Source organism: Adelges cooleyi, unplaced genomic scaffold (genome assembly GCF_023614345.1).
Source record: "Adelges cooleyi isolate 19-005CV unplaced genomic scaffold, UGA_ACOO_1.1 ACOO_flye_CR_arks_rails_tigmint_CR_PRNA_247, whole genome shotgun sequence".
NCBI classification, from domain to species: domain Eukaryota; kingdom Metazoa; phylum Arthropoda; class Insecta; order Hemiptera; family Adelgidae; genus Adelges; species Adelges cooleyi.
In genome coordinates, this window is record NW_026095912.1 from 5,518,390 (window position 1) to 5,628,708 (window position 110,319).

A 110,319-nucleotide genomic window follows, 5' to 3' on the forward strand; every position below is an offset into this window, starting at 1 on the left:
AGAAATCGGTACAATCGTTGAACAACTAAATATTTTTGTAAGTTAATGTCGATCCAACAAGAGTACCTTATTTCAGGTATATAATACCTTTAATCAACTGCTAAGAAAATTAAATTTTTAAAAATACCCTCATTTGTTGTCGAGGTGAGGCCGCAAAAAAAACAGGCATCTAAGTCCAATTATTTTTAAAATATTTAATTGCCACTAGATGTCTGTTCCATAACACGCCTTCTTCTGTGAGTAGCGAGTTCTATAGTTATTATTAATAATATATAAATATGTTCTATACATAATAAAATAACCCCAAAAAATATATCTTAATAGATATTACAGTATAAACAGAAAATAATATTTACACATTCAAAAATATTCGTTCGATCCGAAGTACGGGAAATGGAAGACACAATGCAATTGAGCTACATCTTATTCAAAGTCAATTTGCATCATGTCTTACTATCACCAATACCCAAGAAATCTACCCAATGACAAATAATGGGTAATAATTACGGTTAATGAAACTATCCCATTTGTTGATTCACTGTAAGATCAAATGAAAGAATAACCGCTCTTTAAAAAAAATGATTGCTTATGGAAAAATTTGTATTTTTATAATATTTACATTAATATCATTGTCGCCTTTACGGCGAGTTAACATACAAACACATAATTACAGTTACATAATAATATTGAAAGCTTACAGGTGGGTTTTTTTTGAGTTACACTAAACATGCGAGAGTTGAGATAGAGGAAATGTGTAAATCCACCAATGTAGCTTTAATTGTTTATATCTAGTTTGGCAGCCTTACACAATTTCCAAATTTCCCAAAACGTATCGTGTCTTCTGAAGTTGATAAGTACATCCTGTCCAATACAACAAGAAACCGGACGGCTACTTTGTTTACACGCCTTCTCAGGTTCAAGTTGCACAGGACAGGTTATAGTTCACTATTATTTTATGGTATCATTAGAATTATATTATTATCATAGCGAGGTAAATAAAATACCAAACTCCGGTTTTCCATTCTTAATTACTGACGGGGACCAAGGTTTTAATCTTTTACTTTGGCCTTAATCAAATGCAAAAATATACTGAAAACAATATAAATCCAATACTATGATGCATTCTTAAAAAAAATTACAAACTATTTGCAATTAGGTAGGTATACAAAGAAAAAAAATGTGATACTGATAGTTTATACTTAAAAAATACAAAACGCCTTTAATTTATATGAGTACACTAAGTAAATTAATTTAAAGTAATATTAATACAATATAAAACAAATTAACTTATAAATATAAGATGCCAAGCAAGCCAATTTTATTAGAAACTTGCAAAATGAACATAATTATGCAACTGAGCTAAAACCAAAGTAGTTTACAATACTATAATAATTAAAAAAAAAAAAAAATTCTTAAAAAAATAAATAAATAATCGCTTCAATTTACTAAAACTACTAAAATTGGTGTTGCATTCCAAGATTAAAAGAGAAAACTATTATTTTCTAAAGTTTTTAGATTAGATAGACAAGTAATTTTTACTATTTTACTAAACACTATATTTTTATGGAAACATGTATTTTCAAACAAAAAGTAGATCTCTTCGACGTCCAAGCTAAGAATAACTACCAGTTTCTTAAGTAGGGTAACCCTGGCAGACAATTAATAGTTATTTTTGCTTTAGCTTTCGAAGATTTTTAAAAAGTTATTCCCGTTCAAATGTACATAAATTAAATTTGGCATTAGCAAATGATGTGCTTAAAAAAAAAAATGTAATATAAACGTTCTTTAAAATACAAACTAAATAATTCCAGTGGGTTCTATGAACACGGCCCTACCAATTGTTTGCCAATAAATAATAGACTTGGTAAGAGTTTAATTATTTTGTTGCATTCATTAAAATACTATCGGTTAACATTTTTTTTTATAAAATATTTTTTTTTTACTAAAAACAGAATAATAGTAAAATCACGGGAAATAGAGTACCAATATTACCCGGGCCTAGCCCAAGAGAGTTCGACCAGACATAATGATTTTTGCGGCTTTAAACATAATAGAAATATTTATAACTATTAACAATTTTACCGTTTGTGCCATTTGGCCTAAATTTATTGCTCAGTTTCAAAATTGTATTATTTATCACTCCCACTGCCGTTACTAGATTTAGCTACTTGTACATATGATATATTGTACAAGTTTCATTAAATATTTGCGTTGGGCAAACAATTAAAATTAAAAAGTAATAAAAACGTCAAAATGGTCTTTTCAAAAACAACGCATAGGTCGTTCGCATAACAGAAAGCATACCGCGACAAAGCTGTTGTCGTCGAATTAATTTCTTTAATCATATTTTATATGATAACTATTAACTATACATCGCCGCTTTTAAAGCCCTAAACCTTCTTCCGACTTAAAATGTTTTTCCACGTGTTGATCGGTGTATTGTTTTACGTGGTATTGACTTGTAAAGAAGCGTTCTGTGCTAGATCTTCACTTGTTGACCAACTAAATGCAGCTTTGAGCTATCCGGGATGAGAGCGGATCACCAAAGTGGCAGCCAAATATGGATTCGCCGTCAACGGAAATCAATCGTTCACCGGAAAAGATGTATTCATGATGGATAATTCGTTTCTTGATAACGAAAGCTCGGTTAACACATTGGTCGGTGACCACAACGAAAACGTAAAACATTACATGGTCACTCATTTGGTAGGGTGTGTTTACGCGAACGCGGTGATGAAATTTATCAGCTTATTAAAGAACATTTTAAAAGAGTGCAACAGAGCGAGAAAAAATGCCTTAAATGCCAAAAATATTATCATAAAAAAAAAGGAAGAATTTAGATGGTGCAAATGAGGAGGAAGAAGAAGACGAAGAAAAAGAAACCCCCGTTGACCAGTCACTCGAGAGCAACAACTCGGATGGTAGACTGACCAACGAGGGATTTCTCGACTTCAAAGTGTCTTGGGCGATTTTCAATTTCGCTTTGCTTCAGTTGGCCAATAGCAGTTCAATGTTCGATCTTATGTTCAGCGCAATGAGGTATTTAATCGGTACGGTACCGTCGGGCGAAAAGTACGGCGGATCCATACGGGATATGGTAGACATCCTGGTCGTACCTTGATCCGTCATTTAAAGATGTATCTAAAAATATACAGCTACTAAACTGCTATCTGCGTACTACGGACAAATAGACCCTAACTATAATAGCAAAGTGAGTGTGCTTTCTTGTAAATTGTCATGTTTTCTCAATGGCCTAGCCAAAACGAACATGCGGCTGTTCTTAGAAAATTATTGCACAGTATTGGAAACGGCTATTCCGAGTCTTATGATGGAAATACGTTTATTTAAAGACGAGTATAAAAAAAAACCACAACTACCGACATCGCCAATCAACTTGGAGAACAAAATCGGACATCTCGTGCACAAGGTGTGCAATAATTATTATTCGCAATTGGGTTTTATGTACAACAACAGCGACCAGACTACTTCTTTTCCTAATCCACCAACTCTATAGATGTACAATATCGTCGAAAACTACCTATTAAAAAAATATATAAAACCATAAAATAGAATTAGATAGAAAGGTAATTTTATACTTTGCTTTCGCCCGTTTACCGGTTTTTTATAAATAAAATATGCAAATCGACATAAGCTTTACGTTAATTGAAATACGGATAAAGTAGGTTCTGATATAAAACAAAATATACAACTTAAAACTAAACTATAATTAACTACAAATGTACAGGGAGCTATACGATAAGTTCGTATCCGATTAGTTTTGTTAAACATACCTGAAACACGTGCAATTGTAAATTAACTAAATTCTGTATCAAAGTTAATTTAAACAATGATGCCGTGTTTCTGATATTTTACATCACATATTATGCAACTTATTACCATAGCTAAGATAGTGTTTGCAGTAAGAACAAAAGAAAAAGCACGCACCTATATTTCAATAAACACTATACATACATGCCCATTCTAATGCCCTTGCCAGCAAATAATTTTTTAAAAATTGATTTATTATCAATAAATATATGTTTACACTTTAAAAATATATTTTACATTTTACAAAAAAAAAGGTTGTATGGTGTAGTAAAAATAAATTTATTGGTCTAAATATATTTAACATGCACTATTCGTAAATTTTCTTTAACCTCGTCTTTACATTACTATGGAGGTATGATTATCAGACAAAATGAAAGAATAAACATCTAAGTATTTATTTAAAATGTCAAGTGAATCCAAATAAAATCAGATGATCATTCTTTCTTTTGTTCTTTAATATAATATAGCAGTTGTTTTATTAATGTGGCGAGGTGAAAAATTGAGCAATCTCCTGTTCTCCAAGTCCATATGAGACATTGGAACTAGGTGATAAGTCATTTTTCCCCATCACTGGAAAAAAATTGATCTTAAGTACAAGAATTTTAAAAACATTCAATATAATATACAATTAAAGTATTTATGGGTTGCTGTTTAATTATTTATTTTCCTCGTGATAAACAATATCATTATCATAACAACAAAAATATTTAAAAACCTATTTTTTAACTAAAAGGTTGTATGGTGTAGTAAAAATAATTATTTGGTCTAAATATATTTAACATGCACTATTCGTAAATTTTTAATGAGTATGTTATCTTAAACAGTATAAGTCACGAATATTCGAGCATTTTTCAAATAAAATATGTAAACCTCTCAAATCTTCGTGATTTATAATGTAGATAAATGTCCGCAAATCGAAGTGGCCATGCAAGTAACTAGAACTTTCACAGTTCCAACTAATTTGCTTTGTAATTAATCCAGATGTTCCATTTTGTTTTGATGATGCCGTAAGGTCAAAAAAGTAAATAAGCGCCTAAATCCCAATTTTAAAATCTTAAATTGTGGAATTAGGGTTTATTTTACCTTTTGCCCTCAAACGCAGATGCTTTCTTTAAAAAGTTTACTCGTGCATTGATGTACATTTACAATTATCACAACATCAAAAAATTAATTCATGTATTTTAATTCATAAAAAGTTTTTATCTGCAAGAACTACTCGTTAATTTTCTAACACAAATATCTTAAAATAAAAAGGTTGATAACAATATTACAAATATTTGGAGCTTTTTTCAGTTTACATACATATGGATTAAGTAAATTAAATTTAGTCTTTGTACAATCAAGTTCTAGTTTTATATTTAATCATGTCTTAAGAAATCAATCTCTTTATGTTTAGCTCTGTATAATAAAAAAAGGTCATGAAAAAACTAATAACCGTTTAAAACTAATAACAGATCATTTTAATATTTATGGTTTTATCTAGATAAAAATATAATATTGAAATAATGCTCGACGTAATATAGTATGATAAATTGTTCTATTGCTCGATTTTTTTCTTTTTAATACGTCAAGTATTTTATTATTTGGGGTAGACCAAAAATATTGAACGGTCGACAAAGTACAATGATATTTCCATTAGTGAATTAAAAAAAAAATATACCTCGGGGATCGCAGGTATGTTCAGAGTAAACTCGAATAACAATTATAGCGCACAAACGAACAAACATAATGGGGAGAAAAGCAATATACCTGCGACCGTTAACCGTATACAAAGAAATAAATCCCCGTTTGACAGCTGTGTGCATTAATCCCGGGTGCAGCTGTCGTCGCAGGCCGTTTTTGGGGACATCTGTTATGGGTTTAAGGAAGCGGCGAGAGGTACCGAAATTACAAACGAATATTATTATACTACAGATGGATTCGTGCAAAAAATAAGAAACTAGTTAATAACGTCAATCGAGTAGTCTACATTGAAGTGTGAATAAAATACTTATCGGTCGGCATCAAGTCAAAGATGTACAAAATTGTACAAACTTACATAATATTATAATAATAATAACATTGTACTGGTGGAGTGTACCTATGGCGTTTAGTAATAATTGCGAAAATTAAAAACGCTGTTTTTATACAACTTATATAGATACGTACTCTGTTCGTGTCGCTGTATTTTAAATTTGTAGCGCTACATTTTTTTGAGACACTTCAAAAAACATAATTAACGTTTTTTGGCGGATTATGAATTTAATATGTAAATAAGTAAATGTATTTCATTTTAAAAAATTATACCACGTCAAAGTTGTGCATCTTTTGGACAATAGTGACAATTAACTAAAAATAACCAAGTATTTAATAGACTAATTAAGACAAAGATAAAAGGTATATCTATAATATATTATACATTTAATCAAACCATAGACTTAGCCTAATATTACTTTCATATACTTCAGAAATAGAGAAACGGAAGTCCAAAAAATACCATTTTCAAACTATTAAAATTATGCAAGTAAAATCTGACTCTTATTATAACAATTTCATGTATACTTAAACTGTTTTGTTTATATGTAATTTCGGTTTAATTGATGATCAGAAAAATAATCGTAATAGTCATTATCTTAATAAACGTTTTTGGAACAAAAATCCTATCGCATAAAAAACACAAACATAATTTTTACTTATCTCTCTACGCTACAAAAAGTAAAAATGTATTTAATTAAAAACTTTAGTCTAAAGAAAACAAGTAATTATTTTAAGTTATGTTATTTTTTTGCAGATGACCGATAAAATAAACTTAACTGACGTCTAAGTACACAAAATAAAATATTATCAATCTGTTCACTATTGTCAAAAAAAAAAACGCACGCGTGTGTAAAATCAATAAGATTAAATATACTGCCACGACACCGTGACCGTAATGGCATAGAATAAATTTAATAAATCTATTTTGTGGTAATAGCTTATTATAGGTATTATATAAATCAAATACTTTAACATACCCGTCCAATAAGATGCTAGTATAACGAAAAGAAAAACTTCAATGGCGATTAACAGCGTCCGTCTCGTTCACGTTTCACATAAGTAGGTGAAATAAAATATGAAGCGAAAAACTATTTTTATTTTATTTAAGACCAATCTTCATGTCTAATGAGGTACAAATAAGCAATATTTAACAGAACTGGTAAATGCCTTATATGTAATCGATTTGATCATGGAAATAAAAACATTTTAACATGGAATTCGCCCTACTCAGAAACTACAAAGAGTAAAAGATAAAATGTATTATCACACGAGACATAAATTTTGTATTGTACTATATTTGTACAATATACATAGGATTATCGAGAACCGTGGGAATTGAAATGATTAACGCATATTAATAGCCTATATTTTCATGGGTGGTTATTAATATCAGCATTTTTGATAAAATATTATTATTGTATAAAAAAAAACCATTGTCCGCCAGGTAATTCAGTTATACATAAGAATACAATGTACTTAGTACACATATAATGTGTGTTAAAAACAATATAACCGATTTCTAGTAACGATGGATATTGCCCATAGGTAATCTCAACAAGTATAAATTTATTTCAGATAAGTAGCCAACGTTTTATTTAAGGAAATTTGGGTAAATATATTTTTTGACTAATCGTGAAATTGTCATAAAAAACATTGATTATTTTAAAATATATTAAAGCATTGTTAGATGTTAGTGATGGCTGATAAGACTATAAGAGTATATTATGCTACTGAAGTTATGTTTTAAAAAAATATATCAATCGCCAACCTTAGTGGAAAATCTATAATGCTTAAAATCAAAAACTAGACTCAAAAAATAAACAAACAACGAAAAATTAAAAAAAAAGTAAATCTTTATGTCTACATTAAAATAATATTATGAAAAAAACCTGGTTTCTCAACAAAATTATAGCCTACAATTAAACGTATGATACCAAACTCTTTATTAACTATTTATTTAAGCTAGTTGCGTGTTAAGTTTCATTCTTATATAGATAATAGAATAAATCATAACATTTCACGGCTAAATACAATACTTAACGCGTATCATAATAGATTAAAAAAATTGTTTTGAGAAAACTAATTTTAACGGGAAAAGCGGGGGAAATGAAAAAAAGCGAAATAAAGCCATAGTGAATTCGGAAACGCAAAACAGAAGAGACGATATCATTATTATAGATAGGAAAAATGAAAAAGGATTCGTCTTTGACCAAACAATTCGATGGGAAACCAATTCTTTAACCCAGGATGAGGATGCCAATGAGGAAAAACTAGTGATTTACGTTCCATGTATACCTGATCTGGGACAATGATACCAGATTGACAACTGGGAGGTAAAAGGCTTATGGTATTATGCTAGAGGAACAGAATTGCCTTTCCTCTTATATTTCTTTGAAAACCATGGTATTCCCAAACAAAAATTGGTAGAAATGTGCCTAACGGTAGTCGGTACTAAAGGACACATTGGGAATAATTCAGTACCATTTATACTCTTAACAACTTTATTTACTTTATTATTAATAAGCCCATATCATACTTAAGACACTTGTAATTTTCCTTTACTTTTACCCTTAAAATGTATTAAGATGTATTTAAAATATATATATATATATATTTATACAATATACTGTGGTAAGGTCTATTCCCACTAGCCCGGAAAGTGTGAGGGTGCTAGAAAACAATTATTTATTGAGTTTTAAACATGACCGTTCTCACTTATCCGGGTCGGGTCCGGGCCTGGCATCTGTGCCAGATCCGGGTCGAAAAATATTGTTGGAGACTATTATCTTTCCGCGTTCCTGGACGTGTTCAGACTTCAGACTAGAACGGACATGTGAAATAAGCAAAACATTTCCATAAAAAAAGTAAGCAACTAGCACATGGTTACTAATTTCGATGTCTGACTTCAACTGATGACAATATATTTTATTTACACGGACGGGGCACTGAATAGTGTGAATACCTGACCGGGTCGACCCGAGCGTGCTAAAAACTGACACGGACACTGACACGTCCCGGGCTAGTGGGAATAGACCTGTAAATGTTGTCTGATTGACAACTCACTTAATATATATATAAAACAAAAATAATTTCAACTTGAACATACAAATTTTACTGTAGGTACTTCTATTTATTATTGTGAGATTATATAATATCAACATTTAAAAAATACCCACTTTTATTAACTATTATAACTTTAGCTGTTGATCTGTAAAATAAACTACTTAAGGGGGCCGCAGCATGCTTTATACAAAAAAAAATCAAGTATAGATATCAAAAAAAAAATAGTTGTGCTCTGACCCCCTTAAGGGGTAGATTTACCAAATTCTCACAATGTATAGAGAACATTTTAATCAATAGGGTAGCGTTTTTATTTTTTTGATACTTAACATTTTTTTGTAAAAAGCATGCTGCGGCCCCCTTATTTGGAAAATTACTAAAATTCCATTATTTATTTTCGCTTTTTCCCTTTTCTCATCCATCAAATGATAAAAAAAAAATATAACCATTATACCTTAAATAACTTTTAAGTCTGACACCTTGAAAAAGTTAAAATGATATTTTAGTTGCAATTAATTAGTTAAACAATGGGATTATTTCTAATAAAGTTGTTACTACTATTTTTTCCTAAAAAACCCACTAGTTCTGTGTAATACTATAAGCTTGCATAATTGTAAAAATTATAAATTTTAAATTGAAAAACCTATTTGGACCGATTAATCTTAAATAAATTATCAGTAAAAAAAATGATAAACTGGTACATAAACATCATCAATTGCAATTCAAACATTTGCAATGCCAACAAAAATCTATGTAATTCGACGGTAAGGTAAACATATAGTTTAAAAATAACCATAGTATTCAAATAATAAATACAGAATAACAGAAGAACAGTAATAGTTTAGTACTGACAAAATCATATTGCACGAATCGTTTTTTTTAAAATTAAATACACTAGCGTGAATTCACTCTAAAATCTAGCCTATTATTATAAAATAATACATTTTTAAAATCATTCATAAGGTACCTGTTATTATATTGTATTAACGGCCGCCGCTTTAAAATGTTGGCTGAGTCGACTCGCTTGTAACTGCTATGAAAAGGCTGCTGTTTACTGTAACCTAGAAAAACGGCAAATAAATTATCCGTTTATACCGTAAAAAAAAACGTTTAAATAACCTCTTAGCAGAACATTTACTGAGAAAAAACCGGAATAGACTGTCGCCTGTTTCCAAAATGAATATCGTAAGGGCCGTGCCTTTGTTCGCTAGTGTATAACACAGAAGGAGGGGCAAATGGGCGACAGGGTGTACATAAAGAGGGTTAATACCGAGGGTTCGAAATTGTATGAACCAGTGAGCAAAAAGGAAAACCCTCAGGGGGACGGATTTCAAGATGAGTGGGGTGTAAGTAATTTATAAATACATATATAAAGTAGTATATATATGTATAGTATATATGTATATATATATATATATATATATATATATATATATATATATATATATATATATATAAGAAGTATAGCGTTACGCGGATGATGATGGTGATATATATTGGATTCCACGAACTTAAATGTTTAATATTAAATTCCAAAATGTGTTTTCTAAGAACCCCGTCGTATCTTTTGTACTACAAAAGTTGTTTAATTATATATACTGTTGCCAAACTATATAGATTGACTACATTTAAAAAAAAAGTTTGCGTTAAATTGAAGACCACGAGACATGATTAAATTAATATATTTCAATATTAAGTTTACAGTGTAGGCTGAAATTTGCAAGACTATTTTTAAGTACGACCTTAGTTCTGGCTATGCTGTAGAAAAACGTCCCTAACAAATCACTTGAATTAAAAACAGTGGTAATATTTTAAGTGTGTATAAAAAACCCGTAGAATATTGTAACATATAACACATATGTATTTTGTTGTGAAATATCATTTAAAACATTTTTAGAACCCAAATATTATTTCCGAATGTAAAATAACCGTAAACGGAAAACCCAAAAATTTTCGTAGAACATATTTTACTCTAATTATTGACTATAATTCTTTATCATTTTTATACTGAGGATTATGTTCGTTTTATAAGCCGTATTAAATTTAAATACATACATTTTATGTTATATTGTATATTTTACGTATTTTTATAATATATACGTATATTTGTGTAGTACCTGTAATACGGATTTTACAAATATTTAATACGGAAATATTAATTTAAACAACTTTTTTAGAATTCCTGTAGTATTATTTTCTAAAGAATAATTTATAACTACTAATCCTTATAATAGATATCCTTAAACCCAGATTGAACTTGTCTTGTTCTGACTGGTTATCCTATAAACTCATATTCTTAAAATCACAAGATCTTTAACTCAAACTGAATAACTGAAATTATTATTAAACCTATAATAATACGTCTAATATTAATACTATATCTATCCTAAAACTATTATTTTAATACTTAATTATCATATCTCTAAAAGAAAAAATATTAATGTTTATTCTCACACTGTGTGCTAGTTATTAAATATCCAGAATTCATTCACAGCACTAAAAACGGTAAAAGAGGCAGCACTTCTTGTTTTTTTATCAGAATAGGGATACGCAAAAGAAGTAAAAAAATAATTCCCGCCATCAAACAGATTTTTTTTCATCATCTGGTTCCGCGCTGAGCGCATGACTCATTGTCCTCCCTACCATGCCTGAACAGATAGGAGCGAAAGTTCATCGCTCCGTGTCTTTTTGACTGCCATGCTGCAACGTCCCTAACCAATCGATGTGTCCATCTACCAGTGGTTGCCACGTCCCATTCCACCTACCATTTCCTAATGTCCCTTCCTCTCTCCTCGGTCCTGTCAGCCCCAGCAAACACTGGCATACGCTCCTCCGCCATCAAATTAAATGGCATTATACTCGATACTATGTTCGCCGTCGCATATGAGACCCTTAGCACAATTGTGCGTTGTACCGAGCACAGCATTTTCCACGCCCTTCCTGGGCCCCAGAACGGCACTGCATACAGCAATCTGCCTTTTACCACACTCGCCAAAAACTGTTTCTTCCCTTCACGGGGACCGCGCAGGTTAGGCATAATAAGCGCCAATTGTCGCACCGCGAGGGCGGCTTTCTTCGAGACCAGTTCCGCATGTTCTATAAGCCGGCGTTTAGTATCAATCTGTACTCCACGATACCTCAAGCTAGGCTGTGAATTCACTCTAAATGTGCCTAATTCTACACTTATAGAATTGTGATAACGTGATAATACATTTTTATAACGTGCAAATAATCTAGAGGGAGAGTTGTCCTCCCTGCTCCTCCCTGTGGGCACCCTTGATCCCTGAAAACCTATGGATATTAAGTAACCCACTGGTTTTTTATTGAAATCAAATTGTGATATATACTCTAAAAATCTAGATAATTTTTTTAGTTAATAAGTAGTATTAACACAATACTAAATATTTAAAAAAAAAAATGTTTAAATATTAATTAATGACGATATATCGAAATTCCATAGAATCAAAAACAATTAAAACTAAACGCCTAATTTTTTTTCTATTGTTTACACATTAAGATCCATCTTCTATTTGCGCTTTTTTTTATCTAGTAAGAGCCTGCACCAATATATTTGGAAATTCAATCATTCCGACTAGACAAATTGTCTAAATACTTGTTTTTAAAAACAATATCATCGATCTTAACTATTGAATACATTAATACATCAATTATGTATCTTCAGGTTAAATTAAAAATAATTATAAAATCCGTTTGATACTTGTATGCCTATTGGTATCGGTTGGTTAGGTTTTTTTTTATTAAAAAATGTATTTTTACGTTAGTATTTTTTGTAAAAATATTCTGTTACTTTAATATGAATTACTATGTTTATTATTACTATCCTTATTGTTATTATTTGATTTATAAATTAGCCCCAAAAATATATTTTTAGAATTTTTTTAGGCAAGTACAATACCAAATTGTAAGTATATCAACTTAATATATGTTTCTATTATTTCATATACATTCATTCCAATATTTCATTAACCATTTGAAGAGTAGTAGTCCATGTATGAAAATTTTAAAAACAAAGTTCGTGAGTTTTTTCTCCTTCTTACATAAAAAACAAAAAAAAACACATTAAGTACTATTCTACTTAAAAATGTATTTATTTAAACAATTTATTGACATGAATAAAAATATGTGATGGCATATATTGAAAAAACTATTTTTTTTAAAAAACATTTTATAAATGAACTACTACTTTTCTTTCCCTGTACCCTTCATTTTTAATTAACTTAGCAGCCTCTAATTAGTAAGGCCTGTATAATTTATACCATTAGGTATCTATTTGTTTTTGAACAAAACGTGGTTTAATAAGCTTTGATTGGATAAAAAGTTTTAAGTACCAATTGCTATTTCTGAAGCTTGATGTTTTTGGAAACATCATTTTTTTTCGTGCACGACACAGTTGGTTTCCAAAATAAATGTCATAAGAAATTTCCAAAATTTATCATTAAAAAAAAGTAAATTAATTTCAGAGTTTAAAAAAAGTCTTACTCGGTATTATGAAAATTATTAGTCTTTAGGGCAGGTAAAAATATAATTTTTGTCTAATTAGTACAAGGCGAGTACTTCAACGTAATTTTGTGGACTCCAAAATGTTCTATTTTATTTTAGAAATAATAAGTATAATTAATATACGAATTAGTAAACTCTTAGCGTGTAAAGCAAACAATGGCTTTTTATTAAACCGTGATTCCATAGTAAATTGTAATTTAGTTTTACCCAATTTTGATTATTCGTATTTAATTAGGATGAAGACTAATTTTTCAATTGTAATAAACAACAAACCATGTTAACTAATATAATGTTTTAATTGTAACGACATAGCACAACAGATTATACAACGAAATACATTACATTAGTTATTTTAATATTGTAGTAAAAGAAAAATTGATAGTCACACGAAGAAATTAGAAAAAAAGCCTTTTCAGCAAACTACTTGGAAAATGTATTAAAAGTTGATTACTTACAAATATAATTGATAATAACATAGAGCGCATATTATGCACCTTAATTTCTAATTATAAATATTACACTAATACATTTTTTTTTATTAATTAATCGTTATGATGCGTAAGTTATATTTATTTCAATTAAAGTTGTACAAGCAGGACAAATCAAAACAATAAAAAAGTTAATTGTATATTATTTATAAGTTAATGATAGATTTGTTTTCAAAATAATCGTAGAGATTTTACTTGCCATTAATACAGCCTTGATATAAAGAAGTACAAACTTGTTTTAGTATATATATAAAAAAAAAAGTGGCCGCCAAGAATAGTTTTTAAAAAGAAGTGAAATTAATTTTTTTTTTTGTCATCCTCCGCTTGAATCTCATCTTGAACCTCCTCTTGATCGGGCTTTTGATCCGGCTCTTGGTCCGACTCTTCTTCCGACTCTTCAACCCGCCTTGGTGCGTTAGGCGTCCAGCAGCAACAGCACAAACTAAAGAAGGCATAAGTCACCTTGCACCAGAAATAAGACACCACACACAAACCAATCTCTAAAAGAAATATGACATCCAACAAATAATACTCAAACCACTTCAGTTCTTTGGCAGAAGTTTGAAGATGAGGTGCTCCTCCGTGTCTTATCACGTATTCGATCCAGTAGATAGCATTTTCTCTTGGTGTCAAAGGATTGTCGTTGAATATGGCAGATATCTTCTTAGCATTTTCGGTGTACCTAACGATAACAAAAAACTCACTTAAATAATATTATCAACAGTTTATAAATCATACGACCATAATGAACTTTGGTTCCTAATCTTATCTGTACTCATATGCAGGTATTTAATAGTGAAAAAACTATATCTTTTAATAAAAGCTAAAATAATAAACAAAACAAGATATAAACAATTCTTTAATGTTATTGTTTTTTTTTGTTCTACTAAATGCACTGAAATTTAGACAACTAATAAAATAATGTAGACTAATTTAAACAATATTAATTTTTTGAAAACATTTATAATCCTTGTAAAAACTGCTATAAATAATAATTACACACTTTTTTATGCTCATTATTTTCCAACCTTTTGGATTATCTACATTAAAATTAATGACCGAGTTTATGTTTTCATAGTGACCGATGTAACTAGTTTAAGTCGTAGCTATTAATTAAAGATTATGGTTATGCAAACACGATTATATCTATTTTAAACGTCGATTATATTAATCATTTCAGTAAAAATGTTAAAATATTTAATGGTAGTGCCGTTTACTGGAATAATACATGCGAACAAAGCAGTAGATAAGTAAAGTTATAATACAATTATAGAAAATACTAACAAAGGATCGTGGAGGAGTTTTAAGACGGCCTCTCCAAAGGTGGCCTCGGATAATTTAGTGTACGGCACGTGAATGCCATATCCTCTGGATTGGACATACTTCGAGTTATGGATTTGATCACCCACAAACGACAATGCTATCATGGGAACTCCGAAATAAGTGGCCTCGATGACGCTGTGTATGCCACCGTGTGTTATGAACATTTTGCATTTTGGATGACCTATGGACCGTGGAGACATAATATGATTAATCAAATAAACCAACTTAAACAAAACACCAAACTTATTATCAAATTCTCACCCAGTATATCGTTTTGAGGGAACCACTTGCGAATAATGACATTCGGAGGTATGTCTGGTCTGGCGTCACTATCCCATTTCCAAAATACGATCTGTCTAATCTTACTCAGTTCAGAGAGTATAGTGTACATGTCGGCTAAAGGCATATTTGTCGAATTGATGTTTGACCCGAGACTAAAGTATACTATGCCGTCTTTGGATGCATCCACGATCGCTTCTAAGTCCTAATAAAGTTCTACGATTAATATTATACTTATTTTTAACACTTATGCTGGGTTGCATGAATGCCCCATAAATTGATTAACGATTCATCAGAATATAATATAAAATGTTCTAATAATATTTAGAATACATTTTTAATCTTTACGAAGTACTGACCTTGGGTAATCGTTTTGGCTTTTGGCAGTGCATGCCGGCTACATTTATGAAACTGGGGATTAAAGGTGTGGGCGATCCGATGATGAAGTGATTGTTTAACAACGTCAGAGAAACATTGCTCAACAAGTCTTCAAGAGGTGGTCTGTTCCAGGATCCCGGATACACGAAGTATCTGTTGGCGATTGCCTGCTGCCACGGCAAGTACAAATATTGAGCCAAGAACGTATTGAAAATGGCCGATAACGTATTCGACGATCTCTGGAGTATGTTCATTTTAGGTACAAAGCCTGTTTGTTGATCCGGTATGTAAGCTGGATTAATTGGGTTGCGATGCCATTGGGACACTTTGGAATTGGCACCCATAGACAACATCTGTATAACAGGTGCCCCATACTTATGCCCCAATACCACATATGCCTCATGCAGGAAATTTTCGAACAGCACCAAGTCGAATTTAGACTGATCTTCATTGATAAACTTGATAACAGACTCTTTGACTATGCTCTTCTCGGTTAGGAACGGCCCATACAACCACGAGAGGATTGGAGAGAAGAAAAAAGGAGCCAACCAAACCGTCCTGAATACATTGATTTCTATGAAAAAAAAATTCATAGTACAAAAGTTATAACAAATTATAGTTATTTATCTTAACTAATATAGTTTTAATTGAAAATCTGGTTTTTGCTTCAATCAAATTGGTTGCGAATCCATAAGTATCTTTTTTTTAATTCTTTAAATATCGTTTTACACTTAATATTTGATTATAAATAGTATTCTTACCCGGTAGTGGATTGTGTTCCACTTGGATGTGGTGATGAGGAACACGAGTTTTTCCTATGGAATACGGTGAAACAATAGTCAAGTTATGACCCTTAGCGGCTAAATCCTGCAGCAATGGCGTAAAACCAATGAAATGGCTCCTGTCTTCATCTGGGAAGAAAGCTAGAATATTGTACTTCTTTCCTTGTTTAGGATCCAACGAATGTCCCAACACAACCGACACACAAATAATCCAAAAGAGTAACTGTAATAATATATATATATATATATATATATATATATATGTGTATATATTTAAAAGTGACTGAAACCTGCATATTCATTAGTATAACCGTTGATATTTTTATTAACGTGATAATGTTTTTAGCCTGGAAGTAAAAAAAAAAAAAAATGTGCGTGATCGAACTTGTGTGATCGCTAGAGGAGAAAGATAAGGTGGGAAAATGGTACGGGCGAAGAGTGAAGGGATAGAAGGGAATAGAGTGGAGAAAGACAAGAAAGGGTAAAGTAATATATGTGGAATATTAACTCAGCTTACTGATAGATCTAACAATCCAAACAACTAACTGGGGTGGATGTCGAGTATAAAAACCATACCACTCATTATTTAGTCTTACTTATAGCAAGATCATGTTTTTAAGTAAGTTAGGGTTAGTATTTTAGTAATTGTCACAATGAGGAAATTTGCATAAATGAGTAAGTTGTAGGGAAAATGTAATGTTCAGAGATTGTCTATTTTATCAATATTAAATAACAATAAAATCTTACAAAATAAAGTAGTGCTTACAAATAGTAAGCAAAAGTATATAATTTTAATATTTATTATATTATATTATTAAAAATTTCAAACAATATTTTTTGAAGTCCATTTGTTTGTGATAACATATTTCTCTTATTACTCGATTGTTTCAAATACCTACCTAATTTGTTTTTAAAATAATTTTTTCTTTACTTTAATTCGTTCGAATAAAAATAAATAATGTATTTATTATAATGTATTTATTATTTAAATAATGTATTATTAAAGGGACCCGGTTGTAGTTTTAGTTTTTGTTGAAAAACATACTATACGGAAAAAATGATGAAGCATCATAATGTAGTCCGACTACAATTCTTTTCGCTTAAAAGAAGAAGACTTTATCCAGGCTTTCTCTATTATCAGAAAAACTGTATACATTAAAAACCTGAAAACCCCTGAAAACCCCTGAAGCTTATTTCACGAAGTAACATAGAAATTAATAGACATGGTCGAAATTTATTAAAACTGTTATTCTGAAATCTTGCCTTTGTATATTTAATAAATATACACGGCCAGGGCCCATAAATTAATTGATATATTTAATAATTATTTGAATTTCATTTAAATACTGTCCGTGTGTCAGATATGAACTAATACATTTTGTCAAGTTATTATATTTATGCTTGGAATACTACGGTTAGCGGTCACAGTTATGTTTAAGAACCCCTGCTTCAAGCAGTATCGACCGTGCTACACCGACGCCAGTCACCATAGCGACAGGATGGTATACCGCAGGGCGAGGAAACGATCAATACATTGCAGACTCTTTGGCTGTACCATTACTTGTTTATGCGTGCAACGGCGGGGATTAAAAAATACTCCCCATAAAACAGACAAAGGCACCCTTGTTTAGAGGGGTAAAATAAGATCAATAGCTGGAAACGGTACAAATGTAAATGCAGGTTATTGGCAACTAAAAACCAGCTACGAGTAATAATGTTTATTCGAAAACTTTTAATCGTAAAATGTTAATGAACTGTTAAATATCAGTAAAAGACAATAATGGCTGTTTTCTCTATAATTAATTACATTTACACTTTTACAACATTGTAACTGTAATGGTTTACCTATACCCTACAGTCTACTTGATCCTACACTTTTATTACTACTAAATGTTCTTTATACTACCTTTTAAAAATATGTTTAAAAACTCAGGAACTACTTTTGTTTACAGTGTACATTTTTGAATTAAGACCAAAAAATACATATTTTTTCTTTGAATCCGAATCTGGCCTTAGATTTTTTCTAGCAAGTTTATTTTTAAATCACTTTCAAATAAGTAGAAAACATGATTTTGTGATTTTTAGCGTGTTCTATTCTTTTTGATAAATTGTTTAAAATTATTTAAAATTGAGTTTTTTGTCTTATTTTTATTTTTGAAACAGAACTGGTCTTCGGAGTTCATGCAGAACAATTTTTCAACACAAGAAATTCAAAAAATTCTGTTTATTAGTTTGGAAATAATTGTAACTACGAAGCCGATTAAAAAACAAATCAACATGAAAGAGAAATGTTAAAGCCAGATTCAGATTCAACGAACGAATTCCATTTTAGTTAAGTATTGTTTAAAAAAAGGTCAAACTTTGGGATTTAGTGTTATTTTTTTTTTATTGAGAATTCTTAATAACTAATAAGTATATAACTCCAAAATCACATAACATTACAAGTGTATAATTAGTAAATTACAAAATATTAACAAGACGTATATATTACAATATACACAAGTCCAATTAATTCGTATAGTAAAATCTTCAGAAATGAAATTATTATTATTATTTTCGTATGGTTTAAATCCAACACTAACAAGATAAATAGATACCATAACAACAACAAATACTACAATAAATGATATAGATAATATAAATATAAAATATATAAATTGATAAAATGTAGGAGCTTATATAGTAATAATTAGTTAAGTAGATAAAATATATATATAATGATTGGATAATGAAGTCGGAAGAAATTAAATAAACTTAAATTAATGTTATGAGAAAAAATGTGACGATTCTAAAATAAAAGCGATACTAAACGGGTTAATATGAACTAAAAAAAAAGGAGTGTGAAGGATTTTTTTTTTAGTCCTAATTGGCGAAAAAGGAAGATACGTCACATTTGAGAAATTCGTGGTGACAGATTTAAATCGGAGTATTATTTAAGAAAATATTAATGAAGGGCCATATCTTAATGATGGCCTGTCATGACCAATGCAAAGATATAAGTGAAAAACTACAATAATGATAAAAAGGAATAGATCATGAAACTATGTATGTAAAGAAATAGAAGGACATATCAAACGGTATAAAGCGGGTACATTTTTCCATTTCTCATTTAATAGGTGAAATTATTGATATGTGGGTAAAAATCAGTAAAAGGGATTCTTATAGGACAATGATAAATGTAATGTCAGGTGTTTAATGTAGAGTGATCCGCGTATTCGTTGCGGATGATACCTGTGTTTTAAACCCATAAGAATTTTACCGTTTTATACATATAGCCGAACATTCTGGAGCAAAGGATGAAACAGAAAAAGTGAACATTATTAGAATTTGATGGAGAAAATGTAAAAGAATTAGTCCACTGATGTTACAGATACAGAACAATAAGTAAATATAAGACAAAAATCATAATAATGCGTTATACTACATGAAGAGCGTACGGTGGAACGAGTTAGGGCGTGAATGATTGGGTCCAGAAAGAGGAACAATTAGTGGAGGAGGCCGAAGACGGAGGATACAAGTGTGGATATATGAAATAAAAGAACAGCAAGAATTTATTTAGCTAGCTAGGAGATGTGAGGATGCTAGGATGTGTTTGGACACTATCACTAATTTAACAGCGATAAGAGGTATACATTAGGGAGGAAATTGTAAGATGAGAGAGAAATGAGCTTTTAATAGTAATTTTTACCCTAGCAAACGACCACGGATGTCTTAATTTATATTATTTTAATATAACAGACACCCAAATACAATTAAATTTAATTTTGTACATAATTAAGCATATTGCATGGCAAAATATTATTTACGTAGAGTTGTCACATTAGTATTAATATTTATTGACAGTGTATACCGCTAAAGTCATTATTGAAATAAGAGCTGGAGAAGAAGATACTCGAATGAACCTTGGCTATTGAATTAAGAGAAAGGGATCTTCGTTGGCAAGATGATAAATAAGACGAGACAAAGGAGCATACGCGTTGTCGTTATAGTAAGAAAATGGGAATAGGAAAGGTGTACGTGAGCGTAAACTGAACGATGGAATGCGAAAGTTAATGAAAATCAAAAGAACAGGACAATACATTTTATTATTAAGGAGATTATAAATAAAAGAAATGTTTTCCGCTTGTCGGCGGACAGTCAGAGTGTCAAGGAAGAGGGATAGAAGTACCGGGGAATAATCATGAGAAGGATATTATTTTTAAAAGCAATGAGTCGAAGGAATTCTCTTTGTACCCGTTTAATCATTATACTAGCGGCTGTAGAGGAAGGGTGCCAGAGAACTAATGATGAATACAGAGCTTAATTTCGATAGTGGGGGATGCCTCACCCTAATGCAGCCAAGCTGGTACGTTTCATCTTAATAAGATTTGATTTTTCACGAACAGAATAACGTCAGAAACTAAAGAGAAATAAACAGGAATCTAATTTAAAACGGACTAAGGATTTGCAATTTAATAATAAGAAGAAGGTAGGGTGTTCGTGTGCCACAGAGGAAATACAAAGTATTGAACAATTTACAATGAAACAGAAAAGTTTCAAGTGAGTTTGAACTTAAGGGCTCCAAAAGTTTAGAATCCATAGTAAAGCTTAAGTAACAGATAGAGGAGTATTACGGAACTATGCCAGTATTCAAAGTGAGAAAGATAAGAACGCGACTACAGTATAAATTGGATATGAAGTTGCAAAAAATCCTAGGTATTGTAAGTGATGTTTATAGTTTATGTTGGCTAGATCAGAAGTGCTATTGATGTACAGAAAAACCACTAATGAAGAGTGACGGTTTAAAAGAATTTATACATTTTATGTTTTGTAAAGTGGTGTAGACTCTAGGCAGTAGGCAATTAACTATACTGTGGGCACTTCTAAAAACCATCTATGTCACCAGGGAAAACCATATTGGACTGTCACCCCCAATCCAAAATAACAGTATAACAATTTTGTTTGAAATTTGTTTTAGTTCAAATAATTATTTAATACAATGAGATACTGGTACATAATTGTTATATACCCAGTTTAGTAAATAATATGTAAATGCATTATCGAACTCTTGGTTATTGCATACAGTAAGCAATAAGTGCGATTCGTAGTTTAGTAACAATACAAATACAATATATTTTTGTAGTACTAAATGATACAAGGGCGTCTGCAGAGATTGATAGGAGAGGGGGCAACATCCCACCTAGCTTTTTTGCAAGTTAAAAAATATATATACAATATTCCAAAAAATCGTGTGTTCAGTTAGTAAGTGTAAACATGTAACATAATAATATAATACCTAAACAATTTACTTATCATAATATTATTTTTAAAAATACATAGTATTTTTGTTTTTTAATGAAAATTAATGCGCCCACTCCATCCCCTACGGATGCCCTTGTACATATGTCAAAAATTATATTATCACCTTTATAAATTAATACAACAGTTTAAGGACAGCTATTAAACTTTTTATAGTCTAATGATAAGCACGAGCTTTATAATAAAGTTACAATTAGCATTATTACAGTAACAATATAATGGTAATTGGTATATTTTGTAAAATAATTATTAAAAGATGCACGATGTTATACTACAAATTGCAAAAATGTCATGTTGCTGTAAAACAGCTATCAATAAAAAAAAATTGACTAAATCTAAAAAATTGACGACTTCTGAGTTTTTTAGTTTACTTAATTGTAATTTCGAATTCGATAGGTATTATCTTAGTCTATGTTTCTTTAATTTTATTTTTATTCTTAAAATTACCATATCAGAATGTGTGAAATGTCATTCATACGTTTAACAGCTTCAACACAATTATGATGGATTTTAAACTTTTAATTAGTAACAAGATAACTCGGTATCTAATACTGTTATTTATATTATTCCGAATATAACACTACAACCGGTATATTATCATACATAACATACCCACATACATGCATAAATATTGATATCATGTTCATACTTACATTGTGCAGCGGTACTTGCATGGTGAAAGATGGCCGGACGCGATGTTGAGTATGGATGGGACGTCTTCCTCCCGAAAATGTTGGCTAACACTGTGCTGCAGTGCCTATAGTCGGGGCGAGTGGCGCGAGAGCGCGTTATTATTGATCCCTTTACAAATACAAAGCGTCGAATCCGAGAGGGGTTGTTTTGTGTAGAACATGTAACCCTCGTCTGCGTACAAAGTATAATATTAGCCGGCGCACTCGGTTATAACGTTCGAAAGAACAGATAGTAATATGTACCTACATCTGAACAATAAGTTCTGCAATACACAATAATATTTATGGTATAATTGTAATGTTTTCCACTTCGCTCGACCCCGGAATTTATAATAAAATATTTTAATCGTTTATTTTAATGGAAAAAAAATTGTGTATACATTTAGTTTTATATAATTTCGCACCGGCCGGGTCTCAGTCGGTAGTTAATTAAGAGCCAAGCGTTCGTTAAGACTTTATCTTTACACGGACACAGTTTCTCAATTACCCTCAGTGTTAATAAATTACAAGGGGGTACAAGGGCGAATCCAGCGGATTTATTTACGGTCGGGGCACTTTATAGGAGAAATGATTTATTATAGCTGAGCATAGGTGTATGTGAGGGGGGTCTTGGGGAAAGAACAAATTTGTTCTTTAACGGCTTCATCCTTAATAAACTATTGACGATTCACAGATTTCGATACTAATATTTTTAATATTATTTTTTGACCACGGGGGTGGCACTTGCCCCCAGTCCCCCCCTCTGGATCCGTCCTTACTGAATTATTATATTTTGACTAGAAATTAATGTTTTACAACATATGTTGTTAACAAAATTATGTTTAAATATTTTATTAATAATGTAAGTATTTATTAATATTTACAATCTTTAACAGTCAACATTTTTTGACATTTTTAGTCCAAACTCTTTAGTTATATAACTTGTATTGTATTCTAAATATGCGACAACCACGAGATAAAATATAGTAATATAGACGTTTATTATTTGCAAACTGAAAAAATACTTTAACAAGGTTGTAGGATTGAGAATGAATCAAAAAGACTGGTAGGAGAATGGGTAATTCTATATTTAAAAGCGAAAACAAGGTTGAGGATTAGTTTTATCAGTAAGGGTTATTGACCTTAATGCTCAAATTAAGATTTAATTATGAATTAACCTGACCTGGCCTCACGTCGCATGTATTCTATTATTGCAGCACGGACTAGAAACTAAATCTGATAATTAATGAAAACAATAATACTACTTGTATATTATGATATTATACAAGTAGTTAATTTACAGAAATTAATATAATTTTTACAAAAAAAATGGGAGGGGAGAGGGTACTCTTTTCTGAATTTATCTCAATGTGTTAATTACTTACGTCCACTAGCTTTTTTATAAGTTTTTGTAGGTCATTATGGTCTTTTTATTAAATATTAAATATAAATATCAAATTAAAATATTTCTAACAAATATCATGAATCTGAAAAATGTAATTTTTACACAGAATACGTAACTACGTATATAATTATCAAATTTGACAAAGTCATTTTTAAAAAATCGGTGACTGATGTCGTTTTTGAAATGACCGATTCAATTATAATAGGCATACAGAAGAAACCATAAACTAGTAGCACATCAACATGATACAACAGAAATATAACATCATTAGGTAAGATTCTTAACGTAAAAAAAAATAATAAAAAAAAATTAAATTTATTATTTTACATTATTGTTTTTCTTTATAGACACCCCAATTTTTTTGTCATCATTGTCATAATCTGAAATAAGTGAAAACGTTTAAATGTTTTGCGAGCTTCATACATGTAACCGTCAATGGGAAAGGGATCTTATTTTCCATTTTAAAATACCAGATTTTTCCATTTTTTGATAGTCGATTAGCTGCTCGTAACAATGTCGTCTCGATTATAATGATATCTCTACCCTTTCAAAAGGGTTTCCAAGTTTCAACTCCTAATAAGTTATTAGTTAGTAAAATGTTGGTTTTAGACCTTTTGGATAATTTGCTCCTTTTTTCCATGGATACTCACATATAGAGTTTTTAAATATTTAAACGGTCTAATTATAATAGACCATAATTATTATTTCAGTAACATAGAAATCATACCCGACAGTGTAAACAAATCAACAATTTTTTTACGTATCGGAGAGATATTGATTTTCAATATAGGTGTGTCGATTTTTTTATCACCAATCTATACTAGAACTTGTGTTTAAAGACATTTTTGATAATGATAGTACGTTGTTAATATTTGATTTGATTTTTAAAATTAATATCTCATACGAGGATGTCAGTAAAGAAAGGGTTAATGAGAACAACTACCTTACAACAATATTATAAACAAATTCATTGCCGATTTAATAATTACTAATTTCTTATATAGTAAGTATAGTTTTTTTTATATATATTATAATAAATATTTATTATATATTAATAGTTTTGTATGAAAGCGATTTTATCACACTTAATTAACTATTTCAAAATATCTGTGTCATCAACGACACCACTTGTTCGTAACTGATAAACCCTGACTCATCTGTTTTATCTTTTAATTTAAAAAAAAATAATATGAATTTTGTTTGCCAAGCAATACAAAATTTCATACACTTAAATATTCTAATTATATTTAAATTTTTGGTTAACATATAGAACGTGTACCGAAAAGTGTCAAGTGGGTTGTTATGATTAACCATGCATTAACCAAGTACCTATATATATATATATAGTTATTATTAATGTATATACTTTATTAATTTTTTTTTAGCGTCTTGATACTAGAATGCTCACTAGTATACTGTAAACACACTACCATATTTATTTTTTTCTTGCTACAAAAAAACATTTTTTAATAAAATGGGCGCAATAGGTAAGATTTTATAATATATTGAGTTAATTATCTGCTTCCATACTTTTTAATATTTTACTTATAAAATTAATATATACTTATATTTGTTAACTTAAGCATTGCGTTTGACGGCGCTGTTACAAATTGAATTTACAGAGAAAAACAATTCATTAAAATACAAATTATTTTATTTAGACAGACATTTTTATCTTATATTTCATTCAATCATTCGAGTTATTATTATTTTTTATTTCAGGATTCGGCAAAGTAGCGCTATTTTTAATGCTGGTAATAGGTTCATATGGATATGCAGATGATAACTCTAATGAAAATTCGAAATCGGGTGAAAAATTCGTCTTATTAGTTGCTGGATCATGGGGCTGGGAAAACTATAGACATCAAGTAAGTAATTTTGATAATTTTGACATCAAATAAAATAGAACTATTTGATTGCCATTTTAAAAGTATTGTTTTACATAAAATCAAGATGGGCGGAACATTTTATATTATCATTTTTGTTTATACTCAATACTATTAATTTACGCATTTTGAAACAACGAATAATATTCAATACAAAAATCATTAACTTATAATATTTTATGTTATAAGCGTGTAACATAAATTATCTACAAATTTTGTATACATTAAATTATTTTTGTTTTCAACAAAAAAGTCAAATAATTCGAAAATATTAATTGTGTATTACGTTTATTGCAATAAACAATATTATATTCATTGATTTTTTTAAGTCATAATCTATTACACAGGCAGATGTTGCACACGCATACCAAGTAGTTAGAGGAAACGGAATACCAGCAAATAACATCATCGTGATGATGTATGACGATGTTGCACACGATAAAAGGTAAAAATATAAAGTTAGTTTTTGTAAGCTATGAACATTTTGTGTAGTTTATATTAATACTAAAATCGAGCCAACGCATGCTACAAGTCGACTAATTGCATACACATCTAGAAATTACGTTGTTATACTGTTATTTTATTAATTTATTTTTCATAACTGTTGTACAAAAATTAGTAATCCAATTCCTGGAACGCTGATCAACCGCCCTGGCGGCTCGGATGTATACAAAGATATTAAAATCGATTATCGGGGTCAGGTGAGTACAATTTCATACGATTAAAAATAAGAATATAATCATTTGGTAATACTTCATTTAATAGTCGACAACTCGATAATAATATTGCACTTAAAAGGGTTCTGAATTTGTTATTAAAAAACCAAGCGTAGTCATAAGTTGGCTGTTTCGTGCCATTAGGTATACAGGGTGATCTACTTATCGTGAGCCACTCAATATCTCACTGGTTTAAAAATAAATATAATTTTTTCTTTAAATAGTGTTTTATACAAGGTAATCTCAATTTCTCACAATTTATTTTGTTTCTACCGAGATTTCAACTCAGTTTTTTTGATAGCAACTTTTGAAACTTCAATGGTCACGGATACATTTCTTTAAGATTTTAAATTGAGAATAATGTACTAAACATTTTGACTGGTCGATAATCAGTTTTAGATAACTATTTTTTAAGTTTCAAGTTTTGGGCAGGGGGAAAGTGGAGTATAGTATTATTTTTATCCGCGCGAATACACAATTTATAAATTTATTACATTTTTACAATGCATAGAGAAGAACTTTATCCATGGAGTAGCGTTTTAATTTTTTTGATATCTATACTTAGTATTTTTTTATAAACAAATTAAAAGAGAAAAAAATAATGAATATCTACGAATAAATAATTTTGATTGTGCTTAAGTTATCGAAAAACTAAAGACGATACCCCATAAATTAGGTTTATCTTTATCCGTTGTAAAAATTGTATACGGCTTGTCTAAATACCGCCCTCGCATTCTTGTCCCCCGCAAAACCATTTTTCGTGGATAAATACGGGTGGGTAGTGTCCTCTTAAGGGTACTTTCTTCTTCTTATTAACAACTTAGCAGGCCATGTATGCCCATCGCTGCCACCACTATTTCATTCCATCGGTCCCTATCATTTGCACATTTTCGTGGATCATGCTAGATCTTTTTTCACTACGTCCTTCCACCTTGTTCAAGGCCTTTCTAGAGGTCTTTTCTTCAAAATTGTTCCTTCTGTGACTCGTCTTATAGTTTTTCCATCTGCCCTCCAAACGTGTCCAGACCATTCTATTCTCTTGCTTCTGCTAAACGGTAGTATATTTGGTCTTCCATACATATTTTGTTAAGTAATTATTATGATGTCTTCTTTCGTACGTTGTACGGTAGAGGAAACTTAAGGGTACTTTAACACCAATAATACTATAAAACAGGGTCTTTTTTTCTCTTAGTTTTAGAAATAAATTACTTCATCACTTTATTCATAAAATTTTATAATATTAAATTAATGTCTTATGCTAATGATGCTCGTTTACCTCATTTACATGGCACTTGCAGAACATCAGCACTGAAGTATTTTTTAGTGTTCTCAAAGGGGACAAAAGCGGCGTAAAAGGACTGGGGTCGGGCAGAGTGATCGAAAGGTACGTCTTTTAATATAAATTTTAAAATAGCGAAAATTTAATGTGTAGGATATAAATAATTTGAATACAATTTCACAAGAAAACAAAAAAAATAATTCATGTAATGCATTCTTGTGGTGATATTTATTAGCATTTTGAATATTGAAAATAAAAACTTATAAAATAAAATATATACTTAGATATGGTTTTCACTGAACAAGTCGCCAATTTATATTGTAATTTATATTTTTTTAACTGGTTTGTTACTCAAGCGGTCCTCATGACAACATTTTCATCTTTTTTACTGACCATGGAGCTACCGGAGTTGTGTTCTTACCGAACGGCTCGTTGTATGCTGACGAGCTGATCAATGAGTTAAATGAAATGTATATTAGACGAAAATATAAAAAAGTAAAATATGTCCTGTTAAATAACAAATATAAATACGAAAATAATATTTTTTCTGTCCTGATCATTGTCAACTGATAACTACTTTATTCATTAGATGTTGTTATACATAGAGGCCTGTGAATCTGGTTCCATGTTCGACGGGCTTCTAGCAGATGATCAAGGAGGTAAGATATACAACATATATTTGATATATTTAATAACTTTAAATGACGTCTATTTTTCTTTCATTTGTTGTCTATTTATAGTTTTAGCAGTAACTGCCTCTGGACCTGGAGAATCCTCTTGGGGATGTTATTGTGAAAAAGAGTCTGGAGAATACTACACGTGTCTCGGAGATCTATTTAGTGTCACTTGGATGGAAGACTTGGACAATGTAATTGATAAAAAATCCCTCCAAGGGTCATTCTATGTGAAATCAAGAAACGATTTTGCTATGTTGTTTAAAATTTTAAAAACTCTATAAATTGATGCCTGGTTTTACAATTTTGGGTACAAATCTAGTTTACCGGACACCCTTCTTTTTACATTTATTTCTTTAACTCGATAACACGTACGAGTAATTTTAAAATCTTGCATAATTAGTTTAACCCACTTCCCGATGTCGTTGAAGGCTGAAACTTCAGATACACATTTTGGATGGCAATAAAATATCCTGTAATATAATTGGGACTCAGACATCCAGGTCGCAAATGCCGGAAGGTCAAATATGGGGGCCATTTCATTAAAATTGCATGTTTTTTCAAATCTTACAAAATTAATTTAGTAATCCAATTATTAAGTACCTTTAAAAGGACTAAAAAGTAGAAAATAATTTTACTACATCAACAATTTACCAATTAATTGTAGCACATTTTTTTTAAAATGTCAGTTACTTTGAAAACAACCGAAATATAACTACAATTTTAAATATCGTTAAACATCTTTAATTGTTGACTAAAAAGAAAAGCCTGGGCTCTATTCGCACAAGTCCAAATTCATTGAGTTAAGAATTATGAAATGTATGTATCACCCACTAATACTAAACCAAATTTCAAATGTCTATACACCCAAACTAAGTTCGTCCGGCAAAACATTTTTATAGTTGTTAAACTATCATCAAATTATTAATTATAAATTTAGCATACTTAGAGATGGTAAATTATCGAAAAGACTTTTTTTTAAGAAAGGATTTTTTTAAAATATTAGTTTTTTTTATCAAAATCTTCCTATCTTAAGGAGAAAATATTAAAAAAAAAATAATATAAAATAATTAAAAATAAACAAATTTATAGTATCGCGCTTAAAATTTAAAGATATGTCCTTTGGTTAGAATTCTGATCAAAAAATGTCTCAAACTATTTCATAATTATAGCTGAAAATGTGAATATGCATATACTTAGTAGGAAATATTTTTGGTTATTTTATATTGATGGCTTAATGTATAAATGATCATAGAATTTATATAATAACTCGTTTAGTTACAAGCTAAAAATGGAAACACAGTTAAAATTCATTTTACAGTGTTACTAGATTTTGATAAATATCTAGTTACCGACCAGCTTTAATTATATAATGATTCATTTTTTTAGCATACTATAGTGGACGATTCGAGATCGGTATTCAAACAATTCCAAACGGTTAGGACAGCCGTATACGAAAGTAACGTTATGGTGTATGGCGACTGGCGTGTGGGCTTTGATGAACTATCTTCATTTGTTGGTCATTCCGCAAATAAATCATCGGTTAAGTATTCGCCTACAACATACCAGAGCGGGGTGAGTTTAATCTTAAAAATATTTTGTAGATTTGCTAATATAGTTGAGCTTAGCTATTTATAAAATTTCACCCTTTTAGCACTAAAATGACGTTTATTATTACTTTTAAAGTCTGTCGTGTCCAGTCGAGACATATGGGAAAAATCTGTCCGTGATGAACTATCGTCGACTACCGACTTGAACAAACAAAAACTTCTAAAGGAAGAATTACATCTTTACAGCAAAGTAAGCGTTTTTTATCACGTTCATAACAGTGATCAAGTGTTTTCACATTAAAAAAAAACACCGTTATTATAGCCAAATCGTATGCTCTCAATATAAACAATCTTACATTATCATAATTTATCTGCTAAATAAAACTACATTTAAGAGAATGTCATAATTTTCAAAAATAATCGTCATGAAAAAAAAAATTGATATTGTTAAAATAAGAATTTTAACTAGGTTCTCTCGTCGGTTTTTTAGAAGAAATTAATTTACTTTAAATACAAGCACTTAAAAAAGTAAAGAAAAAATTGTCTATACCCAACTCCTTAATAAATAGGCGGTATGACGTCCTCTTTATAAAAGGCGATAGGGTAACTCAACGAACCTCCATGTGTTCTCGCTTACATGACATGAATTTGCTTCTTAAGGTTTCTTGGCTGTAATAACTGTAATAATTAATTGTATTAAGTTGTGTTATTTATCAAATAGACTAAAACATTTATTGACTACGTTCTTCGTACAATCTATACAAAATTGATAAGTGAAACACCGGAACTTGCTGCCGAAATTGGTGAGTATGAAAAAACCGCCCGGTTGCAACTTACCATGAACGCATTCCCATGCTACAGAAATATATTGGATAATATTTCCGAAAAGTGTTTTTCAATACCCAAGGTAATACTGAATATATATGTGGAGTTCGTTCAAACGTTACACAAAAATTAATTTTTATTGTGATTTGTTTATAATTTATTTTTACTCGGTTTCAGAATACGTACGCTTTGGACAAATTGACTTTCTTGGCAAATATTTGTATCGTCGACAACAGTTTAGACAAAAAGCTACTGGAGTTTGTAGACATTATATGCGCTTGATCAATAATCCCAAAAAAATTTTTTAACATATTGATACAACATTTAATAAGTAGGTTATTTGCAATTTAAAATGGAAACATAATTAGGTGATAAAATAAAATTTGCATACATTATTATAAATTAAGATTGTTTTTATTTAATAATTTTAATATCTACCTAGTCCAACTATATTGTTAAAAAAGCCACTACAAGTGGGTTCAGGACATAGTGGAGACGCGGAGGTCAAAGGTTTATAGGAATTATTACAACTGGAAGTAATAAAATCACTTTCGAATAAACGCTTCGATGCGAATCAATTTTTAGTATTTTCAAACCAGTAAAGTCCAAATTAGCAACAAAGCGTTTATTTGAAAATAATTGTATCACTTTTATTAATAATAATTCCTGTAGACTTGTGACCTCTTCGTCCCCTGTATGCTTTGATTCCATTATGCCTCGACTCTACAGCACTAGTCCTCCCGGATAAAATCACTTTCAAATAAACGCTTTGATAGGTACTAATTTTTATTTAAACACGGCTCTTCACTTTAATTCTTTCTAACTGTGCTGGATTATACTGTGCTTAGTTTGGACTTTACTGGTTTGAAAATACTAAAAACTGATTCGCACCGAAGCGTATATTCGAAAGTGGTTTTATTACTTTCAGTTGTAATAATTCCTGTAAACCTCTGACGCCCCCCCACCCACGTCCCCACTATGGCCTGACCTCACTGTACTGATTTTTTTTTTGCAAAAATATAGTGACCCAAATAACACATAATCAATTTCTTATTAAATTTAGTTAAAATGGTCGATGATTCGTGTTTCAATAGTTTGTACTCCATAATTTAAATTACAATCGCTTATACTTAATAAAAAAAATCGGATAAAACTTAACCGAGATAACGCGGACGTGCGTACACGATTTAACTTGTGTTATATTATAATGATAAACAAACGATCCACCGGGCATCGGAAATCGTGTAAAAAAGATTCAAGACTGAGCCGTTGTACGTAAATATTATATTTAAATTAAAATACAGAATCTAGCGGGGGACAACTGAAAAAAGAAGTGGACACGCCGATAAACGAACATCGGGTTGCTGATATGAAGGTTCGGGGGCCGCAGGCCGTGTCAAAACGATAAAGTGTCTATTATAAGTAGACAAGTGTCCCAATAAACGACGATTACAGTAGATACACGATTTAGTCCATCCCCATCTTAGGGGGATGGAAATGAGTATAATTTAACCCAGGTAGGGACAGCCTAAATCATTTTAAAGCAACTAGTTCCTTTGAACCAAATTAGTTTTTGGCTTTTGGAAACCGCTCTTCTACATTCAAACTCTTTTAAGTAAATTACAAACACAAAGAACATTCTTATTTCACGTATAGGAAATTAAAGAGTATTCAATATAATTATGTATACATTCTGTTGTATATATCAACATACCGTCGGGGTTCCAGTCGTTGGTATTTTATAATAAATTAAGGGCAACCCGTTCATTAAAACTTTTTCTTTACATCCACACAGTTTCCAACTACCATCATAGTTAATAAATGTTAACCGAGGTAACAAACTTGCGATTTGGCAAAACATTTTAAATACTTATAATTATTATAGTTTGACAGGAAATTAATGTTTTACAACATATATTGTTAACAACATTTTTTTTAAATATACTATTAATAACGTAAGTAATCGCATGATGGCAGCGTTGGGCCTTTATGGCCTGTTAAAAATTGTTACTAAATATCATATTTGTATCATTAAATTTAATAGCTTGTCTAAATGATTCATTCATTGTCGACTTAAAAAAAAAATATACAATTTGGCTAGAGCTCGTTCCGAACTGTTTTCATTATTTTAATAATATTTAGAAAAACATAATTTTGTTAAAACCTAACTTTAGACAAATAAATTATTATAAAATATTTTAAAAAAATACCCAGCTGGATAATGTATTAAATTTAGTACAAAGTTTAATCACTATGATAATTTATTAAACAATTAAATATTTTAACCAGGGTACTATTTAATTTAAGTGAGTCTAGAATTAACAACGTTTTGGACGTATTTTTAGTGCTGGAAAGATGGATTAATGTTAATAATTTACTACTAAGTATAAGCTACATAATATCATTAGCACCGAGTGCTTGTAAAATAATAAAGATCTTTACTAATGTAGGTAACAGCTACTGATTACAGTTGTTTCTCAATCACAATAATATATCGTTTCAAAAGTTATGAAGTTTTCAAGTTGGAACTCCTAATAAGTTATTAGTTTATAAATAGTTACTTTTTAATCTGCTGGACAATTTGTACCAGGAAAAAAGGTCCCTTTTCCCATAGACGGTCACATAATATGGAGTTTAAAAATATTTAAAATGTTGTAATACTTCTGCCGTAATACGTTTTCCTTAATAAAACTCTGTGTCCTCTACGACCCTTCTCGTTCGTTACTGGTAAACCCTGACTTACCTGTATCTTATTTTATCTTTTAATTAAAAAAAATAATATGAATTTTGTTTACCAAGCACTACACAATTTGGTAGGATTACTATGCACTTAAGTATACTAATAAAATTAAAATCTCCGCTTTAATTAACCAATTAACTATATATGGTATTAATCGACCTATATGCTTAACTAATTTGTTTTCAGCGCCTTGATACAAATATGCTCACTAGTATACTGTAAAACGCACTACCATAATTATTTTTTTCTTACTCAAAAAAAAAACAAGTTTTAATAAAATGGGCGCACTGGGTAAGATTTTATAATATATTGAACTAATTATCAGCTTCGATACTTTTTAATATTTTATATTTAAAATTAAAATATAATTTTATTTGTTAACTTAGGCATTGTGTTTGACGCCACTTGTACAATGAACTAGTTAAATTGAATTTATAGATAAAATCAATTCAATTAAAATAAAATCAATTTCACTACGATAGAAATTTGTATCTTTTATTATTATTTAATCATTCGAGTTATTATATTATTTTATTTTAGGATTCGTCAAAGTGGCGCTATTGTTAATGCTGGTAATAGGATCATATGGATATGCAGATGAAAATTCGAAATCAGGTGAAAAATTCGTCTTATTAGTAGCTGGGTCATATGGCTGGCACAACTATAGACATCAAGTAAGTAACAAATTGAACATTATAATAATTTTGATATCTAATAAAATTATGGTTTTACATCACATCAAGATGGACGATACATTTTGTATTATCATTTTTATTAATAGGCATTTATTTACGCAATTTTGAAACCACGATTTGTATTCAATATATAAATCATTAATTTCTATCGAGCTTATATATTATGTTTTAAGTGTGTAGAATAAATGAACTACACATTTTATGTCAAATAATTACAAATTTTGTATACATTATATTACTTTTTTTTCAACAAATAAATTCAAATAATGTGAAAATATCAATTGTGTATTACCATTGAGTATATACTCAATATATATACTCAATGGTATTACGTTCATTGCAATTAATAACATTATATTCATTGATATTTGAACTAAAAAATTTATTCTACAGGCAGATGTGGCACACGCATACCAAATAGTCAGAGGAAACGGAATACCAGCTGAAAACATCATTGTGATGATGTATGACGACGTTGCAAACCATACAAGGTAAAAATGTAAACTTAATTTTTGTAAACTATCAACATTTTATGCAGTTTATATTGACACTAAAATCGAGCCAACGCATGGGCACAAGTCGGCTAATTGCATATACATTTCAAAACTACGTTGTTATATTGTTATGTTATTCATTTTTTTTTTATGTCTCTTTTACGAAAATTAGTAATCCAATTCCTGGAACGCTGATCAACCGCCCTGGCGGCTCGGATGTTTACAAAGATATTAAAATCGATTATCGGGGTCAGGTGAGTACAATTTTATACGATTAAAAATAAGAATATAATAATTTGCTAATACTTCCTTTACTTGTCGTCAACTCGATAAAAATATTGCACTTAAGGAGATTCTGAATTTGTTGTTAAAAAACCAAGCGCAGGCATAAGTTGGCTGTCAGGGCCATTAGGTATATATGTATATTGTCGGAATTAGGAAATGTCGTAAAACATTTCTTTAGGTTTTAAAAAATTATACTTTACTACTTATATTGAATTTCATAATCTTACATTTAAAGTCTTATGGTAAGGATGCTCGTTTTTCTCATTTATATGGCATTTGCAGGACGTCAGAACCACTGTATTTTTGAGTGTTCTCAAAGGGAACAAAAGCGGCGTAAAAGGAGTGGGTTCGGGCAGAGTAATTGAAAGGTACATCTTTTTATATAAATTCAAAGTTGTAAAAATGTAATGTGGATATAAATAATTTGAATACAATTTTACAAGAAAGCAAAAAAAAAATTAATGTAATACTTTCTCATGGTGATATTTGTTAGTATTTTTAACATAAAAATTGAAAATAAAATATATACTTAGAAATAATTTTTAATGGCCAAGTCTATACCTATAAATTAGTGTTTTGGGATGAAAAAAAAATTATTTTAATTCCATTTGATTATTTTACCACTTTATTATATTTTATAATCTTTAAAACTATTTAAATTGTAATTAACACTTATTTAACACGTTTGTTACTCTAGCGGTCCTAATGACAACATTTTCATCTATTATACCGACCATGGATCTACCGGACACGTGTGCTTACCGAACGACTTGTTGTATGCTGACCAGCTGATCAATACGTTAAATGAAATGTATATTAGACGAAAATATAAAAAAGTAAAATATGTTCTGTTAAAAACAAATATAAATACAAAAATGTTATTTTAATTAGTCTTGATCATCGTCAACTGATAACTACTTTATTCATTAGACTTTGTTGTACATAGAGTCCTGTAAATCTGGTTCGATGTTCGACGGGCTTCTAGCAGATGATCAATCAAGTAAGAAATACTACAAATATTTGATATATTTAATCACTTTGTATGACGTCCATTTATGTTACATTGGTTGTCTGTTCATAGTTTTAGCAGTAACTGCCTCTGGACCTAGAGAGTCTTCTTGGGGATGTTATTGTGGAGAACAGTCTGGACCATACCACACGTGTCTCGGAGACCTGTTTAGTGTCACTTTTATGGAAAACTTGGACAATGTAACTAATAAAACATTTCTCCAAAGGTCATTCTGTGTAAAATCAAAAAACAATTTTGTTATGATGTTTAAAATGAAAAAAAAAAACTATAAAATTATACCTATTTATATAATTTTGGGTGTATTTGTGGTGATTTTACATCAATGACTTTATGTTATAATGATCATAGAATTTAAATAATACATCGTTCAGTTACGAGCCAATAATGGAAACAGAGTAGTTAATTTTACTATGTTACTATATTTTGATAAACATCTAGTTATCGGCCAGCTTTAATTATTTAATGATTAACTTTTAAGCATACTGTAGCTGACAATTCAAGATCGGTATTCAACCAATTCCAAACGATTAGGACGACCGTACAGCATAGTAACGTTATGGCGTATGGCGACTTCCATGTAGGCTTTGATGAACTATCTTCATTTGTTGGTCATTCCTCAAATAAATCATCGGTTAAGTATTCGCCTAAAACATACCAGAGCGGAGTGAGTTTAATCTTAAAACTATGTTGTTGTTTTGCTAACATAGTTGAACTTAATTATATTTTATTAAATGTGACCCTTTCCTCTCCAAAATGACGTTTATTATTTCTTTTAAAGTCTGTCGTGTCCAGTCGAGACATATATGAAAAATCTATCAGTGCTGAAATATCGTTGACTACCGACTTGATCAAACAAAAACTTCTGGAGGAAGAATTGCACCTTTATAGCAAAGTAAGCGTTTTTTATCATGTTCGTAATAGTTATTAAGAGTTTTCATATTAAAAAAAAAATACCGTTAATATAGCCAAATCGTATGCTCTCAAAATAAACATTCAGTGTTTTCACATTTAAAAATAACACCATTTAGTTTAATATTTTGAAGACAAACGAATATGAATTCCAACCTTCAAGTAGCTTTTACTCAGCCAAATTTTGTATCTTGTAGCGGGCAACATTATCGATGTTTGACGGTTGAGAGAATTCATATTAAAAATTTTGGCCAAATCGTATGCTTTCCTAATAAACAATCTTACATTATCATAATATATCTGCTAAATAAAACCAAACTTAGGAGTATGTCATACCTTTCAAAAGTGATCGTAAAAACGTGTTTTAGGAAAAGCGTTTGAATTAAAACTGAGGTCATAGAAAAAAAAATATATACCGGTAATTTGAGAACTTTAACTAGGATCTCGCGTCGTTTTTTTAGAAGACTAAATTTACCTTAAATACAAGCAATTAAAAAAGTAATAACTGTATTAATTAATAGTATAATGATATGTTGTTCATTAAATAGACTAAAACATTTATCGACCTCGTTCTTCGAACAATCTATACAAAATTGATAAGTGAAATACCGAAACTTGCTGCCGAAATTGGTGAATATGAAAATACCGCGCCGTTGCAACTTACTATGAATGCATTCCCATGCTACAGAAATATTTTGGATAATATTTCCGAAAAGTGTTTTTCAATACCCAAGGTAATACTAAATATATATATATGGACTTTGTTCAATCGTTACACAGAAATTATTTTTTATCTTGATTTGTTTCTAATTTATTTTACTCGGTTTCAGAATTTATACGCTTTGGACAAATTGACTTTCTTGGCAAATATTTGTATCGTCGATAACAGCTTAGACAAAATGCTGCTAGAGTTTGTAGACAATATATGCGTTTGATTAAAAATCCCAAAATACATTTTTAAACATATTAATATAACGTTTAATAAGTAGGTTACATGTGTTATTTACTATTTGAAATGGAAACATAATAACAATTTGTATATTAAGTTTGTTTTTATTTAATAATTTTAATACCTACCTAGTCTAACTATATTTTTAAGAAAATTGTAAAAATTAAAAAGGCCTAATGTTAGACTACAAATAAAAAAAAACATTTTATGTGTTTAGTCATTTTTGTTATATTCATATTTTTTCTATTAAAAAAATGCGTATAGATTAAAAAGACGTGGTATTAGACCTACCTCTAACTCGTCGGCTATTGTGGTTATAAAATGGCCATATTTTTATTTAAAAATACTAAAATAAAATGTTTAGCTGAATAATCGTTACTTATGTATCATTTTGGGGTAATAATTAAAAATTATGCCATTAAAACTAATTTTTAAAAAGTAAATTTTGGCAATATTTTCCTTTTATTTTATAAAACAACTTAACCTTGATTTGTATCTTTGAAATTGTATTTAATTTTACTAAAATGGGAGTATGATATTTACACTTAGTATAGAATATTCTATTCAAGTATTCCCCCTGTCTTCCTTTTTCTGTTGGGTGTCGACATTTTAGACACATCTACATCAACCAAATTTGAATGATAGGGACAGCCTAAATCATGTTAAAGCAACTAGTTTCTTTAATCCAAACCAAATTAGTTTTTGGCCCTTAGAAACCGCACTTTTACATTCGGACTCTTTTAGGTACACTACAAAGGACATTCTTATTTCACGTATAGTAAATTAAAAAGTAGGCAATAAATTTATGTAGATGTTGAGTTTTATATATTTTCATACCGGTCGGGTCCCAGTTGTTGGTATATAATAATAAATAAAAGGCCACCCGTTTATTATTTTTTTTTTACATCCACACAGTTTCCTCAACTACCCTCAGTTTAAATAAATGTTAACCGAGGTAATCAAACTTGCGATTTGGCAAAAACGATATATTTTGACCAGAAATGAATGTTTTACAACATATATTGTTTACAAGGATTTGGTTAAATATATTATTAATAATATAAGCTTTTTTAATTGTTTACAATATTACAATTTTTTACTAAAAATCATTTTTGTATCAATAAATTTAAAAGTTTCTCTAAATGATTGAATCATTGTTGACTTTAAAAAAAAAAATGTACAATTTGGCTAGAGCTCGTTCCGAACTGTTTTCAATATCTTCATAATATTTTAAAAAAATATTTTGTTAAAACCTAACTTAGTGCAAATAAATTATTATAAAATACTTTAAAACAATTTTCCAACTGGATAATGTATTAAATTTAGTACTAAATTTAATCGCTATGATAATTTAGTGTACAATTTAATATTTCAACCCGGAAACTATTTAATTTGGGAGAGGCCAGAATTGATAGAACATAATAACTTAATACTGAAGTATCTAAACGTATTATCGAACAAAAATTAATAGAGGTGTTTTCTGATAGCTATCACGTCAAAGTGAGTTTGAATTTACGGGCCCCAAAAGTTTAGAATCCATAGTAAGGCTTAAGTAACAGATAAAGTTGTCATGTGAAACTATGCCAGTATCCAAAGTGGTGTAGACCCTAGGTAATTAACTATACTGTGGGCACTTCTGAAAACCATCTACGTTATCAGGGAAAATTATGTTTGACTGTAACCACCAATCCAAAATATTAATATACAAATTTTGTTTGAATTTGTTTAAGCTAAAATAATTATTTAACAGAACAAAATACTGGTACATAAATTTTATATTATTATTGAACTTTTGGTTATTGCATTACAGTAAGCAATTTATACGATTCGTGGTTTAATAATGATACAAAAACAATATATCATTGAAGTACTAAATGATACTTATGCAACGGCATCTGAAGGGGTGGAGAGGAGAGGGGGCAACACCCCACCTAGCTTTTCTGCAAGTCAATAAAAATATATCCAACATCCCAAAAATCGTGTGTTTAGTTAGTTTAAAAATATAATACCTATATTAATATAATACAGTTTGCTAATCATAATATTATTTTTGAAAATACACGGTGTTTTTGTTTTTTAATGAACATTAAGGCCCCCCCCCCCGAATTTTGACCTACGGGTGCCCTTGTACATAAGTCAAAAATGATATATTATCGCTTTTATAATATAATGATAAGCACGAGCTTTTAAAAAAAGTTCCAATAGGATGTTATAGTGATTAAAAAAACATTATTATGGTATATTTTGTAAAAAAATAATTTAACAAATGCCCGGTGTTATACAAAATACTACAGTTTGCTCAAATGGCATGTTAATGTAAAATTGTTATCAACAAAACATAATCGCCTAAATCTAAAAAACTGACATCGACTATCGAGTTCTTGAGTTTACCTAATTGTAATTTCAAACTCAATGGGTATTATCTTAGTCTATGTTTATTTAATTTAATTTTTATCTTAAAATTACCTTATCAACATGTGTTGAATATCATTCATGCGCTTAACAGCTACTCACTTCAACACATTGATGGGTTTAAAACTTTTAAATCGTAACAAGATAACTCGGTATCTAATACTGTTATTAATATTATTCCGAGAATAACATTACAACTAGTATATCATTATAACACACCCATACACGCGTACTTATTTAAATGTTCATACTTACATTATGTGGTACTTGCATGACGAGAGATTAACCGGTCGCAATTTTTAGCTTGTGTGCGACGTCCGACTCCCGAAAATGTGTTGGCTAACACTGTGCTGTAGTGTCTATAATTGGGGGTTGGGGCACGAGAGCGCGTTATTATTGGGCCCTTTACAATGTTTTCCAACTGAAAAGTGAAAATTGTATTAAATTTAGTACAAAATTTAATCGCGATGATAATTTATTGTACAATTTAATATTTCAATCCCGGATTCTGTTTAATTTGGGAGAGACCAGTATTGATAACGTTTTGGACGTATTTTTAGTACTGAAATGATGGATTAATGTTAATTTACTACTTAAATATAAAAAAAAAAGTAAATGTATACTCATAATGTCATTATCACCGAGTGTTTGTTAAATAATACAAATCTGTGCTAATGTAGGTATACAATAATATCTTAAGATAATGAATTTACAATTGAGGCGTATAGTTTCAAAACCAGCCATAATCACATTTTGAAATTGTTCAGGAACAACAAAAAACGAAAAAGACCTTAACATTTTACTCTATGATTTTGTAATATATATGATATCATAGGTTTAGAATGTATACATATTATTATCAGTTGTTTTTTGCCGCGAAAAAAAACGTGTTTGGTTATAGCTGGTTTTGATAAAAACTTCGTTTGATGGGTGATTTTGAAACCAACCAAAATTTTCCATGGTCAGTTTAAACCAGTTATAGCTCTATTTGATGTTCAATATTTTTACAGGACTTGTAATACAGTGTGACCATTTACAAAAAACAAAGAACCCAATTTTCAAAAAATGTGCTTTTGGCTGGTTTTGAAACTATACGCCTCAATTATAATACATATATCTTAGAATATATATTAGGCATACAGAAGAAACCATAAACTAGTAGCACATCAACATGTTGTAGGAAATACCTTTAGGTTTAGGTAAGAACTAATAACCAAAAACAATAAAATATATTACTTTATAAAATAACTTCTTTATGTATACACATTCTTTTTTTTTAACATAGACATTGCCTGAAATATATCTGAAAACGTTAAAAAAATTGTGTGACCATCGTATATGGGACCATCTATAAGAAAAGGACATTATTTCCATTTTTAAAAATCGGGATTTTAGCATATTTTTTTTAGTTAGCTGCTGGTTACAAAGGTGTCTCGCTCACAATAATATTTCCTTTCAAAAGTTATAAAGTTTCCAAGATGGAACTCCAAAAAAGATATTAGTTAGTAAAAAGTTAGTTTTGGCTATGCTGAACGAAACTTTCCAGGGAAATAAGGCCCCTTGTCCCATGGAAAACCGCAGATAGAGTTTTAAAATTATTAAACAGTTGTAATTCTTCTGTCGAAACACATTTTCCTTATTAAAAATCTGTGTCCTCTACGACCCCACTTGTTCGTTACTTGTATACCCCGACTCGTCTGTATCTTTTTTTATCTTTTAATTAAAAAAGTAATATGAATTTTGTTTACCAAGCACTTCAAAATTTCATAGAATTATTATGTACTTAAGTATATTAATTAACTCAAAATCTTCGCTTTAATTAACCAATTATCTATATATAGTATTAATCAACCTATATGCTTTACTAATTTGTTTTCAGTGCCTTGATACAAATATGCTCACTAGTATACTGTAAAACGCACTACCATAATTATTTTTTTCTTACTCAAAAAAAAAACAAGTTTTAATCAAATGGGCGCAATGGGTAAGATTTTATAATATATTGAGTCAATTATCAGCTTCGATTCTTTTTCATATTTTACATTTAAAATTAAAATATATTTTAAATTGTTTGTTTAAGCATTGCGTTTGACGCTAATGTTATAAATAAATAGTTAAGTTGAATTTATAGAGAGGATCAATTCAATTAAAATAAAATAAATTTCAATCAGACAAAACAATTTTATCTTTTATTATTAATTAATCATTCGAGTTATTATTTTTTTCATTTCAGGATTTGGCAATGGGGCACTATTGTTAATGTTGGTAATAGGAACATATGTATATGCAGATGGTAATTCAGATGCAAATTTGAAATTGGGGGAAAATTTCGTCTTATTAGTTGCTGGATCATATGGCTGGCACAATTATAGACATCAAGTAAGTAATAAATTAAACATTTTGATAGTTTTAGTATTTCATAAAATAGAACTATTTGATTGCTATTTTAAAATTATGGTTTTACATCACATCAAGATGGACGATTGATGACGAAGATGTATTATCATTTTTGTTTATACTCAATACTATCAATATTAGTATTCAATACATAAATCATTAACTTCTATAAAGCTAATATTTTTTGTTCTAAGTGTTGTCGTATACGAACTTGGTTCAATAAACGAAAACACACGCTTGAATAACGCTTGTACTTTAGGTCTAACCTGAGTATTATTATAGTATTAATTTAAATGTGTAAATGGCCAGTGTTTCTAATCTCTTAGGAAACTGTACTGTCAGTACTCCCGACTTAGAGCTAAGTATAAAAACTTAGTTGAGCCAGTGACTATTATTTGTACGTTCTTTATAGAGTTAGGGACCAGTTTATCACAATGAAAATTATTATAAATTAACTCAGTGACTATTATTTTGTACGACACCTTTATAGTATTCAAACTATAACGATAGAAGGTAACTCTTTTTAAAGGTAAAATTATAATAACTACAAAAAGATTTACACACAACAAAACACAATTTGCATTAAAAAAAAGTTAGAGTACACAAAACGATATTAAACGCGAAACAAACACCCCTCGTATAAGCGATTATATACGAAAGAGTGACCCCGACAGTCCTCTTCAGGCCGCCTTAAATATGTACTTATTGTCGCATAAGCGTTTTAATAATACAAACCAATATTAGGTAATGTTTAGTTATTTTGTTGTTCCACTACATACTACAGTGTGTAACATGAATTATCTACACATTTTGTAAACAATATTATATTATTTTTGTTTTCAACAAATAAAATAAAATAATGCGAAAATATCAATTGTATATTACTTTTATTTCAATCAATAATATTATATTCGTTGATATTTGAACTACATATTCTATTCCACAGGCAGATGTGGCACACGCATACCAAATAGTCAGAGGAAACGGAATACCAGCTGAAAACATCATTGTGATGATGTATGACGACGTTGCAAACCATACAAGGTAAAAATGTAAAGTTAATTTTTGTAAACTATCAACATTTTATGCAGTTTATATTGACACTAAAATCGAGCCAACGCATGGGCACAAGTCGGCTAATTGCATATACATTTCAAAACTACGTTGTTATATTGTTAGGTTATTAATTTGTTTTTCATGTCTGTTGAACGTAAATTAGTAATCCAGCTCGCGGAACGCTGATCAACCACCCTGGCGGCTCGGACGTATACCATGGTGTTAAGGTCGATTATCAGGGTTATGTGAGTACAATTTCATACGATTAAAAATAAGAATATTATGAAGCATTTGCTAACATTTAATGGCCAACAACTCAATAATAATATTCCATTTAAAATGGTTCTGAATTTGATATTAAAAAACCAAGCGCAGGCATAAGTTGGCTGTCAGGGCCATTAAGTATATATGTATATTGTCGGAATTAGGAAATGTCGTAAAACATTTCTTTAGGTTTTAAAAAATTATACTTTACTACTTATATTGAATTTCATAATTTTACATAAAAAGTCTTATGGTAATGATGCTCGTTTTTCTCGTTTATATGGCATTTGCAGGACATCAAATCCAGTGTTTTATTGAGTGTTCTCAAAGGGAACAAAAGCGGCGTAAAAGGAGTGGGGTCGGGCAGAGTAATTGAAAGGTACATCTTTTTATTTAAATTCAAAGTTGTGAAAATGTTATGTGGATATAAATAATTTGAATACAATTTTACAAGAGAGCAAAAAAAAAATTAATGTAATACTTTCTCGTGGTGATATTTGTTAGTATTTTTAACATAAAAAATTGAAAATAAAATATATACTTAGAAATTGTTTTCAATGGCCAAGTCTATACCTTTAAATTAGTGTTTTAGGATGAAAAAAAATTATTTTAATTCCATTTGATTATTTTACCACCTACATTATATTTTATAATCTTAAAAATAATTTATATTGTAATTTATACTTGTTTACCACGTTTGTTACTGAAGCGGTCCTCGTGACAACATTTTCGTCTATTATACCGACCACGGAGGTCCAGGCATTGTGGGCTTACCAAACGGCGTGTTGTATGCTGACCATCTGATCAATACGTTAAATGAAATGTATATTAGACGAAAATACAACAAAGTAAAATATGTCGTGTTAAATAACAAATATAAATACGAAAATTATATTTTATCTTGTCTTGATCATCGTCAACTGATAATTATTTATTCATTAGATGTTGTTATACGTAGAGGCCTGTGAATCTGGTTCTATGTTCGACGGGCTTCTAGCGGAAGATCAATCAAGTAAGATATACAACATATATGTTATTTAATCACTTTGTATGATGTTTCATTGGTTGTCTGTTCATAGTCTTAGCAGTAACTGCCTCTGGACCTAGAGAGTCCTCTTGGGGATGTTTTTGTGGAGAAGAGTCTGGACCATACAACACGTGTCTCGGAGACCTGTTTAGTGTCACTTTTATGGAAGACTTGGACAATGTAACTGATAAAAAATCCATCTAAGAGTCATTCTGTGTGAAATCAAGAAACGATTTTGCTATGAAGTTTAAAATTAAAAAAAAAACACTATAAAATAATATCTATTTATACAATTTTGGGTTTAAATATAGTTTACCGGGCTCCCTTTTTTTCGATTTTTTTAATCGATAATACTTTAAATGCGTTTTACGAATCTGTAAAACAAAAATTCAGGACGAACATTTGAAGATTGTCGATATCAACATACGGGGCGGGAGCTCTGGCCAAGTTCTTTATACGAATTTCCGATTTATTTCCACATTTCCATTTAAAATTATCTATGACACTGCTATTACTATTTCATGATATTAAATGGTTACTCAGACACTTCCGTAACTTTGTAACTTTCGGAAGACCATTAAATGACATCATTTTTTTAATTAAAAGGAGATGGTTCTGAACTCCATTTTTTTAAAACTTATAATTTTACATCATTCTCGTTATCCATTTTGGTAGCTTATGACATTTTAAGCATAAAATTTCAATATCTATATGACAATAAAAATCTGGATAAAAGATATTGTTTTGGGATCTTGCCGCAGTGTTCTTCAAATATCTATAACTCCCAAACTAAGTTCGTTCTGTAAAACAGTTTTGCAGATTCGTAATCAGCATACATTTTTTTTGTAGGAAAGATTTTTTTTTAAATACAATTTTTTTTTCATCAAATATTTATCTACCTTCAAAAATGTTGATAAAATGTACTCTCTCAAAATATTTGTTCTATTTGTTTTATTATTTTTTTTTTAGATGCAAAATAGTTAACTCATAAATGAATGTTACCCAATGTTTTTCCAAAAGAACTACTATTCTCTCTTTTGGAATTTAAGTATTTTTTGTCTCAAAATGTTGACATTTTCATCAAGTACGCTAATTAAAAAAAAATTTTTAATTTTTTTTAATGAATTAAAGGTAGTTAAAAGTGTAATTTGTTGGAAAAAAATTAAAAAATATCAACTAAGAGAACTAAAAATGAACAAAGTCATATTATCGCGCATAAAATTTAAATTTATTGTCTTTTGGTTTGAACTCAGATCTTATTGATGTCTTTAACTATTTTATAATTATAGCTGAAAATGTAAAAATGGTTATACTATAGTAGGACTTGTTAACTTTAACTCGTTAAGTTACCAGCTAATAATGGAAATACAGCTGTTAGATTAATTTTACAGTTATACTAGATTTTGATAAACATCTATTTACCGACAAACTAAAATTATATAATGGTTCATTTTTTTAGCATATTAATAATGAAGAGAACGCTTCGAGATCTATTTTCAACCAATACCAAACGGTTAGGACAGCCGTTGACATGAGTAACGTTATGGTGTATGGTGACTTCCATGTAGGCTTTGATAAACTATCTTCATTTATTGGTCTTCCTGCAAATAAATCATCAGCCAAGTATTCGCCTAAAACGTACCAGAGCAGGGTGAGTTTGGTCTAAAAACTATTTTGTTGGTTTGCTAACATAGTTCAACATATCTATATTTTATTAAATGTCACCCATTTCGCTCCAAAATGACGTTTATTATTACTTTTAAAGTCTGTCATGTCCAGTCGAGACATATATGAAAAATCTCTCAGTGCTGAAATATCGTCGACTACCGACTTGATCAAACAAAAACTTCTGGAGGGAGAATTGCATCTTTATAGCAAAGTAAGCGTTTTTTATCATGTTGGTAATAATGATTAAGAGTTTTCATATTAAAAAAAAACACCGTTATTATAGCCAAATCCTATGTTCTCAAAATAAACATTCAGTGTTTTCACATTTAAAAATAACACCGTTTAGTTTAATAGTTTTAAGACAAACAAGTATGAATAACTTTCAACCTTCAAGTATCTGTAACTCAGCTGAATTTTGTATCTAGTAACGGGCAACATTATCGATCTTTGACAGTTGAGAGATTTATATTAATAATTTTTGCCAAACCGTATGCTTTCCTAATAAACAATCCTACAGTATTATAATTTATCTGCGAAATAAAACTACACTTAAGAGGATGTCATACCTTTCAATAATAATCGTCATAGAAAAATAAATTTGATAAAGTTAAAATGAGAACTTTAACTAGGGTATCTTGTCGTTTTTTTAGAAGACTTAAATGTACCATTTATACAAGCACCTAAAAACGTAAAAAAATATCAGCAAAAATTGCCTTTACCCAACCACTTTATAAATTAGGGGTATGACGTTCTCTTTATATAAGGCAATAGGGTAACTCAACGAACCTGCATGTGTTCTCACTTATACGAGGATGACATGAGTTTGCTTCTTAAGGCTTCTAGGCTGCAATAACAGCTGTATTAATTAATAGTATAATGATATGTTATTCATCAAATAGACTAAAACATTTATTGACTACGTTCTTCAAACAATCTATACAAAATTGGTTAGTGAAATGCCAAAACTTGCTGCCAAAATTGGTGAATATGAAAATATCGTTCCGATGCAACTTACTATGAATGCATTCCCATGCTACAGAAATATAGTGGATACTATTTCCGAAAAGTGTTTTTCAATAACCGAGGTAATATTGCATATATATATTATGTGGAAATCATTTAAACGCGACACAGAAATTAATTTTTATCGTGATTTGTTTCTAATTTATTTTACTCGGTTTCAGAATTCGTACGCTTTGGGCAAATTGTCTTTCTTGGCAAATATTTGTATCGTCGATAACAGTTTAGACAAAAAGCTGTTACAGTTTGTAGACAATATATGCATTTGACCAAAAATATCTTCTTAAACATTATGATACAGCGTTTAATATGTAGTTTATATGTATTATTTGCAATTTGAAATGGAAATATAATTAGATAATTAAATAAAATTTGTTTTTATTTAATAATTTGAATTCTTACCTAGTCCCACTATATTATTATAAAAATTGTAAAAATTATAAAACTTAATGTTAGACTACAAATTAAAAAAAATATTATACGTGTCTAGTCATTTTTGTTACATTAATATTTTGTTTTATTAAAAAAATGCGTATAGTTTAAAAATACTGGAAAAACAGTACTTCCTCTAACTCGTTGACTATTGTGGTTGAAAAAGAACCATATTATTACTTATGTTATTATTATTATAATGCTGCATTAATCAATACTTGCTAATACCTCTTAACTATTTTAAGGTATCTAAAATACTTAAGACTCTTAATAAAATATTAGCTACCTTTAAGAATATTATAAACAAATGCATTGCCTATTCAGTAATTTCTTATTTCTTATATTAATTATACATTTATAGTTTTGTATAAAAGCGATTTCATCACACTCAGTTCTAAATCAACTATTCCTAAAGTGTTAAGTGGGTTGTTATGATTGATTATGTATTAATGTGTTAAGTACCTATACTGTACACATTATACAGTCATTATCAACCTTCCCTCAATCTTCACTTTACCTAACTAATTACTTATATAAAGTATTGATCGACATATATGGTTTAGTAATTTGTATTCAGCGTCTTGATTCTAATATGCTTATTATTATACTGTTAAACGCACTACCTACTGTTTGTTATTTGCTTTCTACAAATAACAATTTTTCATAAGATGGGCGCAATGGGTAAGATTTAATAATATATTGAGTCAATTATCAGCTTCGATACTTTTTACATTTAAAATCAAAATATATTTTAATTTGTTAATTTGAACATTGCGTTTGACGCCACTGTTACAAAAAAGTAGTTTACTTGAATTTTTAGAGATAATAAATTCAATTAGAATAAAATCAATTTCACTCAGAGAGAAATTTTTATCTTTTATTATTTAATCATTCGGGTTATTAATATTTTTATTTTAGAATTTGGCAAAGTGGCGCTATTGTTAATGCTGGTAACAGTATCATATGGATACGCAGATGAAAATGGGAATTTGGGTAAAAAATTCGTCTTATTAGTAGCTGGATCAAATGGCTGGCACAACTATAGACATCAAGTAAGTAACAAAACTAAGATTCTGATAATTTTGATTTCTAATAAAATAAGAACTATTTGATTCCCATTTTAAAAATATTGTTATATATCACATCAGGATGGACGATACATTTGGTATTGTCATTATTTTAGCTTCGATGCAGATACCTTAATACTTTAATATTATTTATGTATCTTTGCGTTTTGAAACCACGATAAATATTCAATAAAATTATTAACTTTTACATAATGATCTACACATAAATCTACATTTTGTGACAAATAATTCCTTCTACGAAAATATTAATTGGGTATAACTTTTATTGTAATCAATTAGATTATACTAATTGATAATTAAAGTACATAATTTATTACATAGGCAGATGTTTCACACGCGTACCAATTAGTCAGAGGAAACGGAATACCAGCTGAAAACATCATTGTGATGATGTATGACGACGTTGCAAACCATACAAGGTAAAAATGTAAAGTTGATTTTTGTAAGTTATCAACATTTTGTGTAGTTTATAAGTACACTAAATCGAGCCAACGCATGCCACGAGATGACTAATTGCATATACATTTCAAAACTACGTTGTTATATTGTTAGGTTATTAATTTGTTTTTAATGTCTTTTGTATTTAAATTAGTAATCCAACTCCTGGAACGCTGATCAACCGCCCTGACGGCTCCGATGTATACAAAGGTATTAAAATCGATTATTGGGGTGATGTAAGTACAACTTCATACGATTAACTATTATTATATAATCGTTTAGTAGTATTTCATTTTATGATAGAAAACTTGATACTTATATTGCACACAAAAGGGTTCTGAATTTGTTATTGAAAAACCAAGCACAGTTTTAAGTTGGCTGTCTAGTGCCATTAAGTATATATTATATTGACAAAATTAGGAAATATCGATGAGAGAGTTTTGTTCATATTTGCTTATAGCAAAAACCATTGGCATATTATGATTTGATCTTATATTACACTATAAATATCAAAATATTTAAACAGTAAAACGTCATTTTTTTTTTTCTTTGGGTTTTAGAAAAATATTACTTAATCACATATATTAAATTTCATAATATTACATTAGAAGTCTTATTAAAAACCAATATATATTTCTTAATCATAAAGTAATTACTAAGTTCTAATAATGCTCGTTTTTCTCATTTGCATGCCATTTGAAGGACGTCAACACAGACGTATTTTTTAGTGTTCTCAAAGGAAACAAAGGCGGCGTAAAAGGAGTGGGGTCGGGCAGAGTAATCGAAAGGTATATTTTAAAATAAGTTTATAGTAGTGAAAACTTAAAGTGGATATAAATCATTTTAATATAATTTTACAAGAAAACAAAATAAATAATTCACGTAATACATTCTCGTGGTGATATTTATTAGTATTTCGATAATTAAAAAAAAAATTGTAAATAAAATAGATCCTTAGAAATGAATTTCAATTGCAAAAGTCTATACAAATAAAATAGCTTTTTGGGATGCAAAAATATTATTTTAATTCCATTTGATTTTATTACCACTTTAGTATATTTTACATTTTTCAAAATAATTTATGTTATAATTTATACTTTTTAACGCGTTTGTTACTCAAGCGGTCCTCATGACAACATTTTCATCTATTATGCTGACCACGGGTCTACCGGATTTGTGTGCTTTCCGAACGAATTATTGTATGCTGACCAACTGATCAAGGCGTTAAATGAAATGTATATTAGACGAAAATACAAAAAAGTAAAATAATATATACATAAATATCAAAATGATATTTTATCTTGTCTTGATCATCGTCAACACCTAACTGATAATTATTTATTCATTAGATGTTGTTATACATAGAGGCCTGTGAATCTGGTTCTATGTTCGACGGGCTTCTAGCGGAAGATAAAGCAAGTAAGATATACAACATATATATGATTTAATCACTTTATATGACGTCCATTTTTGTTTTATTTGTTGTTTGTTCATAGTTTTAGCAGTAACTGCCTCTGGACCTAGAGAGTCCTCTTGGGCATGTTACTGTGAAGAAGATTCTAGTGGATACGACACGTGTCTCGGAGACCTGTTTAGTGTTACTTGGATGGAAGACTTGGATAATGTAACTGACTAAAAATTCATACATGATCACATTTTCCCTTTCATCGCCAATTTAAAATTTAAACACTCTTAAAATAGATATTCAACAGACTATACCGTTGATATTTTAAGACTCAAAATCAATTTACCAAGTGTTTTTTTCAATTACTCTCTTTTAATTAATTTTTAATTTTAAACACAAAGTAGGTAATTATTTAGAATGAAAAAGGCCATTATATTAAAAATATGGTAATTGTTTTAAAATATAATGGAGGTAGGTAAAAGAATTATTTTTAAAAAAGTTAAATTAAAATAATTTAAAATGAACGAAGTCATATCGCACATAAAATTGAAATGTGTCTTTTTGTTTCAAATCTGATCAAAAAAATGTCTCAAACTATTTCATAATTATAACTGGAAATGCTGGTGGCTTTTTTGTTAACAATACTATTTCACAAATTATTATGTATGCTGTAAAGCACTTAAAACCGCAAAAAAAAACACCTTTAAAATCGATGATCTTTTATTAAATGGAATTTAAATAATAACTCGTTTAGTTACAGGCTAACAATGGAAACACAGTTAGAATAATTTTACAGCGTTACTAGATTTTGATAAATATCTAGTTACTGGCCAGCTTTAATTATATAATGATTAATTTTTTTAGCATACTGTAGCAGACGATTCAAGATCGGTATTCAACCAATTCCAAAAGGTTAGGACTGCCGTACAGTATAGTAACGTTATGGTGTATGGCGACTTCCATGTGGGCCATAATAAACTGTATTCATTTGTTGGTCATCCCGCAAATAATGTAAATTTAGGAAAATCACCGGACAAGTATTCGCCTAAAACTTACCAGAGCAGGGTGAGTTTGATCTTAAAACTATTTTGTTGATTTGCTAACTTAGTCGAACTTAGCTATTTATAAAATGTCACCCTTTTCTCTCCAAAATGACGTTTATTATTTCTTTTAAAGTCTGTCGTGTCCAGTCGAGACATATATGAAAAATCTATCAGTGCTGAAATATCGTTGACTACCGACTTGATCAAACAAAAACTTCTGGAGGAAGAATTGCATCTTTACAGCAAAGTAAGTATTTTTTTATCATGTTCCGATGTTCATAATAGTGATTAAGAGTTTTCATATTAAAATAAAAACACCGTTTTATAGCCAAATCGTATGCTCTCACAATAAACATTCAGAGTTTTTACATTTAAAGATAAAACCGTTTAGTTTAATATGTTTAAGACAAACGAATATGAATAACTTTCAACCTTCAAGTATCTGTAACTCAGCTGAATTTTGTATCTAGTAACGGGCAACATTATCGATCTTTGACGGTTGAGAGAATTCATATTAATGATTATCGCCAAATCGTGTCCTTTCAAAATAAACATCATACATTATCATAATTTATCAGCTAAATAAAACCATACTTAAGAGAATGTCATACCTTTCAAAAATAATCATAAAAACGTGTTTTAGAAAAAACGTTTGAATTAAAGCTAAATGGTCATAGAAAAAAAATATATACCGGTAATTTGAGAACTTTAACTAGGATCTCTCGTCGTTTTTTAGAACACTTAATTTACCTTAAATACAAGCACTTAAAAAATTAAATATATATAAAAAAAAACTGTTTTCGTATGACATTATCTTTATAAACGGGGTAACTCAACAAACCTGCATGGGTTCTCGCTTATATGACATGAGTTTGCTTCTTAAGGCTTCTGAGCTGTAATAACTGTATTGATTAATTGTATAATATTGTGTTAATCGCCAAATAGACTAAAACATTTATCAACCACGTTCTTCGAACAATCTATACAAAATTGATAAGTGAAATACCGAAAATTGCTGCCGAAATTGGTGAATATGATAATACCGCCCCGTTGCAACTTACCATGAACGCATTCCCATGCTACAGAAATATACTGGATAATATTTCCGAAAAGTGTTTTTCAATACCCAAGGTAATACTGAATATATATGTTGAGTTCGTTCAAACGTTACACAGAAATTAATTTTTTTCGTGATTTGTTTCTAATTTATTTTACTCGATTTCAGAATTCGTACGCTTTGGATAAATTGGCTTTCTTGGCAAATATTTGTATCGTCGATAACAGTTTAGACAAAAAGCTGTTAGAGTTTGTAGACAATATATGCGTCTGATCAAAAATATCTTCTTATACAATATGATACAGCGTTTAATATGTAGTTTATATGTATTATTTGCAATTTGAAATGGAAACATAATTAGATAATAAAATAAAATTTGCAATAATAATTGTAAATTAAGATTGTTTTTATTTAATAATTTGAATACCTACCTAGACCAACTATACTGTTAAAAAAAACGTTAAAACTTATAAAACTTAATGTTAGACTACGAATTAAATAAAATATTACACGTGGTTAGTCTTTTTTGTTACATTATTTTTTTGTTCTATTAAATAAAGGCAAATTAAAAGACGTGGGGAATTTAGTACTTCCTATATAACTCATCGACTATTGTGGTTACGAAAGAGCCATATTATTACTTAAAGAGTACCAAAAGTTGCATTAGTCAATACTGGCTAAAACCTCTTAATCATTTTGATGTAAAAATTAAAAAATAAGGCATTAAAACTAATTTAAAAAAAGTAAATTTTGGAAATATTTTCCTTTAATTTTACAAAAGGTTGCAGAACAACTTAATCTCGATTTGTATTTGTGAAACTTTATTTAATTATACTAAAATGGGACTGTGATATTTACACTTAATATTGAAAGTTCTATTTAGGTATTTTCACTCCCTCCTTTTTCCGCTGGGTTTTGACACTTAAGATACATTTACATCAACCAAATGTGAATGATAGGGACAGCCTAAATAATTTTTAAGCAACTAGTTTCTTTGATTAAATTCGTTATTAGCCCTTGGAAACTGCACATCTACATTCCATCTATTTTAGGTACACTACAAATGACATTTGAGTCCTTATATAGTTATGATATTTCACGTACAGAAGGTATACAATATTGAACATCCAACATTAAAATGTTTTCCTAAAAATAATTTTTGTATCAATAAATGTATGTGTTTGTTTAAAACCGGGTACTCTTTGATTTAAGAGAGGCCAGATATTGATAACATTTTTCGGACGTATTTTTAAAATGATTGATTATCTTAATAACTTAATACTTACGTATCTAAACGTTTTTCTATAAAAAATAAATAGAGGTGTATGCTACATAATGTCAATAGCACCGAGTGCTTGTTAAATAATGAAAATCAGTACTAATGTAGGAGGTATACCAATAGCTAACACAATATTGTCACTTGTTGGTAATTTCTATTCGCAATGTTTTTTTTTCAATTTTATAATTTTATTACATATGTGTTGATTAATTTAATATAAGGGACGTTAATTATTGGAAAATATTAGTCTACGCCCAGAAGAAATGGGAGTAGCCGCAAGGCGTGTAAATAGTGTAAATAATTGTCAATTAGTAGATTTTTTTTTTGGCTATTTTAAGATACATAAAATAACTAAAACTCTTAAGAAAATCTTAGCTTGCTTATAAGAATATTATAAACAAATATGCATTGCCTATTGCCTATTCAGTATATTCTTATTATATTAATTATTTATTATATATGAATAAAATTTATAATAAAGGCTATAAAAAAAAAAATTATATATGAATAGTTTTGTATGAAAGCGATTTCATCACACTTAGTTAACCATTCCTAAATATCTGTATCCTTTCCTTACCTTACTTGTTCCTAACTGGTATACCCTGACTTGCCTGTATCTTTATTTATATTTTAATTGTTAAAAAAATATTAATTTTGTTTACCAAGCCATACAAAGTTTCGTAGAATAATTATACACCTAGTTATACTAAATATATTAAAATCTTCGGTTAACTTATAGAACGTGTAATAAATAGTGTCAAGTGGGTTGTTATGATAAACCATGTATTAACCAAGTACCTTTCTATTGTTATTATCAACCTATATGTTGTAATAATTTGTGTTCAGTGTCTCGATTCTAATATGTTTATTAGTATACTGTAAAACGCACTCCTGTTTGTTTGTGTTTTTCTTTCTACAAAAAACCATTTTTAGTAACATGGGTAAGATTTTATAATATATTGAGTCAATTATCAGCTTCTATACTTTTTACATTTAAAATCAAAATATATTTTAATTTGTTAATTTAAGCATTGCGTTTGACGACGCTGTTATATAAAAAGTAGTTAAACTGGATTTATAGAGAAAATCAATTCAACTAGAATAAAATAAATTTCACTCAAAGAGAAATTGTTATGTTTTATTATTTAATCATTCGGCTTATTATTATTTTTATTTTAGGATTCGGCAAAGTGGCACTATTGTTAATGCTGGTAACAGTATCATATGGATACGCAGATGGATATCTGAATTTGGGTAAAAAATTCGTCTTATTAGTTGCTGGATCAAATGGCTGGCGTAACTATAGACATCAAGTAAGTAACAATGCTAAGATTCTGATAATTTTGATTTCTTATAAAATAAGAACTACTTGATTGGCATTTTAAAATTATGGTTTTATATCACAGGATGGGCGATATAATATTTTATATTATCATTTTTGTTTATACTCAGTACTATTCATTTACGCGTTTTGAAACCACAAATAATATTCAACACATAAATCATTAACTTCTATAGAGCTAATATTTTATGTTTTATTTAAGTGTGTAACATGCGTTATCTACACATTTTGTATACATTATATTGTTTTTTTTTAACAAATAAAGACAAATAATGCGAAAAAATCAATAGTGTATTACGTTTATTGCACTCAAATATATTATATTTATTGATATTTACAGTATATAATTTGTTACATAGGCAGATGTTTCACACGCTTACCAAATAGTCAGAGGAAACAGAATACCAGCTGAAAACATCATTGTGATGATGTATGACGACGTTGCAAACCATACAAGGTAAACATGTAAAAATAATTTTTGTAAGCTATCAACATTTTGTGTAGTTTATATCATGTACACTAAAATTGAACCAATGCATGCCACAAGTCGACTAATTGCATATACATTTCAAAACTACGTTGTTATATTGTTAGGTTATTAATTTGTTTTTAATGTCTTTTGTATTTAAATTAGTAATCCAACTCCTGGAACGCTGATCAACCGCCCTGACGGCTCCGATGTATACAAAGGTATTAAAATCGATTATTGGGGTGATGTAAGTACAACTTCATACGATTAAAAATTATTATAAAATATTTTGGTAATATTTCATTTAATGGTCGACAACTTGATAATAATATTGCACACAAAAGGTCAGGAATTTGTTATTGAAATACCAAGCGCAGTCATTAGTTGGCTGTCTAGTGTCATTATGGGTATTATGGTTTTTGCTTATAGCAAAAACCTTTGTCATTTAATTTTTTGATCATTTATCACACTATAAATATCAAAATATTCAAAAAGTTAAACGTCTTTGGTTTTTAGAAAAATATTACTTTATAAAATATATTCAATTTTATAACATTACATTAAATGTCTTATTAAAAACCAATATAATATATTGGTTTTAAAAAATATATATTATATTTCTTTAACATAAAAAAATGAATTTAAAATTCTAATAATGCTTGTTTTTCTTATTTACATGCCATTTGCAGGACGTCAACACTGCCGTATTTTTTAGTGTTCTCAAAGGGAACAAAAGCGGAGTAAAAGGAGTGGGGTCGGGCAGAGTAATCGAAAGGTATAAATGTTAATAAAAGTTTTAAGTAGTGAACATTTAAAGTGGATATAAACAATTGTATATAAGAAAACAAAAAAATAATTCATGCAATGCATTCTCGTGGTGATATTTATTATAGTATTTTGAACATTAAAAATAAAAACTTATAAAACAAAATATATACTTAGGAATGGTTTCCACGACCCACGTCGCCAATTTATATAGTAACTTATATTTTTTTAACACGTTTGTTACTCAAGCGGTCCTCATGACAACATTTTCATATTTTATACTGACCACGGATCTACTGGATTTGTGTGCTTTCCGAACGACTTGTTGTATGCTGATCAACTTATCAAGGCGTTAAATGAAATGTATATTAGACAAAAATACAAAAAAGTAAAATAATATATACATAAATATCAAAATGATATTTTATCTTGTCTTGATCATCGTCAACACCTAACTGATGATTATTTATTCATTAGATGTTGTTATACATAGAGGCCTGTGAATCTGGTTCTATGTTCGACGGCCTTTTAGCGGAAGATAAAGCAAGTAAGATATACAACATATATGTGATTTAATCACTTTATTTGACGTCCATTTTTTATTCATTGTTGTTTGTTCATAGTTTTGGCAGTAACTGCTTCTGGGCCAAGAGAGCTCTCTTGGGCATGTTATTGTGGACAACAATCTGGACTATACCACACGTGTCTCGGAGACCTGTTTAGTGTTACTTGGATGGAAGACTTAGATAATGTAACTAATTAAAAATCCCTAATTTTTTTTTCGTCACATTTTTATCTATCTTCACCAATTTTAAAAAAATTAACACTTACCGTTGATATTTTGAGAGACAAAAAAGTTAAATCGTAATTAAATGTTACCAAATTTATTTCCAAAAGAACTACTATACTCTCTTTTAATTAATTTTAATATACATTTAATACTTTTAGGTAAGTATTTAAAATTAAAATATTTTTTGTCTCCAAATTTTGACACCGTATTTAAGTAGGCCAATTTAAATATATTGGTGATTGTTTTAAAAATATTGGAGCTAGGTAAAAGAGTAATTATAACTGAAAATGTGAATTTGTTTATACCATAGTAGAAAATATTTGTGGTAATTTTGCATTGATATGGCGGCTTTTCTGTTAAAGCGAGTAGCAATATTATCTTACAAATTATTATGGACACTGTAAAGCACTAAACCCCCCCCCCCCCAAAAAAAAAAAAAAAATAAAAACCTATAAAATCGATGTGATGCTATATTTTACTAAATGTAATTTAAATAATAACTCGTTCAGTTACAAGCTAATAATGGAAACACAGTTAGATTAACTTTATAGCGTTACTAGATTTTGATATATTTATTAACATTTAGTTACTGACGAGCTTTAATTATTTAATGATAAATTTATTGAGCAGACTATAGCGGACGCTTCAAAATCGGTATTCAACCAATTTCAAACGGTTAGGACAGCCGTAAACCGTAGTAACGTTATGGTATATGGCGACTTCTTTGTGGGCCATAGTAAACTGTATTCATTTATTGGTCGTTCCGCAAATAAAGTAAACTTAGAAAAATCACCGGCCAAGTATTCGCCTAAAACGTACCAGAGCGGGGTGAGTTTGATCTTAAACATATTTTGTAGATTTGCTAATATAGTTGAGCTTAGCTATTTATAAAATGTCACCCTTTTGGCACCAAAATGACCTTTGTTATTACTTTTAAAGTCTATTGTGTCCAGTCGAGACGTATGGGAAAAATCTGTCCGAGATGACCTAGCGTCGACCACCGACTTGAACAAACAAAAACTTCTGAAGGAAGAATTGCATCTTTACAGCAAAGTAAGCCTATTTATTATGTTTGTAACAGTGATCAAGTGTTTTTACATCTAAAAAAACCGTTATTTTAGCCAAATCGTATACTTTCAAAATAAACAATCGTACAGTATCCTAATTTATCTGTTATATAAAACACATTTAAAAGGATGTCATATCCTTCAAAAATAACCGTATAACTTGTTTATGGATAAGCGTGTGTATCCAAGTGTAATGGTCATAGAAAAAAAATTGATACCGTTAAAATGAGAAGAACTTAACAAGATTTTTTCGTCGGTATTAATTAGTTAATCATCGGAAAATTAAATTTTACTTTAAAACATACACTTAAAAAAGTAAAAACATATCAGAAATAAAATTGTGAATGTTGGATAAATAATATTAAAAAAGCCGACGAGAAACCCAACAATAAGTTCTTATTATTTTAATATCTAAACAAAATATGTCTACGATTACTATTTAGTCAATAATAGAAAATACACCTAGCAGTGTTTAGATTGTAAAATTTTGTTGATCACTGTCAAAGATTTTATTGTGATAGTCCGAAAATTAAATTAATTAGCAAAAAAAGTTCTAATTAATAAACTAAAAATTACACATTACAGCTCAAGCTTTGAATTAAGATTCCATTTAGATAAAAAATTGCCCATACCCAAATCTTTAATAAATAGGGGGGTATGACGTCCTCTTTCTAAAATTCAATAGGGTAACTCATCAAACCTGCATGGGTTCTTACTTATATGACATGAGTTGGCTCCTTAAGGCTTCCGGACTGTAATAACTGTACTAATTAATTGTATAATATTGTATTATTCATCAAACAGACTAAGACATTTATCGACCACGTTCTTCGAACAATTTATACAAAGTTGATAAGTGAAGCACCGGAACTTGCTGCCGAAATTGGTGAATATGAAAATACCGCGCCGTTGCAACTTACTATAAATGCATTCCCATGCTACAGAAATATATTGGATAATATTTCCAAAAAGTGTTTTTCAATACCCAAGGTAATACTGAATATATATGTGGAGTTCGTTCAAACGTTATACAGAAATTAATTTTTATTGTGATTTGTGTACAATTTATTTTTACTCGGTTTCAGAATACGTACGCTTTGGACAAATTGACTTTCTTGGCAAATATTTGTATCGTCGACAACAGTTTAGACAAAAAGCTATTGGAGTTTGTAGACATTATATGCGCTTGATCAATAATCCCAAAATAAATTTTTTAACATATTGATACAACATTTAATAAGTAGGTTATTTGCAATTTAAAATGGAAACATAATTAGGTGATAAAATAAAATTTGCATACATTATTATAAATTAAGATTGTTTTTATTTAATAATTTTAATATCTACCTAGTCCAACTATATTGTTAAAAAAAGCCACTACAGGGGGGTTCAGGACATAGTGGGGACGCGGAGGTCAATTTTTTTTTACTCGGTTTCAGAATACGTACGCTTTGGACAAATTGACGTTCCTGACAAATATTTGTATCGTCGACAATAGTTTAGACAAAAAGCTGCTAGAGTTTGTAGAGAATACATGCGCTTGGTCTAAAATCCCAAAATGATTTTTCAAACATTATGATAGTACTTCCTCTAACTTGTCGACTTTTGTGGTTACAAAAGGACCACATTTTTACTTAAAAAATACCCAATGAAAATATTTAGCTGTATTAATCATTATTGGCTGATAATTATGTATTTTTTTATGTAAAAATAAAAAAATATCGCATAAAAACTAAATTTTAAGAAGTAAATTTAAGAAATGTTTTACTATTATTTTTTAACAGGTTGTGGGAACCACTTACTACCATTTTGTATTTAATTATACTAAAACCAGACTACGTTATTTACACTTAATAATAAATATTCTATTCAGGTATTCTTTTCTCCTCGTTTTCCGATATTATAAACCAAATTAGTTCTTGGTCCTTGGAAACCCTGGGTTATCCTTGGTAAATATATTTTTTAGTAATACTATATATTCACATACGTATTTAAAGAATTGCGTTATTAATATTCTTACTTCAATAATATAAAAAATCATTAATAATACTAAAATAATTAATAATACTTTAAATATTCAACCAAACTAAAAAGAAAAAAATACTACACTGATTATTATCCGCTTCAATCGCCATCAAATGAATAAAAAAAAATCGTCTCAACTTACTTGACTGCTCCGGTGTTGGAGGCCATTAGTAATATTTTATATAAGCAAACTTTATAGTCATCACAACGGTAAGTTCATTACATCTAAATACACCCTTTGAAACTAACAAGATTATCAGATATTATGTACTACTTCATTTAAAATAAACTGAAATCTACCCATGGAAATAACAAAAAAAAAACACTGTCATAAACCGTTCAATGAGACAGACACATCTCGCACCCCTGGATTATTTTTGCAGAGGCTGACAAGAGTGAAATTTTGTTTTGTCCCAGAGAAGAGTCAACCCTCATTTATTGAAAAACTAATAAAAATTTTAATCATCATACGATATAGTAACTTTTAAACGAACCGTCTATTTGTAACATTTGTCATGTTTACATTTTTGACAGGTTCATTCAGTACAAATAATTATTTAAAAATACAAATTTTTAAGCGTTGTTGCGTTAATAAAATGTAATGTTCATAAAAATGTTTATGATTGTAATAAAAAAAATTAACAAACATTTTAATTTTTATGGTCGAATAAACGTATTTGTACCTGCATGTGAGGTATTGCTCAAATCCGGAGTAATAAAAATGTAATTTTGTTATTTAAAAAGTCAGGTATATCACACGTTTTATAAAATGTTGATTGTGTTCATGTTTTTTATGTAATCTTAATCAGTGATGTGTGTTGATCACTAATTTTGATTAGAGACGTTAGGGATCAGAAAAAATTGCTATAAAGTTAAGTAAAGTTTAAGTGTTACCCATATAACGGCTTGCGTACAAGTCCACAACACGGGATATATTTTATGTCCACGGGAGGATATAAAGATATGTTGACTGATCAGCAAGTGGACCAAACCCATACCAGAGTATTTTGCAATTCCAAAAATCTAGTCTACTTAAAGTCTTGGTTTTTAGTATCGAAATGTGCTTACAAAATAATATATTGACATACACAAATAACACATCATATTTAAAATAAAATAAATGTTTTTTGAAAGTTACTAATTCTTCCAACGAGCAAAAAAATAAAACAAAAACCAATACCTTCTCAGCTTCACAACGAAGTAAAAATAAAATCAAATAACTTGTTCGAAGTATGAAATCAGTTTTATTCACATATAAATTAATTAGAGAGATCGCTACGATAAACAGGTATACCTATGTATAAATTGACAGCGTACGAATAATTTAACTCAAAATTATACTATAAAGTTTCAAATAATTAATTATTTACGGTTTAAGAAAGCGATATTAATAATTTAGTTGTGATATCAACTAATGTAGTCTTTGTAATTCTTTAATAGTAAGCAGGGCGAAAGTGATCTGATCCCGGACATTAGCTTCTCTGTTTTGTAATTGTTTTATGCGAGCCCTTAATACTTTGTTGCGGTTCTGAATAAAAGACATCGCTTCGGATTGAGTAAATTCCAGATAATGTCCCAAACCAACACATACCAAAAAAAATTGTGGTACAGTGTTTGCTTGCATGTAAACATCACAGCCAATGTTTATCTGGGCGTTTAACGATTTGCCTGTCTCCTCAGATACCAATTGACTCATTGTCCGTATCGAGTTGTATATGTCTTCCAACTTCATAATTTGCTCATTTGCCTTTTCTAAAGCCACATGTAAATTCTTCAGGTTTTCCTTAAGTACGTCGTTGATGAACATCTCAAACTTGGCCACCTTTTGTTCCAATGTTTCCCCAAACGGCATAATTGTTACGAACAGCTTTATACCTAGAAATATAATTTACACATAGGTTTGAATACAGCTCTATAGCTACTCGTTGAATTACAATTTCCAGTCTTTAAAGTCTATAACATGTCATTTTATTTATATAATATTACTTATTAGATTGATCCCTAATAATAATAATTTAATAATATTTAAGAAAAGTTGATAAAAAAAAAATTGGTACTTTCGTTTTTAATATAATCTTAAATACGAATAGATTATTGTAGGTCGATAGGAAATTTTAATTTCTTTTAGAGAAAATAGTAGTATTATATTTGTCGGAAAACGGACAAAAAGTGATAAGTGGCTTAAGTCATTTTAACGAAAAACGAAGACGCCCTAATTTTCATCCGAATTAAATTTCATCTAGCTTAACTTATAAAATAAACCAGGCCTGATTCGACTTATGTCTAATTAAAAAATCTCCCAAATTTACCTGGTCTGAATACAAATTGATTATATTCCATAAACAAAATCACATTAACTTTGAATCATGGTTTAAAACCATAAATTAAACAATGTTTAAGTTTTAGATAGTGGTGTTCTTTGATTTGTTTGTATAAATAAATAGTGTAGGGAGTGGTCAGTAATAGCTAGTGGTTAGTGTATTATTAATTAATTATGTTTATTAATGAATTAATGATAGAGTAGATCGATGTAGGTTATAGGTAATAAAATATATACACTCGAATCCTTTCTTACAAAACAAAATTATAAATTTAGGAATAGAACGTCTGTAGTTAAACGAAAGACTAATGATAATTTACATACAAGGCTCAACAAACCGATTTTAAGAGAGCTTTCTAAATAAAATGTTTCAATGAATTTATAAATTTCAAGAGAAATATAATTATTAACCAACCTTTTTTTCTACAACACCGAAAAATTTAGACGAAACTTTTCAGCAAATAAATGGGAAGGATAATGCACACATTATAAAAGCATTGTCCAACCCATCCGCCAGTACGATTTTATAAAATTGGTTTGAACGGGATCTCCCCATACCGTAATCCCTATTTTTTTTCGCTCAGAAATTAAATGTTTTTATGCATTCAGGCGTGGTAACGGAGCGACCTAGGGTCGGTACAGTTTCCACCCCTCTAATCCGATTGGCTCCCAGCTCGTCTCGTTAGTATCGCATCACTTTGGAAAATAAATATTGAGTTTTATGGTAGTTTCGAAACAAGTTATTGTGATAAAATCAACTACATTGGCACATGTTATGCAATAAAAAACGTTTTGTTTCCCTTATTCCCAACAGTCGTTGGCTTATCAACAGTGGCAATTATTTCGGACCAAAAAACCCGACAACAATAGATGGTCCATTTAGCCACCCATACTTAAAAACAAATTTTCTGTTTTGTCCAGCGTAGTCAACTGTGTAATCCTGTCATTTAATACGCTAGCCTACTCTTAGCTCTGCTCTTGGGGTGTTTCCGATGTAGCTAAAAAAAATTACTTACATAAGGAAGGTGTTTATTTTCGTTTTACAACCGCTAACGAACAGCTGTACATAATTATAGTCGTCCGAAAAGAGATTGGCAAACGAACACCGACGAGAATCGACTGACAGAACCCCAAGGGTTCATTGAAGGGTCCCACTTCTGAGAGTGAACCTTGGGGTGTAGGGGACTTGGTACTGGGGTAGATGAATATTGTATGTTGAAACAACAATACAAGTACAATAAAGCAACGCTTACACGCATACTGCGCGCACAATATAATACAATGTGACCGTATCTCCGGACTTCTTTGATATTTACTGACAATAGAGGGTCTTTTTTTTTTCCAAACCGGACACATAATAACAGGGTAGCGTATGAACCGCGCACAGCTGTCGAATTTCGACCGAGGGTGCACCATTTAGATTAAAAAATACAATGCACCGACCCTATTTGACACCAAATTCGAACAGCTGCCGGGACGAGAAATAATAATTTACCTCATACCGCTAGGCATGAATATGGATAAACGTTGTTTAGAATATGTAATGTATTTTCTTGGTCGGCTTGGTCTGTATGGATATCTATACTATTCGATACACATCGGACCTTACCGGTAGTACAACAGTTTAATGGATTTATACGAAAAACGACCATCTCTCAACGAGATAATAATTCTGAGCTCGAATTCAAACTGAAAGAACTAGTACACCTCTGACCTCATACAATATATATTTTATAACACACCTACGAGCGAATTTATGAGGATAGCTATGTACATTATCACTGCAGTTAAAACTACATTGAACAACAAGTAACGACATATCCGTGACAAATTATAACGTGATGGTCGCTAAGTGTAATTTGTACTTTAGAAAACTATTCAGTCTACACAAGGGTATGGTTTGGCATAGTACAGCTACAGGTGACACATACACCAAATGTTTGCATTAGGCTCCACCGCAAGTATTCTTACTTACAACCGAAAAAATTTGAAACAAACAAATACTTCTGAAAATCGAATGGCCTTTCCAAAACTTTTAAAAAAAAAAAGTTAAATAACAGCGCAAAAAAAAATATGCCGTTGAGTTTCCAATGCGATCTAGGATGGTTAATATACCATCATGGAAACTCACCGGGAACCTAATTTTTTTTTTTGCTGTTAGGGAATGTTCTTAAAAATTCAACCAGTGGTAAAATATCAGGTACCTAAATAACCATCACGATATTAATGCAGAAAAAAGCTACTAGAAGGAAAAAGATAAGCCGTGAAAACAATTGATTAATTAAATAAAACTAATAATCAATCTAAGGGTTAAAGTAATATCAGGTACATGCATAATATACCTAATATCGGTATTAGGTATAATACCGATGATTTACATGATCATTCTGCGGTTATATATCATAAAATGAAAACTATTTAAAATAAACTTAGGCATTTTCCTACGCGCTATTCGATATTCCAGTTAAATGCCGAATAGATGACGAAACGACTTATAGAAATGCCGTGTGATCAAAGATATAGGCACAGCGGATCCGGGTAACTTTATTGTGTACTTCAAAATTTTAAAAATATAACAACCCCAGTCAAAAAGATTGAATAACACAGTTCTGGTCCACGGATCTTGTCGCCGTGTTGAAAATGCGCACTTTAAGCACTGCAATGTTTTATGAAATTGATTTTTGTATCCCGTGGTTAAAATGGCTCGCAGTACATGCGCATACATCGCTCCGCTCTCCCGCTTTAACACGACCTAGTAAAAACCGCTGGCCATATTTAATGCGTATAGTATTAACTTTAGGTTCTTCAGCAACAGTTCAGTTTGTACAACATACCTGCGTACGCGACGATACCATGGACGATTCTGATACAAAGGTGAGAATTCTAAGATTTAGTTGTACATTTACGACAAATTGTATCGTTTGAATATTCGTGTATTTAAGTACATAAATATGCCGTTTTTTTTATATAGGTATATTTTATACCTTTTTTTCCCTTTTGTATCGGACATACGTTGTACCTGACCCCAACCCCACCCTCATGTTATACCAAACGTTGTTGAATATATTTTTGTATGCTTTGTGTGTGAAATGCTTACATACAATTTATGCATTATATTCATAGTTAGATTAGATATTATTTAACATTAAGCAGACATGCTATCTATTAAATTGCTGTGATTAGTAAAATAACAAGTACTCGGCGTATGTCCATATTTAAAAATATGGGATTAATATAAACAATGTTAATGGAAATATTTTTTTTTTTAATCTTACTGGTATTCTGCTCAACACTGATACGGCCTATATTATTATTTCAATCTTCACTTAGGAATGCTGTGGATAATTATGTCAGTTAACTAGCTGCTAATAAACTCGTATGTTTGTCAATTATTGTTTGATAGCTACTAATTATTAGTATATAGTGTTGCGTAAAAGAAAGGTCTATATCTTTTTATGTTTTAATTTAAAATACAAAAACAAATGGGAGAAATATAGACTAGAAGACACAGTTTTATTTTCCACGCATTCCTCCTTAATTACAATACAACTTTACAAACTATAAATAATCTAATGAATCTATCTATCTATTTGCAATAAACTTTTTAAAAAGACAAAACAAATTCAAATTTCAAAAACCACATTGGTTTCATTATGGTTACGACCCGTATTTTTTATTAAAAAACCCTAAACAAGATTAAGCTTATGAAGTAATCGAATCATTTTTCTCCTATTAAATAATAACATAAAACTTTTTACAGTCCACACTCCACATAGATGTACTATTTTTCCCAAATACCAAAAATAAAATATTAATAAAAACGCTGTAATAACGCTATTATAACTTAAACTATTATCACGGCTTTAAAAAGAGGATTTTTATAAATCTGAGATTTATGAGGACCGTAAAAAGTTTTCTTTTGTACATTTTTTTTTTTGTTAAATCCTACCATAATCGCGGGACATAATTCACTTTTTTGTCCTTTGGGCTTTGAATTTTACCGCGTTAAGTAGCTAGTAAGAAGCTCAAATCTCATTACAAAAAATGTCAATGGGTATTAAAAAAATACAATTAGGTGGTGTTATTCAATAAAATGCTTTTCAGTGTTTTAATGAGGACTAGGGTCAATATACATTATTCTGTATGCTACTGTAGAACAAGTTTTTTGTTTGATTTTTAGGTTTTTTGCCAAACGTTTCAATCTCTAGAACTATTTGATTCCAAGTTTGGTTTTATCAATATTACTTAATAACCAAGTTCTTAATTAACTGTTGAGACATAACTTCAGATATCATTTTTAATTTTTTAACATTTTTTTATGTCCAAATCGAATAAGCTGAAAATGTTCGAATACACTTAAATTAGCTGTCCTGAAAAATTACATAGTTACACTTGAAACTTTTTGGACCCAAGCCCGCGCATTTGTCTTTTTTACCATAGTCATTTTTCACCTCCAAAATGACTTAAAGAAAAAATTCTACGCCTTATAGTAATTCTTAGTTTTTTTAATAACCGTCTGTAAAGTAAAGAGAAAGAAGAAATATTTAAAAATAAAGATAAAAATGTGTTACATTATATGCACATAATACTATTATCATTACATTATGCATAACATTTATTCTATAGTCAGCAGTAGGTAAATAGTAAATATAAATAATAGCAGGTATTATTTGCTGTAGCATATTTAAAGCAAAAAGAACCCACCAGAAACGACCAGAAACGTTAGGAAGGGCGCACTTTGAAATAATAATTCAAAGAAGGGACGCCATTAAATTGTTTTAATGAGAGTACTAAAATCTAAACAGGCTATTCATTATTTTCACTAAGCCATTTTCCCACAGTGCTTGTAGAAGTAAAATCTTATTTATAGGGCCGTATTTTGTTTGCGCTCTCGTGCACTAGTCAATCTAAATGTATACAATCGTTTTTAAAAGAAGAACTTATAAGACATTTTGGATATAAACTGTCGTTAGTTAGAGTCACCATACATATTAGATGCTCCATAAATAATTTGCTCGATTTGACAATTTTTTGCGCCAAATGTAGATGGATACGTTAATTTTTGTTTAACTTTAATAAACCCCAAAACTCCTGTTTTTCTTTAATAAAAAGAAAAATGAAATAAAGGTTTCAAAAAGAAAATTGAATTGCATTTTACAATAGTATTTCACTATATTATAATTATAAGCTAATATGGCCTATCTAAATTAATGCATTGAAAACAAAACGGATGTCATTATCTCCTTTTGAGGGATAGTTTTAGCAACTTTTTTTTTAACAAGTTTAAAACTAATTGATTTATAAAAGTATTCCTAGTAAAAGTATAGAAAAAGTTAGTAGTTATAGTAAATTTACTTTAAAAATATTTTTTTCATATTATTTTAGAGAAGAAACACTTTTAAATCATATCATTTGGGGGACCAAATTTTTTATTGTGTGTGACAGCTACCGAACTGGTTCTGGGTGTATTGCACAGCTATTATAGCGGACGGAAGTAATAGCGAGCATTTGTATAAATTATAACGATGTAGTATTCCCGTAGCTAGAATCGTTTTATGGGATAGATGGGAGAGCACTGCGGATATATTAATAATTTTGCTGTTGCCAATAATTCTCAAAATATTTAAGAAATATTTTTAAAACACTAATTTTATCAATAGGTACCTGGCAATAAATATGACTTTAAAATATACACCTATTTACAATAATTAAAAAAATGCTTAAAATTATAACACAATGTTATCATTTTAGAAAAACGGTGTGTTCGTTCTTTTTCGAACAAGTACTAAAATACATCTGAAGTCTAATAGCCGCAGATTTTCTCTGGCATATTATACAGTTATATTTTAAATCATCTTCCAAGTTATAAACACACACTTTTTTCGTATTTACAGTGTTTTGAACGTAAAATTAATTTTCTAAAATTTACAATAAACAATATTGTTTATTTTGTTTTCTTTGCTGTATTCAGATTTGTTCTCAAAATGTATACATCCACCACGGGTTTGTAATGAGGATCAATTTTTGTTTTACCCATTTAACTCGAAAACATTGTTATAACTTATGGGGACCTATTCGAACAAAGGCGCAGTCTCTAATTTCATTTTTACAACGTCAAATCAATTATTACTGAATATATTTCGTAAAAGAGCAAACGCATAACGCTTAAGTATACATTTTTTAAAACGTGACGTCTTTCATTATTTAAATTTTAAAATACGTCAACGGTAATAACAATGTAGGTATAATTTAATTTAAACCAGGACAGGATTTTCCCAGCTTTAATTTCCCAAGGAGCAAAAAAACTTGTTTCGGTTCCTTAAGTACGTTAGAGTGCTCTTGGTCGTTTTCGTAGAATTAATTAAATGGGACGTGATTTAAAAAAAACCATTATTTTGGAAAGGTGACACATAGGTGGCATGTGCGTACTTGGGAAAATTGATTGTATTTACAATATTTGTGCAGGTGTAAAACATCTTAAAAAAAAATCTTTGATTACTTTAATACTATTGTTTAATCAACTGCGTTTATAGTTCATTCACCTACGCAATATTTAAATACCTACGTTCACTAGGGGGTTGTACTTATTTAAATACAGCGTAACCGAAATTGTTATTTACATAATATAATGAATACAAATGTTACGTAAAATAACAATCATGAAAAAAAAACCACGGTTTAGTGTAGGATATAATAAATAAAATAATTTTCGGCAAACCCATTTAGAATAATATATTCATTTTAAACGGTAAAAAGATGAAAAAACAAAACTACGTCCTAGGTAGGCAGGTAGTAAAACAACCAATTGTCAGAAACCAGAAATATCTTGTTCATCGGTCCGTGGCCAAAAATTATAATCATTTTACGTTAATTGTATAGAAGTGCACAATACAACATGTACATTATACGCACAAAGAGGAAAATATAATAGCTTATCATTATTATTATTATTTTTTTTTTTAATTGTTACGGATTATCGCAGGACATAGGAACAACGGTAATAATACTGTACGAATATGACGTATTTTTTTTGTTTTTCCTGCCGTAGATAAGAACCATGGGTAATAAACGTAGTACAATTATTGCGTGTTACGTCGTAAGAGGACTCTTACCTCGACGTCCAGCCGTTTGTATGTTTTGTGATAATAATATTATTATGTACAACGGGGATAAAACAAAAATGTACAACGCAATACGTGCACGCCGGTTGAGAACCACTGGCTGGGGCCGGGGACGAATATCGTGCTGCGTAGTGCGTACAAACGCACTTGTCCGCAGCGCGACGGCGGCTGCCTCCATCGAGCGGAACCGCGTACTCTGCTCGAGCGGCGGCGGCGCGGCGGCCATTGTGGAGGTAGAAATCGAAAAGCAGCAACGGCAACAACAACAACAACAAAACATAGTCAGCGTTATCAGCGGTACGCTATCAACGATTTGACCGCCATTCCGTAACTTCGCAGTAGATTTTGTTTTCGTTTGCGTTCGGTCGATTGTTTACCGAAAAACCGAACGATATAACTTCGAATCGCGCTCGTTCTAGTCGTTCAATCGTTCGCAGCCGTCGTCTGCCGAACGACCGCAATCGGCCGGCCGTGTGTAGTTGTCAAAATTCACCGTACCCGTTTTGCAGTGGCCGTCCGTCTTTAACCTTTCTTGGGCAACATCAGTGCCGTCTTTTCAACTGGCAGAGCAGTATTTCTATAATGAACGAGGTAACAATTTGTTGGCTAACGCATATTTTGAAACATTTTATTCCAACTTGATCCGCGGCGATCATCGATGTTACACCCGACAGTAGACGCGCTGTGGTCGATGACTATTCTGTTATAACGCTGCGTTAAACAATTATGACGTTAAACGTTAGATCATATTATCTTCCTTAACACCAAACCAAATTAATAACAGTATTGTTTAAATTGTTAAATTGTAATATCGTACGGTTTTGCCGTCATCGTAAAACTGTGTTTGTTACTGTACTTAGTCTATGGCCTACAACGAAACAGCAATTCTGAGTGATCGTTATTATATTGTATAGCTTTAGCCGGGTCTACACTGCCCCACAAAACGTTTGTCAATTACATAGGTTTTTGTGCACGTAGATACGTTACCACAAACATTGCATTGGCGTTTGATGTTTCACACAGATTACCGAACATGTTTGCTAATGTTTTGTGCGGGAGTGTGTACGCAGCTTTACATGGGACACATATTAATTAACAAGTTGACCGCCATATGGCCGCTGTTTGATATTCAATGATACTCTATTTATAATTTCAATCTTGTTTCACTCATTTTGAACTCTGGTTAAATTCGTATGAATAGATTTAAGTTAAATGACACAAACATATTTTAAGAGGTATTTACTCAATATCCTTTTTCGTGCACCCATAATTATTTATGCATTGCATATTATTTGATAGCATCATATGAGTTAAGTTGTAAACAATTATCTACGTGACATATTGTACTATTCGCGCACTTTCGCGATTTTATATATTATACGAACGAACAAGCTATATTTATTTTTTATTGATTCTAATAAAAAATTTTAAACTATAGGCAAGAATATTATTATTATGATTCTCAAAAAATGATTTGTTAGCTGTGTAGAATGAGCTTTTTCTTACTTTTTTTAGTATGACAAAATAATGAAAACTCTTTGGTTACTTTAGTTTAATATAACACGTTCATAGTGAAAAAATACATTTCACAAAAACGTTATATTCAAACTCTAATTAATATTTAATTTTATCTATAGCTATTAAGTAATTAAATTTAAATTATTTTTATACGCAGAATGTATTCTTTTTGGAAAAGATTTTATGTGTTAAATTTAAACATAAAATCTAGAAGTGCATCTATAAGCTCAGTTTGTTTGAATTTGGTACATCAAATTTTAATTTTTAATTTTTATAAATAACCGACTAAGTAAAGTTTTATATAACAATTATTTATCACTAATTACTAGTTATTTTTCACATTTTATTTGTGTCCAACTAGAAAAATTCAAACTAGCAGCTGTTGCCGCTAGCACTACTACCTTAATCTACTCGGCTACTCTGTCCCTATATTGTTTCTATTATTGATGGGAATCTGAAAATCCGGATTTTTCAAAAAAACGCTTTTTAAGTCATTTAAAAATCATATAATTGTTAAATACTATTACAATATAAAGATGTGTACCTAAGTAAAATTTGTTGATAAAAATTTTTAAAAAAACTCTTAACTTTGTCTATAAAATGCTTTCGGATTCCGGATTATCGGATTTCAACAAATCCGAAATTCAAAAGCAGTTTATCTCTTTGGTGTTTTGTTTTATTTTCACATATTTATCAAAAAAATGTTACTTAGATATAGAGCTTCATATTGTAAAATTATTTAACACTTTATGATTTTTAAGTAGCTTAAATAGCGTTTTTTGTGAAAATCCGGATTTTCCGATTCCCATCACTAGTTTCTATAGTTAATAAAACGCATTTCTGAGTAAAAATATTGAAACTGTGTAATGTTTATTTTTTTTATTCTTGTGATTACTTTATAATAATTTTTTATGGATTGCTGATAAGATGCTCTTGCCAATCAATTACGTTTTCTGTATTTCAATTTGGATTTTAATGAGTAAACGCTTGCATTGAAATTTGGGGGAAAATTACATTATTAATAATGGTTATTGAAAAAATATTCATTATTGAAAATGTTATTATTTTACAAAGAAAGATTTGTCATGACTATACTAATAAATACATCTGAATATACTGTGTACATAAGTGTTTTAGCTTTAAATTATTATTTCCCAGAAAAAAACCTATGCATATTACTTCTTAATAAATAGAGGTGACGTCTTCTTAACATTTACAGTTTACAATAACTGAAAAGGTAATTGTAAATTTATTTAACTCGCCCTAAAAAAATACATAATATACTAAGATCTCTTCTTAATAGGCAATATTATTGTTATAAATTTCAAGTATTTTAAGTTTTTTGTTGTTAAAACAGTCTAAAAAAATTAGTAATATTGTATCAACCATTTTTCAGATGACTCCGGAGACTCATGATGAATCCAAACCTACAGGTAAGTTAAATATTTTATCATTTTTAGAAATGGAAATACTAATATTGTATGATGGTGAAGAAGACATGATTATAATCAAAGTTAAATTGATTTTAGATGAAACTGGCAAAGACATCTCAAATGATAAAGATTTTATAATTCATGCTGATGAAAATGACGATGAAACTACAATGGAAGAAGAAGAAGCTCTACCTGAATTAGAAGATCCAATGCGCGAAATACGGTTCTTAGAGGAGGTAAATTAAAACAAATTACTTATTTTTATAATTCAAATATTTTTTTCGCCTTTTTGTTTTATAACAGTTTTAATTAGGGATTTAAGTTATTATTAATTAGTTGATATCAAATTTCTTGTTTCTAGGAAAGCCATATGCCTATTGATGAACTCATGCTTATGTATGGTTATCCAAGTGCTTATTCAACAGAAACTAATTCAAATGACAAAAGAAGCAAAAAAAGAAATCATTCTAAGAAGAATAAAAATAAGAAAAGAAGGGTATAGTTGTATTAATATTTATTATAAATTAACAAAATTAATTCTAATAATTCTATTAGCAGATTAAAAATTGCTATAAAAATAATTATGGTTTGACATCTCATTCAATATCAGTTGGGATAATTATAAAAAAAAAAATATCAGTTTAATAGTTGGGTATGCTATTTTATATATTTTCAAATATCGATGGCATACATCATTGGGGTGTCATAAATTTCACTTAACGGTTATCATTTTACAGGAACAATGTTTTAAAATGTCAAACACTACATCATTTGATGTATTTAATGAACTTGGTGTGGTCTCTAGCAACAAACATTTGAATATTTGACTTCCAATATTTGTACAAGATGTGTTTACTGCAATTAGGTATCTATTGCTACTTATTTCTTAAAAATTCACTAATCATACCACCGCCGAACGCCCCATTGAATCAAATCCGCAAGCTGAAATTTAAGTTGACTTTTTGGTTTTTCACTACCCTACTGCTCACTTAAATTGTGATATTAAATTGTTTTTGTAACTAAATTGATATTATATTTACACCAGTGAAAAAGAGTTCAATGTAGATTTATGTCCAACATACCTAAACCAGCTACTTGAGAGAGTTCATTCGGTAAAAGAGGTACATGTTTAGAGGTAGTGTTGAGTGAAGCCAGCTGCCATGTTGTAAGATAGTAACTATTTCATAAAAGTTAGCTCTGATTTAAAATTTCATGTAACAGAAATTATCGCTAATAAAATTATAATACGTTTATCTCAATATCAATTGTAATGTTAATACAATTTTATTTCTCCATTTATTATAGAAAGTTCCTTCGGCTACCGCAGATGATGTATCAGGTAATATTATCATATTTAAAATATTTTCATTTTCTACTCTTTTACTGAGTTAAGACGATTTTTCTTATGAATGAATTTTTTTTTGTTAATATTTATAATATCAGTCAAAATATTATCTCTTCCAACTATTTTGATCAAACATTATCCTATTTTTTTAATTGACTGCTACTCACTGATGGACAATTTATAATGATATTTTTAAAGTTATTAATAATATAATTACTTTTAAATTTTATATTAGTTAATACTCGAGTTGTTCTTAACTTTATGATAGACAAATAACAATGTATCGTTTTTCGTGACTTTTAGAAAACGAATCTATGGAAACTGATAATGCAAATGTAAAATGTAGTTCGGCAGAAGATGCCTCATCTAAAACTACAACAGCTAATGAAAACAAGGGAGACGCATCTGAAGTAAGTAAAAAATAATGTATCATAGTCATCATAAGTACTGGATGATCATGCATAGTGTTAAAACGACTTTGGCCTTTACCATTTTATGTTTAATCAAAGTGTACCTATATGTTTTTTAGTTCTATTATTCTCATAAATAAATTAACTGCCAACAAATTATCTTTTATAATGCTATATATTATGCTGTACATTAAAATCTTAGCTTTATATATATTTTTGTGAGTGTAAAGTTATAGAAAACCATAAAAAAATATGTTATCTGCTTAAACCACAATTTTTTTATACTCATTATATAATTTGGTAAATGACGTATATTATGTTCTAATATTTATCTGTATTTAGACTGATGCAAATGATGCTACTGAAAGTACTAACAACGCTGAAGAATGTGATGATGAAACAGAGACCCCATCTAAGCTCCTAGATTTATATTTGGCAGAACTCGGTATGTTTGTGTAACTGAAAATAATAACTTTGTGATTACAACATAAAATTAATATGGACTTGTACTTTTTATATTAATTATTTTTAGATCAAGTACAAAGTGAAGACGAGGACGAAGATTATAGACCCTACTATGAATTACATTGGAAGGTATGTATTAGTAAAAATATGATAAGCATAAATCTAATTTTGTTAATTAATTTATAGAGTGTTAATGTTGGATTGAATTTCCAAGCTATTGTGACGGAAGAGCTCACAACTTACGGTGATGCGTTACCGTATGAAAATAGTGATGAACTACTGTGGGATCCTAATGTTCTATGTGAAGATTTAATTGAAGAATATCTGGTCAAGGTTCAACACATTACAAAAGCATTAAAACCATCAAGCAAAGTTGTTGATGTTCGTGATAATGAAAAGGTATGTAATTTGTAAATTGATCAATTGGGTATGAAGTAATTTATTATGATCAAACTATAAACTTGATTGTAAACGTTAGGCAAGTAATACAAGAAAAAAACTGAACCACTTAGTGAGGTTTATGTCACAATCTATTATACAAATATTATTGAGTTTTTTTATGAGATGTTAATAAATATTATCACTAGGCTGATATAAGTTCTTTACCTCGTTATTTGATCTCTGTTATTATTACTTATCGTACCTTGTTCGATAAAGTTAAGTTAAAAGAATCAACACATCAGTGTTGGTGTTGACTGATTTTATTGTTTAAGTTCAAAAAATAACTCTTTAGTTCAATTTGGTTCAAATTTAAAAATTTAAATAAGAGTTTGGTTCGAATTAAAAAATTTATGTTAATAACATCTCTAATATTTTGCATATATATAATATTCAATTGTTATTAGGTATTTACTAGTTGATAAACAAAAAAAAATTGCATTTCAAGTATGTATAATTTTGCAGGCATTATATTTATTGGTACAATGTGGGCATGACACAGCTGAAGCCATTCGTAGAATGTCGTTAAATGTTGTTCCGCTGGAAAAAACACTAAGTGTTTGGTCAGAGGAAGAGACTAAGAAATTTGAGAAGGGACTTGAACTAAATGGAAAAAACTTTCATGCTATACAGAAAGAGGTATATCTTTTAATATTAATACTATCATCTACTAGTATTTTTAGTTTTTGCCGACTCAAATGTATGAGAATAATTTTAAATATTGATTTGTAGTAAAATTATTTACTAATTATTATAATTATTAGTTGATAAAGTATTAAAAATAACTGAATCGCCAACTGCAGAAAGGATACAACTTTACTTTTTTTAATTGCTCTTGAAAGACAAAAAGATTATATAACCTATAATTTCCGAACGCTATATTTGACAAATTTAACTCTTTTCTGCAGTAAACGATGTATCTATTTGTGCTTAGCACAAAATGAAAAATGAAAATTGATATTAAAAAAAATGGACTTGTTTCCTTTTTTAAGTTAGCGAATTAACTATTTTTAAATGTTTTATTATTTCATAGTATAGAACAGGAATTAGGATTTAGTACAACACTTTTTTATCTACGTAAAATAATAATAAAATTAAACCTCTTGTAGTACAAGAATTATCTGTTGTAGTCTTTTTTCAATTAACTAGCTTTGTATAGTTTATAGTTAAATGGAAGACTACATGATAATTTTTTTAATACATATTTTCAATAAAACAGTTCATGTTATGTTCAAATTATTTTTAAATAAATTGTGTATTTCAAAAAACTAAATTTTCTTAATTATTTTAGGTCAAAACCCGGTCTGTTGCAGAGATAGTTCATTTTTACTACTTTTGGAAAAAGAGTCCACGGTATGATGCGTTTGAAAGAAAACAAGTCGAAATGCGTCCAGAGTTAAAGTAAGCATATGTACCCAAAAACTATTGGTTTTTAAGTACTAACTAATTAAGATTTATTGAACTTGTTAATTTTCCAAAAACCCTTGTTAGGTTATAAGTTATATATTGGTCATAACTTAAGATTTTTAAAGAAATACAGTTATGTGGTTTATTTTTCTAGACAGTGGCATCATTGGGATTCTGATGAAGATCAAGACAGTGATTTCGATAACATGTTTCATGAAACCAGCCATGAAGATAGTAACGATAGCGTGCTTTCCGGGGATAAGGATCAAATGAACTGTTTAATATATGCTGATCGCAAAAGACAAGTACGAAAAAAGGGTGCTACAAGTATTATGCCTAATAATAAGTGCACCCTATCTGGTACACGCAATGTTTCGCCAAACAAAAATAACTTATAGAATACATTTTCATTGCTTTTTTTAGATTGAGCATTAGAAAAAGCTGATAAAGGTTTTTTAATGCTGTTATATGTTTATTGAACTGTAGTAGTTCTTCATGCATCTATAGCACTTTGTGGTACATATAAAAGAAAATCCATTTGAGAAGTTTTTATTTGCATTTTATGTAAATTATTTTAAACATATAATGGTCAAAACTGGAAGTAGTAATTATTGAAAATAAATGATCAAACTGTTGTAAGCTCATCTTCCTTCCAAATATTGTGAAAAACGTATGAGTGTCAATTGAGTGTAATGTGCCAATTATCGAAACTATTTTTGGCCACTATAATGATACAACAAAAACTGTTCAAATCTCTCGAGAGGACATCAAATCACCATTGAAAACTAAAATAACTGATACAATATTTACCTTCAACACAAGTTTTCTCATAATTTATTTATGGTATCGATTATCCAACTATTTTGTTGTTAAAGTAATTTTAGTGTGACCTTTAGCCTTTTAAAATTGCAGAACTTGTCAGTTATTTTAAAGAAAAATAAATAATTTGAGTTCTATTTATCACTTTTAAATTAGATTTTAGCAACAAAATAAAATTGTTGGTTTAAACGTTTTTTTTAGACAAATCCTGTTAATATCATAATATTTTGAAATCTATTATTGTTTTTTTCTGCTTGAGTCAAATAGGCCCAGAGCCGTCTATATAATTTACAATTTTTTATATAGAATGTCAAAAGACTGATTTTTAAGTTATTTTCTTCTTATCTTTAAATATATTTGGATACTTTTCAATTTGTTCTACACAATATGATTGTATAAAACGCGTTTTGTATTATACAATAAATGGAAATTATATTATTCTAAATATATTTTACGAAATAATTTGCTTTTAACTTTTTTTTATTTAACATTTTTAAGCAAAGAATCGTAGTCTTTTTTTTTCTAACGATAACTACATATTTTACTAACTAGTACTTGCATCCATAGTTGTTTTTTTAAAAACTATTTTAGTTTTAAACTGATCGTAAGTTATGGAACAAAATATTTCATCATTCATTTTTCATTAATAGGATATTACTTGTAGACTTTTTGATAGTGTAGATATTTAAATTTTGATGTTTTTAAAAGTTTATTCCATTAATTTTATTAGGTTACTACATTTGTGGTGGCCAATTTTAACCGCACAGTAGCTAAATCAAAACGAATAATGTAATAATTGTGATATTCATAAAATTTGGAAGGATATTATAACATTTTTTTTGTGGAATAGAAAACGTTTGAGTAAAATTGTTTAAGAATTCTCAAAATTCTATTCTCCATTAAAGTGACTTACAATTAACATAAAAATTATTAATAAGTGCCATTTAATTTTATGACAGCTATCATATAGAACTATACAATATACTATATAGAACTGAACCGTTATATGTTTTTATAAATATGTAGCAGACACTTGCTTTAAATTTTTCCATAATATGTATAACGACTTTTAAATTATTGATTAGTTTATCGTTTTTAATATTTACGGATTTAATATAACATAATGTGTAATACCGTAAATGTTCAAAACATCAGCACGTAACTGCTATGAATACATCTCTTGTAAATATTGAACTTATTTTTTATTTTAAAATATCATCATAGACGTATAGACATGTTAAAATAGATATAAGTTAACTTATGTATTAAAATTGATTAAAAAAGCATTTAAAAATGAGTTATCTTGTTTCTAAATAATAATGGAAAACTAAAATGTTTGTTTTATTTTTTTATGTAATTATTATGAATTATTTCAATGAATGTGTGACATGGGTTAACTATTAATTTATTATGCTATACTTTACAAGCATACAGGTGTCATTTTTATGCCACATTGAATGTGTGCACCTGTAGAAATATTTTACCTTTATGATATTAGATTATTATATACCTACATTTATAAAAGTACATAATTTTAAGGATTTTAATAATATTTATCACAATAAATAATAAAACTATGGTTAAACTTGCAGGATTTTGGAATAAAGGTCTCATTTTTTAAATTTATTTAAATATTATGTATGTATTATAATAAGTATTCGTTAAACAAAAATATTAATAATTGAACATGAAGTTTAGCGTTTATTATGACGGACAATCTCAATAAGTCATTACCAACCATGACCTTATTTTGTTTATCTGTTTCAACTCTAAATTTTAAAATGAAGAGATAAATTTTATATTCATTTGTTGTTTAATTATTTCTTTCAATCAAATTATATTCCTATAATAATGTTGTTTGATACATATTTATTGTTCTCGTATTATAATAAAAGATAATTTATTATTTATAGTTCTCTCATATTATATATTAATATTATTTTTATGATAAATTTACTTTAAGATTATTCTATGTACATTTATAAAATTAAAAAACATTTATTATATATTTTAGTACCTGCGTAATGTTCCTTTTTTCTACTTTCTGTTTATCATTATTGTACTATTAGTTATTACGTGTTAAATTGTATTGACTACTTGTAATAAAGTAAAACATATATAAAATTATACATTTTGAACGGTTGGTCATATCCTGTTAATTACAATTTTAGCATAAAATAAGATTTCAATGGTTTTAAATTCAGAAAATACTTTTGACATAAAACAGTAACTCTCATTTTACTAAAATTGAACTAGCTGTGACCGCTCAATGAAGTTATACATGTTTTATTTTAGCAATCATTTAGTTATAGCCTTTAAATGTAGTTAGCATTGTGAAAATTGTAACGGTGTATCTTATGTAAGGCTAATGCATCACCTTTTACACCTGCTGGTTACCAGTCTTGTAATCTTTCAGTATTAGTATTATATTAAAATGTATTGCATTAATAAATTATTAATAGAACTACCTTAAATTGAACGTTTCTGTGTACTATTTGTGTAATTGTTTTATGTTACCGAACAAAAGTGACTTAATATTTTGGTATTGTTAATTGGTAATTTTTAGCTTTAATGCGAAGCGGAAGAGTATTTTAACCTATGCGTATCTTTTTTTCTGTTGTAGTTGTATAACTAAAATTTAGATTGATGGTAGCTTTTGTGATCCTATATTATGTTCAATTTTTTTAAATCGTTGTCTATGCAATTAACAAATCCGTAGTCAAACTGTTTTTATTAAGGAAATCCCCCCCTCAAAAAAAAAACCAAAAGATTACAATTACCATAATTGTATGATGCTCTGAAATGACAACTCGCCTGATCCAGACCACTGGAAAATTAGTTTTAAATATTGTCCTATATCCTATTAACTTACCAGCAACTGTCTTGAAACTAGCAATTAGTATTGAAACCAACAAGTTTCTTAGTATTCTGTAAGTTTTGATACTTAGGCTTTTTCAGTCGTATAATATTATGTTTTACTATTTTGTGTCAAAACTCGCATGTTCCAACATAAATAACGACTGAAAGCTAAAATTTTAATGAAGTACCTTAATTGCATAAGAATAATATTTCTCCACATTGTCCACATAATTCCTGTTCCAATTATGTTTCTTCTGAAATTGCTTTTTGGATTATGTGAGTTTTATTTCAGCCTACTCGTTTATTCTTATATTTCCGTACTTTTATATTAAACATATTATTCAGAGTAGCCAATTGAACGTAAGATAATTTTCTTTTTTAAATAATAGTCATTATGTAGATTGTTTATCGGTCAGTCAACATTTTCAGTAGATTATTCTCAAATTAAACTGTTACTATTTTTTTTTTTATAACAAAAAAATGTGCAGTACCTAATGCATTTGTGTTGAGAAAACCCCTACTAAGTGAATGATAATTATTCTGTTTAATAGTAATTTCCTTGCTCGACCATTATTTCGAGTTGGCTCGTACATCCTATTATTGATTCAACTTGCTAATCTCGAAGAGATTTTCTTAAACGTTATAAATTGGTGAATATTATAATCTCGAAAGAACAATATTTTTAGTATTTAATAAGCTGTAATATAACGTCGTGTTCTCTTTTCTTTATTCGACGAGAACTTTTAACAATAATACAAGCATTTTAGTCTAACAATAGGAAATGAACATTACACATAAGTGCTCTGTAGTCGTCAATAGTTGTAAAACGTGCCGTCTTCTTTTCTGGAATAACCGTGATTGGTCTGCGATATGTGACTTCCGGCCAAACCAAGCTTTATGCTGTTGGCGTCTTTTCGAACCCCGATCAGTCCCCCTTGCTTGAGCGGATGGTTTCTGAACATCTTTTCCGTCTTCCGGTTGGACCCATAGTTGTACAATTGCTTCCTTGAAAAAAAACATTAACACTAACTAATTGTGTACCTATCCATCTTAATACTAAATATACAATTTTAAGCATATTGTTGACCTTTGACTTCCCCCGTCCCCACAGTTTAATCGACGATGTCTCTCAAATTCGCTATTTATATTTTTTGTGATAATCTACTTAATTATCGTTTACTTACTTCAAGCACATCGTGAACGTTTTCTCCTGCATGTAAACCTCGTTGGTCTGTGGAAACGTTAGACCCGAGTGACTGTAAACGGCCATCAGGGCCATGTCTAAACTATCTGCCACTGTGACTACCTCGGGTTTCCATCGCACTGAACGGTGTTCACTGGCCACCGTATGCTTCTTGTGCAAGTCCTGACAACCATTAGCAGACGTATATGACTATATTATAAAAACGAGATCGACAATATTGTATTATTAAAATAGCGCAGTGGTGTGGTCTGTAATAGTTAATTGTATAGATTCATAGTTTCGATTTCGAAAGTAAATGCTGATCCTTAATTTTAGGTAGTGTTTGGAACAACATTTCTCTACACAGCAATACGAATTTGTAGTCATTTAATTGAATGCATTCTCTTGACCATTTAAAAATAATAAATAATGAATGCCAACAAATTCTTTTCAAAAAAAAAACTAACTTTTAAAACATTTTTTCGGGATTCATATTTTTTTAAATATAATATATCAGAATTTTGTAAGACATAATAATATAATATTATTACCTACTTATTAAAAATTATATGAGAGAGTATTATTAAATCTACTGTTTGTATTACAGAGTAATATTATTATCTGGGAATGACATGAAATAAATTTAAATTAATAATACTAATATTATATTACTATCTTAAAGGTTTTTTTTTTTTTAAATATATTTGTTATTAAATTATACACTTATATTCCACTCAAAATCTAATGCATTCACAATTGCCATTCAATTAAATTTGAATTTCTAAATTCGTGAATGCATTCATGCTGATAAACAATTTAAATTTAGAAATTTAAATGAAATATTCTAATTGGTTATTAACGAAAATTTGTTTAAAATGAATATTTACTCTAGAAAATCCGGTCATTCATATTATTATGTCAAATGCCAATATGTTGCATTTAATGGACAATAATGATTGTACATTATTTATTATTACTGGTTTTTTAAACTTTGTTTTAAGTTATAATACATTTTTTAAAATTATAATACGTTTTGGTCGTCTATACTATCGTCTATCACACTAGTAAAATTATTTGATTTTCTTATACTATAATATATTATATCGTTTGCTGTAATAGTAATATAATGTGCAAACAATATATCCATACCTCTTCCATGCAGGTGTACCAATCCCGTGATACTCGAGTAGGTATTGTCGAATTAATGAATTGTCTTTAAACGGCTCCGTAACGAAACTACGACCGCAACCACACATACGCGCGTGTGGTTGTGTGTCATTAGATGATAATAACATTATATCATTTTACGGCACCTAATGTAATCGCAAGAATGTTTGTTTCCATGAACACCGGCAGTCGGCACGCATTAAATCCACTGCGGTATAGCATATTAAACGTTTATTGGTGTACTATGTATATGTATATATATATTTATTGTCACATGAAAGTCGAATTTGGTAGACTGAGGTTTTTGTCATAGTAAATAAATGTATTGTTTGGTAAGTTATTGTAACCTTCGCGGGTTGTTGTCGCACAATTTTACAATGACTAACAAAGCATATTTTAAAGTAAATTATTCATTATAAAAAGTTGCTTTGTCGTGCCAACATTGTACAAACCAAGTGAAAATAATTGGGTCGTTGCGTGATGAGTTGTACAATGGCGATATTAAATATATGTTTATTGCATTCCTTTTTTGTTCTGTAAAACTGAATTATTTTAACTCGTTATTTTTTCTAAACCGGATAGTTTAAATCAATGAATAAATAATGCTGATATTAGAACTAGTAATAGTTGTAAATAGTTTTACTAATAAGTGCCCAATAATTATTATCTTATCTTCACATTCATTTATAATATTATAAAAGTTAAAATAGGTATTATAGACAAAAATTGTTTTTAAAAAAAGTAAAATTTTACACGGTTATTGTAATGCAATGAATTTCAGAGTGAAAAACACTTAAAGCAGTTTGTTTGACTAATCCCAATACATGATGATCCGTTTTGAGAATTACTCGGAGAATAAAATTATATATTATTAAAAAAGCAAGAAATTAGGAAAGCGGGGTCAAAGCAGTCACTAGATTTAATCAAACGCTCCCATGCGGATCTGTAGAAAGTTAAGAACCAACACAGTTTAACCAATTCGAAGACAGTACAGTATAGCAATCCGCCGTTTAAATAAAACGGGAAAAGTTCTCTTGAAAAGACATAAAGATAATTTGAAAAATTACAGACATGTCAACTGACCAATTTAATGAAATCTTAATCAACGCGGACACTTGAAAAATCGACTTATTTACTTTCAATTTTAAAGGGGGAAGAGTGTGGTATATAAACTTCTGTCGCATGTTAAGTTTTGCGTAACTTGAATCTATATTTATTTTTTAAGAAGTCCTGACCAACGGAAGTGCTATCCTCTTTACGGACAAAAACAAAAAAATTACAAAGTAAAATAAAACCATCGAACCTCAAAAAAAGTAATAATAATCATATTATATGTGTTGTAGTATAGCTCATAAGTATATGCACTTATTATTTTATTATAATCACAATTAAATTTACTTTTTGTTACGGCCAACGATGATGATGATTGTAGAAACGGACTCGGTGCGTTTTCTCTTTAAAAAATTTCTCATCCCATTAATTGTTATTACATTATGTCGTCGAGAACAACAACAAAGAAACGCTAAAATCAATAGCTCTGTTGACATTTCGCGCAGCAAACCAAACGCAAATCATTTGTAAACTTAGCCGCGCTTTTTTATTGATCAATGGCTAGGTTAGACGTTAAAAATGTATGTCTCGGCCAAAAGAAAGTATAAAAGAATTAGTTAATCTTATTCACTTACGCCCAAATATTACAAAGTTATTATACTAATATTTGAAAATAAGAATAATGTATATAAAATTCAAGAAAAAAAAAATGAAAAACATATGACAGTCTATACTTAACACTGGTATGTGCATTAAACATATGAACCCTTTTGATAAACAAACGCATCATTATTACATAAATTAATTAAAGAAACTTGAAGAACAACTCAAAGTTGTTGAAACTTAATATTATCTTAATCTGTATTTTTATAAAAATAAAAAATTAATGGAACTACTTTACGATTTTAGAGTTTATTATAATAATTAGATTTACGTATTTATTATATTTTTTTATAATGAAACGTATTTATAGCATAACTTTTATAGGTCAATTGTATATTCGACGGCTTGATTAAAAATTGTTAAAAATTACGATTTTACAAGAAATCAGTTAAATTTTACAGTTTTCCTATATACTTATTAACTACAGCTGTACTAAACGAATTTTTATGCTCTTTGGTCGTTTCTAGTGTTATAGAATATTTTATTTACCAAGTTTTCACAAACAAAAAAAAACCTTTCAATTATCTGATAGGTTCAATACCTAAACTAAAATGTTGACGAAAATGTACTTTTTCGATAAGCTATTGGACATTTTTTCTTTTAACAGTATGCTTTATTATACATATTATTCAAAATAGCGCAGAATATGTATAATTGTGTGGTTCGAAACGCGTATTTATAGGCATATTATCGCTATGTATACAAATAACTATATTTGTCCGAATTAATATTATTAATTTATTATTATATTCCTGTGATATATATATTAGGTATATCGGGTGATTGATAAACTATGACCTAGTCAATAACTTAGAAGACATTCGAATTTTTTCATAATTTTATATTTATTAGTTAGAACAAATTTGATATATTTTTAAAAAATATTACACCATCCCTTATACTCCCTAACGTATGTTGAAACCGTATGAACTTAAGTTTTTTAATTGGTAATTTAATTAGTTTTAAAGTTATTAAACTTTAAAAGTTAGGACGTGAGGGGAAGTGCGGTTGAGTAATACTTACAGATAAAAAATCTCTGTTCTCCACGCCTTCCTCCTGTCCTAAAATTATTTAAACTTTAATAACTTTGAAAATAATTATCCGAAACTGGTTATCGAGCGGTCAAATTGTTCAGAAAAATATTCATAACTTAAAAAGTTATTCAAATATGTACGTTAACATTTAAAAAACTTAAATTTATACGGGTTTAAGATACAAGGGATGGGGTTATATTTTTTGGTAACATATTAAATTTGTCCCAACTAATAACTATAAAGGTATAAAAAAAAATAATTTAAAAAACCAATCACCAGGTATATTATATTCTTACTGATATTAGCATTTAGCCGCATAGTCATTACTTTGCGCGCACGATCTGATTTGGCTTCTCGTTAGGATCACCGAGGTCACTTTTGATTGACTATATGACTGAAATGTAAATTGCAAATTATTCTGATTCACAGGTCATGACGTATGGGAGGAAACACGTCAGTCCAAATGCAATTTTAGCTTATATTGATTTATTGTTGCACTGTCTAATATACCGATTGTATATTCACATTTGAATTCCTATAGTAGGTACTTAATATTTAACTACGAGTACTGTATCCTTCGCGATGGGCTACAATTTGCTTAATCGAGAATCGTGATAATTACTACTCACCAGTTACTTCAACACAACAATATAATATTTTCATACATTACATCATAATTACTCCTTCTACATTTATATAATAATATAAATTAATATACATTTATATAATATTTTGTTTTTTTTATTTTCCACCTAACTGACCAACGAATAAACAAACAAATGGTAATATTAAACAAATAAAAAAGTTATATGTATAAAGTCATTTTAATGACTTTCTGTTACTCAAAACAAAAAAAAACAATATTTTTTTCAAAAAGCTGAAATTATTGAACTGATTTCTTATTTTTTTTTTTTTTATGGCTGAATATACAATGGAAAAACGATATAAAAGAAATGTAAAGAAAAATCTAAAATTACTTTATTCAACCATGGCCAAAATAATCGAAACAAAATTTGAGAACGTTCTTTTTTATTGTAACAAACTTGCAGGGTAAGTTTCATTAAGTATCGTGGGTGGGGGGGTCCAAAAATTCGTTTGTATTTAGAGATTTGACATATGTATATATTATTTATACAATATCAGCTAATAGATGGAATTTTATGTGAAGCTTACACTTTTAGACATTTTTAAACTTTATTTTAATTTTTTACGCTCATTGTTTTTTTTTATTAAAACCGTAACACTTCTTATTCCAATAGACGAGCTTACTTAGAATCACCTAGACACGGTATTAACTGTTTGTGTAATTTATTATCGTACAATTTTCAAATCCAATAGCTTCGCATGAGTCATATTAATTGTGCGGTCGGGTCCTCTCACTTTTTACCGACTTTCCTAGCCTATTTCCCCGCAGGGTGCAGTGTGTTGGCCACGACAGTCGAGAAGGTCGATAAAAAATATTATTATGTATTTATCTCCACTGACCAAGGCCCATAGACAACGAAATCCCAGTGGTAGGTCTTTTAACTTCCTACAGTTTTCTTGGCATTGCTACTGCACCCGATTTCAAACGATCGCGACCATTCCTAATGAACTTGAAAGCAAACCACTCACATCAATCCGTTCATAAAAAAAAATACACCTACAACAATTGACCGGCGTGTCGCGTTTTATTTAATTGTGTACAGTGTACTTGAAACGCTTATTGAGTTTCGTGTAGTATCGAATCCCACTAATTTCGTGTATATTAGCCGACAATTGAATGTGGAGGATCAAGCAAAATTGGCTGTATGTAAACTGCGCCAAAAATGACCCTTTTTCTATAAGCTGATATGTAAACTGCGGCAAAAAAAATTTAAACATTATACAAACTGCGACAAAGATGATAAGGTACATTCTACAAACTGCGACAATTTATTTTATATACCTACTATATAGTATATAATATACTATAATACATACCGAATACCGATAAGAATGCTATCTTGTACCATATATTATTATAGATCTATGGTGTGCACATAGTCAATAGGAGTAAAGGTGTAAAAATTAAAATAAAAAAACAATTTTAAAATACATATTAAATTGAAAAATATTATTATTTATCTAACATTAAATTGTACATCTAATAATAGTAATAAGTTTTATAAGACTACTGTAATATAATACTGTCTAAGAAAATAGAAAATTTAAATAATAATACATTTTTTTTTTTGTTGTTCGTTTATAAATTTGTATTTTTGAGTAGTAATTTTGTTTCGTTGTTGTATTATACCTTCTTCTGCACTCCTAACGTTTATGTATGTATCAACTTGAATAATATGTTATAGAACATGTATAAATGTATATAGTGACGGATGATAATGATGATAAAAATATGCATTAAATTTTAAAGGGAAAGATTCACTTACATTATTTGTTAAAACTTCTGATGATGATGCCCACAAAGAAGGAGGGAATATACCTTTCATATAAGTTTCTGTTAAATAATCGCAAAATTGTACTACACGAGTATATGTTACCGTATTAGTATGTATTATTGTACATAGCTAATATAAGTATATTATATCCTATATAGTAGGTATATAAAATAAATTGTTGCCGTTTGTAGAATGCGCCTTATCATTTTTGTCGCAGTTTGTATAATGTTTAAATTTTTTTTGCCGCAGATTACATATCAGCTTATAGAAAAAGTGTCATTTTTGGCGCAGTTTACCATCTCCCGCAAAATTGATCTTTATTCATACAGACAATATAAAAAGTCACATTTTATTTAGTGTGAAATTTAATGAAAATAATATTATTATGATTATTTTAATCGTCCAAACGCTTACCTCTTAACACGTACAGGGTATATTATAAAAACTTAAAAATAATCACATTTGAAGCGGTCAGTTGATAAAGGTGTTAACTGACATTTTTGAAATAGTCCAGAAACGCTACTTTTGTAACTAAATATTAAAAACCTATGGAGCTTTTTTTATATTCAATATATGAAATAACTTGTAAGATGACAAATATAGATCTAGAGATGCTCTATAATTTTATTACACTACAACACTTTTATTCATACAATAAAATGCATTTTAGAAAAAATGTAAGTCAACTCCTTTATCCCTGACCCCTTAATTTATTAAGCTAAACAAATTACGTTAAAAAGGTCTGTATTTTAAAACATACAACACCGAGATAAGAGCTACAGTCTGTATAATTTATAATTACTTGTTTATTTAGTTCGGTGTCAACATTTTTCTTTTGCTTAGCTTAATAATTTATAATATCGATTAAAAAGAATATTCATATGTACCTATATTTTTAATTTTTGTATGCACAACTTGGAGCACTACAAAATATTTCCTCAGATGCCCGTGAACCTGACAAATAATACGAAACCCAAAGTTATGTTAAAATTGTATATTATGATAATTAATATACAATGATTTGTTATTATTACGGTTCATTTACATAGATTTTTTGTCTATACTTAAACACAGCTACTCTAATAACAATAAGTGCATTATTGGTGATAGTAACAGTTTTTTTTTATAATTATTTATTACAATCGCATATAAAACAATAATAACTATTAGAGGTCATTAACCAATAAGCATCATATTAAGTTATTATAGGCATTAAGATTAATGCGTGCATACATACACTTATTTACATTACTTACACACAGTGTATATAAGAATAGAGCTTGGACAATTTAGATAGGTACTTATGTGTATAATAATTGACCTAATGATCTACGTCTGCGTTATTGTACGAATTGATAGGTATACAGCATGTAGGTACTGATAATAATAGTTTTCGGTATAGGTCAATTATTGTTTTACCAAGGTGAACGATTGCTCTCAGTTGGCGGATGTATGTAGATCGCCTTGCTGTGGCCTGTGCTTGTACATATTATGATATCTACCAACCATTCGATTATAATAAATAATAATATTAGCTAGTCAACAGAAACCCTGCAGCGGTATGGATAATTTATTCAGGTACAGTAAAACAATAACAATGTACCAAATGCCTCGTTATCGTTGTCATGTATTGTACGGGAGGAAACGGGAAATTTATGACTGTTTCCATAAAGATAATACTCCTTTAGACGATTTTATTTTGCACTGAATACTGATAAAACAAAAAATAAAAGAGTCCTTTATGTTTTATGACTGAACTAACATCAAGGGATTTCCTTTGTTTTAATGATTAAAAGCTCTAAAAACTAATCCTAGTTTAAACTATCTAAAGACTTTTTTTAATACAATACCAATACAGTGTAAATTTGATATATATTGGTTGTTGTGGGAAAACGTTACCATGCCAACCGATAGCCAAAAATGATATATTATGTATATGACTTATATTATCAGTTTTGATAGATGATTTTTCTGTAGACCATTTTATTAAATGGAGTGCGTATAAAAGCCAAAATTTCACTATTCCGAGAATTGTGCAAGAGTGAGACTTTTGTTTATTTCTTATCACTTTGTCAAACTAGCCGTGCTTCTTTTTTTACCAAATCATAATATTATATTTTAGTATTCGACTCATCGAGATTCGAGGTTATTTCCCGCTGTCGATAAATTTTTCTTAAAAATATTTACACTATTTTTAGGATAACAAAATTAGTTTTAAATTTCAAATTTGTTCATCTAATAAGTTATTTTTACAAAAATTCAAGGTTGTGATGTCATACACGTAGAAGAAAAAAAAATGTCTTATTCCTACCTTAATACAATACATTTTTCAGATAGCTTTTTGAAGTATTATACAGACTAAAAACTTCTGTACTAGTGGACTTAGTTCCGTTATTTACACATTTGCTGTTTTACTTTATAATAGTTTCACGTTTCCTTTTTTTTTTAATATCTATTATCATGATGACAATATAAAACACTGTTTTAAATCTCTAAAATCGTATCTGAATAGAAATTCGAGTTCTCGACCTTCAACTATCGGCAGGTTTGTAGATTTAATATTATATAGATAATAACCGTGTTGTGGAATATTTTAAAGGTCACGAAGTAATTCGCTTTATAATATAATATAATTATTTTATGAAATAAATATTGTTTAAAAACACGAGCTCTGTTATACCATGCGATTTTATATTTATAAACACTAATAAAAATAAAGTATTTTTTTATTAAAAAATTATACTATAAGAAAGCAATTAGATATTATACAACATAATTAAGTAATATTATATAAACAAATGCTATATTATTTCTAATTTTATACAATAAATTAGTAAATTTTTTCTCACTCGTGTATGATAATTACAGTAAATATACGCGTACCTCTGGGTTCTTATTATTATTGTTTTACGTAGGTTTTCCAAATAAGCAACCTTTTTTATACCTATTAATTAACGAGTGTAACAACATTCTTATACCAATGCAATATGTTTTTTATTTAACCTCTTTAAAATATACCCTAATAAATTGATAGTGGATAATTTCCTATAGACTTAAAATTATTTAATTATAAGCTATGAAACGAGAGCCATTCATAAATATGTCTACATTCAATCTTTATCAATATAAAGTTAGGGATAACAGTAGCTGTTGGCTAATATGTAGTTATGCGTTACTGTCTATACTCTAAACCAAATTTTATTCAATTTTTAATTGTACGTTGTGCGTAATGCGTTTATTGTAAGGATATTAATTATTATTCATTTTAATTATACGATTTTTCAAAAGAAGTATTAAGTTAATTTCTCTTAAGCGTATCAATACAATATTGTAGTTGTAAGTTCGCAGATGTCATTTGATTTTATATTTTAAAAAAAATCGTGTTTTCCTTAAGGCAGCCAGATTTTTTATCTACTGCATATGTCAAGTACAAAGACATTCCCTGAATAGTCGGGCTGGGTTAGGTTGAATGATTTAAATACTCAAAACGTTTGCAAAATGTACATACTCAAACAGAGTTATTATTATGTACTTGTACTAACATTACCTTGGCAAAAGTGAAATTTTTATATAATAGAGATTGAGTTTTTATTTTTTAGACAACACTAATTATATTTAAATGCGTTCCGTGCAAACATTATCATTTTAGAAATTATCATTAAATAAAACACAGCTATTATAAAAAAAATGAATTTTTTTTCAAGGTGAGGTTTTTGTAGCTCGCAACACATGTCTATAGTATATAGTAGTTACTTGTATGTCTCCCTCCAAACTCTTTATAATGTACGAGTACCTGTCCAGTGTATCTAATGTATACTATAAAACTACTTTAAAAATGTTAAATTAGTCCTTGGCCATTTTATAGTTTTGAATATAATTGATACAGATACTTGATTATGTAAACACCGACCAAGAAGTGCTATCTAAAATCAAATACTTACCAAATCAGTAGAAAAATAAAATGATTTTGTAATTATATCACATAGTTTTTTTAACAAAACTATTATAAATTTTGGCCAGAAATGAAATGTTTTATAAGTATTATTTTCAAACGATCGTTAGAATATTCTAATAATTATCAAAATTATAATAAAATAGTTATAATATGTGTTATAAAAACATTTTGTAATTAATAGTTGTAAAACATTAAATTTCTCGACAAAAATATTAAAAAAAGTGTTAAAAAACTTCCTGATAACATTATTATTTGATGACTGCCGACTAATTACCATTAATAATGATACTTTTTCTATTTAAAAAAAAGGGGACTTGTTGAAACTTTACGAAAAAAAGTAGAATCACTTCCAAATTTAATGTAATATTCGTTTTGATGTATTCCTAACGAATGTGGTCAAACACTGAAAAAATATCAATTCATTTACCCCCCCCCCCCCACACAAAAAAATGGAAATTGTAATGGGTAGTTTTAGGTTTGAAAAGTTGACTGAATGTAAATCTAGTGTGTACCTAAAAATATTATTAATAGATGTGCATACAAAATTGATGTAAGCTTATCGGTGGTACCTATACGGTTCTTGTTGATTTTTTAATTTGTACCAGGTACCTACCTACTATCCCATTAACGATGTAGATATATAAAATCACTGTTAGGTATAAATAATTTAATACTCGGGGACACTACTGAATATATATGTATTTTGTTCAAACGTCAAATCGTACTCTGTCGAGGATTTAGAATAAGGTTAAAACCTGAACTCAATTATTCATTCTAAATAATGCCAACGTTCGATATTAAAACACTTTATTATACCTATATATTTGATCCTACGATTTTAGTGTACAAAACTTGCATGTTGTTATATTAATGTTTCTGACAGGAGCCGTCTAAAAATCAATAACCTTAATAATATGTAACATATTATAATAATATACCGTCAGTTATAGTAGATATTAATGCTATAAAATATATTATATGACCTTGCGTGAAATATATTTAAGAAAACCAATTGTCTTGTCTCGTACAAGGTGTTGGCGGAAAATGACAATAATAAAAAACATTATCATGTATTCACAATTATGGAAAGTTTTTTAACTTATAATAATAAAATATACTCATTCGGTGCACTGATTTTCGCACCTGCAATATTTTTTACTTACCTTTCATATACGTATGAATTGAGCAATAAAACCGAGAGTGATACCACAAGGTTATGCGAATGATATATTTTTTTCACACGTTAAAATAATGTTTTAGTGAAATATCAAATAATTGCCAACTTCACAGAATTCTAATTATTATTCATATTTTTTTTTTTTTTTTGAGTAAAACATATTATATTATTATATTATTTATTATAAAATACATATATTAGTATTATACAAATATATATATATATATATATTATGTTTACTCAAACCTAAAACCACATCTTCGAAAATACTTTTATACCATAAAATGTCATAATTTACTATAGGTACAAATTTCAATATGTAAAACAATTTTAGTTTTAGGTAGGTATTATAATTCTTTGCTAACAGTTTTTTTAAATTATTTTCGATGCAAAATATTTGTAACATATAATATACAAAGTATAATGATTGTCATACAATATCTTTACGTTTAAACATTGTTGCATTTGTTACATAAAAGCTAATACAAATTAGTTTGAAAATATTTATGATCGAAATTTTATTCAAATATTTTCTATTTGTTTTATGTAGGTTTGATTCAGTGCAAAAATGTTATATTTACACAATGCAAGTTTATATCACATTAAAATATGTACTTAGTAGTAAACACTATTAGATACACTCAAGAATTATGCTGAACGTCATTGATAAATAATTGTTGATAATAAATAAATAAAGATTAGATTTTCTTTCATATATTATGCCTGTATAATATATTATATTATAATAAAGTATACTATATAATATATAATACTAGTGGTAAGGGTAACAATATTATAATTAGCTTAATGTTCAAATCGTGTGTGATCTATTGACGTACATGCTGTTATGTTTTAACATGTGTTAATAGTAATTATAACTATATATATTATTATTTGTATCAGTCCTTTATATTTTAGTATGTAAGTATTTACGTAAGTTGTCTGTAAACATCATTTTCAACAGTAAGTAATAAAAAAATAGCTGACAAGGGAGCACCTTTATCGTGGTAATTCAGAATCATCAACACTTGCTAATTAGCTCGATATTGTTTACTAGTCGTGGTTTTAAATTATCATGTAGTGTTTGTTTTTAGGTATACAAATTTACATATAATTTGGTAGTTTATTTTATAAGTGGGAAGACTGAGAACTCGTGTGAAACGTTTTCACTGCATGTTGTGTACCAAGAAACTAAGGGGGAGATAATTTAATATTGGACATTAAATTAGTTTTAAGTATAATTATTGTTTGTTATAGAGTTTACGTGATAATACACTAAGCAAAGTGTACAATTCATTTTTAAGGGTGAACTAGACAAAAATGTAATTAAATTGAATTCAGAAAATTTAAATAATTTACATGGAAGCTACCTGATAACTACATTAAATTTAATTTTTTATTAATTTTAAATAAATTGTTATAAGAACTTCGTACATACAGTTCATAACCCAGAGAACAATTTAACTGCAGATATATATAATAGCTTAATAGCTACTAACTGCATGTGCTGAAAAGGTAAGTAGTATTTTACAAAAGAAGCAACTAATTCATTCTACCTTATTATTGACTAAACAATAAGCATTAGATACCTAATGCTAATTTAATAACAGAAACAATAAAAAAATATGCACAATTTAGGTTCACTGATATAAAAATTGCACTTGGATTTTGGAATACTTATAAAAGAATTAACGATGGACGTTATTCCATTTAAACTAAGTTAGTGATCAGTGATCACATTATTAGGCCCTATAAATTATATTCTAGATAAAACGTTTAAAAACAAAATTATTTGTTTAATAAAATTGTATACTAATATTTATATTTTATGTCTATATGTAATTTATAAATTATAAAAACAGTATGAAAAAAGAAAACTTATAGTCATGATTCCGATGTATAGTAATATGTGGGAGAGAGTTTTTTGAAAGACACAATTAGTTTGGACATATCAGCATGGGTCTAAATTTGATCAGTTCGCACAAATTAACTCTCTCCCACACACTAAGATTTTCGCGTTATCTGATTGTAATTTACATAGCTATGTTATGAGCGGTCAATTAAGTTTTATTGTCAATGTATTATATTATACTTTCGCGAAATCCATGCTTTGCAATCCGTATGTTAATATAACTACAATATACAAGTTTTACCAAGACAAAATAGTTATTGTATTTGTTATTAGTTGTGTAAACGTAAAGGTTAGATATATCTAATGTCTAGTTGTAAGAAAAAAATAGATTAACTTCTACCGTAGCAAAAACCGAAATGGTTAAATATATTAAACAATAACTGAGGTTTTCGACTGGTGTTCTTAAGGAATACCTATACCCAAAAAATTAAAGAAAACAATTTTTGTAAAGTTGAAATGGCATGTAAAAAAAAAAAAGGTTTAGGTATTATGTTTATTTTTTGTCTCCATTTCAACAAATAATGAATTATTTTTTTAATTCTTGACCATACTTGATGTATAATAATGGTTGATCTGTTTGCATCTGAGTACTTTTGGTGAACGAATTCTGATCTAAAATTTATAATCCGTACTAGGTTCATCAACTTGTAATTTTGATAGCTTTTAATTGTTTGTAACTTAATTATCTTTTTGGAATTTAGCGTCTACTGATGCCTTATCTTTAATTTGTATATATATATTATGGGAATTATAATGTCGTCGATTCCATTTACAAATAAGTCAAATTGTATACATACACAATTATGGAATACTTAAAAAGGGGAATTGTGAATATAATTTATTAAGAAGTGATGGGTTTTTTAAAATAAATATTTTTTAAAAAATGAAGATGAAAAAAGTCTATGAACGACGTTTTAAAAAACATTATCGGAGTATAGGTACATTATCTAATACAATTATTATTGTGTGTTGTAAATTAGGAATACCTAGATTGTTTTTGTAAAAAAAAAAAAGGCTATTCACAAAACTTCTTATAATATGGAGTTTACCTTCAAGTAAAAATTGAATTGTTCAATAGGTATATTTTTAAATATTTTTTTTGAATTCTAAAAATTTAGATTTTGCGTAGGTAACCCGTTAATATAAAAATCTTGGGGCAAAATCAATTTGAAAAAATAATTCTAATCTATAGGTAGATGGTAAAAATATTTAAGATCAATACAAAATCACTATTGTGTTCATAGTTAGTTTGATAGTTTTGTTTTTTGGAGGGAGGGGTCTCAATAAAAACAGCTTGACACAATATTATATCATCTAACTAAGTCTAATTTTCAGATCTTAAGTCCTATAAAGGAGTATCAAGTTACAGGTTACTCTTTTCCCTTATCCAGTGGCGTAAGGGAATGTAGGCAGACTGCATTGGGGGCCTTATTATCCAGAAGGCCTTTGTGTCGGTTTAAAACGGCAAAAAAGGGCCCATTCAGAATACTAAAATTCATAATATTTTGCGCGGGGACATCGTAGACAGATCACAGCAGCTGGTGGCGCGAATCGCTGTTATCAGCAACGCTGAAACGCACGTGCATGCCGCGATAATAGATAACACGGGCGGCAACAACGGCACAAGGTTATGGGCAAAAAACCGATACCTTACAAGTTACCTGTAACAACGTAACGTTAATGTTATTCGATTGCACCAGTCGATCGAGCAAGGTTGCGTTTTTCGTTAGTTGTTTAGTGTGTCCATCGTTCTCCCTCTAATATCAATTATTGCGCTTACCCACGCCAATGTGTTACCCATAATACCATTGTCGCTGCCGGTGGTGTTGAACTTGACAAACAAAATAAAAGTGAACGTGCGCGTCTGACGGTAAAAGTAGGTCAGCTTTATGATTTTGAGTTTAACGAGTACTCACAGACGTACACACAACACACAACCACATTGGCGTACTTAGTACAACTGAAGTCTGCAAACTGAATAGTAGGTAGGTACCGGCGACCAATAATTGCTATTGCTACAAAAACTTCTGTAGGACTAGTATTGTTGTTTTTTTTTACTTGTTAACCTTTTGCTATACTCGTGTACCTAGTTAACTTTGGAGCCAGCCAGTCGAACTCGTTCTCCAGCAACCTGTCCGTACTACATTGAAGCCACTACCAGTACCATCATAAGTGTGGCTACTATTAATTATACCCTATAATCGCCAGTGTGTCGATGTTTACCAAGAATAGCGGTCATTACGATTTTAAACGCTCCACCATGAGTGAGTATTTGAAGAAAAAAAAATGTATACCAAATATTTAAGTATAACGGGTTCTAAAAAACTAGACTACTCGACAATTTTATCACTACCTATATTTTCTATCGATAAATGATTCGTTTTGTTTATTCAGTTTTCGTAGAAAAGCGTTAAAATGTTTAATTATAATATTATATAACAAGTACCATTTCTTAAAAATTTTAACTGACTTACTCTAGAGAGAATTATTGTATTATTTAACTGTAATTATTATTTAAATTATTGTTGTTTGCTATTTTAAAATAAAGTGTAAACCTACATAATGATCATTTTAATACATGGCAATCATTTCTTCTGAAAATAATTGCAATTTGTAATTATATCTAAAAGCATTTTAATTTATGTTATTTTACCATATTTATTTTATAATTTTATAATAGTTACCAGCATATAGTTGTAAGTGATGGGAACATAAATGGTACATTTTACATTTTAATCAAAAACAATTTTACAATACATTACCATCAACTATAAAAATAAATTTAAAATATTTTAATTTTGCTCTTCTGTAAATATACTTTTTATTCCTTTTTAATTTTTACTTTATCAATTTACCTAGTCTATATTTTTGTCTGTCTTAGTCTGTTTTAATTAAATACTTAGAAATTCATTGATTTTAAAATAACATATGAGCAGTGCTATCAATGTTAATAAAATAGATAAATATTAGCATTGAATTTAAACTACACAGAAAAACGATAATGTACAAATTAACGGTGACCAAATTTCATCAAGAATTCCTACTGGTTGTCCTCGTCATAGTTTTGACATAATTAATGTTAGAATCCCTTTGACCGACGTATTCTCTATTTTATATTTATAACTGTTAACAAAATAACTGGGCGGAAAAATTAAATTTTTTTTTTAAGGTTGCGTAATTAATATAAGTATTGTATTATGATTTTACTCGTAGTTGTAGTAGTACAATAATTTGACAGTTTAGTGTTGTTAATGAACACTGTTGATATGATGTTCCATTAATACTTGCCCTTCAATATATTAATTAATGACAATGAAATCACTGAAAGGGTAATTTAAATATATCTTTTTCGCTTATTGCTATTTATAATAGTATCAATAAGAATCTTATTAAATAGCTTTGAGTTGGTAAAGAATTTTTTTTTAACACATCTGCATTCCGTTACATTTTCTCTGCGACAATACTTTGACTAGTGCTAAAGTATTTTAATGTAAACCATTTTTTTCCCCGAAGATTATCTTATAATCATTTTTAGCCATTATATAGAATTTTGTTGACAGTAACAATTGTACAGTTAATTAGTTATAATTAAAAATGTTTTAATCGTTTACAAGAAAAGAGTAAAATGTGATTGTATCTTCTATTCCTCTCATGATAGCAATGAAGTAATAAATATGTTTAGGTAAATAGCAGTGGTATATTTTATTCTTAATTTGTATTATACTTACGTAGATAGTACAAAAAAAGGAGGAAGAATATCTTTTCCAAGTTTTATTAATCAGCATAAATTAAAATTGGGTTACGACACAAAAGCTTTTTAAAAATTCCTAATGCAATCCAATTAAAATAGTTGTACAAAGATATCAATTGATTAAAAAATGGTTAATTAAATCCAATGTTTTGATGCTGCCGAAAATGTTTCAACAATTAATTTGTATTATTTTAATTAGAAATATTTTTTGTTATCATCAATACGACAGCTTTACAATGATTCTTTATATTGTAGTGGGCACTGCGGACTCCACCGTTAATTAGTATTATTTTAATTATTTACGGTCAATGCTTATCGTACCGTTCAGTAGTTTTATAATGTGGTGGTATCTCATTCAAGCACTAAAGTTTGTTTGTTGTTTTTACAACTATGTTTTAGAGATAAACCACCGGCTAATTAATTTTAAACATTATACACTGTGATTCAATAATAATTATGTTGCGATTAATATATTTTCTTAAAACGTTGACTTCATTGCACCTATTTTGATGTATTTTCAAAAAAGACACAAGGCCCAAGCTTTCTTTAATGAAATGCATAACACGGTCGGAACCTTTTTGTCAGACCGTTAACTTTTTGAATATTAATTGAACAGAGACTTTTTTTTTTCTTTCGACTTCTATGCATGTGCGTGTACTGTATTTCAATGTGTGAATAATCGGCTCGTAAACAATGACCTTTTGACAGTCAAACTACTACATAAACTGGATTATTCATTGACTATTAAAATACGTTAATTTTTTTTTTTTAGTTACTGCCAAATATTTGAACCAATTGTTGCAAAAAATAAAAAAAAGGTCATTCATATTTGCTTGGTTTTTCTTCGTTGTCCATTTTGGCGTACTCTATTAAATGACGGACAGTGGTTTCGCTGTTTCGCTCAAACAAGTCAAGTGCCGTGTGATAAATGTTTTAGCTTAAAATCTGCGTCATTCGGTTACAATCCTGTTTTTCAAGTGCAATCTCGGGCGGTTCTAGTCTACGATATTTGGGTGGCGAAAATATAGTATTAATTTTCGTTTACTACGTCTACACGTCCAATCGTGTGTGGTTGTTCGCATTTTCACCTTCAAACCGTTTGCCAGTAAGCTTGTTGTAATTTCCCATTAGGCGCCAGAGGTAAGTGTGGCCGTGGCCTCTAAATCGCTGTGACATTCGATTTTTTTTTACAAAAAGCGTACACTTAGAGTATCATTAAATATTAATTGACGTTCATCACCCGAGGAAAAACGCCATTTTCCTATCATGTTTTAGGCCTAGGACTTGCTTACCGACCCGTTTTGGTGTATATCATGACAATACGACGTAGATCTATATTAACGTTTACTTGTTTACTCGCACTGGTAGTACATACCACGTTAAAATACCTTGTTACTGCCGGTTATGTAGATTTTTCGTTTTAATTTGTGACACGTTTGTTTACAATATATTGGATATGCGATAGTGATAAAAATTGAACAAAATATACGTATTACGTTTGTTGAAATTTGTTCATTATCTTAGGTTCCCAAAAACCTAGAGTAAGCTTACAAATAAAATGTTGACAATATGTAAATTGTTTTCCAATTTTTAGTACTACAATATGTTTACTCTTAGGGTTGTTAACTGAATTTTCATTATTTCTTTTATGTACAAAAATAAAAATTGTAATATAATATTTGGGTCTGTTCTGAATTCTGCAGAAATGTATAAAATCAACGTTTAAAATAAATCTAAGAATTATTTTAATGCTTGATGTGTTGAAAATACAAAACTAGTCGTGTTGCACTAAATCTGAAACCAGATTTTAGATTTTGCGATGAAAATGCTTTTAAAACTAATGTATTTTAGTTCTTGTTGCATATAAAACCAAAATCAAATTTTGTTGCACAGTCAGTATTCGTCTGAAATCTGCATAACAGCGTGGTGTAACCATTTAAAGGTTTTAATTTTCTTATTTTTAATTCTACGAATAAAGTCTTTAAAATTCTTTATTTTTTGTTGGGACTTGGAGATTTCTCTATTCCGACTAACTTTCTAGCAAGGACAATAAGGATTTTCAAAATTTTTAAGAACCTCAAACCCAATTTCTTTAAAACAGAATGTATAATATTTGAATTTGTATTTTTAAAATCCCAAAAATTTGGACTTTGCTTACCTCTGCTTATTATAGTTAACTGCATATTTGACGACTCTAAAATATTGTCTTTTGAGATGTTGATTAAGATGAAACAGTAAGTTAGTTAAACTAAGTAAGAATATTAAAACAAAAGTTAGTCCCGTTTATGCACATATGATCAACGTTGTCGTCTCGAGAATTAGGTTAGGTGTATTTTGCCTCAATTATTCGTTTTGTACAAAGATTAGCGTTAATTGATCTAGATTATTATTAGTAGGTACGTCACAGGAGTACCTTGTTTTGTACTCTCTCCGTTGTTTTTGTCTGTATTGTTAGCATTACTTTTTATCATACGTGTTATACAGAGCCTAATTTCTGAAAATGTATTTTGCAAAAGTTCTTTGACAAGTCAAATAACTCGCCTTGGTTATTATATTATATTGTACTCGGGACCTCTACTACTTGTTTTAAACCCATTTCTGCCTAATATAATACTTATACTTGTTAGCCATGGCCGAAATGCTCTTGACTTTTGGTACGGTGTAACTTAGTTGTGTAATTTATTCGACTACATTTAATCGACAATTTTTTAATGACAATGCAATCTGATTTGGCGGCGACCAGTTTTGAACGAGTTGTTCGCGTACGAAAACTAATAGAATTAAGTATTTTATGCATTCGCAATGCTAAATTTCCTTGATCATTTGGCTATATCATTTTAAGTATAGATTCTTTATTTTTTTTTACTAGTAAAATGACTTACTGCAAACTAGTTTCTGACAAGTCAAAATAGTAAGTTGATCCTTTTCTATTTTTTTATATTCAAAATATTATTACCTTGTGCTGTTAATGCTGCGTTTTAAGTCTAAAGTTGAAAGAGAAGTAGCAGTATAAAATAAAAATAAAAAATCGAAACTATTGTGTCATAAAGATTGGGACAAATGTTTAAAAACTTGGATCCATAAAATTATTAAGTAGTTCAGTGTATTATGTGTACTTACTTTGATCACTCTGTACGCGATGTACAATTTATGTGAAATTAACAAAACGATCGTTTAAATTAAAATAAAATGATCTGTCCAGTTAGAGGACGTGATAAACAACTTAATTATTCAACAACTTGTTATAATTAATAATTAGGTACCCGCAATAATAGCGTATTTCATTAAATTTATATGTATGTAAATTCACATATTACAACAAACGTCGAAGAGGTTAATAGCGATTAGATATTGGGTTAAAAAACGAGTATTTTTTTTTTTAAGTGAACTGTACTAAAGGCAATATTTGTGCTGTTTATAAATTATGACCGATAGTTTTTTTTTTAAATAGATTTCCTTTTAATGATTTGTATTTGGCAATTGCTTCTGTTTTTTTTTATTGATATAAGTTGTATAATATAGGTACACGTTATATTAACTTATAATCGGGGTTTTAAAACCTTAATACTACTGTTGTAAATATTTTTACTAGACCAATGAAATGTCTACTAATAACGCAATTTATTAGTGTATTTCTATTATACTTTATATAATTGCCTGCGTCAATTACTAAAAATAAATAAATCTAAACCATAAAAACGTAATTAAGTATTGTTATCAATTCGATTAGTTCGTGTTCATTTAAATTGGACCTTGAAATTAAGAGCCATGCCACAGCTGTCAAATATTACGCTAAATTTTAAAATGTATTTATTTGGTACCTCTGCCTTTTTTTTCAATTGCAGTTTTATAATTTTGTTTTGTTTTGTGTTTAGACAACTTAGACGAAGCGTTGACCCTTATCAAAGCGTCCTTGAACTCCCCTCAAATGGACGTCGAGGGATCCCATTATGATCAAAACATTACCCATTTGATTGTTGTGATGGGTGCATCGGTGAGCAACAGATTTTTCTTTATTTTTCATTGTCTAGTGTGAGAATTTTGATTGATGATTTTTTTTTTTAATGTTTTCAGGGAGATTTAGCCAAAAAGAAAATCTATCCCACGCTATGGATGTTGTTCCGCGACAATTTGATCCCGGACAAAACTTATATTTACGGATATTCCAGATCTAAGTTGTCCATGGATCAAATTAAAACAAACTGCGCACCTTACCTTAAAGTACGATATTTAATTTACCAACGATTGTTATTGTTGTAAAACTAATTAAAATGTTTTGTACATTATAAGTGCAGTGAACACGAAAAAGGACGTCTCGCTGAGTTTTGGTCTTATAATTTCTACCTGAGTGGATCTTATGATGATCTAGCCGATTACAAGACTCTAAGTGAAAAATTGGCCAAGCTCGAAACTTCTGGACTGTCTAACCGTTTGTTCTATTTGGCAATCCCGCCATCCCTCTTCGAAGTGACCACAACTCACATTCAGGAAACATGCATGGAATGCAAGTCAGTAAAAAATATTTGTACAAATAACTGGTGTGCCAGAAAATAAAATATACTTTTTTTCAAGAGGTTGGGCTCGTATCATCATTGAGAAGCCATTTGGCCGTGACGCTGCTAGCTCTGAAAAACTCTCCAACCATTTGGCAACTTTATTCCGAGAGGATCAAGTGTATCGTATTGATCATTATCTCGGCAAAGAAATGGTTCAGAATCTGATGACATTAAGGTAAAATAATAATGATTAAATTACTCATAAAAATTGTTTTTATTTGTTTTACATATATTATTAAATTTTATGGCTTCAGATTCGGAAACCGGATGTTCAACACTGGATGGAACAGAGACAATATTGCTCAAGTACAGATTACTTTCAAAGAACCTTTTGGCACTGAAGGTCGTGGTGGATATTTTGACAGCTTTGGTATTATCAGGGATGTCATGCAAAACCATTTGCTTCAAATTCTCAGTTTGGTCGCTATGGAAAAGCCAGCGACAATTCATCCTGATGATGTTCGAAATGAGAAAGTAAATTTTCTTTTATCCTATAAACAACTTAATTTAATTTATAACTTCAAATGTACACACATTTTGTGACTTAAAAAAAAACTTTTGTTTGATGTTTTTCATATTTGTACTATTCTACACTTGATAATGTTTGCTTGAAAAATTATTTGTTTATATTTATATAGTCTCTGCGTTTGTCTTAGGTAAAAGTCTTAAAATGCATACCACAAGTAGAATTGTCTGACGTAATTCTTGGACAGTATGTAGGAGACCCAGAAGCTAATGAAGACCATAAAAAGTTTGGTTACTGCGACGATAAAACTGTACCTCCCGGTTCAAAAACTGCAACCTATGCATCTGCTAAATTGAAAATTAAGAATGAACGTTGGGATGGTGTGCCTTTCATCTTGAAGTGTGGAAAAGGTATGGTTACATTTTTGTGTTAAAAAATATTCAATATAAATATTTTATTTTTTCTCTAGCATTAAACGAGCGAAAGGCCGAAATTCGTATTCAATATCATGATGTACCCGGAGATATATTTGGAGGAGTTTTGAAGAGAAACGAACTTGTTATACGAGTACAGCCTGATGAGGCTGTGTACGTAAAAATGATGACCAAGCGACCTGGTATTGGATTTGAAATGGAAGAAACCGAACTAGATTTGACTTACAATAGCCGCTACAAAGTAATGCTAATAATAGGACTTTATAATGTATATTTACATTTTTTTCAATTTCATTTTCAGAATGTCAAGTTACCCGACGCTTATGAGAGATTGATATTGGACGTGTTCTGCGGCTCTCAAATGCACTTTGTGCGTTCAGATGAGCTTTCCGAGGCCTGGCGTATATTCACTCCTCTCTTACATGATATAGATGCGACCAATCCAGAACCATTACCTTATAAGTGAGTGATTTTTAAAAAAAATTTGATTGTACAAGTCGGTTACATCATATTTTGCCTGTTTTGCACAGATATGGAACTCGCGGACCAACTGAAGGAGACCAACTCGCCCTTTCCAACAACTTCAAGTATTACGGATCTTATAAATGGGTAAAACCGCATGCTTAATCTGAACAAAACAAAAGACTACATTGAGATGAGGTTTGAGCCTTAGATTTAAAAACTAATAATATCTATATAAAATTGTTTTATATTTATGTTAATTTATATAATAATAATGCATTTCACATATTTTTTTTTTGAAGTTTTTTTTTAAAAAATGTTTTCTTGTAATAATTTAAATGTCTTATTATTTTTATTTTGTAAAATGTTAATTTTTTTGTAAAACTATTATTTTATTTTAAATTTTACTCTGTAGTCTAAGCAAACCTAAGTCGGTGATATAGTATAGCCATATTGTTTTTTATGAGCAGTAACTATTAAAGAAACTGTCCATTTTTTAGTAGTTATTGTATAAATTGAACACTTTGCCAAGTTTTAGAGTATTAACGATATTGACGTTTTGAACCAAAATATCATGCTCAGTATTATTCGAGTACTTGTCTAATGATCGAGCCTTGATGCATGTTCACTATAATAGTTTGTTTGGTTTTTAAATTATTGTAAGTTAACAGGGTGTGGTAAAGTGTTTTAGTGATATGTTTGTAATCTGTAATTGTTTTAGCAGGCCTTAGCGAATTTATCACTTGTTACTTGTTTACCATGAATATTGTTTTCTTAATCTTAAAGTTTTGCAGGGTAACTTATGTTGTTGAAATCTCACCTTATTTTAAATTTTTGTAAAAAAAAATATGCTATGCTGTCATAATTTAAAATATATATTATATTCAACAAAAATTTGAAATTATTTAGTACACCCTATCTAACATTGTTATCTAAAATTTACAGTATCTATTAAACATTTTATGTTTAAATTTAAGAAAAAAATATTAATATTAAAAAAACAATTGATAAGCTGTTTGTATTTGCTATCTACTTACACAAACGATTTTTGAAATAAATATTTGTCTAAAAAGTTATTCATACCATCATGTAGCTTAACAAACCATGAAGACCCATCATGAGATGGTTTCTTGCCGAATTCGCTCTCTGGGACAGGACGTCAGTCGGTCGCCGAAGAGGGGGATGACGGCTCCTTTTTTTTAACCGAGTGTCAAATCAGCGCTAACACACTGTGGCCTACCCAATCGGCAACTCTTTCTCCTATTCAAAATTTAAAAGTTTTTACCATTATTGCAACTGGCATGCATTACATGAGAAAATTATGAGTTGATAACAAAATTTTGTCAGCTTAATTTTTTTAATGTTATTATTGCTTGGTGTAAAATTGAAAACTACTATACTTGTTTACATATAATTTAAACACCTATTATAAAATGTAATTAATTGTATACAAGTATTAAACACTGACTTTTCCCTTTTTAAAATATCATAAAGAACAATTTCCAATAGCATATTTATTTAATTATATAACCGCCTGGCCGGCTTAAGTACAAATAATGTGAACCCCATTAGCAATTGTGTTACAAAAAAAATAATAACGAGAAGAATAAAATATCCATAAAAAAGCAGCAGCCTAACCAGATGAAAAATACATTTTCTTAGGAGAAGAGTTTTTTTTATAATTAATAACTATATACGTAGACAATTATTGAACAGATATTAGACAGACAAGTATTATAATATAGACAGGCTGTATAACCGTTGTTGACATATTTGTTCGTATATACAAAGTGATCAAGAGAAGTTATATTATCTGCTTCCAGATTGAAAAAAAAAATAACAAAAATTATTGGGCACTATTTTATAAGTATCACCTATAGAATAAATTTTGGTCATCGTTTTTACCTTTGTTTCTTGTAAAGCCACCATGGTTGACCTAAATGAAATCGACAATAGCTCTAGCATGACATCTTGGAAAACTTCATACCATGCTAGATGATCTACTAATTTAATGGCAATATGTAATTTGTTTAATATGAACTCGGTTCCATTACAAATAAGATTACAACACTATCTGTGTGTCTACTAAACCGATTTCAATTTTTTTTTTTGTTACAAAATTTTACATCTTTCAAAAGTGGGTTGGTCAAACTTTTATTTTAGTTTACAAAATATTTCTATAAATGTTTATATTTTTACTTTTTTTATGGTTTTTATCTAATAAATCAAACAAATTTTCTAATAGCTAAATCGAAATCGACCTTAGTCTCAAGAGAGAAAATTGTAAGCTTCATTTAAAGAAAAAAAAATTAAAATCTGTCCAATAGATACGCTAGAAAATTACTTCTACGAAAGACACTTTTTATCAAACTTTTATCACAATTGAAGAAAAGTAACTTAATGTTTTTTCACCTTAAACTTTGTCGGCATAAAGTCCTTTAATAAATAGCGTTTTCCGTTCCCCTTTAACGCCGCAATAATTGCCAGTTTTTGGATAATCAAATTAAGTTGGTTTGTAAAGTCATGTCAGAATTATAGCAAATTACCGGTCTCTTATCATTTTTCGGACAACTCTTGATTCCCGGACCGTGATAAGGCGCGTGGCCGATACTTAGACGAGTGTCTTTTGATGTACAGCGTTTGGTACCAGGGTTGAATGCGGCAACCACTACTATATCGCAGACTTGACGCGTACACGATCGCAGTGGAAACATGGACAATATATATCGTCTGGAATCGTACTAGAACAAGTGGCGAACAATGAACATCGTCGGCGCCCATCGAGCTACCAGGGTCGCATGTCGATGATGCACGTGCAAGTGATTGTCGTCGTTCAACGCCGCGGCGGCGGCCACAGAGTACAGCCACAACACCGCCGCGACGCAGACCGCGAGTTTTCTCATACATTCCTGGTACCTTTTACACGTTTCGTAATCGTATGGTTTTGAAATTGAAGTAGCACACACCGCATGCCGTCGGTTTTTGTCGATATCTTTTTTTAAAACCTTTTTTTTTTTATTATGATTAAGATACACTTTTTGTGATAATAATTTAGTACTCTATTGAAAATGTACTGAACACCACTTTTTTCGACGCGTTAAACATCTTTCGGTTTTACCGTACATTTATAAAAAATTAAAGATCAAAAAATATGTATTCTGGATAAACATGAGTTTATTGCGAAGTTATAAGCTGTCTAAAAACTACGATAACTTAGTTTCTAAAAACTTTATCGAAAATCGCCCATGTGAAAACTTAGATAAAGTCTTGATCGTTAAATTTGTATAGATGTACATTTACACTAAACCCGTTCCTCATAAGAAATGTTTTACTTATTTTCAATTTTTTTATTATTATATGCTCTTCTTTAACTCTTTAACACGTGCGTACGTTTGTACGGGTATTTTTAAATCTTGAAAAATTAATTTAACCCACTTCCCAACATTGTAAACGGCTGAAATTTAGCCCGGACATTCATTTTGGATGACAATACAATGTTCCGTCATAAAATTGGTACCCGGACATCCTGGTCGCAAATGTCGGGTGGTCAAATATGGATGTCATTTCCAACAATTCGGATTTAAAAAAAAAAAAGCTATTTAAGCCACTTAAAAGTCGTATAATATTAAATGTTATCGCAAAATAAATCTGTGTACCTAAGTATAATGTTTTGATGAAATTAAAAAAAAACCTTGACTATAAATTGCTTCTGGTATTGCGTTTTCTTTTTACATTTTCATCAAAAGTATTTTACTTAGGTACACGGATTTATATTGCAAAAAAAATTAATACTTATAAGATGTTTTTGTGGCTTTAATAGCATTGTTTTGTTGTGAAAATCCGTATTTTCGGATTACTATCACTGGGAAGATAAAATTAGGGTTGATCGCCTATCTTTAATAATTTGTTGCCGTTGTTTTATATCTTAACTAGCAATAATATAATAAAGATATTTTTAAATACCTGTTGCTGTTGATTTTTCAAAACGTTAGTTTTTCCTTTAAAAAAAAAGTTTAATTGCAGACCTTAAGTGCTAAGATTTTGCATGAATAAAATAAATAAATAAAAAGTTTCCACATCTTTTAGGGGATAGGGTTTAAGATATTTTCTTATCTTAAGAATAATAAGAATAATTCCATTTACATTCGGAACTAATTGAAGTATTTTTAAAAAAGTTACCTATAGAGTTCCGTAATTTTAAGTTGAAAAATAAGTATATTTTTTGGGTGTTTTTGAAAGCAAATGGGGGAAATTGTTAAAGTTTTGGCCCAATTAAGTACCATTCAGGTACAGTTCCTGACCATGAAAAGAAAGGTTTATTGGTTTAGAAGATATTGCGGGTTGAGACTAAAAAAATAAATAAAATAAAAACATATTATTGTAAAAAAAAACACCTTCTTAGATATCGAAGCTAAAAATAAAAAAGACGATGTACGTCGTACAATATTGTAAACTGTCATCAACATTTTAAGATTATATAACCGCTGCAGACAAAATAGGATTGTTTATAATTTACCAACAATGAAAACAAATAGTGAAAAACATTGACAACAGATACTATATCAGTGAAAATTGTGATGAATATTAAATATAATATTATGTACACTATCATAGTATACCAAAGCTTACAGACTTGATGATGTATGACGCGTCAGCCGTCATACATCATCATACATCTTCTTAGTTTGTTTTATTATGATAGTTGAGATTTATAGTCAGTCACTAAGTATTAGTTATAACGAATATGATATAACACTGTATAACAATTATTTATTTTTATACAGTAAAACATATTATGTAATGTATCAATTAATTGAAGCACAGCTCAA

At 29.3% G+C, this 110,319-nt stretch overlaps 9 protein-coding genes across 17 annotated transcripts; 6 read left to right on the plus strand and 3 right to left on the minus strand.

Annotated features, from left to right (window-relative positions):
- Positions 1-14,210: 14,210 nt before the first annotated feature.
- Positions 14,211-22,704, minus strand: LOC126837003 (UDP-glycosyltransferase UGT5-like). The gene is made up of 6 exons (XM_050570727.1): positions 22,627-22,704; positions 16,655-16,898; positions 15,875-16,467; positions 15,498-15,720; positions 15,198-15,417; positions 14,211-14,595 (listed from the first exon to the last, which is right to left on the minus strand). The coding sequence occupies exons 1-6, from the start codon at positions 22,645-22,647 to the stop codon at positions 14,211-14,213; spliced, it is 1,686 nt and encodes a 561-aa protein (XP_050426684.1). The 5' UTR covers positions 22,648-22,704.
- Positions 22,705-25,414: 2,710 nt separating this feature from the next.
- LOC126837138 (legumain-like) lies at positions 25,415-31,381 on the plus strand. Its single transcript, XM_050570957.1, has 12 exons — positions 25,415-25,536; positions 25,772-25,917; positions 26,283-26,380; positions 26,555-26,636; positions 27,950-28,035; positions 28,287-28,425; positions 28,520-28,589; positions 28,671-28,798; positions 29,994-30,179; positions 30,291-30,404; positions 30,876-31,061; positions 31,157-31,381. The coding sequence occupies exons 1-12, from the start codon at positions 25,524-25,526 to the stop codon at positions 31,259-31,261; spliced, it is 1,353 nt and encodes a 450-aa protein (XP_050426914.1). The 5' UTR covers positions 25,415-25,523; the 3' UTR covers positions 31,262-31,381.
- A 2,520-nt stretch (positions 31,382-33,901) lies between these two features.
- LOC126837136 (legumain-like) lies at positions 33,902-48,296 on the plus strand. Of its 4 annotated transcripts, none has more exons than XM_050570955.1 (12): positions 33,902-34,010; positions 34,260-34,393; positions 34,808-34,905; positions 35,081-35,162; positions 35,476-35,561; positions 44,920-45,058; positions 45,153-45,222; positions 45,290-45,417; positions 46,697-46,888; positions 47,003-47,116; positions 47,805-47,990; positions 48,090-48,296. In XM_050570955.1, exons 1-12 carry the CDS (start codon positions 33,998-34,000, stop codon positions 48,192-48,194), a joined length of 1,347 nt encoding a protein of 448 aa, XP_050426912.1. In that variant the 5' UTR covers positions 33,902-33,997; the 3' UTR covers positions 48,195-48,296. The 4 variants fall into 4 exon arrangements, with proteins under 4 accessions (XP_050426912.1, XP_050426911.1, XP_050426910.1 ...); XM_050570954.1 differs by lacking the exons at positions 35,081-35,162; positions 35,476-35,561 and adding exons at positions 44,110-44,191; positions 44,504-44,589; XM_050570953.1 differs by lacking the exons at positions 34,808-34,905; positions 35,081-35,162; positions 35,476-35,561 and adding exons at positions 43,837-43,934; positions 44,110-44,191; positions 44,504-44,589.
- A 599-nt stretch (positions 48,297-48,895) lies between these two features.
- Positions 48,896-53,783, plus strand: LOC126837137 (legumain-like). Its single transcript, XM_050570956.1, has 12 exons — positions 48,896-49,038; positions 49,276-49,409; positions 49,767-49,864; positions 50,038-50,119; positions 50,586-50,671; positions 51,005-51,143; positions 51,233-51,302; positions 51,380-51,507; positions 52,153-52,353; positions 52,465-52,578; positions 53,277-53,462; positions 53,557-53,783. The coding sequence occupies exons 1-12, from the start codon at positions 49,026-49,028 to the stop codon at positions 53,659-53,661; spliced, it is 1,356 nt and encodes a 451-aa protein (XP_050426913.1). The 5' UTR covers positions 48,896-49,025; the 3' UTR covers positions 53,662-53,783.
- A 1,712-nt stretch (positions 53,784-55,495) lies between these two features.
- On the plus strand, positions 55,496-60,411 carry LOC126837139 (legumain-like). The gene is made up of 12 exons (XM_050570958.1): positions 55,496-55,608; positions 55,847-55,980; positions 56,369-56,466; positions 56,644-56,725; positions 57,168-57,253; positions 57,493-57,631; positions 57,721-57,790; positions 57,867-57,994; positions 58,664-58,861; positions 58,973-59,086; positions 59,905-60,090; positions 60,186-60,411. The coding sequence occupies exons 1-12, from the start codon at positions 55,605-55,607 to the stop codon at positions 60,288-60,290; spliced, it is 1,344 nt and encodes a 447-aa protein (XP_050426915.1). The 5' UTR covers positions 55,496-55,604; the 3' UTR covers positions 60,291-60,411.
- A 2,125-nt stretch (positions 60,412-62,536) lies between these two features.
- LOC126837004 (uncharacterized) lies at positions 62,537-62,977 on the minus strand. The gene has a single exon (XM_050570728.1). It carries the CDS (start codon positions 62,975-62,977, stop codon positions 62,537-62,539), a length of 441 nt encoding a protein of 146 aa, XP_050426685.1.
- A 7,838-nt stretch (positions 62,978-70,815) lies between these two features.
- LOC126836911 (mesoderm induction early response protein 1-like) lies at positions 70,816-78,807 on the plus strand. Of its 2 annotated transcripts, XM_050570632.1 has the most exons (13): positions 70,817-71,157; positions 73,481-73,517; positions 73,614-73,753; positions 73,879-74,013; positions 74,823-74,856; positions 75,166-75,272; positions 75,615-75,717; positions 75,805-75,866; positions 75,924-76,136; positions 76,641-76,814; positions 77,467-77,576; positions 77,737-77,887; positions 78,006-78,806. In XM_050570632.1, exons 1-13 carry the CDS (start codon positions 71,149-71,151, stop codon positions 78,015-78,017), a joined length of 1,287 nt encoding a protein of 428 aa, XP_050426589.1. In that variant the 5' UTR covers positions 70,817-71,148; the 3' UTR covers positions 78,018-78,806. The 2 variants fall into 2 exon arrangements, with proteins under 2 accessions (XP_050426588.1, XP_050426589.1); XM_050570631.1 differs by having other exon boundaries at positions 70,816-71,157; positions 77,737-78,807.
- A 3,225-nt stretch (positions 78,808-82,032) lies between these two features.
- On the minus strand, positions 82,033-86,837 carry LOC126837116 (protein CFAP276-like). Of its 3 annotated transcripts, XM_050570920.1 has the most exons (4): positions 86,654-86,837; positions 86,347-86,384; positions 82,445-82,653; positions 82,033-82,265 (listed from the first exon to the last, which is right to left on the minus strand). In XM_050570920.1, exons 1-4 carry the CDS (start codon positions 86,679-86,681, stop codon positions 82,073-82,075), a joined length of 468 nt encoding a protein of 155 aa, XP_050426877.1. In that variant the 5' UTR covers positions 86,682-86,837; the 3' UTR covers positions 82,033-82,072. The 3 variants fall into 3 exon arrangements, with proteins under 3 accessions (XP_050426877.1, XP_050426879.1, XP_050426878.1); XM_050570922.1 differs by lacking the exons at positions 86,347-86,384; positions 86,654-86,837 and adding an exon at positions 83,593-84,151 and having other exon boundaries at positions 82,445-82,626; XM_050570921.1 differs by lacking the exons at positions 86,347-86,384; positions 86,654-86,837 and adding an exon at positions 83,593-84,151.
- Positions 86,838-97,482: 10,645 nt separating this feature from the next.
- LOC126837108 (glucose-6-phosphate 1-dehydrogenase X) lies at positions 97,483-106,369 on the plus strand. 3 transcript variants are annotated; one of them, XM_050570910.1, is made up of 11 exons: positions 97,483-97,806; positions 97,912-98,085; positions 103,448-103,566; positions 103,647-103,793; positions 103,863-104,080; positions 104,145-104,303; positions 104,383-104,602; positions 104,785-105,004; positions 105,064-105,269; positions 105,330-105,490; positions 105,559-106,369. In XM_050570910.1, exons 2-11 carry the CDS (start codon positions 98,037-98,039, stop codon positions 105,653-105,655), a joined length of 1,596 nt encoding a protein of 531 aa, XP_050426867.1. In that variant the 5' UTR covers positions 97,483-97,806; positions 97,912-98,036; the 3' UTR covers positions 105,656-106,369. The 3 variants fall into 3 exon arrangements, with proteins under 3 accessions (XP_050426867.1, XP_050426868.1, XP_050426869.1); XM_050570911.1 differs by having other exon boundaries at positions 97,483-97,802; XM_050570912.1 differs by lacking the exons at positions 97,483-97,806; positions 97,912-98,085 and adding an exon at positions 100,426-100,712.
- The last annotated feature ends 3,950 nt before the right edge of the window (positions 106,370-110,319 follow it).

Bases quoted from the DNA above. Each gene is read 5' to 3' on its own strand.
- LOC126836911 (XM_050570631.1), top strand. The intron at 76,137-76,640 runs GTATGTAATTTG...ATAATTTTGCAG, and splicing joins ATGTTCGTGATAATGAAAAG to GCATTATATTTATTGGTACA. The intron at 76,815-77,466 runs GTATATCTTTTA...TAATTATTTTAG, and splicing joins TTCATGCTATACAGAAAGAG to GTCAAAACCCGGTCTGTTGC.
- LOC126837136 (XM_050570952.1), top strand. The intron at 45,223-45,289 runs GTAAGATATACA...GTCTGTTCATAG, and splicing joins TCTAGCGGAAGATCAATCAA to TCTTAGCAGTAACTGCCTCT. The intron at 47,117-47,804 runs GTAAGCGTTTTT...TTCATCAAATAG, and splicing joins AATTGCATCTTTATAGCAAA to ACTAAAACATTTATTGACTA.
- LOC126837108 (XM_050570910.1), top strand. From the start codon at position 98,037: ATGTTTACCAAGAATAGCGGTCATTACGATTTTAAACGCTCCACCATG. The intron at 103,794-103,862 runs GTACGATATTTA...GTACATTATAAG, and splicing joins ACTGCGCACCTTACCTTAAA to TGCAGTGAACACGAAAAAGG. The intron at 104,081-104,144 runs GTCAGTAAAAAA...CTTTTTTTCAAG, and splicing joins GAAACATGCATGGAATGCAA to AGGTTGGGCTCGTATCATCA.
- LOC126837138 (XM_050570957.1), top strand. The intron at 26,381-26,554 runs GTAAAAATATAA...TACAAAAATTAG, and splicing joins GATGTTGCACACGATAAAAG to TAATCCAATTCCTGGAACGC. The intron at 28,799-29,993 runs GTAATTGATAAA...TCATTTTTTTAG, and splicing joins GGATGGAAGACTTGGACAAT to CATACTATAGTGGACGATTC.
- LOC126837139 (XM_050570958.1), top strand. The intron at 56,726-57,167 runs GTAAGTACAACT...TGCCATTTGCAG, and splicing joins AAATCGATTATTGGGGTGAT to GACGTCAACACTGCCGTATT. The intron at 58,862-58,972 runs GTGAGTTTGATC...TTACTTTTAAAG, and splicing joins CTAAAACGTACCAGAGCGGG to TCTATTGTGTCCAGTCGAGA.
- LOC126837004 (XM_050570728.1), bottom strand. From the start codon at position 62,977: ATGCCGTTTGGGGAAACATTGGAACAAAAGGTGGCCAAGTTTGAGATG.
- LOC126837003 (XM_050570727.1), bottom strand. From the start codon at position 22,647: ATGCAAGTACCGCTGCACAAT. The intron at 15,721-15,874 runs GTCAGTACTTCG...GAACTTTATTAG, and splicing joins AGCCAAAACGATTACCCAAG to GACTTAGAAGCGATCGTGGA. The intron at 15,418-15,497 runs GTGAGAATTTGA...CACGGTCCATAG, and splicing joins CCCTCAAAACGATATACTGG to GTCATCCAAAATGCAAAATG.
- LOC126837137 (XM_050570956.1), top strand. The intron at 49,410-49,766 runs GTAAGTAACAAA...TTTATTACATAG, and splicing joins GGCACAACTATAGACATCAA to GCAGATGTTTCACACGCGTA. The intron at 49,865-50,037 runs GTAAAAATGTAA...TATTTAAATTAG, and splicing joins GACGTTGCAAACCATACAAG to TAATCCAACTCCTGGAACGC.
- LOC126837116 (XM_050570920.1), bottom strand. From the start codon at position 86,681: ATGACTATGCGGCTAAATGCTAATATCA. The intron at 86,385-86,653 runs GTAAGAATATAA...AAATAATTTTAG, and splicing joins GCGGCTAAATGCTAATATCA to GACAGGAGGAAGGCGTGGAG. The intron at 82,654-86,346 runs GTAAGTATTACT...TTTATAATATAG, and splicing joins AGAACAGAGATTTTTTATCT to TCATATACGTCTGCTAATGG.